Source organism: Hylobates moloch, unplaced genomic scaffold (genome assembly GCF_009828535.3).
Source record: "Hylobates moloch isolate HMO894 unplaced genomic scaffold, HMol_V3 SCAFFOLD_11, whole genome shotgun sequence".
In the NCBI taxonomy this organism is placed as follows: Eukaryota; Metazoa; Chordata; class Mammalia; order Primates; family Hylobatidae; genus Hylobates; species Hylobates moloch.
Window position 1 is genome coordinate 75,027,394 of NW_026652286.1, and position 118,619 is coordinate 75,146,012.

General features: G+C 40.2%; 3 protein-coding genes and 1 long non-coding RNA gene across 7 annotated transcripts in view; 3 read left to right on the forward strand and 1 right to left on the reverse strand.

Moving 5' to 3' along the window:
• The window catches only part of BIRC3 (baculoviral IAP repeat containing 3), a 20,526-nt gene extending 20,340 nt beyond the window's left edge, over nt 1-186 (forward strand). The window contains exon 9 of the mRNA XM_032167245.2: nt 1-186. This exon is cut by the window's left edge and continues 641 nt beyond it. The gene's annotated coding sequence lies outside the window, so the exon portion shown is untranslated.
• A 9,128-nt stretch (nt 187-9,314) lies between these two features.
• BIRC2 (baculoviral IAP repeat containing 2) lies at nt 9,315-35,451 on the forward strand. Of its 4 annotated transcripts, XM_058446562.1 has the most exons (10): nt 9,315-9,908; nt 11,140-11,306; nt 12,411-13,282; nt 13,377-13,476; nt 25,673-25,751; nt 26,491-26,539; nt 31,123-31,365; nt 34,261-34,515; nt 34,624-34,665; nt 34,769-35,451. In XM_058446562.1, exons 3-10 carry the CDS (start codon nt 12,451-12,453, stop codon nt 34,960-34,962), a joined length of 1,794 nt encoding a protein of 597 aa, XP_058302545.1. In that variant the 5' UTR covers nt 9,315-9,908; nt 11,140-11,306; nt 12,411-12,450; the 3' UTR covers nt 34,963-35,451. The 4 variants fall into 4 exon arrangements, with proteins under 4 accessions (XP_058302545.1, XP_032023137.1, XP_032023138.1 ...); XM_032167246.2 differs by having other exon boundaries at nt 11,140-13,282; XM_032167247.1 differs by having other exon boundaries at nt 9,906-10,382; nt 11,140-13,282.
• A 17,181-nt stretch (nt 35,452-52,632) lies between these two features.
• Nucleotides 52,633-107,769, reverse strand: TMEM123 (transmembrane protein 123). Its single transcript, XM_032167250.2, has 5 exons — nt 107,462-107,769; nt 103,974-104,030; nt 57,080-57,370; nt 56,721-56,874; nt 52,633-53,922 (listed from the first exon to the last, which is right to left on the reverse strand). Exons 1-5 carry the CDS (start codon nt 107,559-107,561, stop codon nt 53,898-53,900), a joined length of 627 nt encoding a protein of 208 aa, XP_032023141.1. The 5' UTR covers nt 107,562-107,769; the 3' UTR covers nt 52,633-53,897.
• An 87-nt stretch (nt 107,770-107,856) lies between these two features.
• LOC116476862 (uncharacterized) lies at nt 107,857-116,981 on the forward strand. The gene is made up of 2 exons (XR_004250298.1): nt 107,857-107,987; nt 116,393-116,981. It is a non-coding gene; the product is annotated as an uncharacterized LOC116476862 (long non-coding RNA).
• The last annotated feature ends 1,638 nt before the right edge of the window (nt 116,982-118,619 follow it).

Sequence of the window (118,619 nt, forward strand, 5' to 3'; positions counted from 1 at the left end):
CATACTGAGACCCTGCCTTTAAAAACAAACAGAACAAAAACAAAACACCAGGGACACATTTCTCTGTCTTTTTTGATCAGTGTCCTATACATCGAAGGTGTGCATATATGTTGAATGACATTTTAGGGACATGGTGTTTTTATAAAGAATTCTGTGAGAAAAAATTTAATAAAGCAACAAAAATTACTCTTATTCTTCATTGCTTTATTTCGATGACATTGGATAGTTTAGTCACTCCCAGACTCTTTCCATACCTCCTTAAAGCCCCTCAAATATTGAACTACAGTTTATACTCCTTCCCATAAGATGCTTCTTCATTGACACTTGTAGAACACGGGGTCAACACATCATAAAATCTATAGGATTTTATGGAATGCCTGAGACAAGAATCAAACAGTCCCTTTAGTAAGTTTGTTTATTCATTTGTCTATTGATTCATTCAAGAAGTCTCATGCCAGGCCCACCTATTGGAAGAAGGTCTGAGTTTTATTCTTATCTCTTTGGTATTAATTCTGAAACTTAGAAAGTACACTGGTTAGCAACGCTTGGGACCAACAGGTTGTTCTGGTAAATAAATCTGTTTCATATTATCAGTGCAACAAAATGTCCCCCTCTGCATTATGTTATTGGTACTCAACACGTCCAAGTCATAACTCTCTCCTTTGTTTCTTATAGAGGTATTAGGTCTTTAAGAGCAGAAGTAAGACTGTAATAGGGAATGCTCAGGGGAAGACAGGCAAAGGCTAGTCATCTAAACCAGTTCTAGATGTCTGTATAGGGGCAGATGGCTCTGTAAGGGCAGAAGGGAAAGACCCCTTCATAAGGGTCACAGCTGACAATCCTATAACAAAAGACAGGTTAACAAGAGAAAAACTTAACAAATTTATTTAATCACAGATTTACATGACCGGAGAGCCTTCATAATGAAGATCCAAAATTACAGGGGAAACTGTGCATTTTTACGCTTAGGTTTAATAATGAATGGACAGCCCTGAAGAATAGTGATTGGAAAGAAGGATATGATCTAATGGGAATAGACACAGGTTGGGGACCCAGCAAGGCCTCTCTGTTCAGATTCTTCTTGGTCTCTGTGCAGCATTCCTTCCGCCTGGATATAGGGCAGGGCCTGTATGGGAATGGGGATCTTATAACCTGCTATCAAACAAGGTAGGTCAGAGAATTTATTTATGGCCAGCTCTTACATAGTTAGGTGAGGAAAGATTAGAGTACTATCTTTAAGATGTAAGTCTGGCATTGTGGAAAGCTGGTTCCAGTTTCTATGACCTACCTTGGGGAAGAGGAATTCTAATTTCTATGGCTTGCCTTCAGGGAGAATGAGGCTGAGACAGGAGGACAGGATAACATCAGAGAAAAACTTTGCTTCTGAGGCCTTCACTTTGGGTTTTCTGAGCCCCAACATCTGCTAGAGTTGTAAAGAGAACAATTAGGGACCAAGTGAGGGGAGGAAAGAATCCATCTCTTCATTCTGATGCTGGGAGACTATTTCCTTGAGATGCAATTGATTTTGCCTCTGCTTAGAGGCTCTGCTGGCTACCCACATGCTAGCTAGTGTCCTGCATGGGTGCTAGGCTGAATTATTTGTAATTGTGCTTAGGTGATTTGTAACTCAGGTATAGGATGTTTAAATAGTAGGCACCCTTTTTGCAACGTGTTTTTTTTTTTTTTATCTAGTTCTTGTATACTACAGATAATATTTGAACTTTGTCATCTCACTGTAAAACTTTTATTTCTCATTTTGGTAATAAATAGCTATTATAACCAACCCATTTATTCAAATATGTTATTTCCCTAAGTGTTACTCTGACATTTTGTTTTGGAAAAAATAAATCACCATAGATAATAATGGTAGCTCTATTTGCTGACCAAATGTCAGATGTTTTCAGGTGCTTGACATGCATTGATCCATTTGATTGCCTCCAACCCCACCTACCAGCCAACCTGGTCTTCAGTCATTGGGTTTAAACCTCAATATATTAAGTGTGATCATACAGGACTTTGCAGCAGGCTTAATTTCATACTTCAGCCATGCTCATTATAGCTTCCATCTAAACTTTCTCTTAATTTCCTTATATCGCTTGAGGCCATTAGACATTAAGTTCCTTTGTGGTCACAGGCAATGTAATTTAACCATATTCAGTTCCTATTGGTGAAGATGTCACCTCCTTTTGTTGTCTTGCACATCACAGTAGACACTATGTATGTTACTAAGAAAATTCAAGACCAGATGCAGTGGTTCACACCTGTAATCCCAGCACTTTGGGAGTCCAAGGCAGGTGGATCGTTTGAGTCTAGGAGCTCGAGACCAGTCTGGGCAACATAGTAAGACCGTGTCTTAATAAATAATTAAAAAGAAAGAAAATTTCAGGCAAAACAGATGTGATGCTTAAGAGATTCACTATTTTAAAAGCAATACAAGTACCGTTGAAACAAAAAGGATCAGTGGGTCAGTATTACTCAGTATCTTAAAAACTACACCCACTCCTGGTCGGATGTGGTGACTCACGCCTGTAATCCCAGAACTTTGGGAGGCCAAGGTGGGCAGATCACCTGAGGTAGGGAGTTCAAGACAGCCTGACCAACATGGAGAAACCCCGTCTCTACTAAAAATACAAAAAATTAGCTGGGCGTGGTGGCACATGCCTGTAATCCCAGCTACTGGGGAGGCTGAGGCAGGAGAATTGCTTGAACCCAGGAGGCAGACGTTATGGTGAGCCGAGATCACGCCATTGCACTCCAGCCTGGGCAACAGGGGTGAAACTCCATCTCAAAAAACAAACATGGCACATGTATACATATGTAACAAACTTGCACATTGTGCACATGTACCCTAAACTTAAAGTATATAAAAAAAAAAGATGAGAAAAAAAAAACAAAAAACAGAACAAAACCAAAAAACCATGCCCACTTCTAAATCTTGAGTCAAGATTTAGGCAAGGTCTCATTTGCAGAGTTTGTACTGTGCAAATAACAGGTATTTTTTCAAGTTGCACAATATTCCTGCTCCTGCTAAGGTCAACATGGCCCTTGATAGTCTTCAACTTTATTTTCTGCCACTCTACCCATTGCTCACTGTCTCTCAGCCACCTTGGTTTTCATCAGTTTCTAAATATGTCAAACTCTTTTTTGCTTTCAGGATCTTTGACTGGAATCTTCTTTCATTCATTCTTTCCCTGGCAAATTCCTACTCATTCTTCAGGTGTCAGCCTCCATGTTACTTTCTCAAACTGTCTTTCTCTGACTTCTCCCATCTAGATTATATCCCTTTGATAGTCTCTTTAGTAGACCCTTTGTTCTTTTTCTTCACAACACTTAACACAATTTATATTTACAGTTTTTAATGCCATAGTCTGTTGTCAAATTTTCCATGAGGACAATAATCATGTGTTCTGTTCACCATTGTATGTGTAGCACTGAGCACAGGGCCTGACAGAATACACCCTTATTCAGTAAATGCATGAATGAATGAATGAATGGCTTCCTGTGAGTGAACATGGAATGTGAGAGATTTCTTCCTCTTTAAATACCACTGCTGATAAAGTACTAAGGCAGAATCATTGATAAAGTAGATCATGGGCCAAATTCTGCCTTTAGATATCAAAAGGAATCTTTAGAGAGGAAAGATCACCCTAGTTTAAAAGGATTCATGTAGGAGATGGGAATTGGAACTGATTTCGGATGAGGAGGCATGGCACTTCAACTCTGGAAAGAGCATAAGGTACAGATATAGGCATTAGAATCTTAATAACAACAATTAACTGACATTTATTTATTTTTGGTATTTTGTTTTTGTTTTTGAGATAGAGTCTAACTCTGTTGCCCAGGCTGGAGTGCATGGTGTGATCTCAGCTCACTGCAACATCTGTCTCCCAGGCTCAAGTAATTCTCATGCCTCAGCCTCCCAAGTAGCTGGGATTACAGGTGTGCATCACCACATCTGGTTTTTGTATTTTTAGTAGAGATGGGGTTTCGTCATGTTGGCCAGGCTGGTCTTGAAATCCTGGCTTCAAGTGATCCACCCACCTCAGCCTCCCAAAGTGCTGGGATTACAGGCGTGAGCCACTGCGCCCAGCTTGACATTTATGGAACTCAAATGTACTAAGCGTCTATATTCATTATCTGATTTGAGACACTGTAACTTAGGAGAGGCAGTAGCACAGGAATTGGAAGTTCAGTCTTTGGATTCCAATCACAGCAGAGTAAGCTTGGGCAATTATTCAACATCTCTGTGCCTCTGTGCGCTTAGTCCCTTGCATGATTGCCTTCTGGAAATCGTAGGAAAGGCTTTTCCTGGACTTCCATCGGCTTTTGGGATCTTAGAATTCTTTTTTCCTTCCTTGACAGGAAATATGTATAGGAAGAACAAGGTCCTCTCTGCCTTGTGTTTGTCAGTATGATTTCTTGTGACTATTTCCCCCTAAACATAAGGTTTTTCTGAGTTCAAGGATTTTGGGGCTGAGCAAAGAAGAGATGTGACCACAAGGTGGCAGTAGCATGCAACAAGCTTTATTTGGGTGGTGCTTGACAGACTACATGTAAGGAGGACATCCCTCACAGCTGGAGACCTTCCAGAGGCAGAGGTGTATGGGCACCATGCAGAAGGGGAAGAAGGCAAGGGAACTACTCCTGGGGTAGGGGAGAAGCAGAAATGGGGTTTATCTGTCTAGGCGATGTTGTACAGCTGCAAGATGGGGAGTCTCTGAGTCGGAAAACTTGGAAGGGCAGCAGAGGTTTGGGGTCTTTTATAGCCCTATGCTTTGTCTTATCTTTGGTTAACAGATGCCAGGTACAGTTTTATCTTTGGCTAGCAGGCAGACTCTAAATGGCTAAAAACATGGCCATCTGAGCTATATATGTGTGTGCCTGTGTGTGTGTGTGTGTGTGTGTGTGTGTGTGTGTGTGTATACATATATACACTTTTTTTTTTTTTTTGAGATAGAGTCTTGCTCTGTATCCCAGGCTGCAGTGCAATGTCCCACTGCAACCTCCACCTCCTGGGTTGAAGAGATTCTCCTGCCTCAGCCTCCCAAGTAGCTGGGACTACAGGCATGCATCACCATGCCCAGATAATTTTGTAATTTTTAGTAGAGATGGGGTTTCACCATGTTGACCAGGCTGGTCTCAAACTCCTGACCTCAGGCGATCTGCCTGCCTTGGCCTCCCAAAGTGCTGTGATTACAGGCGTAAGCCACTGCACTCAGCCCATCTGAGCTATATTTAAGCGATTACATGGATAAAATTTTGAGCTTAGATAAGGTAAGTTTTGAGCTAATGGTCCCAGCCTGACGTGAAGAAGCAAACAATATGTGCCCAATATACTCAGGCCATCTTTAACACCTTTATTTTCCTAACTTTTAATTCATTGATTTTTGAAACTAGAGTTGCTGAAATTCTAATTTACATTAAATTATTAAGGTTTACTAATTAAGCCTTTAAATAATATTTCTGTAAATTTTTAAAACCTGACTTTTGATATAGACGCCAACATTTTAAAGCTGTCATGGATTTTAAGAGTCTCAATATTATCTATAAAAATCTTTTTAGCAATTACCTTGCCTGAGTGCTCATATACAAAAGTTTATTTTGATTAAATCAAGGGAGCTATTGGATCCTCTCTAGGTCCAAAACCCTAATGAAGGGTTTTATGAAAATTAAAATCCAAAGTCTTACCACAGAAATATAAAGTGACTTTTTTTTTTTTAAACAGATGAAAAGGTAATGCTTGGGATGCCTGCAAGTGACTAAAAGTTGGAAAGGGAAGTTCTGATGTGACCCAAATTTGTAAGTTCTTAATGTCCTATTTGAATTTTTTTAAAAATTCAAAAATTCAGGAACATATGCATGTCATTTGTGTACATACTGACAAAGACTATCCCTTTGACCAAACTTCTGAGCCTCTTCTTGACTAGGCCTTGACTTTGGGCACTACCCCACCTGTAATTGTTGGCCTACCTCAGTCTTAACAAGAATCCTGTCAGTTTAGTGAGGATCCCACCACTCTGGGTATCTGATCATTCTCCACTTCTGAAGTATATGCTCTTAGCCTGCCTTCAGCAAGAATCCTACCACCCTTGATGTCTCCTTTTAGTACTTTTCTATCCAGTGACCCTCCCTACTCTACCTGTTGGTTATAAATACCCCGGCTGTCCTTGCTGTATTCCCAGTTGAGCCCAGTCTTGCTTCCCTATTACAATGTTTTGATTGCATAGTCCTGAATAAAGTCTTCCTTACCATTTTAACAAATGTCATAATTTTTATTTCTTTAACAATACCTCATTCTTAAGATACCAATCCTAACATTCTTTTATACTCACCTAACTTAAAAAAATAAATAAAACATTACATACACAATTGATGCATAGGAAGTTTTTCAGTCCCATTCATAATATAGCAATAAAAAATTGAAACTGAACTGAAATACTATTTATTATTTAACAGGTTGGCAACAATCCAAAAGTCTGACAACTTACTCCACTGATAAAGCTGTGGGAAAAACAGGCACTCACGTACATTGCTGATTTGATTTCAAAATGCCAACATACTCATGGATGGGTATGTGGCCATATTAGGCAAATTTATATATGGATTTACCATTTGAACTAACTTCTGGGAATATATCCTAAAATAAGATGTGTTCCCATGATTATTCATTACAGCACTATTTGTAATAGCAAAAGGCTGGAAGCCACCCAGATGTCCATCCATAGGGAAGGAGCTGAGTATATTATGGTACTAATTTTATCTATGGCTGGGGAGCTTATTCAGGTTGGCTCCTTAGTCTTTGACATGGCCCTAACAGTTTTTGGCTGCTTTCTGAATGACATTGTTCAAGTTGAATATATTATGGCACATCTACACAATGGAGTACTATATAGAAATGAGGAATAGCTCTATGTTAGTATTATATAATCTCTAGAATTTACTATAAAGTGAAAAAAGGAGGAGAAAAGTATGCTACTACTGTTTATCTAAGAAAAGGGTAAGTATAAACATGCATAATTACATTTTTAAAATGAAAAAATGAATCATAAAAAGTGTTTAAGTCAGTACTTACAGGGCAGGAAGGAAAAAGTAGAGGCGAGACCAAGGATTTTCAAAATAAAGGGAGTTACAGATGTGTAATCAAAGAGGTTACATAAAACCTTGACTTCCTTAATTTGAGTCAGAAGTATCAATGAGTTCATGATATATTTGATTTAAAAGACAAAAACCAAACCAAAACAAACCCATACTAACCAGCTCTGTCCATTGAACAGGTATAGAAACAATCAAACTCATTAACAACATGACAAACATTTTTTGTTTGTTGTTCCTTGCAGCATTAGCTTAAAGGGGACAAACATTCAGATTACGCTCTTTAAATACCATTTCCCACTAAAGGATCCAGGGCACTTAGGAGTAATGGCTTACTATGGGTATGAAGTAAGAAATACACAGAATGAGCCTGGAAAGCAAAGACTACTAGGAAAGTATCAAAAAGACTCAGGAGCCAACCTGAGTAAACTCTCACCGGCCTAAAATAAAACAACTTGAGCACTAATAGTGATAATAGCTACAGTGGATTACAACTCACCAAACTTCTTTAAATCCCGGGATTCATAATGATGGCTGTTTACTTTTGAGGGTTTTTAAAAAAAATACTGCAGAGATTTTTAAATAGTATATGGTAGTGATCTAATTTTATTTTCCATTAGAATAACCATTCATTCAGCATTACTTATTGACTAATTAATCATTTTCTCATTAATACATAATGCCAGTATATCAAATTCCCAAATACATAGATATGGGTCTCTTTTTGGGGCTCTGTATCTCCTTCCTTTAATTGTCCATCTTAGTGCATTTAATAATACAAGACTGTCTCAATTACTATGGCTTTATTGTAACTCACTAGCTGGTAGGACAAGACCTTCCAATCTTACTTTTCTTCTTCAAAATTGTTTTAAATACTGTAATTTTTTTTCTACATAAATGTGAAAAACGTTAGAATGGCAACTGCAGCAGACATACATAGCTTATTTTTTAAGATTAACAGCAACTTTATACTAGCAAAATGAAAAAAATTAACTGAATAAACAGGTAACTGAATTAACTAACTGTAACACTAGACTACAAAGTTATACAAGATTAAAAGTTATGAAGTAGTATTTATTATACGTAAATATTACAAATATTTTTTGTTAAAAATATCTAAGGCTTTTGAGTTTTTGAAATGCAAGCTTTCCCCTATACTTAAGTATATTCATTATCTTACTGTTTTGGCCAGGACAAGAACTGAAAAAGAGAAATAATCTTGAGTTCAGAATGAACAATTCTTGCTATATATATTTTCCCACGTATGTTAGGAATGTCCTGTAACTTTCCGAGAAATAGTGACTTGAACTAAATACTAAACTACTACCAAGCCCCAGGTGCATTTTTGGAAGTTTTTAGTCATTGGGAGCCATGGCATTTCTTTTCTCTGTATTACAAACTGTTACACTCTCTTTCTTTGACTGTTAACATTGGAACAGTAGACCTCCTGTTCTGTGACTGACTGGCAGGCAGAAATGACACGGACAGGAAATGGGAAATGGTTCAGGGTCTTGGAATTCCCCCTGGCTGCCTAATTAAGTGGCTTGCTATTTGGAAGTTTTTTAACGTTTGCCCCTTGGAGTTCCCCAGAGAAGCAAGCATCGGATTCAATGGGCAAAGAACGACAACTTCAAAAGTCGTTCGTTGGCTGTCATACCACACTTACTGCATGCCACTGTGTCTATGGCACTATTGGGGGAGTATGGTGGGGGGATACAAAAGTTCCATGACTAGTAAAAGCCAAGGGTTTTTATTTACAAATTTTCTATTACCTAAGCATTAAAAAAAAATTGGACTCCTCTGTGGTTTTACAATTATATGTGCATGTACACCAGTACACAGGCAGACATATATTTCATTTTATTGAAACATTCAGAAAATACTGGGAGTGAAGCCTGACTTGCAGTACAGTTCTCGTTGCTGGCAATGAGCATCTTAAATAATGACACTTTTTTCTTTAGTGCATATGCACTGTTTGTCCCAGAACAGAAAACCAAAAGTTTAAAAACAAGATACTCTAGTTGATTATAAAACACATCAAGTCTTCAAAATTATCTGATGCTTCCTACTTTCCAATGCTTCGCTTTTTTCGATTTGCAGAGACAGCTGTTGAACGCTGATACTACACAAGCGGTTACAATTGTTTACTTAGGCAAAAAATGCCACCAGATTGACTCCATCCTCAAAATGCAGTCATCTCGACGGGGGGAGGCATCACACTAGGGGAGGCTTGCCAGGCAGGGGCCAGATCATAACCCTGAGGTGACACAGGGTAGGACGCGCAAAACCACCGGCGCCAGGGCGTTTCCGCAGGGTTTCCCAAGAGTCAAACGCAGCGGCTCACGGTTTGCCACGTCCCCCAGGAGAATGGTAGGCAAGAGAGAGAGGAAATGTGGAGGCGGCACGAACCGCAAGGTGAAGAAAACGAACACACACCGAGTTGATACGGATAGTCCCCTTTGCCCTGAGGGCCGACCCCGCGACTCCCGATGGGCGTCCAGTCGCGCCAGGCGTCCCTGGGCCTCCCAGCGTCTTTCCCGGAGGTTCGTCTCCACACGGCGGAAAGCGCGCTCGGTTCCGCTTTCCGGCCCCAGCCTCCCGGGCGCCCTCGCTCGGCTGCTAACGCGGGTCCTCGGCCGGGCGCGCTGACGTCATCGTGCGTCGGAGTGAGCCCGGATGGGGCGGCGGGCTTCGGGAGCGCTGGGGCTGATCCGAGCCGAGCGGGCCGTAGCTCCTTGTCGGCGCCGCTGATTCCTGGCTCTGAGGAGGCCCCTAGGCAGCCGCGCAGCTTCCGTGTTTGCTGCGCCCGCACTGCGGTGAGTGCTGCTCCTTCCGGGCTCGGGCGGCGCGGGGCGGGTGGGGACGCTCGGGCCCGCGGGGGCCCACTTCCCTGATGTGGCGGCCAGGCGAGGAAGGACGGGGCCTGAGGCCCTTCGGCCAAGGGTCGAGGGTCGCCCGGGGCTCTCTGCTTTCTACTCTAGCCAAGGTTTCATTGGATTCGGAAGCCCCAACTTCGAGACTTGCAGTCAAAGCGATTTTTAAAATGACTTGTTTTCAAGCCTCCTCTGGCCGCCGCCCACTCTTCTGGCCCTTGGACTTTGACCAAGATGTTTTCTCGCAAGTTTTTGCAAGATTTTAAACTTAGCCCTCGGCGTTCTTTTAATGTAATACATTGAAACGAAGATATTTCGGTGGCGGCGATATTTCGTATTTCATAGTTCCCACTGCGCTCTGTCATTCCCGTAGTCGTCTGTTGTGTATTGTGAGACACAACTCTGGGAAATTATTGGGTAAATCCCATAGTTTCTGTTCTTTTCCCTTCCATCCTATCCCCTGCCCAGCTGCAGTTTGCATAAAGAGAATGCAGCAGTTGCGGTGCTCGTAGATAAAAATCTTTCATTTAAAGATGGGATATAAGACCAGGTGTAATTAAAGCAATCATGCCAGTGGTCGTAGTGCCAGGGCCACTGTTTCGGAGGCCACTGTGTTAGGTTTTGTTTTCGAGTTGCTTTCTATGGTCGTTGCTTTGAAATTGTAAGGGAATGGCAGAGTTTAAGGGTTTATATTAATGAACTCGTGATGCATTTTACTGCAGTTTTTCTGGTCGTGGAGAGACTTGATATTACAAACTAACGTTGCTGTCTAATTCCTGCTGTACTGCTGCTGACAGGGTATAGTGGAGTGTCTGTCTCTCTGTCTTTTTAACCAATGTTCTTTGCCTCCAGCAGAGTGCCAGAGATACCTTTAGGTCAGAAAAGGGGAGGAGAGCAAGGACAAAATGTTTCCTGTGTGAAAAATTTCTATCTGTCTCTAAAGTTGTGCGTTTTAAAGACACGTATAATTAGTGCTATGGGGAGTATGTTGCATTTATTTATTTTAATTAATAGCTTTTTCATTTAGAAAGTTGTAGTGACAAATTGCTGGAATTAAGATGTGTTATCTAAAGTGTGAATTATTATTAGACTTTACTGAATAAATTGAAGAGTATGTAAGTTCTATTTGGCATGCAAATACAGTTTTCTAAAATACTTTGTTTTTTCTTTTCAGATTTACAGCCCTGAAGAATCTCCCTATCCCTATTTTGTCCCCCTGCAGTAATAAATCCCATTATGGAGATCTCGAAACTTTATAAAGGGATATAGTTTGAATTCTATGGAGTGTAATTTTGTGTATGAATTATATTTTTAAAACATTGAAGAGTTTTCAGAAAGAAGGCTAGTAGAGTTGATTACTGATACTTTATGCTAAGCAGTACTTTTTTGGTAATACAATATTTTGTTAGGCATTTCTGATAACACTAGAAAGGACAAGTTTTATCTTGTGATAAATTGATTAATGTTTACAACATGATGATAATTATAGCTGAATAGTCCTTAAATGATGAACAGGTTATTTAGTTTTTAAATGCAGTGTAAAAAGTGTGCTGTGGAAACTTTATGGCTAACTAATTAAGTTTGTGGAGAAAATACCTTCAGCTGATCAAGAATAATAGTGGTATACAAAGTTAGGAAGAAAGTCAACATGGTGCTGCAGGAAATGGAAACATACAAATGCTATTTAACAAAGATAGAGTTTACAGTTTGTGAACTTTAAGCCAAATTCATTTGACATCAAGCACTATAACAGGCACAGGTTCAACAAAGCTCGTGGGTATTGACTTCCCCAAAAGTTATCAGCTGAAGTAATATAGCCCACTTAAGTAAATACTATGATGATAAGCTGTGTGAACTTAGCCTTTAAATAGTGTGACCATATGAAGATTTTGTTTATTGGAATAAAATGAGATTTTTTGGGATGTCATGTTAAAGTGCTTATAGGGAAAGAAGCCTGCATATAATTTTTTACCTTGTGACGTAATCAGTAATTGGTCTGTTATTCAGGCTTCATAGCTTGTAACCAAATATAAATAAAAGGCATAATTTAGGTATTCTGTGGTTGCTTAGAATTTTGAGAATATAAATCTCTGTGAAAAATCAAGGAGTTTTAACATTTTCAGAAGTGCATCCACCTTTTCAGGGCTTTAGGTTAGTATTACTCAAGATTATGAACAAATAGCACTTAGGTTACCTAAGAGAGTTACTATAACCCCAAAGAGTTGTGTTCTAAGTAGTATCTTGGTAATTCAGAGAGATACTCATCCTACCTGAATATAAACTGAGATAAATCCGGTAAAGAAAGTGTAGTAAATGCTACATAAGAGTCTATCATTGATTTCTTTTTGTGGTAAAAATCTTATTTCATGTGAAGAAATTTCATGTGAATGTTTTAGCTATCAAACAGTACTATCACCTACTCATGCACAAAACTGCCTCCCAAAGACTTTTCCCAGGTCCCTCGTATCAAAACATTAAGAGTATAATGGAAGATAGCACGATCTTGTCAGATTGGACAAACAGCAACAAACAAAAAATGAAGTATGACTTTTCCTGTGAACTCTACAGAATGTCTACATATTCAACTTTCCCCGCCGGGGTTCCTGTCTCAGAAAGGAGTCTTGCTCGTGCTGGTTTTTATTATACTGGTGTGAATGACAAGGTCAAATGCTTCTGTTGTGGCCTGATGCTGGATAACTGGAAACTAGGAGACAGTCCTATTCAAAAGCATAAACAGCTATATCCTAGCTGTTGCTTTATTCAGAATCTGGTTTCAGCTAGTCTGGGATCCACCTCTAAGAATACGTCTCCAATGAGAAACAGTTTTGCACATTCATTATCTCCCACCTTGGAACATAGTAGCTTGTTCAGTGGTTCTTACTCCAGCCTTTCTCCAAACCCTCTTAATTCTAGAGCAGTTGAAGACTTCTCTCCATCGAGGACTAACCCCTACAGTTATGCAATGAGTACTGAAGAAGCCAGATTTCTTACCTACCATATGTGGCCATTAACTTTTCTGTCACCATCAGAATTGGCAAGAGCTGGTTTTTATTATATAGGACCTGGAGATAGGGTAGCCTGCTTTGCCTGTGGTGGGAAGCTCAGTAACTGGGAACCAAAGGATGATGCTATGTCAGAACACCGGAGGCATTTTCCCAACTGTCCATTTTTGGAAAATTCTCTAGAAACTCTGAGATTTAGCATTTCAAATCTGAGCATGCAGACACATGCAGCTCGAATGAGAACATTTATGTACTGGCCATCTAGTGTTCCAGTTCAGCCTGAGCAGCTTGCAAGTGCTGGTTTTTATTATGTGGGTAAGAAGCAAATAACGATACATTTTATCATTTTATTTTAATTTACATATTAGAACATACGTGTTTTCAATATTTAGTCTTTTTTTTCCTGAAGGTCGCAATGATGATGTCAAATGCTTTTGTTGTGATGGTGGCCTGAGGTGTTGGGAATCTGGAGATGATCCATGGGTAGAACATGCCAAGTGGTTTCCAAGGTAATCGTTTTGAAAAAGGTATTTGTACAAAAAACTCTGTGCTTAAAAGAAGTAGGCATGCTTACACGATTTCGTTTACCTTTAAATTATAACAAAGCCTCTTTTGTGCCATTGGGGAATTATCCTTCTAAAAGATCGCATTTTAACTTTAAGTATTTTGTTGAAAAATATTCTGCAGTCTTCTGTGTACTTTTGTAAGTCAGTTACAAGTATGACCATACATTTTATTTCCCATCTTCTTTTAAAGAGTACTTAAGGATTACAAAGACATATAAAATAGATTAAAAAGAAGTTAGAAAAAGGTAAGAACAGGAAAACAAGAAGGGACATAGAATGGATGCAGGAATAAGGCAAATGTAAAAATCCATGTATTAAGAGCATATCTTGGATGGGTGCGGTGGCTCACACCTGTAATCCCAGCACTTTGGGAGGCCGAGATAGGTGGATCACCTGAGGTCAGGAGTTTGAGACCAGCCTGACCAACATGGTGAAACCCCGTATCTACTAAAAATACAAAAACTAGCTGGGCGTGGTGGCGCATGGCTGTAGTCCCAGCTTCTCGGGAGGCTGAGACAGGAGAATTGCTTGAGCCTAGGAGGGGAGGCTGCAGTGAGCCAGGATTGTGCCACTGCACTCCAGCCTGGGTAACAGAGCAAGACTCCGTCTCAGAAAAAAAAAAAAAAAAAACCCAGAAAACATATCTGACTGCCCATTTTAATTGTAGTTGTAAATTATTTTTTTCTGTACAATTTTCTTTTTTTATCTGTCATTTACCTCCTTTTAGCCACTTTGTCTCTAGCAGTGTCTTTTTTTCTTATAGCCTAGAAATAATTTAGGGGCAGTGTTATTAGTAGAAATAGAATTAAATTGTCTTTGTAATTGAGTAGCTATGTGAACTTGGACATTGTTTGTAAAATGAGGAGGGGTTGGCCTAGATAATTTTTTAAAATAGTGATAAAATAGGCATAACATTTACCATCTTAACCATTTTTAAGTGTATAGTTCTGTGTCATTTAGTACATTCTTAACTGTTCTGCAATTACACCGCTATCCATCTCCAGAACCTTTGCATCTTCCCAAACTGAAACTCTCTACCCATCAAGTACTAATTCGCCATTATCCCTTTCCCCAACGTCATGGCAACCACCATTCTCTTTCTCTCTTTTTTTTTTTTTTTTTTTTGAGACAGTGTCTCACTCTGTCACCCAGGCTGGAGAGCAGTGGCGCGATCTCGGCTCACTGCAAGCTCCAACTCCCAGGTTCACGCCATTCTCCTGCCTCAGCCTCCCTAGTAGCTGGGACTACAGGCGCCCGCTGCCACACCTGGCTAATTTTTTGTACTTTTCAGTAGAGACAGGATTTCACCATGTTAGACAGGATGGTCTCAATCTCCTGACCTTGTGATCCACCCACCTGGGCCTCCCAAAGTGCTGAGATTACAGGCATGAGCCACCGCGCTTGGCCCTTGTTTGTTTTTTTGAGGTAGAGTCTCACTCTGTCATCCAGGTTGGAGTGCAGTGACACGATCTTGGCTCACGGCAACCTCCACCTCCCGGGTTCAAGCGATTCTCCTGCCTCAGCCTCCTGAGTAGCTGGGATTATAGGTGCCTGCCACCACGCCTGGCTAATTTTTTTGTATTTTTAGTAGAGACAGGGTTTCACCATGTTGACCAGACTGGTCTTGAACTCCTGACCTCAAGTGATCTGCTCACCTTTGCCTCCGAAAGTGCTGGGATTACAGGTGTGAGCAACCGCCCCCTGCTGCACCATTCTATTTCTGTCTCTATGAATTTGACTACTCTAGGCATCATATATAAGTGGAATCATACATCATAGATTATGTTTTTACCTGTGAGTGTCTTTCACAATAATGAAGAATCTCTTGAACCCCTTCAGGAAATTTGAAAAGTTTTCGTCATTTTGTATGATACATGATGAAAAAGAAACTTGCAAGTAACAAATACTTTATTATGGATCAGTACGTTGTTAAAAGTTGTATTTTAAAGTTATATCATTAATATTCATAATATATCAAGATAAATTTTGACTTTTTTACACTGAAAAATGACTAAATTATTATGTTTAAAATTAAAAAGCATGTTTTATCAGACTTTCAAATGACTTAATTATGCTGGGCTCTACGGGATTATATACATTAATTTGAAATTTAATTCATGTTGTGGTATCAAAGACAAAAGCAGCTTCCAAATTCCAGTGTTGGAACTGCTACATTTTGTACTTTATAAAACAAAATCAAAATCTTTATTTTTGTAACTTGTGTTTTGTTTTAAATGATTAAGGGAGAAGATGTAGGGGTGCGTTTTGTAAATGCTTCTCTGAAAACAACACATTTCTTTTTTCCTTTTTTAAATTTTTTTGAGACAGTGTCTCATTCCATCACCTATCACTGCTGGAGTGCAGTGGCAAGATGGCAGTTCACTGCAACCTCCACCTCCTGGGTTCAAGCCTCAGCCCCCCGAGTAGCTGGAATTATAGGCACACGCCACCACACTCAGTAGTTTTTGTATTTTTAGTAGAGACGGAGTTTCGCTATGTTGGCCAGCCTGATCTCAAACTCCTGACCTCAAGTGATCTGCCTGCCTTGGCCTCCCAAAGTGGCTCCCAAAATGAGCCACTGAGCCCAGCCCACATTTCAATTGGGAATAATCTTTAATCTCAGTAAATCCATCACCTTATGTAGTAACTTTCTTTTTTTTTTTTTGGTGAGAACTCTTAAAAGATGCACTTTCGCAAATTTCAGGTATAAGGTCCAGTATTATTAGCTATAGTCACCGTGTGCTGTACATTACATCCTCAGAAAGTTTGTGTTCTTTGACCAACATCTTCCCATTTCACCCACCCCCTTATCCCTGGCAACCAGCATTCTACTCTCTGTTTCTATGAGTTTGGATACCATACAGTATAGTTGTCCCTTGGTATGCTTGGAGGACTGGTTCTAGGACCTCCATGTATACCAAAATTCGCACATACTGAAGTCCGGAAGTTGACTTTGCAGAACCTGTGCATCCAAAATTCAGCCCTCCAAATGTGTGGGTTTCACATCTGCAGATGTGATCTGCATTTGGTTGAGAAAAATCTGCGTGTAAGTGGACATGTGCAGTTCAAACCTGTGTTGTTCAAGGGCCAGTTGTATTTGTCTTTCTCTGGCTTATTTCACTTGGCATAATGCCTTCCAGGTTCATTCATGTTGCAGATGGCAGGATTTTATTTTATTTTATTTTATTTATTTTGAGATGGAGTCTCACTCTGTCGCCCAGACTGGAGTGCAGTGGCACCATCTAGGCTCACTGCAATCTCCACCTCCTGGCTTCAAGCGATCTCCTGCCTCAGCCTCTTGAGTAGCTGGCATTATAGGCACCTGCCATCATGTCCGGCTAATTACTCTGTTTTTGTAGAGATGGGGTTTCACCATGTTGGCCAGGCTGGTCTCAAACTCCTGATCTCAAGTGATCTACCCGGAGTGGATGGGATTATAGGTGTGAACCACCACGCCCGGCCAGGCTCATCCCCCATTCATCCCTTAGTAGACACTTAAGTTGTTTCCATATGGCTGCTTGAACATGGGAGTAGAGATATCTCTGAGATACTGATTTCATTTCCTTCAGATATGTACACAGAAGTGGAATTGCTAGATCATATGCTAATTCTATTTTTAGTTTTTTGAGCAACCTCTATACTGTTTTCCATAGTGACAGTACTAAATTACCAACAATGGTCAAGGGTTCCCTTTTCTTCACATCTTTGCCAACATTTGTTATTTCTTGTCTCTGATAATAAGGCATCATTGCAGGTTGGAGGTGATATTTCATTTTGGCTTTAATTTGCATTTCTCTGATGATCAGTGACATTGAACACCTTTTCATGTACCTGTTGGCCATTTGTATATCTTTGGGAAAATTTCTGTTCAGGTCCTTTGCCCGTTTTTTAACCCGAATTATTTGGGTTTTTTTTTTTTTGCTATTGAGTTGTATAAGTTCCTTATATATTTTAGATATAAACTCCTTATCAAATGTGTAATTTGCAAATATTTTCTCCCATTCTGTAGGTTGCCTTTTTTATTTTGTTGATTGTTTCCTTTGCTGAGCAGAAGCTTTTTAGCTTGATGTAGTCCCAGTTTATTTTTGTTTTGGTTACCTGTGCTTTTGGTGTCATATCCAAAACATCATTGCCAAGACCAGTGCCAAGGAGCTTTTTAGCCTACATTTTCTTTAAGGAATTTTATGGTTTCTGGATTTATGTTTAGTCTTTAATCCATTTCTAGTTAATTTTTGTAGGTGATGTAAGATAGAGATCTGGTTTTATTGTTTTACATGTGTATATCCAGTTTTCCCAATACCGTTTGTTAAAGAGAGTTATCATTTCAACATTGTGTGTTCTTTGTGCTCTTGTCAAAGATTGATTGTATATGTGGCTTTATTTCTGGGCTCTCTGTTCTGTTGGTGTATGTCTTTGTTTTTATGCTAGTATCATATTGTTTTGATTACCGTAGCTTTGTGATATAGCTTGAAATCAGGAAGTATGATGCCTCCAGTTGTTTTTTTTGTTTGTTTGTTTTCTCAAGATTGCTTAGGCTATTCTGGGCCTTAAGTTCCATACAAATTTTATGATTGGTTTTTCTATTTCTTTGAAAAAACGTCATTGGAATTTTGATAGGGATTATATTGAATCTGTAGAATGTTATGGGTAGTATGAACGTTTTAACAATATTCTTTTAATTTAAGAACACAAGATTGTTTAAAAATTTATTTCTGTCATTTTCACTTTCCTTTATCAGTGTCATATGTTTTTCATCGTGTTTCTCTTTTACCTCCTTGGTTAAATTTATTCCTAAGTATTTTATTGTTTTGGTGCTATTGTACATGGGATTACTTTCTTGAGTTCTCTTTCAGATAGTTCATTGTTAGTACTGACTTTTGTAAGTTGGTTTTGTATCCTGCAACTTCTGGATGGTTTATTAGTTTTAACTGTTTTTGGTGGCATCTTTAGGGTTTTCTATATATATAAGATTATGTCATCTGCAAACAGAGACAGTTTGACTTCTTCCAGTCTGATTTGGATGCCTTTTTCTTTTTCTTGCGTAATTGCTCTGGCTTACCCTTCCAGTATTATATTGAATAGACGTGGCAAGAGTAAGCACCCTTGTCTCGTTCCTCATGTTAGTGGAAAAGCTGAAAGCTTTTTTTTTTTTTTTTTAAATGAGATGGAGTCTTGCTCTGTTGCCCAGGCTAGAATGCAGTGGCGCAATCTCAGCTCACTGCAACCTCCACCTCCCGGGTTCAGGTGATTCTCCTGCCCCAGCCTTCCAAGTAGCTGGGATTACAGATGCGTGTCACTGCACCCAGCTAATTTTTGTACTTTCGTAGAGACAGCATTTCACCATGTTGGCCAGGCTGTTCTGCAACTCCTGACCTCGTGATCCACCCACCTCAGCCTCCCAAATTGCTGAGATTAGAGGCGTGAGCCACTGCGTCCGGCCAACTTTCAGGTTTTCATTATTGAGTATGATGTTAACTGTGCACTTGCCATTTATGGTCCTTATGTTGACATATATTCCTTCTATAGCTAAATTGGTGAGAATTTTTATCCTGAAAGGATTGTCAATTGAATTTTGTCAAATGCTTTTTCTGTGTCTGTTGAGATGATTATATTATTATTATTATTAATTTTTTTTTTTTTTCCCGAGATGGAGTGTTGCTCTGTCGCCCAGGCTGGAGTGCAGTGGTGCAATCTCAGTTCACTGCAACCTCTGCCTCCTGGGTTCAAGTGTTCTCCTGCCTCAGCCTCCTGAGTAGGTGGGACTACAGGTGCATGCCACCACACCCAGCTAATTTTTGTATTTTTAGTAGAGATGGGGTTTCACCAGGCTAGTCTCAAACTCCTGACCTCAGGTGATCCACCCACCTTGGCCTCCCAAACTGCTGGGATTACAGGCGTGAGCCACTGTACCCGGCTGGTTATATGATTTTTATCCTTCATTTTGTCAGTGTGGTATCACATTTATTGATTTGCATATGTCATACCATCCTTGCATCTCAGGGATAAATCTCACTTGTTCATGATATATGATTCTTCTAGTATGCTGCTGAATTCAGTTTGCTAGTATTTGTTGAGGATTTTTGCATCTGTGCTCATCAGGGCTATTGGCTTGTGATTTTCTTTTCTTGTGTTGTCCTGGTCTGACTTTGGTATCAGAGTAATGCTTGGCTTCATAAAATGAGTTTGGAAGTATTCCCCCCCTCCTCCCCCCCTACTCCTTCTTCCCTCCCTCTTCCTCCTTCTTCCTCCTCCTCCTCCCTTTTCTTTCTTCTTCCTCCTTCCTTCCTTTCCTCCTCTTCCTCCTCTTCCATCTTCTCCTCCTCCTTCTTCTTTCTTTTTTCTTCTTGATAGAATTGTGCTATGAAGTCATCTGTTCCTGGGCTTTTTCTTTGTCAGAAGAGCTATGACTACTGATTCAATCTCCTTACTAGTTATAAGTCTTTTCAGATCTTCTATTTCTTCCTTATTTTAGTCTTGGTAAATTACAAGTTTCTAGGAATGCATCCATTTCTTCTAGGTTATACAGTTTTTTGGTGAATAATTGTTCATGGTGGTCTCTTATGATCATTTGCATTTCTGTGTTATCAATGGTAACATATCTTGGTTTTGATTTTATTTATTTTCATCTTCCTTTTTACTAGTCGAGCTAAAGCTTTGTTGATTTTACTTATCTTTTCAAAATCCAACTCTTAGCGATCTTTTCTATAGTTTTTGTAGTCTCTATTTCATGAGATTTTGTTATTTCCTTCTGCTAACTTTTTCTAGTTCCTTTAGATGTAAAATTACGGTGTTTAAGATTTTTTTTTAATGTAGGCGATTATTGCTATAAACTTTCCTTTTAGAACTGCATTTGTTCTATACATTTTGCTGTGTCACATTTCAATTTTAATATTTCTTGGGATTTTTTAAAATTTTCTTTTTGATTTCTTCTTTGACCCATTGATTATTCAGGAGTATTTTGTTCAATTTCCACATAGTTGTCAGCTTTCCAGCTTTCATTCTGTTATTGATTTCTGGTTACATACCACTGTGGTCTCAAAAGATACTTGATAGGATTTCAGTCTTCATCAGTTTGTTGAGTCTTGTTTTGTGACCTGCTGCATGATCTACCATCTACCCTGGATAATTTTTCATGTGTGCTTAAGAAGAATGTGTGTTATCTGCTGTTTGATGGAATATTCTGTATAAAGGTTGAGTATCCCAATCCAAAAATCCAAAATCCAAAATGTTCCAAAATTTAAAACTTTTTGAGTACCAACATGATGCTCAAAGGAAATGCTCTTTGGAACATTTTTGGTTTTGCATTTTTGGATTAGGGATGCTCAGCTGGTAAACATAAGGCAGGTATTCCCAAATCCAAAAAAATCTAAAATTCAAAACACTTCTAGTCCCAAGCATTTCAGATAAGGAATATTCAACCTGTACGTATGTTAGGTCCATTAGATCCAATGTGTAGTTGAAGTCCAATATTTCCTTACTGATTTTCTGTCTGAATGACCCATCCATTGTTGAAAGTAGGATTTTTGAAGTCTTCTACTATTATTGTGTTACTATCTATTAATGTCTTCAGATCTGTTAATATTTTCTCTATATATTTAGGTGGTCTGATGTTGGGTACATATATATATTTACAGATACTATATTCTCTTGTGGAATTGGCCCCTTTCTCATTATATAATTACTTTCTCTGACTCTTTTTACAGTTTTTGATGTAAAGTCTGCACTATCTGATAAAACTATAGCTTCCTCTGCTCTCTTTTGGTTTCCATTTGCATGGAATATCTTTTTTCCTATACACATGCATGTGCTTAAAGGTGAATTGAGTCTCTTGTAGACAACCTGTAGTTGAATCTTGTTTTCTTTATCCATTCAGCTACTCTTTATCTTTTGATAGGAGAATTTAGCCCATTTACATTCAAGGTAATTATTGATGGGTAAAGACTACTGTCATTTTGTAATTGTTTTTCTGATTGTTTGGCAGATTGTTTCTTCCTCTCTTGCTGTCTTCCCTTGTGTTTAGATGATTTTCTGTGGTGGTATGCTTTGATTCCTTTATATCTTTTGTGCATCTACTATTGGTTTCTACTTGTGGCTATCATGAGGTTTACATAGAACATCTTATAGTTATAGTAGTCTGTTTCAAGCACAAACAACTTAATTTCAATTGCATTAAAAAACTATACTCTTACTCAGACCCTCCTGCGCACATTTTATCTTTTTGATGTCATTATTTGCGTCATTTTATATTGTATATTCATGAAAAAATTATCGAAGCTATAGTTATTTTTAATACTTTTTTTAAAAAACCTGTATTTTAGAATTAAGTAATTTACACATGACCATTACAAATTTAGAATATTCTTAATTTGATTATATATTTATCTTACCAGTGAGTTTCATACTTTCATATGTTTCCATGTTGCTAATTAGTGTCCTTTCGTTTCAGCTTGAAGAACTCTTCAGCGTTTCTTGTAAGGCGCATCTAGTGGTGATAAACTCCCTCAGCTTTTGTTTGTCTGGGACTGTTTATATCTGTTTCATTTCTGAAGGACAGCTTTGCTGCGATACATATTCTTGTCTGGCAGTTTTTTCTTTCAGCAATTTGAATATATCATCCAACTCTCTCCTGGCCTACAAGGTTTTTGCGGAGAAATCCACTTATGGTCTTATAGGGATTCCCTTGTAGAAGATGAGTTTCTTTTCTGTTACAGTTTTAAAATTCTCTTTCATCTTCTATTTTTGCCAGTTTCATTATAATGTGTGTCAGTGAAGTCTTCTTTGGGTTGAATCTTTATGGGGTCCTATTAACTTCCTGTACCTGGACATCTTATCTTTCCCTAGATTTGTGAAGTTTTCAGCATTTTTTTTTTTAAATCAGCTTTCTGCTCTTTCTCTCTTCTCCTTCTTGAATTCTCGGGTTTGTTTTTCATTTTCTTGGGTTTTTTTTTAGATGGTGTCTTGTTCTGTCACCCAGGCTGGAGTGCAGTGGCATGATCTCAGCTCACTGCAACCTCCACCTCCCAGGTTCAAGCGATTCTCCTACCTCAGCCTCCCACGTAGCTGGGACTACAGGTGTGCACCACCATGCCCAGCTAATTTTTGTATTTTTAGTAGAGACGGGGTTTTGCCATGTTGGCCAGGCTGGTGTTGAACCCCTGACTTCATGTGATCCACCTGCCTCAACCTCCCAAAGTGCTGGATTACAGGTGTGAGCCATCGTGCCTGACCTTGAATTCTTAAAATGCAAATATTGTTTTGTTTGATGGTGTCCTATAATTCAGGTAGGCTTTCTCCACTATTCTTTTTTTTTTGTTTTTTTCTCCTCTGACTAGATATTTCAAATGATCTGCCTTTGAGTTCACAGGTTCTTCTGCTTGATTAGGTCTGCTATTGATACTCTCTATTGCATTTTTTGTTGTTGTTATGTTCTTCAGCTCCCGAATTTGTTTCTTTTTATTATTCCTATCTCTGTGTTGAATTTCTCATTTGTTTGTATATTTTTTTATTTCATTATCTGTGTTCTTTTGTAGCTCACTGAGTTTGCTTGAAACAATTATTTTGAATTCTTTGTCTGTTAGTTCATAGATCTCCATTTCTTTGTGGGTGATTACTGGAAAATTACTGTGTTTCTTTGGTAATGTCATGTTTTTTTTTTTTTTTCTTTCTGTTTCTTGTGGCCTTGTGTTGTTATCTGTGTATCTGATGGAAGAATTACTTCTAGACGTTATAGATTAGTGTTTTGTTTTTTGTTTTTTTTTGTGGGCAAAGACCTTTGCCTGTGGGTGAGGGTGAGGGTGAGGGCACCAGCCAGTAGGTTTGGTGGTTCTGGCTCTGTGGAAGGCCTAGCACTATGAACTCCATGCAGCTCCATTAGCCCAGATCATTGTCAGTGAGGATTGCAGGGGTCCTCAACATCCAAGGCTGCAGGTATCCATACCAGCAGCAAGTCTTTTTTTGGTCTATAGTGGCAGAGGCTTCTGGGGACCTCTTCATCACTTTTTCTCCCGTGGGAGACATCGTGGCCAAGGGGATTCTTCTTGGCACAGGTTCTGGCTTTGGGCTTTGTTGTGTTGGTGGAGGTGGCAGCACTGATGTCTCTGATGGCGTGGACACCTGTGGAGCAGCTACAGAGCCAAGGTTTGGAGTACAAGTGTCTGCAGAAAGACAGCGGGTCTGGGGTTCAGGATGTTGACTAGCCTGCAGCAGTGGTGCTTCTAGTGCCTCAGATGTGGGTGCACATAGAGCAGCCTTTGAGTTGGGTGCGGAGTGCAGGTGTGCAGTGCAGCCAGAGAGCTGGGATCTGGAGAGTGTGTGATTAGAGCAGCCACAGAGCAAAGGTCTTACATGAAGGTACACGTGAAGCACCTGTGGATCTGGGGTCTGGGGCATATGTGGGGGTGAGGGGCTGCACTGTCTCAGGGCAGTGCAAGAGCTGCTTTTTTTCAGGGTGAGGAGTGCAATAGTGTCTCCCTCTCCAGGGGGTTCACAGCAGCAATGGGTGCTGGTTACCTTAATGGTGAAAGCTGTCAGTGTCCTCTGCAAAATAGGCTACTGGGGTTGGCATTAATGAACACTATAGGGTCCTTCACTGTGAAACCTGCAGGAAGTCTGTGGCTATCTTGAGGGTTGTTGGAGGTCTCCAGGGACCTGCTCTGGGGGAGGAGCCTAGCAGTCTTTGCCACTGAGGACTGTAATGGCACTCACCACATGACTGATACAGATAGCCCTCACCCCTTGTTCTTAGCCATCTCCAGATGTCTCTGCTAAGCAGATCTCCCAGCAGTCCTTTCTGTGCGGTTATTCTTTTTTTTTTTTTTTCACTTTATTGCTGTAGGCTGATTGGGCTAGTGAGTTCTTCCAGGGCTGTATTTGTTTGTGGATAGCTGTCTCTTTGTTGTTTTTTGTGGGTGGAAGAAGGCTGATGTCTCCTAGTCTGCTGTCTTGCTGATGTCACTCTGGCAAACTTTCTTTGAGTCTGTGGCTTTTCATTTCTTTAGCATTGTCTTTTGAAGAGCAGATGTTTTCAATTTTGATGATGTCAGCTTATCAATTTTATCTTTTGTGGAATATGTTTTTGGTCTTTTGTCTAATAATTCTTTACCCAATGTAAAGACAAAGACAAGGCTTTTTCCTAGAAGTTTTATTGTTTTTGGTTTTATATTTAGGTATATGATCCATTTTTACTATTTTTGCATATAATAAGGGCATAGGTCAGTGTTCCTTTTTTTTAACATACGAATATTCTGTTGTATAGTATCATTTATTGAAGAAACAAAAGGAATAGAATGGATATAGATGGTATGTGAACTTCTTGGAACATCTTTGAGAAGCCCTATCAGTTTAAAAACAAATACTTGAGAAACACTGTCATATTATATATAGATAAAAATATTTGATTCCATATTTTTTGGAGGGAAGGTAGTGGATTGTGGCTCAAATGTAATGGAAGAGTGAACATTGAAGAAAAATGAGCAGTCATTGTATTGTGAAAGATCGTATTTTAGGAATACTGAGTTAATAGTATCTGAAACTGTTAAGTAGTTCACTTTAAGCACAAAATAAATTGTGTATAACAGTGTTCTTCAGGAGTCAACTTGTTCCCCTTTGTAGGTGCAGACGCTTTTCTTTTTGTTGTTACGTTAATGGATTGAATTAGAAAATACCATGATATAGGCTGGACGCGGTGGGCCGAGGCGGGCGGATCACGAGGTCAGGAGATTGAGACCACGGTGAAACCCCGTCTCTACTAAAAATACAAAAAAAATTAGCCGGGCGTGGTGGCGGGCACCTGTAGTCCCAGCTGCTCAGAAAGGCTGAGGCAGGAGAATGGCGTGAACCCGGGAGGCGGACCTTGCAGTGAGCCGAGATTGCGCCACTGCACTCCAGCCTGGGCAACAGAGCGGGACTCCGTCTCAAAAAAAAAAAAAAAAAGAAAATACCGTGATATATAACACACAGAAAGATGTATATTGTTTTATGATAATTTTGTTCCTGTTAGATATGTATGTGTTCTGGGTTGTGACGTAAAATGTTTTTACTATGGAGTACAATGAAAGATTTGAAAGCCGTTTTTCTAGAATGATCAGGTTATATTTGATATGAAAAAATTTTTAAAAATAATTTTCCTCATATGTTTTAGGTGTGAGTTCTTGATACGAATGAAAGGCCAAGAGTTTGTTGATGAGATTCAAGGTAGATATCCTCATCTTCTTGAACAGGTAAATACATTTTTAAAATTAACAACGTTGAATTCTGCTTTATAATATTAATAATAAAAATATTATTAGGTTGGTATAAAAGTAATTAATTAATAATAAAAATATTATTAGGTTGGCATAAAAGTAATCATGATTTTTGCCATTGAAAGTCATGGCCAAAACCGTGATCACTTTTGTACCAACCTATATTAGAAGTTATACTTATTTCTCTTTTATTAATTGTAGGTACATATTTTCATCCATGTTAATGACACCTTTGATCTTTACTTTGGTAACCAACTTGATTGTTGAGGGCTTTTTAAAAAAGATTGTTTTTTGTTTTTACTATTTTGAAAAATCATTTATGCTGCCACTGTACAAATTTGTGGTGGGATTGGAGAAGGATCTTCAGTGTCTCTTTGCTGTTTCCCAGAAAAACAAACAAAAAATAACTTGTTAGGAGCTGAGACCCTTTGAGAGTAACCCAGTTAAAATCTTATTTTCCAAATGAAATGAGAAACCACTGATACATTTTTCTGCTTTCCTGAAACTAGAGAAATACTTGAATTCTAATTTGGGATAACATGAAATTTAGGAAATCTATGTGATTAGTGTAAAAGAAAGCAAAGCAAAAGTCATAAATCACTCAGTTCTCAAAAGAATATATACATTTACTTAAAGTAAACTTATTTTAATGTTGTTCCTTTCAGATTGTTGGGGATATCTGCTTTTACCTATTAACTTTTCTCTTGTTTCACAGCTGTTGTCAACTTCAGATACCACTGGAGAGGAAAATGCTGAGCCACCAAGTATGTATGAAATAATTTTAAGTATAGAGTGTAAATTTTTATAAGAATTTTAGGAATAGGCTGGGTGCAGTGGCTCATGCCTGTAATCCCAACACTATGAGAGGCCGAGGTTGGCGGATCACCTGAGGTCAGGAGTTCGAGACCAGCCTGGCCAACATAGTAAAACCCCGTCTACTAAAAATATAAAAATTAGCCGGGTGTGATGTGCCTGTAGTCTCAGCTGCTCGGGAGGCTGAGGCAGGAGAATTGCTTGAACCCAGGAGGTGGGGGTTGCAGTGAACTGAGATTGTGCCATTGCACTCCAGCCTGGGAGACAGAGCGAAACTCCGTCTCCAAAAAAAAATGGTAGGAATGAAAGTATGTATTTTTTAAAAGAGTTTCTGAAGCCATAGGGAAAAATACTGGGAAGTCAGCTAATAAATATTTTTTATATATATATATATATAGAGAGAGAGAGAGAGAGAGAGAGAGTAATGACACTCTAGAGGACCCTAAAAGTGTACTAGTTTTTGTTCTAGTGCTATACTTATCACTTTTAGTGCTGACATTCCAACTGGAGAAATGAGACATAAGCAAAAGAAAAACAACAAATAGCTCAAAGCAATGCCAAATAAGCTGTGCAAATAATAAACCCTCCAGAAAAGAAAAGTTTGCTGTGAGCTAGCATGATTTGGAAAACGTCAATTCACATATGATTCAAGAATTGGACTAGTTGTTAGGTATTTAAGTCAGGTATGTTGTATGTCAGTGCAAGGGCAGGAAATAGTATAGCTTTTGATTAGAGCTTAATGTTAGCCACATCTGTCAGTTTATGTAATATACATATGTTATGGTGTCTAAAATGGCTAAGGTAATAATCCACTGTTTTATGTGCCAATCACATCTACAAAGAGCCATTCTGTTTGTGGCACAGCATTTCAAGAAAGATATTGGCAGATTTGTTAACTGGACCAGAGAAAGGTGACCAAGATGTATGAGTCTTAGAAACCATGGCTCAGGAGGATTGGATGAAGGATTTGGTAGTATTTGACTGGAAAATAGGAAGGAGAGTACTGGAAAATAGGAAGGAGAGTACCTGGGTACATGACAACTATCTCCTGTGTAATGGACCTAGAAAAGATAGCAATGTGGGCTCTTAAAATTTATAACCACTGCTATCAAGTAGGCTGCCCTGCAGTTCTACCATAGGTCCTAATAAAATCACTTTGTCAATCTTTAAAATGACTGTTTATTGTTTTCTCTCTTGATAATTTTCTAACACTCTCTTCCCACCTTACTGTCAGTTTATAACCTTGCTTCCCTAAGAAAATAGAATCCAAAAGAGAGCTGCTTTATTGCCTTACCAGCAGAACCACTAGGCTACATAACTTATCCTTGTACTTTTCTTTCTGTTTGTTCATAAAAGATAAATTGTCCTTGCCCTTTTCTAAGGCCAATACTTCTACTTGTCTTCTGTATTCCATCCCCTACTGTCAACTTAAGAAGGTTACTTTGGCAGTGACATACCCTTTCTCTTGAGTCTTCAATTTTTCCATCTCTCCTGAATCATTCATGTTAGCATATAAACATAATGTATTTTTGCTATTCCTAGGAAAACTTCCATGAACCAATGTCCCCATTCAGCTATTACCTTATTACTCTGCTTCCCTTTACAACAAAATACCTAGGAAGATTTATCTATGCTTACTCTGTTTTACTTCCTCACCTTTCTTTCTTTCACTTGTTCTACTAGAAACTGTTCTTGTCATGGTAACCAAGGACCGCCATGTTAGCAAATCCACCACTTGACCTGTTAATTAGCATTTGATAATCATTGAGTGCTTTGTCTTTGTTTTTTCTTTTTTTTGAAACAAGGTCTCACTTTGTCACCCAGGCTGTAGTGTAGTGGTACCATCATGGCTCACCGCAGCCTTAACTTCCCTGTCTCAGGTGATTCTCTCACCTCAGTCTCCCGAGTAGCTGGGACTACAGGCACGCACCACCACCACATTCAGCTAGTGTGTGTGTGTGTGTGTGTGTGTGTGTGTGTAGATACAGGGTTTCACCATGTTGCCCAGGCTGGTCTCAAACTCTTGAGCTTAAGCAATCTGCCTGCCTCGGCCTCCCATAGTGCTGGGATTACAGGCATGAGCCACTGCACTTGGCCTCATCTTTCTTAAGACACATTTTTTGCTTGACTTATCAGACCCCATACTCTTGGTTTTCTATTTCCCTGGTTGGTCCTGTACAATTTCCTTTGTTGGCTGCTCCTTTTTCAAGCTTTAAAATGGTGGAGTACCCCTCATAGCTTAGCTTAAATTTGTTTCTCCATTTCCTGAGCCCCAAGCTGGAATGTCCAGCTAACTGTTTAAATCTCTACTTGGCTGTAACAGACATCGTAGAGTTAACATGACCAAACCAGAAATTTTCTCCCCCATTCTTCATCCCTCAGATTTGTTCCTTCTTTGGTCTTCCCCATCTCAGTTAATGGTATTCATTTCCTAGCGTTAAAAATTGGCTCAAGTTAGGCATCATCTCTGATTCCTCTCCTTTAGTTTGTATATTTAATCTATTAGAAGTCTTTTCATTTCTGTCTTCATAACATATGCCAAATCTGACTACATCTCACCATCTCCATCACTGTTTTTTTCTTTGTTTGTTTGTTTGAGATGGAGTCTTGCTCTGTCGCCCAGGCTGGAGTGCAGTGGCGCGATTTTGGCTCACTGCAAGCTCCGCCTCCCGGGTTCACGCCATTCTCCTGCTTCAGCCTCCCGGGTAGTTGGGACTACAGGCGCCCACCACCACGCCCGGCTAATTTTTTTGTATTTTTTTTTTAGTAGAGACAGGGTTTCACTGTGTTAGCCAGGATGGTCTCGGTCTCCTGACCTCGTGATCCGCCTGCCTCCACCTCCCAAAGTGCTGGGATTACAGGCGTGAGCCACCGTGCCCGGCCTTCCACCACTATTAACCTAATCCAAACTGCTGTCATCTGTGTCTAACATCCTAACAAGTCTTCCTGATTCCAGTTTACCCCATTAAAGTACATCTCCACCGAGCTGCCAGAGTCATCTTCTGAAAACACAAGTCAAGTTTTATCAGTTGCATGCTTGAAACACTCCTAGAATATTCTACCAAACTTAGAATAAAATATAAACTCTTTGGAAGGCTCTGCTCATCTGGGCATTGTCCTCCTTTTTTTTTTACCTTCTACCACCTTCTTTCTGTTTCTTGATCATGTCAAGCTTTTCCCTCAATTTAAGGCTTTTACGCTTGCTATTCTCTTTGCTTAGAAGACTTCTTTGAGCTATTTCCATAGCTCACTCCTTTTTTCCCCCCAGTATTAATAATTGTACATGTAATAGATGTATACATTCTTCATAAGGGAAAGAAAAAGAACTAAATGCTGTAGGCAATGCCAAATTCCCCTCTGATGCTTACATACAGTTCTGTTTCTAACTTCTAATACCCAGAGCTCAGTAGCATGGGCTAGGTATATACCAGTTTAGTTCATTTGTATATTTTTAAATTTTTTTCACAGTAGTCCAGCATGTATTGCATTTTATTTATCCATTCCCTATTGAGAGCTATTCCTGTTATTTTCTGTTTTTTTTTCCTGCTGTAAATATTGCTGTAATGATCCTCTAATGTGTCTCTTATCTTGAACATTAAGTATTTCCTTAAGGCATGCACTTAAAAGTGAAATAGAGCTCATTCCTTGTTATTTAAATCTTTATTCTGGTGCCATTTCTTCGGACATGGATTCCACGCGTGTTTGAACAAGAGGGCACATTGTTGACATTGTTATTTATTTATAGTTTATTATAAGTTTCCCAGAAGATGGCAGTAGTGTCTTGAAGAATTATGTCTTTTTGTATTTTTTCATAAAAGTATCATATGGGCTAGCACTGACTCTTAGCAGAAAATGCTTCCCTGACTACCCTATCTAAAATGACTTCCTGCTTCCTGGTTTCTTTTAATGACCTTACACTGCTTTTTTCTTCAGAGCATCTGTCACTGTCTAAAATCATATTGCCTTAATTACTTCTGAAGCCATACTTTTTCACTACATCTTCTGGGTGAACTGATCTTCTATTTTACTATACTTCCCATTTTTGTTTATGTTATTCTCTCTACCTCAGCTATCCACTTGTCTAGACCCTGTCCATCCTTCAAGTCCAAACTAATGCCACTTTTCCATGAAGTCTTTGTGATTTCCCCCCACTTTCCTGGCTGGAGAAGATTATTTCTCACTTCTAAGTTTGTATAGCATATTGGTTTCCAGAGATGACTGTACATCAGAATCATTTGGGAAATATTTAAAAGATACAGATTCCTAATTCTTATCCTTAGAGAATCTTTCATTAAGTAGGTCTAGGATGTAGCCAGAGAGGTGGGTTTTGTAAAAAGTATAGCATATTAATTGTATTATCATTTGACCATTATGAAGTTCAAACTTTTATTGGAGTTATAGGTAATTGATGCATATAGCTCATCTGCTTTACCAGAATATGAGAGTAAAGGATGAATAAAGATTGTGCCATGATACTTTTTTCCATAGGTTCATGTTTGTGGAATTTAATATTAGCATGTTTCTTTTCAAATAGTTATTCATTTTGGACCTGGAGAAAGTTCTTCAGAAGATGCCGTCATGATGAATACACCTGTGGTTAAATCTGCCTTGGAAATGGGCTTTAATAGAGACCTGGTGAAACAAACAGTTCAAAGTAAAATCCTGACAACTGGAGAGGACTACAAAACAGTTAATGATATTGTATCGGCACTTCTTAATGCTGAAGATGAAAAAAGAGAAGAGGAGAAGGAAAAACAAGCTGAAGAAATGGCGTCAGGTATTTGGGGATGTTAGTCACCTGCATTATTTCTCAGTGGAGCTCTTAGGACTGTCTCACATGTTACAGGACAGCATGCTTGTTTCACATCCACTAACTGCTGGTAGCAGTCCTCCAGTCATTTCGAAACCATCCCTCCTTTTCTACCCCTCTCAATTGCTTCTAGTTGAGAACCATTGACTGCAGCTTTTTTCTATACATTTATTTTTGTATGAGGTTCTCTGATTTATACTGATCAGAGAATTTTAGCATAATAAGCTCTTTCTTGAGCTGTATTCCATTTCTTTCTCATACATAACAAATTTAAATTGTTTTGAAAAAGCAAGATGTTAAAGTTGGATGCAGGTCTTTTTTCAACCTTTTTTTTTTTTTAAGTTTCGGCAAATCATATTTTTAATATGATATTTTACTCCCTAATCCTTGCTAAGTGATCCTCATACAAAAAATAGAACTTACAATGAAATTCTGAGGCTTGATGAGAACCACCTGCCCAATCCAAGGATAACAGGAAAACTCATTTTTGTATTCGTCCAGATAGTATTAAGTCTCGGCCCCTCAAAACAATTATTTTGAGTAGTCATTTATTCCTTCAATAAATATTTATTGAACATGAGCACCAGTGCCAAATACTGTGCCTAATCATAGTGGTTGCTCTCAAGGAGTATATACATTAGCTGGTGAGACTAGTGTGCAAAAGACAGGGTTAAAGGGCCAGCAGAGAAGTGAAGGTTGCATATGTATTGGAGTATTAGGTTGGAAGATGCTTTCTTTTTAAGCTTGTAAGTAAAGACAGGAATAGCTTAAGAGTACCTTATTGCATGACCATGTAGCAAAATGTTTAAAGTCTGGATTTCTACATTGAAACAGATTTGTGTTTAAGTTCTGGCTCCAGGCTGGGCGCGGTGGCTCACGCCTGTAATCCCAGCACTTTGGGAGGCCGAGACGGGCGGATCACAAGGTCAGGAAATTGAGACCCTCGTGGCTAACATGATGAAACCCCGTCTCGACTAAAAATACAAAAAATTAGCTGGGCGTGGTGGCAAATGCCTGTAGTCCCAGCTATTCAGGAGGCTGAGGTGGGAGAATGGCGTGAACCCGGGAGGCAGAGCTTGCAGTGAGCCGAGATCGTGCCACTGCACTCCAGCCTGGGCGACAGAGCCAGATTCCATCTCAAAAAAAAAAAAAAAAAAATTCCAGTTCTATCAGTTACTAGCTTGGCTATTTATTCAACCAGACATCGGCTTTTTCATCTGTAAAATGGGGATAATAATAGTATGACTCCCATAGGGTTGCTATAGGAATTAAATGAGATGTTGCAAATAAAACACTTTAACACAGCTCCTAGCACATCAATTTTTTTTTTTTTTTTTTAACCATTAGGTAGATTGACTTGGGAAGTGGGAGGGACTTGGTGAAAGAAAGGGCCTAAGAAAAGTCAATTTAAGGATTGTTAAGTAGTAATGAAATCCAGCTAAGGTTATATGAAATCACTGTTACCTTAGATTTATGACTTTCTCATACTTTGTATGGGTCGGAAAATAGTATTGAATCACAGATTTGGCATTGTTAATAGGGGAAAGGCCAAGTAAGGAATACGGAAGATGAGTTAAGGGTGTTAATAAAGAGAACTTCATTGAAACACCTGACTGCTACCTAGATTAGAATAGGAGGTTTGAAGCCAGGAGACAGCTCTTGTGCAAGTAGAATTGGGAATGACATGGAGATCCTGAAAAGGTGAAGAACAAATTTGTTAGCAGTGAGAGGAATTATTTAGGTAGAAGAAAAGTTGTGGTCACAGAATGGAATTTTATAGTTTTGAGATTAATAGAGCAGTTCACTTCTAGAGAGATGTGAAAGGGGAAAGAAGATAGACTTCTGTTTTTATAATTTATTTCTCATTAAACTGGTACTTTGTAGAGATGTACTTTTTAAATTTTTTTGAAAGTCTGAAAATAGACAATTAAATTTTATAATGATTCAGATACCGAAAGAAGGAACTACCATATTCTATAAATATAAATTAACTATGGAGTTTTATGTGATGTGATATTAAAGGAAAAACATTGGCTTTTTAAAAAAAGATCAGGCTTGATCTCATGTAGTTTTTTTTAATTGCTATAAACATAGACATTTATAAAATAATGTAGTTAACTATGCACCACATATTGTCCCAGATGCTTTACATGTATTATTCAATCCTTACAACTCTGAGGAAGGTACCATTATGTATATTTTACAGATGAGGAAACTGAGGTGTATGGGGAGAGATGAGGACACATAGCTAGTGAGTGGGCCTATCCAACACTGGAACCTAGGTCTGTTTAAACTTGACAACTCAAACCCTACAATACTACAATACCGCGTCTTAAGTATGGGGTGTTGAAAAGAACACTGGTCTAGGATGCCTGGTTCTGCAGCTTATTCTTTTTGTTATCTTAGGCCACTCATTCTTTTCTGAGTCTTTTTTCTCCCTATGTAAAAATGAGAGGCAGTAATACTGGCCTTGTTTAATTGACAGGATCACTGTATCAAATGAGACAAATTACTGTGAAAGTGCTTACAAAAGTAAAGTGATATAATGGAAATATAAGTCAGTATTATTATATAGGGTGGGGGAAATTTTTACTGTCTTCTAAAAATCTCTTACTTGCAACAAAATAAAGTAAAAGCAGAGTTCTAGGACATGTAAATATATAGACTTAAAAATTAAAGAAACAGAGACTTCCTCTGGAAGTTTTCCAAACAACAAACTTTCAGATGCAAACAAGTTACTTTGTTCTTTTTTGAACTTTATTTAGTGCCTAAATTGTTTGTAGGGTTGGTTATTAGTGACTATATGAGTATAGTTAAAGGAGTTTAAAATCTAATGGATTTCTTTTTCTTTTTTTAATGAAGATGATTTGTCATTAATTCGGAAGAATAGAATGGCTCTCTTTCAACAATTGACGTGTGTGCTTCCTATCCTGGATAACCTTTTAAAGGCCAATGTAATTAATAAACAGGAACATGATATTATTAAACAAAAAACACAGATACCTTTACAAGTGAGAGAACTGATTGATACCATTTTGGTTAAAGGAAATGCTGCAGCCAACATCTTCAAAAACTGTCTAAAAGAAATTGACTCTACATTATATAAGAACTTATTTGGTGAGTTTGTTGGGAAAATTATTTTAGAAGTTATTAGGACTGGCCGGACGCGGTGGCTCAGTTTTGTATTTAGTAGAGTGATGGTTTTTATATATTTTCTTTCCTCAGTGGATAAGAATATGAAGTATATTCCAACAGAAGATGTTTCAGGTAAAACAAAGATTTAAAACCAACATGAACCATTACCCTTTTTTTTTTTTTAAATGGGAAGTGAAGTGGAAACAATTTCACTAAAGTTATTTTTTGTTATTAGGTCTGTCACTGGAAGAACAATTGAGGAGGCTGCAAGAAGAACGAACTTGTAAAGTGTGTATGGACAAAGAAGTTTCTATTGTATTTATTCCTTGTGGTCATCTGGTAGTATGCCAGGAATGTGCCCCTTCTCTAAGAAAATGCCCTATTTGCAGGGGTATAATCAAGGGTACTGTTCGTACATTTCTTTCTTAAAGAAAAATAGTCTATATTTTAACCTGCATAAAAAGGTCTTTAAAATATTGTTGAACACTTGAAGCCATCTAAAGTAAAAAGGGAATTAGGAGTTTTTCAATTAGTAACATTCATGTTCTAGTCTGCTTTGGTACTAATAATCTTGTTTCTGAAAAGATGGTATCATATATTTAATCTTAATCTGTTTATTTACAAGGGAAGATTTACGTTTGGTGAACTATATTAGTATGTATGTGTGGACCTAAGGGAGTAGTGTCACTGCTTGTTATGTATCATTTCAGGAGTTACTGGATTTGGTATTCTTTCAGAAAGCTTTGAATACTAAATTACAGTGTAGAAAAGAACTGGAAACCAGGAATTCTGGAGTTCATCAGAGTTATGGTGCCGTATTGTCTTTGGTGCTTTTCACTTGTGTTTTAAAATAAGGATTTTTCTCTTATTTCTCCCCCTAGTTTGTGAGAAACATCTCAATAAAGTGCTTTAAAAAGATTGTGTTACCAGAATATTTTTTCTTTCCTGATTTAAAAAGTAATTTTCATGTGTCTTCATTGTACTTGAATGCCAGCTATTGTTTTTAAAATAATGTTATCTGTGAAATTTCTTTAGATGACAGTCTCTTGTTGCTTTGTATGTTATAGATACAATGTTGGAAGAAAAATGAATCCAACATTAATTTCAGAAAACTCTTAAATTAGATAAATAGGCATTATTTTCAGACAATAGTGTAATTGCTTTGTTACATAGGTGTTGATGGGGTGAGGAGGCATACAGGCAATGAATGGTTAGTACCTCCTTTCTGGGTCCAGTCATATTTGACCTTTCTTAGATCTCACTCTGTGGCAGACTTCTGAAGCCAGATGGATAAGGAAGTCCTTATAATAGTAAAGGACTATTATAATATATATATAATATAATAGTAAAAACTCTCTATTTTTCTTCTCACCTCACAACTCTTTTGGATTCCTTTAGAGAACACATGGGAAGAGTAAGAATTTCTGTATCCCCCAGTCTCTTCTCTTGCCTTTGTTTCCATCCTGATATGCTGATACATGTATGTAAGTCCAAATGCATATACCTAGGTTCAAGACCTCATGAGAGAAACTCTCTCCGGCCATTATGGAGGGAATATAAAGAGGGAATTCTTCCCCCCCCCCCCCCCCCCCCAATTCAGTAGACTCAGAGCAATGTTAAAACATTGTTAACTTTTCTCTGCTTTTCATCCTGGACTTGTGATTGCTGAAGGGATAATTGGCTCCCTCAAGGAATCAAATTAGAAGTCCTTTAGTCAGAACAGCCCAATATGTCTTAAGTCATAAAACTAATCCCCCTTGTTGTCACAGGATACTATTACATCTTTTTAAAAGCTATTCTCTTTTTTCTTATTTTGCTTATAATAGCTGCTCTATCGAGGATCCCAGGATCCCGTTTGCCAGATACAGTGCTAAATGCGTTAAAACAATTGAGATGTGCTGTAGGTTCAGTTATATCCTCCGCAAATTTGTATGTTGAAGTCCTAATTGCCAGTACCTGAGAATGTACCTGTATTTGGAAATAGGGCTGTTAAAAGAGGCAAATAAGGTAAAATGAGATTATGTAGTTGACTGCTAATCAACATGACTGGTGTTCTCTAAGAGGGGATTAGGATACAGATGCACAGAGGAGTGACTGTGAAGACACCCGAGAAAGACGCCTCAGAAGAAACCAAACCTGCCAACACCTTGATCTTGGACTTCTAGCTTCCAGAACTGTAAGAAAATTTCTGTTGTTTAAGCCACCCAGTCATTGGTACTTTGTTATGGCAGCCTTAGCAAAGTAATACAAACTGCCATTAATAGATACTTTAAAGCACGTTGGCTCTGATCCTTTCAGCAATTTTGCAAAGTAAGATTTGAACACAGATCTGCCTGACTCCTTAGCTTGTGCTTTTTTAACAAACTGTCCCAATAAGCTATACTTACATTTTTAAAAGTTAACATGGGCTGCCATCTGGTATAACTGTAGCAACTTATGATTTGCCGTCTATTTATAAAAGAGTTATCTTATTTGGCTTTATTCAGCTAGTCAGTTTAAAGACTTCTGTGTTTTTCACATTCAGTAAAAATAATGCAAAAAATATAACTAAACATAGTGTAATTTATACTTTATCTGCTTGCAAAATTCTCACATGGACCTGGATTTGAGATTAGGGTTTTAGTCTCTTATCTTTTTTGCCCTCTTAATGATAATAATCAGTGTCCTAGCAGGTGCTCATTATGTTGAACAGAAAGATGAATGTCAGATGCTTTGTTAGGTTTTTTTATTGCCTTCCATAATCCTTAAAACCAAAACCGTAGGAAACATGTTATCTCCTTTTTATAATACAAATGTGGAAATTGAGGCCCAGTGAAACCATGTAATTTGCTAGAGTTAACAAGTGGTAGAGTGTGAATTGTATACAGTCCAGGTGGAAGTGGCTCCAGAACATTTACATTTTTTTTTTAAATCTCTTGCTAAACCGTACTTCAGTTTTTGTTTGTTTTTGAGATGGAGTCTCGTTCTTGTTGCCCAGCCTGGAGTGCAATGGTACGATCTCACCTCACTGCAACTTCCGCCTCCTGGGTTCAAGTGATTCTCCTGCCTCAGCCTCCTGAGTAGCTGGGATTATAGGCGCCCGCCACCACGCCTGGCTAATATTTTTAGTAGAGATGGGGTTTCACCATGCTGGCCAGACTGGTCTCAAACCCCTGACCTCAGGTGATACACCCGCCTCTGCCTCCCAAAGTGCTGGGATTACAGGTGTGAGCCACCGCACCCAGCCCATACTTTAGTTTTCTACTTTCTTGTGTTTGGATCTCTTTCTTCCCTGTCTTAACCTAAATGGGAGGACTTGTATGATTATTAGTTAGGCTTCTCCTTTGTTTCCCACATCGTTTCTTAAAAGAGCTCAAGTACCAGAGCTGAATAGAGTTTGCTCTTCTCAACACTAGCAACCTAAGAGACTCATTGCTTGTTGACTGCCATTCCATAAGTCAAAGGACAACAGATGGTCAGCTTTAAAGACACACCTAAATTTTTTCTAGAGGTGTAATATTTCAATGAGTATCCCCTAATATATGTAAAAGTAAAAGAAACCTATCAGTACATAGTAGCAGTTCTTTCAACCCTTTTGGGTGCTCTGAAAAAAGTAGAACTAAGATGCTGGCGGGGCACAGTGGCTCACGCCTATAATCCCAACACTTCAGGAGGTCGAGGCAGGCCGATCACTTGAGGTCAGGAGTTCAAGACCAGCTTGGCCAACGTGGTGAAACCCCATCTCTACTAAAAATACAAAAGTTAGCCGGGCCTGGTGGCGGGCGCCTGTAATCCCAGCTACTCCGGAGGCTGAAGCAGGAGAATTGTTTGAACGTGGGAGGCAGAGGTTGCAGTGAGCCAAGATTTCACCACTGCACTCCATCCTGGGCAACACAGTGAGATTCTGTCTCAAAAAAGAACAACAACAATACAACAGAAGTAAGATGCTATTTGCTATTTTCACTGTGCTGACATTTGCAATGATTGGTGCAGACACAATGGTGGTCAGTGGACCAGCATTTAAGAACCACTGGTGTATGGTAAAACCATTAGCCTGATTAAAAAAACAAAAAAATGAATCTAAGAAGCATTGTATTAAGGGAGAATACTTAGTCTTATCTGTTAGGTTTTCTTTGACATAGAAGGAACTCTTTTTGCCCTTGCGCTTATCATCTTGGTGCTTTTGGGAGAGAAGCATGGGTATGCCCAGTAGCTCACTCCCATCTTCTTTCTCTTTGGGAGGCAGCTTGTCTGAAGAGAGTATACTCCGTACTTCTGTGATGTTGGCGTCACAGGGGCCTGTCTTAGTTGTTGAGTATTGCCAGTGACTGGTAAAGTTTGTTTCCTTCTAGCATTCATATTAGGAAATCTACACAAAAGCATCATCCTTCAGATCTTTTATCAATGATAAACATGACGTTTTCATTGTTACGTGATGACTCCTTTTATTGGTTCTAAACTTGCCTAAAAGGGACGTTATTTATTGAGCCCCACAAGTCCATAATAGATTCTTTTGCCTACTTGGTCTGTTGGGATATGCGTGGTTATTCAGGGGAAGAAGGTTTAGATAGCTTAGTAGAAATGGAAAGACTATGGTAATAATTGATTATTGTGTTAAGTCCTGTTATCTTTCTGGTATGGTGTCCAGATAGGCTTTAACCATCGAGTCCTTGGAGCTTTTAAGCCTTAGCAGCTCTGATAATGAAGGGTAATAGGTAAAGAGCCCTGAATTTCAAATCCAAAGACTTTGCCTCTAAGTCTAATTCTGCCATTTAATGAGGTCTTCGGCAAGCCCTTTACAACTGTTTCTGGTCCTCAGCTTTTCTGTGAGGGTGTATTTCTGCCCTGCTTGTTCCTCACAGGGTTGTAGTGGGGTCTAATGTAGAGCTGCACATGACTTCTGTGTTCTTCATTAGTGGGCTCTGCTAAAGACAGTGTCATAGGTCTGATTCCCAAGTAGCAAGCATCCTGTTTCATATCAGACCTGGATAGACTGAGTCATAGCATTGTGTTCCAATCAGTTTTTTTTGTTTGTTTTGTTTTGTTTTAAAGCAAGGTAAATACTTTAGAATAGGTATTTGTTGTAAAAGTTTCAAACAGAATCAGTGTGTAAGGTAAAATGTTTGAATCCCCTTTAATTTCTCCCCACTACTACTCTCAGTGCCCTCCCTGGTAGTAATTACTGTTAAATTTGATATGTATTCAGTGTGTGGGGTATGTATATACACACATGCCTACATACATATGGTTATAGAAATGTTCTTAAGGTTACTTTTTCACTCAGTAGTAGGTCTCGAAGATCTTTATCTTTCCATGACAGTAAACAAATACCCAATTATTTTTCTATAAATATAGAAGTCATAATTTCAGCTTCAAAGCTACATGAACACTAAGATATTTTCTCTGTCCTATTTGATAATACAAAATCTCTTTATAGTATTTCTGACAAGTACATGTACAACCTCTGTTTCAGACAGAATTCATTACTTCTTAAAGAAACATATCCATTTCGAGGCTATTTTGGTTGCTAGAGTAGTTCGTAGTATAGCACCATTCAGGATATTGGAGAATATTTTACACACACACAGGTGAAAAAACAGGATCAGGTCTAGCGATTAGTGATAGGTTTGGCAAAGTAAAGGCACAGAGGTGCAAAAGAGCAAGCATTGTCAGAGAACAGGGAGTTGTCCTATGAATTAAAACCTACTACTCTTGTTTTACTGAGGCTCGGAGATATTTTAATCCAAAGTAGGAAATAAGTGCCATAAGAGAGGTTCAGATAAAGTGCTATGGAGACTTTTTTTAAAAGAATTTCACATGAAATAGCATCTCAGTTGGGTATTGATTAAATAGGGTTAAAATATGCAAAGTTGGAGAATGGAGTTACTGGGAAGTATTTTGCAGGAAGAGAGAAAAACGAAGAAAGACAAAAATGCCTGAATCATTTTTGTGAAAAGTAGTTGTAGGGTCAATGAAGGTAAATAATGGGAAACAAGGTTGGGAAGATAGGATGGAAACCACGCTTAAGAGGACTACAAATTATGGGTTTTGCTCTCTAGACTTCTTTCTTTAGGTAATAAAGAAGAGCTGTTGGTTTTTAAGCGAGGAGTTATATGATTTTAGGTATTCACAAAGAACAATGTAGTGGCAGAATTGGATTTCCATATAAAAGGGGTTTGGCAAGTTGTTTAGGCTTGAAGCCACATTCATAAAGCACCGTTAGTATTTTGTTGAAGATTTTTGCATCTGTATTTATAACGGATATTGGTTTGTAGTTTTTTGTGGTATGTTTGTCTAGTTTTGGTATCAGGGTAATACTGGTCTCATAGAATGAATTAGGAAGTGTTCCTTATCAGCTGATTTTTTTCCTTTTATATACCTTTGGGTGCAGAGAACTGGAGGTTCCTGGAAATTCCATTCCTGATCCCACAGCAAAGAAACAGGATAGAACAACATGTCCTGAGATACCTTTTGATACATGCCTTCCTCTTAACTTTCTGAAGCAGCAGCAGTAGCAGCAGAGAACAAGGAATAGAAGAAAAATAGAAAACGAACAGGTTTGAAGTGTGGTAAAAGTTCTATGTAAAAGAGGTGGCACTTTAACTGGTTCTTAAAAAAATTTTTTTTAAGTGATTATGATTAATGTTTTAATAGAAAGGGGAAAAGTCTTTGAGTAGCTGGGAGGTGATAAATCTAGATATTTTTGCACAGAAAGGCCATCTTTTCCTGAGATGAGAAGGAAGAGGGTTAGGATGTGAAACAGGAAAAGTTCCCTTGTCCCCCTTGCAGAGCATTCGATGAGGGTGACTCGCTTTTTCAGTGCCCCGCTGCTCAAACCTCTAGGGGAGCATACCAATGGGCAGGCTGTGGGGCTCTGACCCTGCGGCAGTGTCTAGGGGTGAATTTTTACAGCTGAAGCCCCAGTGGGCGTGTGTTACAGGGGGCTCTTTTAGTTTAGCTGTCTGTAGGCGGCTCGTGTTAGCTCAGACCCCTACCTTATCTCAAGGACAGAGGGCTTTCTGTATCCCAGGGTTCTTGCCTTGGTGTACCAGAAGAACTGAATCACACATGGGCTTGGAGAATGAGTGCAAGCTTTTATTGAGTGGAAGTAACTCTCAGCAGATGAGGGGGCCAGAAGGGAGATGGTTTTCCCCGGAGTCTGGCCGCTCGGTGGTCTGGGCTCTCCTTCAACTGCCCCAGCCAATCTCTCCGCCTCATTCCGCTGATTGATGGCCTGCTGGTGTGCTGTTGTGCTCCCCTCAATGTCCTCTCAACATCCAGCTGCTTTTGTGTTCCTCTGCTCACGTGCCCCCTCTCGACGTCCAGCTGCCTGTCTGCCTGTGGCGGGATTGGTAAGGAATCAGAAAGACCGATGGAGTTGAGGAGGATATTCATTATTTAGGTGCACCGGCCCAGTTGGATTAACATCCAAAGGACTGAGCCCTGAACAAAGAGTTAAGTTACCTTTTAAGCATTTCTTGGGGTGGGGGGAGATCTGTGCAGGGGGAAGCATATTACAGAAGCGAGAAACAAAGACAGTTATTTAATTAATTGAGACATGCATTACATCATTTATTACTTTTCAAGGAAAAACATGTTTTATGACTTGAGTTTATCTGTCTATTGACCTTGCAGCTGCACAGCCAGAGAAACAGGGTCTTCACAATGCCTGGGATAGGAGGAGAGATAAGGCTTACTAGCCACAGAAAAACAGGCAGTTAATTTTTAAAGGACTCCAGCTCTTTCTGTTTCTCTTTCTCAGGGGGAACTGGGTTTTCTTACATACAACTGAGTTTCTGCTTACACATTCTTTAATTTCTTTTAATTCCTGTTCCATGCCTGCTAGGGTCTCAGGGTTTTAACAGGCACAGGATGGGGCCGTGGCAGGCCAGGGTGGTCTTGGGAAATGCAACATTTGGGGAGGAAAACAAAAATGCCTGTCCTCTCCTAGGTTCGTGGAGTTGGAACCCTAGCCAGGGACTGCGCCCTCCTCTACCCAGCACTTCCTTTCCCCACTTCCATATCATTTGAAGGGACCAAGCCCTTCCCTTTCCAGCACTTCCCTGGCCCCCTTCCGTATCAGATGGATGAGTATAGCTGCAGGAAAAGAGAAGGAAGCTGAGTTCTTTTTGTTCACAATAGAAATCCTCCAGGTCTTAATCTTAGATTTCCAACTCATTTTCCTCTTTTTTGAGAGGTCTTGTCAGCTGCTTATATCTGGAGACGTCTGTTAAATTGGGTTCTAACCTCTACTACAAACCCACTAATCTGTATGATCACACAATAGCAGAGTAGGCATAAAATGTTTATATTTATCAAATGTTTCATTTTAGTATGCATTATTTCTTTGGAAGTTGTTGGTTTCTCTGCACTCTCATACACAACATTTGCAAGGATCAAAAATAAACATTTATTTGAAGCATTTTCAGAGGATATAATGAAAACTGGTTTTGGCTGTAAACATTTAATGAAAATATACATTGTATTATACCATATATTGATTCCTTGCATAGAACAGAAATTTAGTTTTCCTATGAAATTAAATGCAATGAACCCATATGCAAAAGAAGCTTGATTCTGCTTTATACAGTTCTAAATCAGGCAATACTAATCTATGGTGTTAAAAGCCAGTTGTTAATCTAACAACTAGGGAAGAATGGTTGGGGATATCGGGGCACTTCTGGAGTGCTGGTAATGTTCTAGTCTGACCTAAGCGGGAGTTAGATAGGTTTGTTCACTTTGTGATAATTCATTGTGCTATGTACTTAAAAAAAAAAACAACAACTTTTAAAGTTGACAAAACTTTATTACATATTGTATAATATGTTTTGACATATGTATACCCTGTGGAATGGCTAAATGAAAATTAACATATGCATTACCTCATTTTCTTTAGTGGTCAGAATACTTAAAATCTACTCTCAACAGTTTTCAAGTCTACAACATATTGTTGTTAACTATAGTCAGCATGATATTCAATAGATCTCTTGAATATAATCTTCCTAACTGAAACTTTATATCCTTTGACCAACATCTCCCAGTCCCCAGAGCCTCTGGTAACCACCATTATACTCTCTGCTTCTATGAGTTCAACTTTTTTAGATTCCCATATTATAAGTGAGATCATGCAGTATTTGTCTTTCTGTGCCTGGCTTATTTCACTTAACATAATGCCCTCCAGGTCCATCCATGTTATCACAAATGACAGGGTTTCATTCTTTTCTAAGGCTAAATAGTATTACATAGTGTATATATATCACATTTTCTTTATATATTCATGAACATGGGAGTAGAGATATCTCTTCAACGTGCTGATTTCAGATCTTTTAGGTAAATACCCATAAGTGGGACTGCTGGATAATATGGTAGTTCTATTTTTAATTTTTTGAGGAATCTCCATACTATAGTTTTGTTCCATAGTGAGTAGGTATATGTAAACTGACCCCCAAAAGCTGAGGAGCTGTGAGGCCAAAAAGGCTGACAAATCCAGTTTCTCAGAAAGAAAATAGGAACTTAAAAATAGAAGCCATGTCTCCAGTGACTGTAAGATGGTGGATCCCTGTACTGTTAACCCCAGACCCAGGGCTTTTCTATCATAAGGAATTTGCCTAAGGGCAAGATTTATGGTAAGTATGTGTTTATGAGAGCATCAAGATTGTTTTGACCTAAGGACAGGATTTACAGAAAGTATGTGAAAGTAGAAACCTTAGAGGCATTCCCGGAACTGGGGTTAATCAGAAGTCAACATGGTGGATTAGCATCCAATATGGAGTTGTTTTAACCACCACAAGTTTCCCATAATGCCTGCACTAATTTACATTCTCACCAACAGCATACAAGGGTTCCCTTTTGCCTGTGTATGCACCCACACTTGATATCTTTCGTCTGTTTGATGATAGCCTTTTTTTTTTTCTGAGACAGAGTCTTACTCTGTCACCCAGGCTGGTGTGCAGTGGCATGATGTCGGTTAACTGCAACCTCCACCTCCCAGGTTCAAGCGATTCTCGTGCCTCAGCCTCCCAAGTAGCTGGGATTACAGGTGTGCACCACCACACCCAGCTAATTTTTTTGTATATTTTTAGTAGAGACAGGGTTTTGCCATGTTGCCCAGGCTGGTCTCGAACTCCTCAGCTCAGACAGTCCGCTCACCTCGGCCTCCCAAAGTGCTAGGATTACAGGCGTGAGCCACCACACCCAGCTGATGATAACCATTTTTAACAGTTGTGAGATATCATGATTTTAATTTGCATTTCCCTGATGATTCATGATTTGCATATTTTCATGTATCTGTTGACCGTTTGTATGTCCTCTTTTGAAAAATGTCTATTCAGATCCTTTGCCCGTATTTTTAATAGGGTTGTTTTCTTACTGTTGCTTCAGATCCTTATATATTTTTTAATATTAACCCCTCATCACGTGTATGGTTTACATATATTATTTCCCATTCTGTAAGTTGTCTCATTACTCTGTTGATTGAGGTGATAGGCTAGGTTGTTTATATCAGATTTTTCTTCTTTTTTCGACGTAGGCATTTATTGCTATAAACTTTCCTTTTGGATCTGCTTTTGCTGCATATTGTAAGTTTTGGTATGTTGGGTTTCCACTTTTGTTTGTCTCAAGAAATTTTTAAATATCCCCTTTAATTCTTTGACCCATTGGCTATTCAGGTGCATCTGTTTAATTTCCATATCTTTCTGAATTTTCTAGAATTCCTTTTAGGTTTGTATTTATATAACATTGTGGTTTGAAAGGTACTTGGTGTTATTTCAGTCTCTTAAATTTATAAAGACTTGTTTTGTGGGCAAATATATGATCTCTCCTGCAGTATGTTGTGTATGTGCTTGAGAAGAATTTGTATCCTGCTGCTGTTAGTTGGAATGTTCTGTATATGTCTTTTAGCTCCATTTGGTTTGATGTATGCAGTTCAAGTTTAATATATCCTTACTGATTTTCTGTCTGGGTGGTAAGTCCATCGTTGAAAGTGGGGTATTAAAGTCCTCTTCAGCTGTATTGCTCTTTATTTCTTCCTTCAGATCAGAAAGGAACGCTTTTTTTCTTTCTTTACATACAGTTTGACCCTTGAACGATATGGGGTCGAACTGCGTGGGTCTGCTTATATACAGATTTTTGCAGTAAATACAATTGGCCCCCTGTATCAGCAGGTTTCACATCTGCAACCAAACCTATATAAAGAATATGGTATTCGTGGGATGCAAAATCTGTATCTGCGGAGTTCTGCAGGGCCAATTATGGGACTTGAATATGTGTGTCTTCTGGCATCTGCCAGGGGCCTGGAACCAGTCCTTCAAGATAATGAGGTACGTACGACTGTATTTAGGAGGTCTGACATTGGGAGCATATATATATTTACAATTGTCACATCCTCTTGCAGAATTCACCCCTTTGTCATATACTTACCTTGTCTCTTTTTGCAGTTTTTGAATTAAAGTCTATTCTATTTGATAAAACTATAGTGTCTTCTGCACTCTTGGTTTCTGTTTTCATGGAATGTCTTTTTTGCATCCCTTCTCTTTCAAACCTTGTGTGTCCTTGTAGGCAGCATGTGGTTGGCTCTTGTTTTCCTTTACCCATTCAACTGCTCTGCATCTTTTCATATGAGAATGTGTTCATCTATTTTGTGTTGCTATGAAGGAATACCTAAGACTGAGTAATTTATACAGGAAAGAGATTTAATTGGCTCACAGTTCTGCAGGCTGTACAGGAAGCACAGTGCTGGCATCTACTCAGCTTCTGGTGAGGGCCTCATGGAGCTTTTACTCATGGCAGAAGGTGAAGTCAAATGTCAAATGGTGAGAGGAAGCAAGAGAGGGGGGAAGTCCCACACTCTTTTAAATAACCAGATCTCTCGTGAACTCAGAACACAAACTCACTTGTCGCCAAGGGGATAATGCTAAGCCATCCATGAGGAATCCACCTCTGTGACTCAAACACCTCCCATCAGGCCCTACCTTCAATAATGGAGGTCACATTTCAACATGACATTTGGAGGGAACAAATACACAAACTATATCAGAGAATTTAACCCATTTACATTCAAGATAATTTGATAAATAAGGATTCACTACTGCAGTTTTGTTAATTGTTTTCTAGTTGTTTGGCAGACCCTCTGTTTCTTCCTCTCTTGCTGTCTTCCTTTGTGATTAGATGATTTTCTGTAGTGGCATGCTTTCATTCCTTACTGTTTACTTTTTGTGCATCTACTCTTGGCTTTTAGTTTGTGGTTACCATGAGGCTTATATAAAACATAGCAGGATATTTCAGACTAATAATTTTCATTGCATTAAAAAAACTGTATACTTTTACTCCGTGCTCCCCATTTTGTTTTTGATGTCACAGTTTATATTTTGATATCATATATCCATTAACAAATTATTATAGCTATTATTATTTTTTAATGTTGTGTCTTTTTTTTTTTTTTTTTTTGAAACAGAGTCTCGCTCTGTCGCCCAGGCTGGAGTTCAGTGGCGCAATCTCAGCTCACTGCAGCCTCTGCCTCCCGGGTTCAAGCGATTCTCCCTGACTCAGTCTCCTGAGTAGCTGGGATTACTTACAGGTGCCCGCCACCACAGCCGGCTGATTTTTGTATTTTTAGTAGAGATGGTGTTTCGCCATGTTGACCAGGCTGGTCTCAAACTCCTGACCTCAGGTGATCTGCCTGCCTCGGCCTCCCAGAGTGCTGGGATTATAGGCGTGAGCCATCGTGCCTGGCCTAAAGTTGTGTCTTTTAGCATTCATACTAATGATGTAAGTTGATTTGCAAACCACCATTATGGTATTAGATATTCTAGAGTTGACTATGTACTTACTTTTTAACCAGTGAATTTCATATTCATGTTTTCCTGCTAATAATTAGCATCCTTTTCTTTCAGCTTGAAGAATTTCCTTAACATTTCTTATAACGCAGTTTTAGCAGGGATGAACCCCCACAGCTTTTGTCTGAGAGTCTTTACCTCTCCTTCATTTCTGAAGTAGGGCATTGCAAGGTAAATGCATATTCTGCTTCTCTTTGTTTTTAGGGGGCCAAAGCTCTGTATTAGTAGCCTTAATGTAGTGGTTTTCTCAAATGCTGGTTGTTTTTAGGTTGTATTAATGGTGTACTGTGTGTGTGAGCAGGCTCACTTTCTCCTACAGAGACGGGAAGGTGGAGGTGTTGGGAGGCTTATTCTCGTTCTCCAGAGCTGTGTACTTCTGTCAGCAGGAATTACATTGGGTCGTGCAGTTCACTCTACGGGCCAGTAGGTGGAGCTTGCAGGAAAGAGACGGCCAAGCACTGTCCAATGGTGTCAGTAGAAGTGATGGGCCCCGGAGGTTGACCTCCCAGCCAGTACCTGGCACTTGCAGGCGCCAGGTAGTTGAGATGGTGTAAAATTTTTACTTGGCCTTTGTTAATCAGGAGAGGTATCAGAGTTCCTGGGCAATGAGTGGGCCCATGGGGTTCCCAGTGTTCCCCATCCTGGCTCTGCTGCCAAGGTGGCTGGCAAGGGTCTAGGGTCAGCTTCCAGGCCACTGGGGCAATCTTCCAGAGAGGACAGGAGGTGCCTCTCCTGTGCTACAGAGCCCATTCAGGGGAATTGGGACAGCCCAGGGTTTTCACTGTACCACATTGCAGCGGGACCCACCCAGCTCCCACACCCCTGAGCTGGTAGGTCTCCAGTATCTAGCTGTCAGCAGCAGAACAGAATGGTTATGCTAGTCCCAAGCCAGCTGCATTCAAATTGCCTAGCCACAGGCCATGTGACTCCTTGGGGGCAGAAACCATGGTTATTAGGCCATACCCTTTCTGGTTTAGTCTTACGGAGGGTGGGCCACCATGCTTCCCTGCCACTGCATGAACCCACACCATGCTGTTCTCTGTGGTTCTGACAGTGGGGGCTCCTACCCTGCTTGAGATCAGATCATAAATCTCCATGCTCCTGGATGGTGTGCTTGAGTCCTGGGGAACAAGTACCAAGTCAGCAGACTTGTCCACTGGCCCCTTGGGCTCAAGTACCAGCTGTGATAGGGAGGAGCAAATTGCCCCCAGGCTGCCCACAAAACACAGATGGGGCAATGGTGGCTACATTGGGGTCAGGTTCCCCCTGTCCCCTCCCTCCCCAACAAGCCATGGGAGTGGCCAGACAGGCAGTCTTGGGAGGGATGAGCAGGCATGGGGCATGCTCAGATGTAGCCTGTCTTTGTGGCATATAAGAGTGAGAGTGCCTGGGCCCTGCTCATTCCCTGGCCTTGCAGACAGCAGCAGCTGCAGCAGCTCACGGCAGGACAGTCTTGGGGGTTGGTGCCCAGAGTCACGCTTTGCTTAAGTTGTCCAGCACATAGAAGCCTTTGGGGTTCTATACGAGTTCAAGTGACCTGTGTGTGTGTGGTCACCAGGTAGTTCCCTAGCTCCCTCTGCCAGTCTAAAGGTCTGTGGGGTCATGGAATTCTTCTATAGCTAAGATCTCAGAGGCCTATGGCAGGAATGTGGTACCCCAGAGTTCCTTCACTCACCCTTTCCTTGGGTCCTGGTCTGGGGCCAGTCCTGGCACTTGGTGATGCCAAGCATGCAGTCCCATTACTTCCCTCTTCAACCAGTGTCTCCCATCTTCTAATGAATTTCAGTGTTCTCTTTTTTTTCTTTGAGATGGAGTTTCACTCTCGTTGCCCAGGCTGGAGTGCAATGGCGTGATCTCGGCTCACCGCAACCTCCGCCTTGCAGGTTCAAGTGATTCTCCTGCCTCAGCCTCCCAAGTAGCTGGGGTTACAGGCATGCGCCACCACGCCTGGCTAAGTTTTGTATTTTTAGTAGAGACAGGGTTTCTCCATGTTGGTCAGGCTGGTCTTGAACTCCCGACCTCAGGTGATCCGCCCACCTTGGCCTCCCAAAGTGTTGGGATTACAGGGGTGAGCCACCACACCCAGCCTGTTCTCTCTCAAAAGATCTGTTCATGTGATTTACTCAATATTTTGGTTCCTCTTTGTGGAAGAGGCACATCCTAGCTGCATCTAATCAGCCATGTTGAACCTGGTATCTTTATTGCATTTTTCATTTGTTGTACTCTGCAGCTATGGAACTTTTATTTCAATCTATTAAATTTCTCATTTTGTTTTCCTGATTTCATTGAATTGTTCCTCTGTTATTTCCTTGGTTTGCTGAGCTTCCTTAAAATGATTACTTTGAATTCTTTGTTATGTAGTTTGTTGCTCTCCATTTCTCTTGCATTCGCTACTGGGAAATTATTGTGTTGATATTGATGTTTCCTTGGCTTTTCATGTTTCTTTTTACCTTATGTTGATGTTTGAGCATTTGGTGCAGCAGTCACCTCTTCCAGACTTTTCAGGCTGGTGTTGTTAAGGAAAGACTTTCCCTGTGAGCGGGGGATGTGAGGGCACTGGCTGGGTGAGGTGCAGTGATTCTGGCAGCTGTGAGGATGCAACAGCGTAGTCTCCTTGTAGCTCTTTCAGCTGTGATCACTGTTGAAAACTGCAGGGATCCTCAGCAACCAACCCTGTCAGTGTTTGCAGCAGTGGTAAGGGCTGTTGGGGTGCTCGGTGATGATGACTGTAGGGTCCTCTTGATCTCTCTTTCCCCGACCAGGGAAGCTGTAGCTAAAGGGATCCTTCTTGACACTGGGTCTGGCATGCAAGCCCACTTGAGGTGGCAATGGAATTGGTGTCTGATGAGTGATGCCCACGGAGCAGCATGTGGGCACTATAGCTCTGGGGTGGTAATGGCACTGGTGCCCAGGGCACAGACACCCTGCTGAGTTGATAATGGTATGTGAGGTATGGGAGCTTGTGAAACAGGCAGGGACAAGAGCACAAGTGTGCATACAGCTACAGCGGCTTTAGTGTTGAGGCAAGGCCTGGCCCTTTATGATGACTGAGCTGGTCTCCAGGGCATAAACACATAGAGAAACCTTGGCTCTGGGGCCCAGGGTGCAAACTCCCTTACTATGGCAGTGGCTTTACTGTTTGCAGTGTAGGTGTGCACAGCCCAGCCTTGGAGTCAGGGCTTGGAGCATGGGCTCTCAGTGGGAGGCCAAGGCAGGAGGATTGCTTGACGCTGTAAGTTTGAGACTAGCCTGGGCAACACAGCAAGACCCCATCTCTACAAAAAATATTTATTTTAAAAATAGCTGGGTGTGGTGGTGCATGCTTGTAGTCTTAGCTACTCAGGAGGCTGAGGCTGGAGGATCGCTTGAACTGAGCCAAGGGGTTCAAAGTTATAGTGTGCTATGATTGTGCCACTGCACTCCAGCCTCGGTGACAGAACAAGACCCTGTCTCTAAAAACACAGTCAGATCGGTGAGCTCTACCCCAGAATTTCCAACTCAACATATTTGGGTTGGGGCCAAAGAATGTGCATTTTCTAACACGTTCCCAGGTAGTGCTGCTGCTCCTTACCCAGACATCCACACTTGCAATCTGCCCTTTTATTTTGAGCGTTTTCTATTTATCTATCTTGAGTTTAATGAAATGAAGCAAAATCACACACTTAAAACTTTTAGAAGGAGAACAATTTTATTCTAAAAATAGATCTTGATAACAATGAAATACCAAAAGCTGATCATTATAATAAAAAGAAGAGTTTAACTTTTTGTGAAAATACAAAATTATCACTATAATATACTGCCAACTCTATTTATCTGTATTTGAATTATTCCTTTCATGGATTATTCAAGGAAATTTTAAAATTGGCTTCTGCCTAGTACTTATACATCTGGATTGTTTTGATCTTCAGATAAATACATTCTCAAGGAATGCAAGCAAAACTGAGCATTTTCTTAAGTAAACATAATTAGGAAGGTAAATTTATGCTTAAAAAATATGGTCCAAAGCAAAATATTTTTTTGCATAACCATTTCCCTCAATTTTTATAGATAACAACAAAAAAACCTGCATTGAAAGTACTGGTATTCAAAAGTAACAAATTATACTACTTATATACAGAGAAAAAGACATAACTAAACTACTTCAAACCCAATGCAGAGGAAACTTTCAAGGCAAATGATGACTTAGTACTTAAAAAGTGGTTTTTCTATCTTCAAAGTGCTAAAGAAACAAGTATTCAAAAAGAAACTTCAGGTCGGTCTACAAAGTTCTGACTGACTTGAAGTAGTGAAATACCAAGAATGCAGTGGACAAATTTAAAAGGCCTTCATTAGGCCGGGCACGGTGGCTCACGCTTGTAATCCCAGCACTTTGGGAGGCCGAGGCGGGCGGATCACGAGGTCAGGAGATCGAGACCACGGTGAAACCCCGTCTCTACTAAAAATACAAAAAAAAAAAAAAAAAATGTGGCGGGCAACTGTAGTCCCAGCTACTCCGAGAGGCTGAGGCAGGAGAATGGCGTGAACCCGGGAGGCGGAACTTGCAGTGAGCCGAGATTGTGCCACTGCACTCCAGCCTGGGCGACAGAGCGAGACTCCGTCTCAAAAAAAAAAAAAAAAACACCAGCCTGGGCGACAGAGCGAGACTCCGTCTCAAAAAAAAAAAAAAAAGGCCTTCATTAGAATAAAGTATATCTTAACTACATTTTTGCAAAGAAATGAAGCAATGGTTGCATAACCAGTCAGGGCCAAGTTAGTAACATACAACTCAGCCATCAGCCCACATCTCTTTCAAACTAATCTAAACGTATTTTTCAGAAAATTTCCTCCATACTCTATGTGTTACATACATCCAACCATACCCATATTTTGGACTTTTTCTATATTCATCAGATTATTGGTTAAAATGCACAGCAAGTAGAAATGATCCATTTCAAAATTCTTAATATCTAGCATTCTCTGCATAACAAAAGCTGACCACAACAGTTTTACTGTATTCCTATTAAATGTAGGCGCATGTTCATTAGGACATCTGAGCTATTTTTAGGACCTTCAGAAACTGGTGTGATTTACTTTGGCCCTCTGAGATAGAAATGCGATCTTAGTATTTACTGTGACTACATACCTCTTTTGTTAAAACTTGACCCTGAGTTTTGAGTGCTGGAATATAAACTGTAAAATGGAAAACACTCCAAAATACATTAGCTAATATTGGTGTCTCTACAATACTGTGCTTTTTCTCTCCATTAACATAATGCATCTGAAAGTACTTCTCCTTCAGCATGGAGTGAGAGGAGGGATTTGAGGGAGTATCTAAATCAGGAAGGAGGAAATGTCCTGTCTAAAAATTCCTCTCAAAACTTTCTAAGAATTTATTCTAAAATATGTTGGTGTTTTAGTATAAAAATGTCATTTCCCCAAATCTCTGAGTAATATCGACAGTGCATGAAAGAAAATACAGCATTTTCATCCTGCAGGTTTAGTAGCCTGGGGAAGTCCCACAATCCCTGGCTTAATAAACACAGCATTACGCTATAGTTTTGACTCTATAGAATTCTAAATGTTCTTTTGAGAATCATACAAGGGGTTCTTTTTCTTAAAGTTAGGTGTGTTTACACTCAATTAAAAATTTCTAGATATTGAAAGCAGCTCTACAGTTCTTAAAATATTCACGAAATATAAAATTAAATGAACTAAAGTAACTTCCAGTGGTGACAATATTCTCACAGTAGCAAATAATCTAACTTCTAGGAGGTTTTTTTCCTATAATGCCAGGATTATTTAATACTGACAACTAAGTCTTTTAAAACATTATTATGTTAAACACTGCAGTTTACCTAAATTACACAGAGAACAAAAATTACATCAACATTGAAAGCTCAAAAGAAGTTAATAAAAATATGTGCTCCTTAATGCTCCAATGGATCCCTAACAGGGCTAAGCACAGCTATTATTTTGTATTTTATTTGAAAATTTTCTCTTTTTCTTGGAGTATTTTGTTTCTAGACCAACTACTACAGTTTAAAGCACAAAAAATGCTGATGTTTTTCTTAAATTATGCTTCATATCTGGTTTACTAGACTGTATAATTTCTGTGTGGCATTAGTAATTAGGATATATCCAGCTCTGAAAAGCACTGAAGTTCTTTGTGGGAGCTACAAAAGATATCCAAAATCCTGAGTGCTGTGACAAACTTCTTATTTGTATGCCCAGATGGCATTCTATCTCAGTGATGACGTCTTTCAATTACTGGTCATATGTGACCAATGCCCCCCACCCCCAGCCAAAAAAAAAAAAAAAGATAGGACTTGTCTTACTATGAACTTGCTAAAACCATTGTAATAACGGTCTATAAAGATCCAAATGTTTATTTCAAAACCCAAACCCTTGTTACCTTGAAGAATCTCTACATATTTATGTAATACACTGTACATTATATGCATGGCCTGTTTATACTATTTTCAAAAAGAGAATATTGTTTTAAACTATTAATAAACCAAAATTAATTGATAGGACAGCATCAATCTGTCTTCCTTCCTTGGTCCACGGATTTCCTTAAATGATGGCATCATGTTCATCTCTGTAATATATTAAAAGTTACAATTACTTTGTTTTGTTATTTCTGTCAAAACTAGTTATGTTCCTATTTGTTAGTAAAGTAACAGAACAATTTCAAGCTACACAATCAAAATTGTCACTGTTCTGTGTAAAGTTCCTTAAGTATCCAATATACTGTAGTGGTTAAAGATCTGGGGGTTAATGGCATGGGGATCCACCATCTTGTCTTGCTGCAATCACAGACACAGACATAGCTTCTGTTTGTAAGTCCCTATTAAATATTTCTTTCTAGCTGGGCACTGTGGCTCATGCTTAGAATCCCAGCACTCTAAGAGGTCAGAACAGAGGATCACTTGAGCCCAGGAGTTTGAGACCAGCCTGGGCAAAACAGTGAGACTACCATCTCTATAAAAAATTTAAAAATTAGCCTGGTGTGGCATTGCATGCCTGTAGTTCCAGCTACTCAGCAGGCTGAGGTAAGAGGATCACTTAAGCCCAGGAGGCTGAGGTTGCAGTGACCTGTGATCGCACCACTGCACTCCAACCTGGGTGACAGAGCCAGATCATGTCTCAAAAAAAAAAAAAATTTTTGAGAAACTGGCTAAGTCAGCCTCTTTTCCTTTGTCCTCTTAGCTTCCTCAGACCTTTAAGGGTAGGTTTGCCCAAACCTGCCCACTGCAAAGCACTCTGTTTAGTCATGGTTTCTTTTACGTATTCTTTCATATATTGACCTTAAAAAAGAATGTTTCTGAATATGCCTTTAATCTGACAAAGCACCACCTTGATATTCTTTTAAAATGAGTTTGAGCCTACAGCCACGCCACTGCGAATGTGTCTGATCTCATGTGATCATGGAAGCTAAAGTGAGTCTGATATGATAAATATATGCAACGTAACTTTATTTAAATATAACTTTAAAAAATATGTTCTTAAGGCCAGACATGGTGGCTCACGCCTGTAATCCCAGCACTTTGGGAGGCCAAGGTGGGAGGATCACCTAAGGTCACGGGTTCGAGACCAGCCTGGCCAACATGGTGAAACCCCATCTCTACGAAAAATACAAAAATTAGCTGGGCGTGGTGGCAGGCACCTATAATCCCAGCTACTGGGGAGGTTGAGGCAGGAGAATAGCTTGAACCCAGGAGGTGGAGGTTGCAGTGAGCTGAGATCGTGCCATTGCACTCCAGCCTGGGCAACAAGAGGGAAACTCCATCTCAAAAAAAAAAAAAAAAAAAAAAATTCTGTTCTTAAATTATCATTTTTGTTTAAGTATTAGTAATGTAACTGTTAGATCCAATTTTTCATTTATGATGCAATGTTTATTTAGAGCTTATGTCAATAACCTGAAAATCTGGGAAACTTCCATGTTCTTATTTAGTACTTCTTACAAATCAAGAAGTTGTGTGTACTGAATCATATGTAGTGTCAAAACTGGAAGATTCCCTCCAATGGCCTATTCCAACATTTCCCAAAATGTGTTCCACACAATACTAGTTCCAAGAGATAGACAGTGTTAGCTCCCATTGAAGAGGGGCGGGAGGAGGGATTTATTCAAATTCAACAAGTATTTTGGTTAAAAATTTGGGTAACAGTTCATACTGTATTCCATCCTGGAAAATCATAATGTATATCAACATTTTAAAGGCTTAGAGAAGTCTTAGAGTAAACTGTCTTAGTTTACTTTAGTCAACTGAACATTTCCCAAACTTTTTGATATAGGAACTCTGTGTGTGGGACACATGTATGTCAGATGTTAACCCACAGGGCAAATTTTGGAAAACAGCCATCTGTTCTACGGTATTTATATACATTAACAATAAAAAAGGTGAATTAGCTCTTACATATATGCAATGGAATGAATATTTGTGTCACCCAATACGAATATGTTGAAACCCTAATCCCAGTGTGATGATATTCTGAAGTGGGGCCTTGGGGAGGTAGTTAGGTCGTGAGGGTGGACCCCTCATGAAAAGAATACCCTTACATTAGAGGTCAGAGAACTAGCTAGCCTTCTTTCTGCCATGTGAAGAAGGCCCTTACTAGAACTCAACCATGGTGGCACCCTGATCTTGCACTTCCAAGCCTCCAGAAGTGTGAGAAATAAATGTCTGTTGTTTAAGGCACCCAGCGGTATGATACTTTGTTGTGTCAGCGTGAACTAAGACAACATGTAAGACTCAAAAAACAAAAAGGACTATTGGAGCAACAAAAGTTTGGATATATCCTCAAACCATCAGACCTATAGAGCTACATGTAGAGTAAACATGGTTTGTTGATTAGGTCTTGTTGATAATGCACATCTAAAAAGAGAGTTTTGCTACAGGTGAAATGATAAATTATATTATTTATACTAACCACTCATTTAAATTATCAGGGATAATGAGGCTGTCAGAGGAATTTTTTTTTGTCTTTGTCATGGAAAGCAAAAGCCATGTTTTACCAAGGATGCTCTTTAGTACCACAACAGACACAGACATATTAAGTCAACAGCCTGCCGAGAACTGGTATTTCTTACAATTATTGGTACGAGTAAGTGAAAATTTCAGGGTGGGTTAACTTTGGTCTCCTGTAAAGTGTGTTTGACACTAGTAAAATACATTTTTTTAAGTACATACATCCATTTTCATTTGCAAATAATTATAATCACAAGCTTGTACATAAACAATTTACTTTGGGCCAAGAGGGTTAATGGGAATATAACTCATAAATCTATCAATTATTCATCCCTGAGATGAGCACTGGCTTGATATTCTATCATAATTAAAGATGTGCACCAACAATTTTTTTTAAAAAAGTCCTGGCCATTCAAAACTTACTTACATGGTTCTATACCGAATGCCTCTTCTTGAGTAATACATTTTGCATCCAATGTAAAGAATAGATAAAACTCCCAGCGTTAATACAATACCACCAACAAAGCTCCCAGTATCAAATTTTGATCCTTTCTTTCCTTCAGAATGCATCGTTGTTGTGACTAGAACAAAAAAGGGCTTTAGTTTTTTTTTTTTTTAACATTGTAATTAAAGCTGATTTTCTGTGTTAAGAACATTTAATTAGGAATTAAGGGAAATCTAGGCATATAAAGTTTCTATATTATTTTTGCCAGACACAAATAATGACTTAAATGTGGCATTTAACTACTTGCAGCATAAGAAAAAAAGGTCAGCTTTAATACATACTTGTTACTGATGAAGAAGCAGATGTCACTGAACTATTGTGGGTTATGGTCATGGTGGATGTTGATATCTGAGATGTGTACTGTGAAACACTTGTTGTTTTGGGTGTAGACTTTAAGGTGGTAGAAGTCATATTTGTTGAGATCATCCCTGGTGTTGTTGTATTAGATGCTGCTGTGGGTTTCATGGTGGTGACCGTTGTATTGCTGGAGTCTGAGGCAACTGAAGTTGGTGGTTTCACAGTACTGTTGGAAGTTTCATTTGTATGGTCAGAAGGCACATGTTGGAGAGTCTCTGCAATAATATCAAGAAACATTAAAACCAGAGCTATGATTTAGGGAATAAGATCCCATTTTACCGAGACTTTCATGGTCACAGACAAAGCAAGAGATCTTACAAATACAGCAGCATGTAACATACTTAGCCCATCAATACTTTGCACTATACTGCAATAAAATGTCTCAAACTAGTAAAAGACTCAACAGAAACCAAGCCTAAATTTATATAAAGTTAGAAATTTGGGGGAAGATATGAAGAAAAAAAAAAAACCCCAGAAGATTGAGTTCCTTCAGTGCAGGGACATGTCTTTATCATCTCTGTCTGACCATCTCAAAATACTTCATATCACATAATAGGCTTTCAACAAATACCTGTTGAATGGATGGATAAACTAATGAATATAAAAATGGTTTTTAAATGTCCAGTTCGCTGCTATACCTTCTAAGGGGCTTTGAGGACAATAAATCAGTAGCTGCATGTTTCTAACCCTCCTGGTAGAATGGGAAGTGCAAGTGAGTTATTCTTTGTAAAAGTAAAGCCAACTTCCCACTATGCATTAGGAAGTGAAATACCATCGCAGAATGTTGCTAGCTGTCATACTGGTAATAATAATTTCCCATAGTTGGAAGGACAGTTCTATAACTATCTGTGAAAGTTTTAAAAATCCACAAGCCAATTTTGTATGAAAAGAAAAATTAGTGATTTAAAATACACAAACAATACCTTTGCTCATACCTGCAACTGAGTTTTTCTTTTTTGGGGGGTATGATGTAAACAAAAACAAATAGATACAGATCTTGTTAATGCTCAACTTTTTTTTGTTGTTGCTGAGATGGAGTTTCACTCTGTCACCCAGGCTGAAGTGCAGTGTCAAAATCTCGGCTCAGTGCAACCTCCGCCTCCCGGGGCCAAGTGATTCTCCTGCCTTGGCCTCCTGAGTAGCTGGGATTACGGGCACCTGCCACCATGCGGGCTAATTTTTGTATTTTTAGTAGAGACAAGGTTGTACCATGTCGGCCAGGCTGGTCTTGAACTCCTGACCTCAAGTGATCTGCTCGCCTCAGCTTCCCTAAGTGCTGGGATCACAGGCATGAGCCACCATGCCCGGCCAATACTCCTTAAAATAAACTTCGATTACTTTTGTTTTCATCCAGTAAAGGTTTCCTTCTTTTTGCATAAAATATGGCCTATAACCAGAAGCAAACCTTTCTGTGTTAATTTTATTTCATACTGCATCTTCTTTTTAACACCACAATTTAACATTTACAACTATAGGTACCTATTAGGATACAATGTCTAGGGAATGAAAGCTGTTAACATGTCTTTGTCCATTTAATATGTCTTTGTCCATTTAATATGTCTTTGTCCATTTAATATGATGTAATGTATTTCTGTATTCATTTCCTGTCTCATAGTTTATTTTCAGGTTTTTTGGTTTCCTATGTTGCCTACTGCTGATTTGGATTTGGTTTGCTTCTCCCTATCAAAACTCATACTGAAATTTGATCTCCAATGTGGCGGTCTTGGGAGGTGGGACCTAGTGGGAGTTGTCTGGATCATGGGGGAAGATCCCTCATAAATGGCTTGATGCCCTTCACGTGGTAGTGAGTTCTCATTCTGGCGAAACTGGATCAGTTCCTGTGGAAATGAGTTCCCATGAAAGGGGGTTGTTATAAAGCCAGGATGCTCCTCGGGTTTTCTATCTTTGCAGTTATCCACTTCCCCTTTGACCTTCTCTGCTGTGTTGTGGCACAGCTTTATAAAAGCCCTCCCCGGAAACCAGAGCTTGCAGAACTTTCCCAGCCTGCAGAACCTCGAGCTAAATAAACATTTTCTTTATCAATTACCTAGTCTCAGGTATTCCTTTATAGCAACACAAAAGTACTAAGACACCTATATGCTCCCATTTCGTTATTTATGTCCACATACTTAAGGTACACAGAATTAACCACTGGGCCTGCTTTCTCCTTTCCCCCAGTGAGAGCAGTAACAATGCCTTAGGTTCCTTGCGCTGCCACTGCTGTCAAGTACCAAAAGTGATACTTCATATATTATCCTATCTTCCACAACTATTTTGGCCTTATTCTTGAAAGACAGACAGATTGATATTTATTTATTTATTTACTTAGAGACAAAGTCTTACTCTGTCACCCAGGCTGGACTGCAGTGGCATGATCTCGGCTCAGGGCAACCTCTCCCTCCTGGGTTCATGCGATTCTCGTGCCTCAGCCTACTGAGTAGCTGGGATTACAGGCACATGCCACCACACTTGGCTAATTTTTGTATTTTTAGTAGAGACTGCGCTTCACCATGTTGGCCAGGCTGGTTTCAAACTCCTGACATCAGGTGATCTGCCCACCTCAGCCTCTCAAAGTGCTAGTACTACAGGAGTGAGCCACAGTGCCTGGCCCCTGTATGTATTTATTATTGTTATTACTATTTTTGAAACAGTCTTGTTCTGTCACCCACGCTGGAGGGCAGTGCCTGCGATCTCTGCTCACTGTAACCTCTGCCTCCCAGGTTCAAGCAATTCTCCTGCCTCAGCCTCCTTAAGTAGCTGGGATTACAGGCATGCACCACCAAGCCCACCTAATTTTTTATTTTTAGTAGAGACGGGGTTTTGCCATGTTGGCCTGGCTGGTCTTGAACTCCTGACCTCAGGTGATCCGCCTGCCTCAACCTCCCAAAGTGCTGGGATTACAGGGGTGAGCCACCGCACCTGGCCTGATCTATTTTCTTAATAAGGCCAAAGGAATTAATGCTTTTATACTACATAGGCAAATAAATAATAATTATCCAAGTAGGTAATACAAATGCACTAAGTTCAAATGAACTTGAACTAATGTTTTCTTATTCAAGTCTGAATGTTCTGTAGAGATATAAGTAACAGAATTTAACATTAAAATAATCACATTTTAAAATGCTGAATGGATTCTATTGCAATGAAATTAAATACAGCAAAGAACCAACGTTTATATCCTATCTTTAGAACAGAATGATCCCGCAGAATAAAACAATGAACACAATGCTGCTTTTGGATTCAACACACACACACCCCTCCCCCTGCCCTCTGGTATAATAAAACATTCTTCAGAGATACTGTACAAAGTCACATGGTCAAAAATGGGAAGCTATAATAGGTTAGTTCTCCGCTAAGTCAATCCAAATGTGCTAAAGAAACAAAAATTTTTGTCAATTTCTATGTCAATTTCTTTGTCAATTTCTATGAATTGACAAAACAGGCAAAAGGAAATTTTGCATTAAACTGTGTTTCCTGATGCTTTTAAGTGTAAATGAAATGCAAGGATGCTCTCCGAATTCACAATGGATGACCCAATCTTCTTCTGTAATAAGTAAATAGTCACTTGTTTTCCTCTGCAAATGATACCATCCCAACTCTGGTCTTCTTCCCTCTCCCTTAACTGTTGAAATGCTGACTGGCACCTCTAGGGGTGGCACAGTAAACACCTGCAAAGAGATGCAGAAAGGACCATCCATGTGGGACTTGCAAGGGGTGAAGCTTTATCTAACTCTGCCCATCTTAGCCACTCAGTCTCCTCTAGCCTCCGATAAGCTAAGGTTGAAGAATCTGAGGCGCATATGTTGCTGGAGGCTGTCAGTGTGCAGGGTGTCCACTCCCTCCTCTGTCTATAGGGGAAAGAGGAGAATGCCATCCTCCACCTCATACCAGCCTGGGAAGGCTTCTAGGGCACTACCCAAAGAGCTGGACAAGCATCTACTGGACTTGGATGGACACAGACAGTAGGATTTGATTCAAGCCTTAACAAAGGTGAGACACTGTGACTGAGCTCTATCTACCCATCAGCTAAGTTTAAAAGGCTGCACTGGGAGTAGACCACACCTCCACTAACAGCAAAGGTTCTTGTTTCCCATGAACCAAATCAAACTCCATGGAAGATAACTGACATGAGATTGCCTTAAAAAAGATCGCTTCCTGGGGCCGAGTGCAGTGGCTCACACCTGTAATCCCAGCACTTTGGGAGGCCAAGGTGGGTGGATTACGAGGTCACGAGATGGAGACCATCCTGGCTAACAAAGTGAAACCCCGTCTCTACTAAAAATACAGAAAATTAGCCGGGCATGGTGGCAGGCGCCTGTAGTCCCAGCTACTCGGGAGGCTGAGGCAGGAGAACGGCGTGAACTCGGGAGGCAGAGCTTGCAGTGAGCTGAGATCGTGCCACTGCACTCCAGCCTGGGTAACAGAGCGAGACTCCGTCTCAAAAAAAACAAAAACAAAAACACAGCCTCCCAAGAGAGTACAGCTTAGAGAAGGGGAGGTGACCAGTAGGGGGGTGGAGCACCAAAAGCAAGGGCTAGCTGGAGGAGAGGCCCACTGCATCAAGAGAGCTGAAGGGGGAGGCTTAGCAGGAGGATCTCCCAGGAACCTACCAATGAGAACCACACATCTGCCATCCAGAGGGCACCTGTGCCAAATGAAAACATCCCAGCCATCAACCAAACAGCTTTTGTCCCTTAAGCCTCTCTAGGCCTGATTCCATAAGGGTGGCAAACAGCAGAAGTGAGGAGAAGAGGTGGAAAAAGGAAGGAAGCCAACGACATTAACTTTCTCACTGCAAGGCTTCTAGGCCTGAAGCAGGCCTGGGCTGGCAGAAGGGACAAGTTTCAGTTTTGAATCACTGTAGAGTTTTATTATTTTGGTATTATTCTGGACAGGAGCTGCACCCTACTAAATAGAACTTATTCAGTGAATTGGACATTCTATCTTTAACACCTCAGCTAGTGCAGTTGGGAGGGTAGAGCCACCAGGGAAAGGGTGTGTGTGACATACAGTTGTCCATGCTCAGTGTTAAGGGTTGAATTGTTCCCCTCTCCACCCTGCCCAAATTCATACATTGAAGTCCTAACTCACAGTACTTCAGAATGTGACCTTATTTGGAAAGAGAATCTTTACAAAGGTCATTAAGTCATTAGGTTAGGCTTATTTATCCATTATGGTTGGTGTCCTTATTAAAAGGGAAAAGTTGGAGACACACACACAAACACACAGAAAGAACACCCTGTGAAGATAAAGACAAAGATCATGGTGATGTTTCTACAAGCCAGGGAATGCCATGGATTGCCACAAACTGCCAGAAGCCAGAGGAGAGGCATGGAACAGATTCTCTCAAAGCCCCCAGAAGGAAGCAACCCTGTAAACACCTTCACCTCTGACTCCAGCCTCCCGAACTGTGAGACAATCAATTTCTGTTGTTTAAGCCACCCAGTTTCTGGTACTTTGTTTCTGCAGCCCAAGCAAATTAATACGCTCAGCTTCAAAGTTTTTTCATTTATAAAAAATATGTCTCTGTGCAATGGTACAACTGGCACTAGTGATTGTATTGAGCTGGTTCCTTTTGCAGATCTTTGAAACCAGTCACCATGATATGATGTCCGTAAATACTCATCAAACCACTCACAAAACTTGTTTTAACGAAAGTTGAGATTATCTATAGATGTCAATCAGAGATATAAGAATTTCTCTAACTCCTGGTTTCAACTAACATAATTACAGGAAAAATGAAGCAAAGGGCTGTAATAATAGCATCCATGCACCTTCCTTCCCAGCAGCTGCAGTGTTCAGCCCACAGTGAAAGACGACAAAGAATGCACATGTGGCTATGAGTGATGTCTGGTACTGCTGTAAAAAATATATTCCAACAGCCCAATCAGTTCTCCATTCCCGTTTGGTGGTAAAACTATTACTCCTAATTTTTCTGTGATTAGAATTAGAGCTTCCATTTGCTGAGTTCTTTTTACCAAGCCTGGTAACGTTTCCTAGGCATGGTGAGTATAAGCTCAAGCTCTGGATCAGCTCAGCAATTTACTTGCTTGGGTACCTTAGGCAAGTTACTTAATCTCTCTGAGATTCACTACCCTTTCTCGTCTATAAATCAGGGCTATCACAAGAGTCGGGGAGAATTCACCGATATAATCCGTGTTGAGCACTTCCCACAGTGCCTGAGAAGTGCTCAATTAATTCTTTATAACTATTAGTTTCATTCAATGTAACTCCCCTACAGAGCTGCACTCTACAATTCCCTATGGGAGGCTGAGGAGTAGGCACTGTGAGATCTCCAAGCTCCCATGGTTACCGTAACTACCATCCGAATAACATCTTACGGAAAAAGACACTATTGGGATATTTTTGATTTATCAATGCAAACACCCAAAAAGAAGAAAGTGAGGCCCAGACCTTTTTCTGTTAATACCAGACAGCTACCATATTGCAACCAGGCCAAGGACACTATGAAACAGTCCATTTTTCTAGTTTCAAGTAAAGCACTCGAAGTCTGGATTCATTCCAACTATCTCTGCTGTGTTGAAATAACTTAACCTTATTCCTATAACCTTGAGTCCAAAAATATTTAAGTGCCATTGTTCTCCTTTAACCTAAATATCTCAAAGTTAAGGATGACAATTTGTTTTCATCATGGCATCAAATATACACTTAAACCAGAGTTGAAAATACACATCCAATTTTTTAAAATCTCATAGTTATTTTTAAATGGGACAGTAGCAGCTTTTCATTTCCTATTATAGTTGTCAAAAATACTAAGCTATTCAAGACATAAACCATAAATTTCTGGTGCCATAGTTATTTTGAGGGGTCTGTGATTCTAAGAATGGTCTGCAGCTTGAGTAAATTTAAGAATAACTACTCTTATGTGGGGTTCTGGGAATTTTTTAAAACATGAAAACTTTGAGAATCTCTTTCCTATAGAATTTACAAACCTTACCCCATCAACTAAATATCAGTGTAATTCCAGAAACATTCATTGCTTAGAAAGCAAAGAGGCCTTTCCTTATTGCACAGAGTCAACAGATTCATTCTAAACATTCTTCTGAATTCAAATTACCTGGGTATCAAAAATCTACACCATTGAAAATCTAGATTTAAAAAAAAAAAAGATCTTTAAAAAAACCTAGACAGGCCGGGTGTGGTGGGTCATACCTGTAATCCCGGCACTTCGGGAGACCCAGGCAGGCAGATCACCCGAGTCAGGAATTCGAGACCAGCCTGGCCAACATGGTGAAACCTTGTCTCTACTCAAAATACAAAACTTAGCTGGGTATGGTGGCGGGCGCCTGTAATCCGGGAGGCTGAGGCAGGAGAATTGCTTGAACCTGGGAGGCAGAGGTTGCAGTGAGGCGAAATCACGCTACTGCACTCCAGCCTGGGTGACAGAGCAAGACTCCATCACAAACAAACAAACAAAAAAACTAGATAAATCTAGATTAAAAAAAAAAATAAGAGAAAACTGAGCTTAAAGTCTCATCATGATAAAGAACTGTACATTTTCTGAAAATGTTTTACAAATTCCTAAATTTTTAAACTCAAAAACTAAAATTTCAAAAGGGAAAAACAATAGTATGTATATGATCACAGAAAAGTAACAATTAGGGATTCCAATAAGTTACAGTATATCTGCAGTAAATTTACTACCACACTTTAGTTAAACTATCATTCATTCCACTAAAATCTATGAACATAAACAGGATGTTTGTTTCCTCTGGCAATAAATGAAAGAGGCACTTCCAGTTAAAGCGATAATGACCTGTCTTAAGGACAGTAAGAACTAACAACTGAGATATAGCTCAGGTCTGTGTAATGAAACATAGCCTGAAAGGTGATCCTGTTCATTCCCAGAACTGGAATTGAACTGCAAAGAAGCTGCGCAGAGAGGGTGAGAAAAGCAGCCTGGCTTCCTAGGGGATGAGACTACCAGATGGGCAAAGTTGACGGGGCACTGTAGACAGTGTCCAGGCTTCCTTATGCTTGCGCATTCCATTATTCCATTCCATTTCCACAGACTCAATCTACAATTAATAACCCCTGTTACCGGAAAAAAAAAAAAAGGCATGAATCACAGCCACAAGGGCATCAGACTAGACTGATATTTCCCCCCTGTTCTGCTCAAAACTCCCCAAGCCTCTCATCCTGGCATCCTCGCTCTCCAGGGAGCAGAATTCACTCTGCTATTCCTCCCTATCACGCTCCTGTTAGGCTGGCAGCTCACTCGCAGCTCGCTCCTCCCTCACGGCTTTCCATAGGCTTGTTTAGTACCTTCTCTGTACCAAGAACTATGCTAGGAGGCTCTGCACACACAAAAGAGACGTGATCCTTATCAGCATGGAGGGTGGTCTAGTAAGGACGAGAAAGAAACAACACAGTTACAATATGTATGCCAGGGCCCAGTTTGATTTTCACCTCCTCCTCAGGCAACTTCCTTTTTATTGAACACCTATTGTTCATTTTTCTGAACTTTTATTATTATTATTTTAAAAATTAATATATCTTGTGTGTTACAATACAAAATATATTTGGTCTTTGTCCCTGGTTCCTGGCACAGAGTTCCTAAAATCCCTTGGGATTTCCTGAATGATGGGAGCGTCTCTGGTTATTCATGAGGACCCCCCCTTTTGCTCAAACCTGAGTTTTTGGCTAATCAAGTGCCATAGGGTAGGGCCCATAGATAACCTCAGGATGGGCTCCTCACCAGAAATACCAGGTGATTAGTGGGTTGGAAGTTTCAGCCCCATCCATCAACCTTTGGGAAAGCTAGAAATTAAGCTCTATAAAAACTCCTGTACCGAGATCTGAGGGGCTTTTGAGCTGGTGAACACATGGAGGTGCTGAGACGGCGATGTTGCTAGAGAGTGTATCGAAGTTCTGCGCACCATTCCTCCACGCCCAGCCCTTACCCTAACCATCTCTTCCATTTGGCTGCTCCTGAGTTATATCCTCTATAATAAACCAATAAAGTAAATAAAGTGTTTCCTTGAGTTCTGGGAGCCATTCTAGCAAATTATCTAACCCAAGGAGGGGGTTATGGGAAAGCCTGATTTATAGTTAATTAGGAGTACAAGAGCTGAACTTGCAATTAGCATCTGAACTGAGGGCAGTCTTGTGGGCTGAGACCTTAACTGGTGGGATCTGACACTAAATCCAGATAGGTAGTAGATAGAGTCAGAACTGAATTGGATTGTAGGACACTCAGCTGATGTCTGAGAACTGGCTGAGGTGGGAAAAAAAAGCACACATCTGGTGTCGGAAGTGCCGTATGATTATAGAGAAACGGTATTTTCCCAGGTCTTGTTTATCTTTTCAATTGAATTAATTGTAAGAACTAGTCTTATATTTTCATTTCATTCTATCAAAGTGTCAGACACAGTTCTGGGAAAACGTGATAATTTCTAGTATATGCTCCAACCTGTGCAAGTGCCTAGCACAGTCTGGAGCATATACAGTTGGGGGCACCCAAGGTTATGTCTGAACTCTTCACCATTACAGACAAGGCCCCAGTCGCCCTCTGCTGCCTACCCTTCGGCCCCAGGAGGACGATCTATCTACCCACCTATCCCCTAGCATGCAGTTCATTTTTATTTCTCTTGCTCTGTTATATTACTTCAGGTGCCTGGGCTGCTTCCCACCCATTCTCAGCTCTGTGAAATTCTACTCATGTTCAAGAACCAGTCTATACATCATATTAAAGGTATAGTAAAAGAAAATAGAGGCCGGGCACAGTGGCTCATGCCTGTAATCCCAGCACTTTGGGAGGCCAAGGCGGGCGAATCATCTGAGGTCAGGAGTTCCAGACCAGCCTGACCAACATGGTGAAACCCTGTCTCTACTAAAAATACAAAATTAGCTGGGCATGGTGGCACATGCCTGTAATCCTAGCTACTCAGGAAGCTGAGGCAGGAGAATCACTTGAACCCAGGAGGCGGAGGTTGCAGTGAGCCGAGATTGCGCCATTGCACTCCAGCCTGGGCAACAATGCAAAACTCCGTTTCAAAAAAAAAAAAAAGCAAATAGAATCAATGGGCCATTTAAAAGAGATTATGAGACTGGATTTAACTGTTTATAAGTAATACAACTTAAATATAAGATATAGAAATGCTAAAAAGTATTGAAAGAGTAAAGGAAAGAAATTTTACAATACAACTACTGGCCAGAAAAAAAAGAACAAGTCTATTAATATCATATGCAAATCTTTAAGGTGAAAAGTATCACTAGAAATTTTTTAAAAAGGAAAGACATCTCATAAATGGATTAATCTAACAGGAAAATATATTTCATATACAAGATGAGAAATATATAAAACAAAATACGATAGACCCGATGGAGAAAAGTAGATACTTTTTATAGAGTTGGACTTTTGTCAACATCTCTAAGCAAAAGAACAGACCCCAAGAAATTCATAAGGAAATTACAGGTTCTCAACAATGTTAACAAATCTGACTTCTTCACATACCTTCAATGTACCTAAAAACTACAGAATTCTTCACACGCTAATTCCCAAAGGATGAGAAAATAAGTAACATATTTCCCAATTATTGATAAAGTAAAAAAAATTAATTTAAAAATATTTTGATAAGGAACCTATGACCTAAAAACTTGTGGGATGCAACTCAAGTTATGCTTAGAGAGAGAAATTTATAGCAAAAATGCATATATTGGAAAGAAAGGTAAAATGAACTTTCAATGTGAGAGTAAGCTTAAAAAATGCACACCATCTTCCAGCAACTCATACAAATGTTTCCATTTCAGAAAAATTTAAGAACTTTTGAAGGCTGTATTCCTCTTAAATGTGAGACTTATACTTCAGAAGTTTTTTTTTTTTTTTTTTTTATTATACTTTAGGTTTTAGGGTACATGTGCACAATGTGCAGGTTTGTTACATATGTATCCATGTGCCATGTTGGTTTGCTGCACCCATTAACTCGTCATTTAGCATTAGGTATATCTCCTAATGCTGTCCCTCCCCACTCCCCCGACCCCACAACAGTCCCCGGAGTGTGATGTTCCCCTTCCTGTGTCCATGAGTTCTCATTGTTCAATTCCCACCTATGAGTGAGAACATGCGGTGTTTGGTTTTTTGTCTTTGCGATAGTTTACTAAGAATGATGTTTTCTAGTTTCATCCATGTCCCTACAAAGGACATGAACTCATCATTTTTTATGGCTGCATAGTATTCCATGGTGTATATGTGCCACATTTTCTTAATCCAGTCTATCGTTGTTGGTACGTGTTAGTCCACACCAAGAGAAAGAACTTGGAAAAACTTGCTCTGTCAAAACTTTGTTGGAAACCATCTCAAGATGGTTCCTCTAGCTAGATAAGTTTAATTAAAAGTGCATGCACCACTGGTGTACATGTGCACAGACCCCACCACCCCATCACCACTGGCACATGCACGTGGACCCTGCTGTCACCATCCTGACAAAGCGCTTTTGCTGGCACCCCCACATTGGAATGTTATTGCCAGTGGACCAGGAACACCTAAGTCCCTCCAGCATGGCAGGTACTTAACTTCGAAGGGCCAGAAAACAAAGCTGTAGGCCTGGTCCCAGACCTCCAGGGTTAGAGCACACAGCCCCAGAGTGCTGAGCTAAACCTTGGCCCCCTGAAAGCATTCTGAAATAAAGCCAGTCAAATGAACCCAACTTATGCCACAGTCAATCAAGGGCATCAAAGAATATAAAAGCAAAAGCCTCAAAGGACAGCAACTTCAAAGCCCACACAGCTGAGAAAGAACCAGCACAAGAACTCTGGCAACTCAAAAAGCTGCAGTGTCTTCTTACCTCCAAACAACCATACTGCCTCTCCAGCAATGGTTCTTAATGAGACTGAAATGGCTAAAACATCAGACACGGAATTAAGAATCTGGAGGGCAACAAAGATCAAGATTCAGGACAAAGTTGAAGCCCAATCCATGGAACCTAAGGAATCCAGTAAAATGACACAAGGGCTGAAACACAAAATAGCAATTTTAAGACAGAACCAAACTGATCTGATAGAGTTGAAAAATTCACGACAAGGATTTCATAATATAAATTAACAACAGAAGAGACCAATCTGAGGAAAGACTCTCAGAGCTCAAAGACGAGTTCTTTCAAATCGACTCAGTCAGACAAAGAAACAAAAAAGAATGAAAAGAACTGAAGATGACTTCCTAGAAATATGGGATTACGTAAAGAGACAAAAACCTACAACTCACTGGCATCCCTCAAAGAGAGGGAGAGAAAACAAGCAACCTGGAAAACATATTTGAGGATACTGTCCATGAAAATTTCCCCAAACTCACTAAAGAGGTCAACTTTCAAATTCAGGAAACTCAGAAAACTCCTGCAAGATACCATACAAGACAACCATCCCCAAGACATATAGTCATCAGATTCTCCAAGGTCAACACAAAAGGAAAAATACTAAAGACAGAGAGAAGGGGCAGGTAACTTACAGAGGGAACCCCATCAGGCTAACAGCAGACCTTTCTGCAGAAACCCTATAAGCCAGAAGAGATTGGGGGCCTATATTCGGCATCCTTAAAGAAGAGAAATTTCAGCCAAGAATGTCATATCTAGCTAAGCTAAGCTTCATAAGCAAAGGAAAAATAAAATTCATTTCAGACAAGCAAGCACTAAGGGAATCCATTACCACCAGACTTGCCTTAAAAGACGTCCTTAAGAGAGGGATAAACATGGAAATAAAGGGCTATTACCAGCCACCACAAAAACACACTTAAGTACACAGACCAATGACACTACAAAGCAACTACATAACCAAGTTTACATAGAAACCAGCTAACAACACAGTAATAGGATCAAATCCACCCATATCAATGTTAACCTTGAATGTAAACAAACTAAGCACTCCACTTAAAAGGTACAGAATGGCAAATCGGATAAAGAAGCAAAACCCAATCGTATGCTGGCTTCAAGAGACCAGTCTCACCTGCAATGACACCCATGGGCTCAAAATAAAGGGATAAAGAAAAATCAAGCAAATGGAAATCAAAAACAGAGGTTGCTATTCTTATTTCAGACAAACTTTAAACCAACAACAATCAAAAAGGACCAAGAAGGGCATTTACATAATGATACAGGGTTACCTCAACAAGACAACTTAACTATCCTATATAAATATACACTCAACACTGGAGAACCCAGATTCATAAAACAAGTTCTTAGAGACCTATAGACTCTTAAGATAACCACACAATAGTGGCAGACTTCCAAACCCCACTGACAGTATTAGACAGATCACTGAAGCAGAAAACTAACAAAGATATTTGGGACCTGAACTCAACACTTGACCAAATGGATCTAACAGATATCTACAGAGCACTCCACCCAACAACAGAATATACATTCTCCTCATCTGCACAAAGCACATACTCTAAAATTGCACACGGCACATACCAAATGCTCAGCCATAAAGCAATTCTCAACAAATTATGATTCTCAAAATCATACCAACCACACTCTCAGACCACAGCATAAAAATGTAAATCAATACCAGGAAGATCTCTTAAAACCCATACAATTAAAGGGAAATTAAACAATCTGCTCATTACTAACTTTGGGGTAAACAATGAAATTAAGGCAGAAATAAAAAAATTCTTTGAAACTAATGAAAACAAAGCTACAACATATCAGAATCTGTGAGACATGGCTACAGCAGTGTTAAGAGGAAAGTTTACAGCTCTAAATGCCCACATGAAAATGTTAGAAAGACCTCAAATTAACAACCTAACTTTACACCTAGGGGAACTAGAAAAACAAAAGCAAACCAACCCCAGTGCTAGCAGAAGAAAAGAAATAACCAAAATCAGAGCTGAAGTCAATGAAATTGAGATGTGAAAAAACATACAAAAGATCAATGAAACCAAAAGTTGGTTGTATTATTATTATTATTATTATTATTTTTGAGATGGAGTCTTGCTCTGTTGCCCAGGCTGGAGTGCAATGGTGCAATCTCAGCTCACTGCAATTTCCACCTTCTGGGTTCCAGTGATTCTCCTGCCTCGGCCTCCCAAGTACCTGGGACTACAGGTATGTGCCACCACACCCAGCTAATTTTTGTATTTTTAGTAGAGACAGAATTTTACCATGTTGGCCAGGCTGGTGTCAAACTTCTGACCTCAGGTGATCCACTCACCCTGGCCTCTCAAAGTGTTGGGATTACAAGGTGTGAGGCACCATGCCCAGCCCAAAAGTTGTTTATTTGAAAGAATAAATAAGATTGACAGACTCTAGCTAGACTAATAAAAAAGAGAGAAGAGCCAAATAAACACAATCAGAAATGATAAAGGAAACATTACCACCAACCCTACAGAAATACAAAAAACCCTCAGAGACTATTATGAACACCACTATGTATACAAACTGGAAAGCCTGGAAGAAGAAATGGATAAATTCCCAGAAACATACAACCTCCCAAGACTGAACCAAGAAGAAACTGAAACCCTGAACAGATCAATAATGAGTTCTGACATCAAATCAGTAATAAAAAAATCTACCAATCAGGAAAAGCCTTGGACCAGACCGATTCACAGTCAAGTTCTACCAGACATATATTAATAAAATATAAAATTATTCCAAAAAATTAAGAAGAGATTCTACCCTAGCTCATTCTGTAAGGCTAGCATCATTCTGATTCCAAAACCTAGCAGAGACACAACAAAAAAAGAAAACTTCAGTCCAATATCCCTGATAAACATAGATACAAAAATCCTCAAGAAAATACTAGCAAACTTATCCAGCAGCACATCAAAAAGCTAATCCACCATGATCAAGTAGGCTTTATTCTTGGGATGCAAGGTTGGTTCAACATAGGCAAATCAATAAACGTGATTTATCACATAATCTGAACTAAAAAAACCATGATCATCTCAGTAAACAAAGAAAAGGCTTTTAATAAAATTCAAAATCCCTTTATGTTAAAAACTCTCAGCAATCTAGGTATTAAAGAAACATACCTCAAAATAAGATCCATCTATGACAAACCTACAGCTAACATCATACTGAGTGGCCAAAAACTGGAAGCACTCCCTTTGAGAATCAGAACAAGACAAAAATGCCCACTCTCACCACTCCTATTCAAGACAGTACTGGAAGTCCTAGGCAGTCAGACAAGAGAAAGAAGTAACAGGAAACCAAGAGAAAGTCATAACAGGTAACCAAGAGAAAGTCAAACTCTCTCTCTGCAGATGATATGATTCTCCAACTAGAAAACCTCAGTCTCTGCCCAAGGGCTCCTAGATCTGATTAACAACTTCAGCAAAGTTTCAGGATGCAAAATCAATGTACCAAAATCAATGTACCAAATCAGTAACATTTCTATACACCAATAATGCCCAAGCTGAGAGCCAAATCAAGAATGCAATCCCATTCACAGCAGCACTCTCTTCCCCCACCACAAACATACAAATACCTAGGAATACAGCTAACCAGGGAGGTAAAAGATCTCTACAATGAGAATTATGAAACACTGCTCAAAGAAATCAGATATAACACAAATAGAAAACCATTCCTTGCTCATGGAGAGAATGAATCAATATTATTAAGATGGCTATACTGCCCAAAGCAATTTACAGATTCAGTGCTATTGATATCAAACCACCATAAGTGGAAAAAAGCTCTTCTAAAATTCATATGGAACCAAAAGAGCCCAACTAGCCAAAGCAATCCTAAGCAAAAAGAACAAAGCTAGAGTCATCATGCTACCTGACTTTAAACTATACTACAAGACTACAGTAACCAAAACAGCATGGTATCAGTACAGAAACTGATAAACTGAACAATGGAACAGGTTAGATAACCCAGAAATAAAGCCTCACAACTACAGCCATCTGATGTTTGATAAAGTTAACAAAAATGTGCATTGGTGAAGGGACTCCCTATTCAATAAATGGTACTGGGATAACTGGCTAGCCATAAGCAGAAGATTGAAACTGGACCCCTTCCTTTCACCATATATGAAAATCAACTCAAGATGGATTAAAGACTTAAATGTAAAACCTAAAACTATAAAAACCCTAGAAGAGAGGAAGGGAGGGAGGCAGAAAAAAAAAATAAAACCCTAGAAAAAAACCTAGGACACACCATTCTGGCCATTAGCCCTGTCAAAGCTTTCATGACAGAGATACCAAAGGCAACTGCAACAAAAACAAAGTTGAGAAGTGTGACCTAATTAAAGAGCTTCTGTACTGCAAAAGAAACTATCAACAAAGTAAACAGAAAACCTATAGAATGGGAGAAAATATTTGCAAATTATGCATCTGACAAAGGTCTAATATCTAGAATCTATAAGAAACTTAAATGAACAGGCAAAAACAACCCTTATTGAAAGGATATGAACAGACACTTCCCAAAAGAAGACATACACATGCAGCCAACAAGTACATAAAAAAAATGCTCAACATAACTAATTATTAGAGAAATGCAAATCAAACCACAGTGAGACAACATCTCACACCAGTCAGAATGGTAAAAAATAAAAAAATAACAGATACTGGCAAGGCCATGGAGAAAAAGGAATGCTTATACACCGCTGGTGGGAATGTAAATTAGTTCAGCCACTGTGGAAAGCAGTTTGAAGATTTCACAAAGAACTTACAATAGAACTACCATTTGACCTAGCAGTCCCATTACTGGGTATATACCCAAAATATAAATCATTATATTATAAAAACACATGCACACATACGTTAACTACAGCACTGTTCACAATAGCAAAGACATGGAATCAACCTAGATACCCAACAGTGGCGGACTGAATAAAGAAATTGTGGTATTAATAATATACACCATGGAATACTACACAGCCATAAAAAGGAATGAAATCACATCCTTTGCAGCAACACGGATGCAGCTGGAAGGCATTATCCTAAGCAAATTAACACAGAAACAGAAAATCAGATACTGCATGTTCTCAATTATAAGTGCGAGCTAAACAATGAGTACACAATGGACACTAAGAAGGGAAGAATAACACACCAAGACCTGCCTGAGGGTAGGAGTAGGGAGGAGGGTGAGGATCGAAAAACTACCTATTGAGTACTACACTCATTACCTGCGTGATGAAATAATCTGGACACCAAACCCGTCACACATGATTTACCCATGTAACAAATCTGCACATGTACCCTCGAGCTTAAAAGTTGGAAAGAAAAACAAAAAGTGCATGCATTCAAGTTTATGGCTTTTCACGTTTACTATTCTAAAAATTAAGGTACATGTTGTACTAAAAAAGTTCATTCATTCATTCATCCATATTTAATTTCAATCCTTGTTCATGTTTCCTCATATCCTGAATAAGTACTTTTAGCTACCAACATCAATTGTCAAACCAGAGTTAATCATGTACCTCGTATACCTACCTGGACATGAAATTAATCCAATGGTGTGAGGCAAGAAAGGCTCTTTCACAAACCTCCAGAAGGAGTTTTAAATGGTACTCTAGCAAGAAATCACCAAGAGAACCAGAATTCTCCTCCTTCATCAGCTCTCAGCTACCTAAACTCCTCAGGGCAACTGTGTGTCCAGTCTGTTAGACAATGGCTTTTTAAAAGCATTTTTTAAACTACTTTTATAATTCAGTATATTCCACACTAGCATTATACCCTTGAAGACATAAATAGTAAAGTGAGCTCAATAGGTCTATATTAGAAGAATAATGAGATGGCTGAATAAGGAACAGATTTATTTAACCTAAAAGGAGAATTCAATTTTTCTATTTATGAACAGAAGTTATTAGTGTGGATTAGAAGTATTAAGATGGGGTGGGTAGTTCTGCCTGCATTTCTAGCTGCAAGGCAGCATTATCAATTCTATCCATCAGCTCTTCAACATTTCTCCCATGCTTGGAATGGCTTTTATGGATTAGGCAGAAAATGAACTGTTTCTCCCCTGTTTTAAGCCTTGAAATATTAATCCAGGATATACACTGTAAGCAACTCAGAATTTTTATATTCCCTTCCAGTTACATGCTGAGGCCAAATTTCTTTCTGTAGAAACTTAGAAAGTATATTGGAAGGCAATGGGGAAGAATGGTTTTTATATAAAAATATGCACAAACATATGAATTATATAGGAATTAAGACACTCTGTCTTAGAAACTATTTGCATCTCCAGATCCCCTCCCCACCCTCATCCAGCCTGCTCTCTGCCCTGAGAGGTGACACTTATAGACTGCACTGACAGGCTCCCTTGCCCCCCAAGGCTTCTGGTTAGGTTTGGCCAAACGGAAAGCATCATTGTTAATGTTTTATATTCCTCACTATTCTTATCAGTTTGTATTACTAATGTGACTAAGAGAACAGCAAATGTCTTTTACTGTCTAGGCATAGATCTGACCTGGAATGAGCTCACAAAAGCTGAGCCCTGTGTGCTCTATAGGTATCTGTCTGTCCCAGCAGTATTCAATGAATACTTCAACAGTGCTCATTCTGCACTAAACGCTGTTCTAAATATTTTATAAACATTTGTAATTTTCATAACCCTAGGAGGCAGATGTTATTGTCATCTCCATTTACAGATGAAACTAAGGCATAAAGAGGTTGAGTTACTTGCCTAGGGTCACAAACTAGTAAGGGGAGGAGCCAAGATTTAGACTTCCTCAGGTTGGCTAAGGAGTCCCTGCACTTCATCACTATTAGGCTGCCAGTCACAAGGAGCAGTATCACAAAGTCAAGAAGCTTTGGTTAGGACAGATGAGTGAATGTGTCAATGTTCCACTGTTAACCTTTAACACACTGCTGGCTAAGAATGATAAAACTAGGGGGCCGGGCCTGGTGGCTCACTTTGGGAGGCCAAGGCGGGTGGGTCACTTGACGTCAGGAGTTCAAAACCACCCTGGCCAACATGGTGAAACCCTGTCTCTACAAAAATACAAAAATTACCCAGGTGGGGTGGTGCGTGCCTGTAATCCCAGCTACTCTGGAGGTTGAGGCACAAGAATCGCTTGAACCCAGGAGGCAGAGGTTGCAGTGAGTCAAGATGGCACCACTGCACTCCGGCCTGGGTGACAGTGCAAGACTCCATATCAAAAGAAAACAACAACAAAAAAACTAGGGAATAAATAGATTTTAGGCAGAAAAATAACAACATAAACAAGCCCAGAATTACTCCAAGTATTTTATAAACCTCCACTGGGTATGTACCAAATACTCTTGATATCCCATGTTCTATAAACCTGCGTACAAGACATACTATCAGTCTGTCTCCATTATAAAATCCACATGAAATAATAACAACAACTTCTCATACTTAAAAATATCATTTTATTGTCACAGCAGGACTAAAATGTGTGAAAAAACACATCTGAAATATTTTGAAATAACATTATTAGAGCTATAGTTGCAACCCTGAAAGGCTGTGCAGGTGGTGCTGTCACTCAGTTACAGAAGATTTATGGTCTAAACACGGGGAATAAGCATGTGTAATGTGCAGCTGCCACATAAGAATTTGGTCATTAACAAGCTCAAAGCACCACAACAAAGAGATATTCAGTCAGCAAAAAAAAACTGTCTGCTCAAATGTCAGCACAAAAGAAACCCCTAGAGATGACAACTGTACAGTTTAGTATACTAGTAAATAATTTTAATTCATTGTGTAAAGGCACTAGAAAATTTAATATTTAATACTGAACATGTTTTCTTGCAAGATAAAGGAAAAATGGAAACTTCGCCAGTTACTAAAAACACATATTGTTTAATGTTAGTAATGGTACCAAACTGAAGATGGCAGTAATCTGGGGAAGTAGGAAGCAAATATTGAATATTTGCTGTGTGCAGTCACCATGCTAGGTGCTTTTCATATTTTTAATATTTAAAAAATTTCACATGATCTGTAGAACAGCAATGGGTGATGGGCTTGCTCCTCCCAATTTGCAGATGAGAAAACTGACCCAGATGGTTAAATAAATGCCCTGAAGTGCTGTTGGAGGTGGCAGTGAAGACACTTTAACTTAGGTCTTTGAGCTGCTCTGAGCCTGGTGCTCTTGTCATTAGTTTAGTGTTTCTTAACAAAAATCTACGTGAATTCTAGAGTCTGGCATATTTGATATTAACTGTACATACTGATTAGGCATTAATTTTACCACTATCTTCACTGCACTAGAATCATCATCAATCAATACAATGTACACACTTCATCACTAATGTTGATGGTAAAGGTGGAAAGAATGGCCGAGTGTGGTGGCTCACGCCTGTAATCCCAACACTGTGGGAGGCCAAGGCAAGTGGATCACTTGAGCTCAGGAGTTTGAGATCAGCCTGGCCAACATGACGAAACCTTGTCTCTACTAAAAAATACAAAATTAGCCAGGTGGGGTGGCACACGCCTGTAATCCCAGTTACTCGGGAGGCTGAGGCAAGAGAATCACTTGAACCTGGCAGGGGGATGTTGCAGTGAGCCGAGATCGTGATCACTGCACTCCAGCCTGGGTGACAGAGCAACACTCCATCTCCAAATAGAAGAAAAAAAAAAGTGAAGAGAATAACACAAACATCTGTGTTCTCATCAGTCGGCCAATTAGGAAATCCCCAAAAAGTGTGCCCCTCCTCAACTGCATCCCCCTTTCAGAATAACCACTATCCTGAATTCTGGGTTTATCATTCTCACACATTTCTCTTTATTTTTACTTCACACCCATCTATTTCTAAGCAACATAATACCGTGCTTTTCATACATTTAAATTTTACATAAATAGCATCATGCAAAATGTATTTGCTTTTTGCACTCAATATTATGTTTATGAATTTCACTCATGTTGACATCTTTAGCTCTATTTCATTCATTTCTCACAGTATTTAAAATTTTTATCCTAAGAGCTATGTTTTAAGATGTTTTATGTTTCCATGAGTCTGGCATCATGCAATGATTAACTCCAATACGTTTCTGAACAATCTACCCAAAACAGACCTGAAAGATAAAACATGTTAGTACACATTCAGGTTTTTTAGTTATAGGAGAGCTACCTCTCAGGCCCTCAGAACCCAACACCTACTGACTCAACAATCCCACTTCTAAGAATCTAGCTAAATCCTAGCTCAAGCTGCTAAAGGTGTGTACGTATATTCACTGCAGCACTGTTTAGAAGAGTAAAAATAACCACAAATGGGGGCATGGCTAAGGAAAAATTACGGTATATCCATACTATGTAACACAGTGCAAACATGCAAATGAATGAGATACAGCTATACATACTGTGGTGGTTTTAAAATATGTCCATAAGTTCTTTGATAAGCCCCCCTTCAAAAAGTGAAGCCTCATTCCACTTCTCTTGTGGGTGGACCTAACCAGACTCTCTTCTGAGAACAGGGCAGAATGAAATGATGCTATATGACTTCTGAGGCTAGGTCATAATAAGGATAGCTCCCTCCCAGCTCCCTTTAAAGTCCACTCCCTTTTGGGGAAGCCTGCCATGATGCTGTGAAGACACTCAGGCAGCCCTATGGGGAACCTCATATAGAGAACTGAGGCTGTCTGCCAAGAGCCAGCCATGTGGGCAAGCCACATTGGAAGAAAATTCTCTATCCCCAGTTAAGCCTTCATGACTGCAACCTCAGATCTGACCCCAGCTAAGTTACTTCTAAACTCCTGACACATAGGAACCATAAGATAATAAGCGCAGTTTTAAACCACTTAGTTCTGGAGTTCTGCTATGTATCAATAGATAACCAATAATTAACACAAAAAAATCAATAATTCATAGTTCAGTCAAAAAAGCAAGTTGTACAATATTATGTGTATGCCTTTTTTGTACAGTCACACCAGCTAACAGTGATTATTTCTAGGGAGGTATTGGGGAGACAAAGGGAGGGGGGAACAGCATACTTATTTTTTTATATACTTTTGCATTACTTAAAATATTAAGTGCATGCATTATTAACTCCTACAATTTTTAAAAGGCTATCAAGATTTAAAAAAATATATGAAAGTTTTAAACAAATTCAGATTTTTTTAAATCATGTCCTGTAAAAGAAAAGAACAAAATGACTTTAATTTTAGACACATTGCTAACAAGTTCTATTATGTGGTTTCCTAGCTGACTGCTGATTAAAAGCAGCAAATTGAGGGAGGAGTGGGCTATTAGAGGGAGGCATAATGCCAATACAAAGACACAACCGTTGAGTTTGTCACCAAAAAGGAGACAAGAGCTAATATAAGCCATCTGAAGCCACTCAAGTGTAGGAACAAAGACCCCTACGTATTTATAAAGAAACCTCTGAGGATGTAACTGTCTCACGAGACTATGATTATAAAAACAGTATTTATAAAGCAGTGAATACTTTATCATGTATTTATAAAGCAGTGAGTACTTTATCAAGTATTCCATACACTTTATAGAAATACACTTACTGCCATTTTACAGATTTGAAAATAAACTCAGGGCCAGGCACAGTGGCTCACGCCTATAATCCCAACACTTTGGGAGGCTGAGGCAGGTGGATCACTTGAGGCCAGGAGGTTCAAGACCAGCCTGGCCAAGATGGCAAAACTCCATCTCTACTAAAAAATACAAAAAATTAGCCAGGCGTGGTAGCGCACACCTGTAGTCCCAGCTAATTGGGATGCTGAGGTGGGAGAATCGCTTGAACCCAGGAGGCAGAGGCTGCAATGAGCAAAGACTGCACTACTGCACTCCAGCCTGGGTGACACAGCAAGACCCTGTCTCAAAAAAAAGAAACTCAGGAAGTGAGGGGAGTCAGGGCACAGAAGACTCTGAGTTCCATTCTAAGAGTTCAAATTTGATTTATATAGATAAGACTATTTATCCGGCACTGAAAAGGGAGCAGGGTCAAAGCCTGTAATATGGGTCCTCAAGCCACTACAGCCAGAATGAATGTTCCCTCCAGACCACCCAATACTGTACTGATTGCATGCTCACTGAGCAAGTTTTTCAGAAGCACACTCTTGGTCAAAGACAAAAATGTTTTTATATGGTGTTTCCAGGAAACACTAGAGGCAGAAAATCTGTTTGTTGAAAATACAGAAGTGAGAATGAAGAATATCCTAATTTGTATCCATTTCTATTCTCAAGATGATAGCATATGTGTCTAATATCTGTCAATCAAATACTTGTGATCTCCAAGCAGCACTCAGGAATATCAGAAAGAAACAGAGGCTTTTGCACAAACCAGTTCTATGCTTAAATTGTGGCACAGTCATCTTGTGTGTAGCTCTTTCTTCATCTCTAAAATAGCTAAAATAACACTTAACTCATATTAGTTATTGCATGGAATGTAATAACAAGGATGAGACACCTTGAACGACAATGCTTGGCAACAGCATTATGCTCAACAGATGGTTACCACTGTTATGAACACCAGCAGTATCATTTTACAACAGGTTATGTGCAAATAATAAAGATGGTTGGCTTGGACCTTCTTTTGAGCATAGATAGACCCACTTCCTTCCCCCCTCACCATTGTTCATGTTGTGTCCTCCAATGATACTGATAAAAAGCATTGTCTGTTTTTCGTTTGTCCATCTATCAATGCCACATCCACTCAGACCTAGGTCAAGCACTATTTCCTCCAGGAATGTGGTTTTTTTTTTTTTTTTTTTTTTTTTGAGGCAAGGCCTCACTCTGTTGCCCAGGCTAGAGGTGCAGTGGCATGGTTGCAGCTCACTGTAGCCTCAACCTCCCAGGCTCAGTTGATCCTCCCACTTCACCCACCCGAGAAGCTGAGGCTACAGGCACGCACCACCACACCGAGCTAATTTTTGTATTTTTTGTGGAGACAGAGTTTCCCCATGTTGTGCAGGCTGGTCTTAACTCCTGGGGTCAAGCAATCTGCCTCCCAAAGAGCTGGAATTACAGGCATGAGCCATTGTGCCCGGCCCTCGAGATTTTCCTAACTGAAAGTAAGCTCTCCCTCTTCTGAGTGCTCACTTATGTTATCTGCACCTTTATCATTGTATTTAGCATACTGGCCTTTTACTACAGTTATTTTTGTTCTTATATAACTTTCCAATTAAATTTTAACCACCTAATGGTGATATTTATGTCACGTCTCTGTAGCTCCCTCAGTACCTGGCACAATGCCCAACACATAGAAGGTACCAAATGAACATTTGTTGAGTGGCTATAACGAAATATCAGAGGCTTAGGTAACAGAATTTTCTCTAAATATCAAAAGGAAGGTCAGCTGGATTTTTGCAGCTCTGCTTTTGAGTCTAAATAACCATAGTATCCTATCAGAACTCTTGACTTTGCCATTCCTGACCATTGTGTTTAGATCATTCTTAACAATAATAACAGTTAACACATCCATAGCACTTATGTGCCAGGCACTGTTCTAAATGCTTTACCTACATTAACTCATTTAATCCTCACAACAACTTTAGGAAGCAGTAACAGAAGAGAGCCAGGCACACAGCACTTTTATGCCCGTATCACAATTCATTTCCCTCTATATTTATTATCTTTTTTTTTTTTTTTTAAGTGATGGGGTCTCGCTCTGTCTCCCAGCCTGGAGTAGATTTGGGTCCTCAAGGAAAACTGCTTTGAGCTAACTAGTAGACTTACAAAGTGTTCATCGTAAAAGATTTTAAAAACAAAACAAAAAGCTTAAAACCCTTGAGTGGAAAGTTATCTAAGAGCAATTTCTTTACTACAATTTTCCCTGCTTAAAGAGGCTGTTATGTAAGTTTTAGCTACTGCAAAGAAGTTAGAAAAACTACTTTTGACTTCAAAAAGTTTACAACCAAATAAGGTATGCAAAGATCTTTGGTGTCCCTTTGTTGCTGCTGTTTAACAACGAAAGCAATTTTACTTACTAGAATACAAAGATACAGATTGAATAAACTCATGGCTTAATGTTTTTAAAGTTGTTCTCCCCCCACCCCATTTATTGATCAAAATCCACAACTGGCTATTCAGTTGATAAAAAGTTTTGTGTCTGGGTATATATATCAGTTATTTGATGTTCTATAGTTAGGATATCGCCAAATCAAATTGAAGTTTTCTAACTATAAATGTATTACTGTCTATTACAGGAGCGAACTCTGAGATTAAGTTGCAGGGTTTTTTGTTTTGCGGGTTTTGTGCTGGTTCTCTTTTTCACAATCTAGTCTGTGGCTGGAACACACTATACCTATCTTTATCCTCCATATCTAGCTAGCTCACTGACAAACACTGTTGTTCAAACACAGTTGGCTTTTGTTTAGTTTCTTAAACAATACATGCCTTTTAATATCAAATGGCACCATGCAATCCTACCACGCTTAAATGAACTCCACCAGTCTTCAGTCTTGACTTGTTCCTTGAGCTTTTTGTTGACTGAATTTCACAAAAGAGGACCCAGGTCTCTGCTGAAGTAGTACATGTCCAAGAACTATGAGGAACAAGGAGAGAAGGCAGAAGTGGAAGAGAAGGCAGAAGCGGAAGAGAAGGCAGAAGTGGAAGAGAAGAAACAGGGAGGGTATAAATTCTTTTTTTTTTTTTTGGAGACAGAGTCTCACTCTGTCACCCAGGCTGGAGTGCAGTGGCACAATCTTGGCTCACTGCGACAGGGAGGCTATAAATTCTACGGAAATAGCTGGGTGTGGTGGCTCACATCTGTAATCCCAGCACTTTGGGAGGCTGAGGCAGGTGGATCACGAGGTCAGCATTTCGAGACCAGCCTGGCCAATATGGTGAAACCCCGTCTCTACTAAAAAATACAAAAATTAGCCAGGCGTGGTGGCACACACCTGTAGTCCCAGCTACTTGGGAGGCTGAGGCAGGAGCATCGCTGGAACCCAGAAGGCAAAGGTTGCAGTGAGCCGAGACTGTACCACTGCACTCCAGCCCGGGCAACAGAGCAAGAATCTGTTTCAATAAAAAAAAAATAAATATTCTACAGAAATAGAATTCAAATGCAAACATTCTACCAGTTCATTTAGGAAGACAAAGAATATTTACTCTGAGATTCAGAAAAGAATATACATATCTTATAAAAATTATCACAATAATTTTCTGGCAAGACACACTTCAACAAGGATATAAACTTGCTGGGAGAAAAAATGAAATGCCAATAAAAAAAGTAATTTAACCAGGCCATCCATGGAGTCTGAATTATCCCTTCCTCACCCTTCCTGGGAGTGTGAGTCTATCGTTATTTACTATTAGCTAAGAAGAAAAAAACAAGAGTACGTTAACTTAAAAGGTTTTTCTTAGTTTAGGATGTTGATATTTCAGACCTAACTTCAATTTTTTATCCTGAATACATTATTACATTACTACTGTAATATAATCTTAACCTATTTTCTTCACAATTTAAAAAGAGTCATTTTATTTTTTTGAGATGGAGTCTCACTCTGTCACCCAGGCTGGAGTACAGTGGCGCAATCTCAGCTCACTACAACCTCCACCTCCGGGGTTTAAGCAATTCTCCTGCCTCAGCCTCCCAAGTAGCTAGGATTACAGGTGCCTGCCACCACACCCAGCTATTTTTTTTGTATTTTTTAGTAGAGACGGGGTTTTGCCATGTTGGCCAGGCTGGTCTCGAACTCCTGACCCCAGGTGATCCACCCAGCTTGGCCTCCCAAAGTGCTGGGATTACAGATGTAAGCCACTGTGCCCAGCCAAAAAAAAAAAAAAGTCATTTTAAAGAAGTGTTTTTTCCCCTAGATTACTTTATCCCATATCATAAATTAAATGGCCATCTGGACAATTACTTTATAAAGCTAACTGAAAAAGATATTCTGAGATCCTTAGGAAATGATCCATCTCCAATTTAAGTAGTACAACATTTTTGCTGCAGCTCATCAAGAATAGGCTATAACTCTGACAAGAGCAGATGTTTCTGAAGAGAAAGGAGACTAGTAACTACTGGCCACCAACTCTGGCCAGGCAAAATCATTACCACTGACTGTGGCTATGCGGCCAGCAGAATGAACATCTGCTCTTTTTTCCCTGCCCAGCTCCTGTTCCACTCTTCCTTCAGGCAATCACCCTTCTTTCACCCCCTGGGGTCTGGAGGGACTACGAGTGGGTAGGCATGAGATTCAAACCAGGTCAATCAGCCTCTTGCAGGAGTCTGAAATGTGAGTAGAATACACCAGGATGGACAACAGTTAACACAGTCATTTTGATGGCAACCTCCTCAGGAGATTCGTTAATTCCTGTCCCTGAAGTCCCTAGCCACACTAGATCTAGTTCAGTTTTCTTCTTTAGGTTTTGTGAATGTTGGACAGCAGGTGTCCAACAAGTCCTTGTTTATCTAAGCTAGTTATAGATAATTTCTACTGCTTGCAACCAAATGATTTTAACAATATGAAATTTAAATCTGGGATGATGTCTACTTTCTTCCTGTTCTTTTCTCTTCTTCATAAACATGCTTACAGTTTCTCTTCAGTTTTTTTCTCCTTTACAACAGAATGCACTTTTCAACTCATGTCAACAGAAACATTGCATGAAACTACTGAAAGGCCAGTTTTGGCGTACAAAATGAAGTTTCTAAAATGAGACTTTCCTCTTTGAGAAGGTCTTTGGCCCTCTGCTAACCTTTGACTTTTGCCTTGAGAAAACATTTCCTTACAATTAACAAACATAAAAGCATGAATGCCTGTGTGTGTGCTGCAATGTGACTCTACTTACACCAAACCAACAAGACTATTTTCAGTGCAAAAGTAAACTCCTGACAATCACAGCATTCTACCAAGCAAATGTTTGACATCTTATACATTGCATCTTTTACTGTAAACTATTACAGGCTTCAGATGTAGCCAGACTCACTGCAATCAAATCCAAACTCCCTGAGGGACTTCAGCAACACTGCTTCACCATCACTAAAGCCTCACAACACCCCTTTCCTGTGTCACTTTTATTACCCTCTTTTATGTCAGCAGGAGCACAGATGCTCCTGCCTTGCCAAAAGCCACAAGGCCTGAACAACCTGAGCATCTCCAGAAGCAGCCTGTGAGATGGGAGCACCACACAGCAGGAAGACTGGTGGCAAGCATGGCCCTGGGTGGGGGCAGAGGCCTCTCTGATCTTCTGAATTGCTCTGTCCATCCCCTTCCCCATGCCACCTCCCCCAGCCAGCATGAGTGCCTTTTCTGGATGGGTTTTATCTTTATGGAAACAAAGAGGCAAATAACAGAGTTGCCCAGGATCACAGAAGACAACTGTGGCAACTCTCCCCTGTTCTGTTAAGTGAGAAGACCAGAGTGCAGGTGGTGATTTGTTTTGACCAAGGGGCTCCATCTCACAACTAAGGCTGGTATAGCAAGCAAAAAACTCAAAAACTGGTTTACTCCTCCCATAGCATTCGCATATCCTTTACTGTTTCAACAGAAACAGCACTGGGTGCTGGGGAGGTGGAGGTGAGTGAAATCACCCTTCCCTCTGAAGGAGCTGACTTTCTAGTTGGGGAGGCAGAGTGAGATGAAGCATCACATTACATTACTATAAACCAGCAAACCACAAAGTCCTCTGAAGGCTGGTATCCCAGTTATAAGCCTAGAAGTCTAGGATTGGACCTGAGGAAATAAGCTTGGGCAATCTAAAGGCTAGAAGGGTAACTGGTAGCCCAAGGCAAAGATGAAAGGAAGAGCTCTTCAGATAGTGAGAACAGAACATGCAAAGGTCTCATGGCAGAGAAGGCAGAGAAAGGAGGAACCAAAAAGGTAAGTGTGGCCACAGAGCTAGGAAAAACACATTTATTTAGGTCCTGGTTTTGTGCCAGGTGCTTTACATGTTACCTCATTTAACCCATGAGATGGCTATACACTCTTAGCCGCATGAGACAGCCATCTTTCTATAATCAGCTCTATTTCATAGCAGGAAGTGAGAAGGCAGAGATTAAGCAGCTTGCCCAAATTCAATTAACAGCAAAGCAATTTTTCTCTTTTGTATCTTCCCCAAAATACAACATAATACACACACTGGGTGGGGATGACACGGGGGAGGGACCACTAAACTAGTGAACCAAATTCAATGTGGGGTGAAAAAAGTAGTCAAACCAATTCTTACTGAACAGTCAGGTAATAGACTAAAAAAAATCACTTTTCAACTAGTTGTTTTCATGTCATAAAGATGTAACCATAATGAAATGTTTTGTAGGAGAGGGTCAGTTCCCATTTTAGGAAACTGTGCTTATGTCGCTGGGTTAAAAAAAAAACTAAAAATAGTTGGTGGGATACTTAAAAAAAAAACTATGTATTATTTATGGTGTACAACATGATATTTTGATATATGTACACAATGTGGAATCGCTAAATAAATATATGCATTACCTCACATACTTATCTTTGTAAACTGAGAAATTACAGCTGTATAAATTTATAGGTATAAAGTGATGTTACGATTTATGAATACATGTAGAATAATTTAATCATGCTAATTAACATATCCATCACCTCAAATACTTATTTTTGTGGTGAGAACATTGAAATTTTACCCAGCAATTTTGGAAGGTACCATACCACTATTAACTATATTCACTATGCTGTGCAATAGAACTAGAAAAAAAAAAGTATTCCTCTTCTCTGAGGCTCTGTAACCTTTAACCATCATCTCCCCTTTTTCCCCACCCTGCAGCTTCTGGGAACCACCATTCTACTCTCTGCAGTTCCATCCATGTTGTCTCAAATGACAGAATTTGCACATTTGCTTTTTTAAAGCTGAATGGTATTCCATTGTGTGTATACGTATCACATGTGCTTTATCCATTCATCTGCTGATGAACAGTTAGGTTGATTCTATAACTTGGTGATATGGGCTGGCTGTGTCCCCACCCAAATCTCATCTTGAATTGTAATCCCCATGTGTCGTGGCAGTGACCCAGTGGCAGGTAACTGAATCATGGGGGCAGTTTCCCCCATGGTGTTCCCATGATAGTGAGTTCTCAGGAGATCTGATGGTTTTATAAGCATCTGGCATCTCCCTGCTGGCACTCATTCTCTCTCCTGCCACCCTGTGAAGACGTGCCTTCTGCCATGATTGTGAGTTTCCTAAGCCTTCCTAGCCATGTGGAACTGAGTCAATTAAACCTCTGTTCTTTATAAATTACTCAGTCTTGGGTATTTCTTCATAGCAGTGTAAGAACAGATTAATACTGGGAGTGGGGTGCTACTATAAGGATAGCTGAAAATGTGGAAGCGACTTTGGAACTGGTTAACAGGCAGAGGTTTAAACAGTTTGGAGGACTTAGAAGAAGACAGGGAAATGTGGGGAAGTTTGGAACTTCCTAGAGACTTGGAGGGCTCAGAAGACAAAAAGATGTGGGAAAGTTTGGAACTTCCTAGAGACTTGTTGAATGGCTTTGACCAAAATGCTGATAGTGATATGGACAATGAAGTCCAGGCTGAGGTGGTCTCAGATGGAGATCTGAGGAACTTGTTGAGAACTGGAGTAAAGGTCACTCTTGCTATGCTTTAGCAAAGAGACTGGTGGCATTTTGCCCCTGCCCTAGAGATCTGTGGAACTGGAACTTGAGAGACACGATTTAGGATACCTAGCAGAAGAAATTTCTAAGCAGCAAAGCATTCAAGAGGTAGCAGAGCATAAGAGTTTGGAAAATATGTAGCCTGATGATATGACAGAAAAGAAAAAGCCATTCTCTGAGGAGAAATTCAAGCCAGTTGCAGAAATTTGCATAAGTAACAAGGAGCCAAATGTTAACCACCAAAAGACAATGGGGAAAACGTCTCCAGGGCATGTCAGATACCTTCACAGCAGCCCCTCCCATCACAGGCCTGGAGGCCTAGGAGGGAAAAATGGTTTCCTGGGCCAGGCCCAGGAGCCCCCTGCTCTATGCAGCCTGGGGACATAGTGCCCTGCGTCTCAGCTGCTTCAGCTCCAGCCATGGCTAAAAGGGGTGAAAGTACAGCGCAGGCCATTGCTTCAGAGGGTGCAAGCCCCAAGCCTTGGTGGTTTCCATGTAGTGTTGAGCCTGTGGGTGCACAGAAGTCAAGAACTGAGGTTTGGGAACCTCTGACTGGATTTCAGAGAATGTATGGAAATGCCTGGAAGTCTAGGCAGAAGTTTGCTGCAGGGGTGGAGCCCTCATGGAGAAACTCTGCTAGGGCACTGCAGAAGGGAAATGTGGGGCTGGAGCCCTCACACAGGGTCCCCACTGGGGTATTGCCTAGTGGAGCTGTGAGAAGAGGGCCACTGTCCTCCAGCCCTCAGAATGGTAGATCTATCAACAGCTTGCACTGTGTCTGGAAAAGCCACAGACACTCAACGCCAGCTAGTGACAGCATCTGGGAAGGGGGCTGTACTCTGCAAAGCCACAGGGGTGGAGCTGCTCAAGGACATGGGAGCCCACCTCTTGCATCAGCATGATCTGGATATGAGACACAGAGTCATAGGAAATCATTTTGGAACTTTAAGGTTTAATGACTGCCCTACTGGATTTCAGACTTGCATGGGGCCTGCAGCTCCTTTGTTCTGGCCAATTTATCCCATTTGGAACAGGTGTATTTACCCAATGCCTATACTCCCATTGTATCTGGGAAGTAACTAACTTGCTTTTGATTTTACAGGCTCATAGGTGGAAGGGACTTGCCTTATCTCGGTTAAGATTTTGGACTTTTGGGTTAATGCTGGAATGAGTTAAGACTTTGGAAGACTGTTGGGAATGCAAGAAGTCTGAGGGCATGAGATTTGGGAGGGGCCAGTGGTAAAATTATACGGTTTGGCTATGTCTCCACTCAAATTTCATCTTGAATTGTAATCCCCATAATCCCCAAGTGTCATGGCAGCGAGCTCGTGGGAGGTAACTGAATCATGGGGGTGGTTTCCCCTATGCTGTTCTCGTGACAGTTTTTCATGAGATCTGATGGTTTTATAAGTGTCTGGCCATTTCCCCTGCTGGCACTCATTCTCTCTCCTGCCACCCTGTGAAGAGGTGCCTTCTACCATGATTATAAGTCTCCTGAGGCCTCCCTAGCCATGTGGAATTGTGACTCAATTAAACCTCTTTTCTTTATAAATTATCCAGTCTCCAGTATTTATTTATAGCAGTGAGAACAGATAAATACACTTGGCTATTGTGAATAGTGCTGTAATGAACATGGGAGTGCAGGCATCTTTTTGACATATTGATTTCCAGTCTTTTGTGTAAATACCCAGAAGTGGGATTGCTGGATCATATGGTAATTCTATTTTTAATTTTTTGAGGAACTTCCATATGGTTTTCCATAATGGCTGTACTAATTTACATACTCACCAACAGTGTACAAGAGTCCCCCTTTGTCCACATCATCACCAACATTTGTTATCTTTCGTCTTTTTGAGAATAGCCATTCTCATAGGTGTGAGAAGACATTTCATTGTGGTTTTAATTTGCATTTCCCTAATGATTCTTAATATTCGGCAATTTGTTGGCTATCTGCATGTCTTCTTTTGAGAAATAACTGTCTATTCAGGTTTCTTGCCCATTTTTAAATTGGATTATTTTCTTTCTATAGAGTTGAGTTCTTTATATATTTTTAATACTAACCCTTTAACAAATATATGGCTTGCAAATATTCTCTCCCAATCTGTATGATGTCTCTTCATTCTGTTGTTTCCTTTTTATGCAGAAGCTTTCCAGTTTCATGTAATCTTGTCTATTTTTGTTTTTGTTGCCTGTGCTTTTGGGGCCAGATCTAAAATATCATTGCCCAGACCAATGTTGTGTAGTTTTTCCTATTTTTTTCTAGTAGTTTTACAACTTCAGGATTCATATTAAATCTTTAACTCATTTTGAGTTGATTTTTCCATATGGAAATCATGTGGTCTGAGATAAGGGTGTATTTCATTCTGCATGTAGATAACCAGTTTTCCCAACATAATTCATTAAAGAGACTGTCCTTTTCCCATTGTGTATTCTTGCACCTTTGTCTGAAATCAACTGGCCATCCATATGTGATGGGAACTCTTAAAATCTACTCTCTTAACAATTTTCAAGTATACAACATATTCTGAGCTATAGTCACAATATATAATAGCTTTGTGGTGGGAGTACTTTGAATAATTATTTTAAAATATATACTTTGCTTCCAGAATTTCTACAACAGGCTGGGCACAGTGGCTCACACCTGTAATCCCAGCACACTGGGAGGCCAAGGCAGAAGGATTGCTTGAGGGCAGAAGGATTGCTTGAGCCCAGAAGTTTGAGACCAGCTTGGGCAACAAAGCAAGATTCCGTCTCTATGAAAATAAATACATAATAATTTTCCACTAGAAACCTGTATTATCTTTGTAATCAGAAAAAATAACAGACACAGACAACCTAACAAAAAGACAACCCAATTTTAAAAATGGCAAAGGACTTGGATAAACATTTCTTCACAGAAAATATACAAATGACCAATAATCACATGAAAAAATGTTCAACTCATTAGTTATCAAGGAAATCCAAGTCAAAAACACATCATATGCCCACTAGGATAGATACAACCAAAAAAACCATACAACAACAAGGACTGGTGAGGATATGAAGAAAATAAAACCCTTATACACTGCTGGTGTGTATCTAAAATGGTGTAGCTACTTTGGAAAACAGTTTGGCAGTTCATTAAACAAAGTTACCATATGACCTAGCAATTCTACTCCTAGGTATATTCCCAATAAAAATGAAAATATATGTCCACACAAAAGTGTTTACACAAATATTCATAGAAGCATTATTCATAATACCAAAAGGTAGAACCAACTCCAATGTCCATCAACAGATGAATGGATAAACCGTATGTGACATACCTATAGCGTGAATTGTGTGGCCATAAAAGAGAATGAAGTATGGAAAGAAGACAGTCACAAAAGACTACATACTACATGATTCCATTCATATGAAAGTCCAGAACAGGAAAATGAAAGTAGATTTGTGGTTGCTTAGGGGTGGTGGGGGCAACAGCAGGTAGGATAAGGGTGTGATAAATAAAAGGCACAGGGCTTCTTTTTGAGGTGATGAAAATGTTCTAAAATTGACTGTGGTGATGGTTAAACATACCTGTGAATATACTAAAAATCACTGGACTGTACACTTGAAATGGGGTGTGTGATTATATAAATTTATAAATTATATAAATTTAATTACATGGTATGTGAATTACATCTCAGTGAAGATATTTAAAAAAAAATGCATGAAGTTTTCTTAACAAAAAGGCAAAACGAAGAAACCAAAAGCCATTATGAAAATATTCTTGGTTTAACTCCTTATTTTTTATTTTATTTTATTTTATTTTGAGATGGAATTTCCCACTATTGCCCAGGCTGCAGTGCAATGGAATGATCTCGACTCACTGCAGCTTCCACCTCCCAGGTGATTCTCCCGCCTCAGCCTTCCAAGCAGCTGGGACTACAGGCGCGCATCACCATGCCTGGCTAATTTTTGCATTTTTAGTAGAGACAAGGTTTTGCCATGTTGGTCAGGCTGGTATCAAACTCCTGACCTCAAGCGATCCGCCCGCCTCGGCCTCCCAAAGTGCTGGGATTACAGGCGTGAGCCACGCGCCCAGCCTCAATTTAACTCCGTATAAAGAAATGTAATTCAAAGCCAGGAAGACTGGTGCATGCATTACTTTACTAATAGACTGTAAACAAAATTATGTATTTAAAAAATACAGACACGCAAAGAGATGAAGAGCCATGCAGTTAATGTTCAGAACCAATTATTGTTTAACTCTACTTACTGCTTAACTCAAAGTTTCTCCCTAAGAACTTCATACATCTGGGAAAAATTATTACGAGAAATCTTTGTGTTACTCAACATGCTGGGGTAAGTCATCAATTTTAGTCTGAAAGAAGGAAGTCATGGGAATCTAGAGCAAGCCTGCCTGTTCTCTGTGAAAAAGGACTATTTAATGCAAAAGAAAGACAATAAAAAAGAATGTCAAGTATTAAATGCCAATTGAGTTCATTCTCCTATTCACACTAGAATTTAGACTGAACCCACTGTGAGCCAGATGGCTGCATTATGGAAAAACAACAGGAACCCAGAATTTGGTAGTTGATTTTTCTGGCCTACATCTACTTTTTTTGGCCTATGTTTTATCTTCTACACCATCTTTTGTTTTTCCTGCTTTTGAAAAGGAAAAAAACCAAATATTTAAAAAATGCCCCCAAGTTTTGTTTTCCTGTTAGTTTGGTTGCCGTTGTGCACTTTGTTTTTAGGATTTTTGCGTGCTTTTTCAGTTTGTGTACTTTCCCCCACTGTTTATCTCCTCTAATACCCATTCATCATGACTTCTTCTCCCTACTCCCGCCATCCCACAGGTAAATTCAGTATTTCCTGGGTTTTCCCAGAATTTACATGACAGGCTGGTTACTCAGCCCAGCCCCATCTCTGTAACCCTTAAAATACAAAAATCAGCTGGGTGTGGTGGCACACACCAGTAATCTCAGCTACTCACGAGGCTGAGGCAGGAGATTGCTTGAACCCAAGAGGCGGAGGTTTCAGTGAGTTGAGATTGAGCCACTGTACTCCAGCCTGGGTGAAAGAATGAGATGCCATCTCAAAAAAAAAAAAAAAAAAAAATTTTTTTTTTTTTACATTTAAAATGTTACATGTTCCCTTTCATAGTTCACATCGCAATGAAGTACAGCAGTAGTCCTTAATCTGAATTGGAAGCATTTAATTTGGGTCCTAATTACAACTTTAAGAATGGAGGCATACTTCAGGAAAGAAAGCACCAGTGCAGTTCCAATTTATTATTGTATCTGCTGTCTTGAGAGTACAGAGTGTATGAAAGTGCATAGTGGTTTAGAATCACTATAAAATTTAAAAAGACCTAGAGACATTAACAAGAATCCACATTCTAAGTTCTCAGAATCCACATTTCTGACCTTGTCTGCTGGGGCTTGCTCTGTTTTTGATGTCTCAAAATATAATTCTTTTATTGAAATATATGTTCCTCATCCTGTTTCAGGGCTTCTGCCTGGAATGTTCCTCCCCCTAGCATTTGTAGGGCTGGCTCCTTCCTGTCCTGCAGGTCTCAGCTCAGATGATCCCACCTCAGAGAGGGCTTCTCTGACCAGCCAATCTGCAGCCCTTCCTAGTCACTTTTTTCCACATTGCCCTCTTTATGCATGGGGGTAGAGAGGTGTTTTACCCTGTTTATTTATTTATTATTATTATTTTTTGAGACAAAGTCTTGCTCTGTCACCCAGGCTGGAGTACAGGGGCACAATCTCGGGTCACTGCAACTCCCGACACCCGGGATCAAGCAATTCTCCTGCCTCAGCCTACTGAGTAGCTGGGATTACAGGCACACATCACCACACCCAGCTAATTTTTTATTTTCAGTAGACGGGGGGTTTCACCATGTTGGCCAGGTGGTCTCGCATTCCTGACCTCAAGTGATCTGCTCCCCTCAGCCTCCCAGAGTGCTGGGATTACAGCCATGAGCCACCGTGCCCAGCCTATTTATTTTTAATCACAACCCAAAATCATCTTTTTAGTTGTTTACTTCCTTATAGTCTATGTCTCTCCACCTGGATATTATCTTCATGAGAGCAAGAACTTATCCATCTTATTTACCACTTTATGCCTTGTGCCTAAAACAGTGACTAACAGAGTGGGCAGTCCAAACTAATAGCTGTTCACTGAGTAAGTGAGCATAATATTGCATTATTTTCCTACATTTCATTCCTTTAAACAAAATTGGATGATGTTAAAAATTACCAGCAACGGGTTCCAAGATGGCCGAATAGGAACAGCTCCAGTCTACAGCTCCCAGTGTGAGCGACGCAGAAGATAGGTGGATTTCTGCATTTCCAACTGAGGTACCAGGTTCATCTCACTGGGGCTTGTTGGACAGTGGGTGCAGCCCACGGAGTGTAAGCTGAAGCAGGGCAGGGCATTGCCTCACCCAGGAAGCACAACGGGTTGGGGAATTCCCTTTCCTAGCAAAGGGAAGCCATGACAGACGGTACCTGGAAAATCGGGACACTCCCACCCTAATACTGCGCTTTTCCAATGGCCTTAGCAAATGGCACACCAGGAGATTGTATCCCGCGTGTGGCTCAGAGGGACCCACACCCACAAAGCCTCGCTCACTGCTAGCACAACAGTCTGAGATCAAACTGCAAGGTGGCAGCGAGGCTGGGGGAGGGGCGTCTGCCAGTGCTGAGACTTGAGTAGGTAAACAAAGTGGCCAGGAAGCTTGAACTAGGTGGAGCCCACCACAGCTCAAGGAGGCCTGCCTGCCTCTGTAGATTCCACCTCTGGGAGCAAGGCATACATAGCTGAACAAAAGGCAGTAGAAACTTCTGCAGACTTAAACTTGCCTGTCTGACAGCTTTAAAGAGAGTAGTGGTTCTCCCAGCACAGAGTTTGAGATCTGAGAACGGACAGACTGCCTCCTCAAGTGGGTTCCTGACCCCCGGGAAGCCTAAATGGGAGACACCTCCCAGCTTCCAGAGGAAGGATCAGGCAGCAACCTTTGCTGTTCTGCAATATTTTCTGTTCTGCAGCCTCCGCTGGTGATACCCAGGCAAACAGGGTCTGGAGTGGACCTCCAGCAAACTCCAACAGACCTGCAGCTGAGGGTCCTGACTGTTAGAAGGAAAACTAACAGAAAGGACATCCACACCAAAACCCCATCTGTATGTCACCATCATCAAAGACCAATGGTAGATAAAACCACAAAGATGGGGAGAAACCAGAGCAGAAAAGCGGAAAATTCTAAAAATCGGAGCACCTCTTCTCCTCCAAAGGAATGCAGCTCCTCGCCAGCAACAGAACAAAGCTGGATGGAGAATGACTATGATGAGTTGAGAGAAGGCTTCAGACGATCGGTAATAACAAACTTCTCAAAGCTAAAGGAGGATGTTCGAACCCCCGGCAAACAAGCTAAAAACCTTGAAAAAAGATTAGACGAATGGCTAACTAGAATAAATAGAATAGAGAAGACCTTAAATGACCTGATGGAGCTGAAAACCATGGTGCGAGAACTACGTGACGCATGCACAGGCTTCAGTAGCTGATTCGATCAACTGGAAGAAAGTGTAACAGTGATTGAAGATTGAATGAATGAAATGAAGCAAGACTGTAAGTTTAGAGAAAAAAGAGTAAAAAGAAACAAATAAAGCCTTCAAGAAATATGGGACTATGGGAAAAGACCAAATCTATGTCTGATTGGTGTACCTGAAAGTGATGCGGCGCACGGAACCGAGTTGGAAAACACTCTTCAGGATATTATCCAGGAGAACTTCCCCAACCTAGCAAGGCAGGCCAACATTCCAATTCATTAAATACAGAGAATGCCACAAAGATACTCCTCAAGAAGAACAACTCCAAGACACATAATTGTCAGATTCACCAAAGTTGAAATGAAGGAAAAAAATACTAAGGGCAGCCAGAGAGAAAGGCTGGGTTACCCACGAAGCGAAGCCCATCAGACTAACAGCGGATCTCTCGGCAGAAACGCCACAAGCCAGAAGAAAGTAGGGGGCCAATATTCAACATTCTTAAAGAAAAGAATTTTCAACCCAGAATTTCATATCCAGCCAAACACTAAGCTTCTTAAGTGAAGGAGAAATAAAATCCTTTACAGACAAGCAAATGCTGAGAGATTTTGTCACCACCAGGCCTGCCTTACAAGAGCTCCTGAAGGAAGCACTAAACATGGAAAGGAACAACCAGTACTAGCCACTGCAAAAACATGCCAAATTGTAAAGACCATCGATGATAGGAAGAAACTGCATTAACTAACGAGCAAAGTAACCAGCTAACATCATAATGACAGGATCAAACTCACACATAACAATATTAACCTTAAATGTAAATGGGATAAACGATCCAATTAAAACACAGACTGGCAAACTGGATAAAGAGTCAAGACCAATCAGTGTGCTGTATTCAGGAGACCCATCTCACGTGCAGACACACATAGGCTCAAAATAAAGGGATGCAGGAAGATCTACCAAGCAAATGGAAAACAAAAAAAGGCAGAGGTTGCAATCCTAGTCTCTGATAAAACAGACTTTAAACCAACAAAGGTCAAAAGAGACAAAGGTGGCCATCACATAATGGTAAAGGAATCAATTCAACAAGGGCTAACTATCCTAAATACATATGCACCCAATACAGGAGCACCCAGATCCATAAAGCAAGTCCTTAGAGACCTACAAAGAGACTCAGACTCCCACACAATAATAATGAGAGACTTTAACACCCAACTGTCAACATTAGACAGATCAACCAGACAGAAAGGTAACAAGGATATCCAGGACTTGAACTCAGCTCTGCACCAAGCAGACCTAATTGACATCTACAGAACTCTCCACCCCAAATCAACAGAATATACATTCTTCTCAGCACCACATTGCACTTATTGAAAACTGACCACATAGTTGGAAGTAAAGCACTCCTCAGCAAATGTAAAAGCACAGAAATTACAACAAACTGTCTCTCGGACCACAGTGCAATCAAACTAGAACTCAGGATTAAGAAACTCACTCAAAACCGCTCAACTACATGGAAACTGAACAACCTGCTCCTGAATGACTATGTACCCAGTAGTTATGTACTATTGGGTACATAACGAAACAAAGGCAGAAATATAGATGTTCTTTGAACCCAATGAGAACAAAGACACAACATACCAGAATCTCTGGGACACATTTAAAGCAGTGTGTAGAGGGAAATTTATAGCACTAAATGCCCACAAGAGAAAGCAGGAAAGATCTAAAATTGACACCCTAACATCACAGTTAAAAGAACTAGAGAAAGAGCAAACACAGTCAAAAGCTAGCAGAAGGCAAGAAATACCTAGGATCAGAGCAGAACTGAAGGAGATAAACACACAAAAAACCCTTCAAAAAAAAAAAAAAAAAATCAATGAATCCAGAAGCTGGTTTTTTGAAAAGATCAACAAAATTGATAGACCACTAGCAAGACTAATAAGAAAAGAGAGAAGAATCAAATAGATGCAATAAAAAATGATAAAGGGGATATCACCACCAATCCCACAGAAATACAAACTACCAGCAGAGAATACTATAAACACCTCTACGCAAATAAACTAGAATATCTAGAAGAAATGGATAAATTCCTGGACACATAAACCCTCCCAAGACTAAACCAGGAAGAAGTTGAATCCCTGAATAGACCAGTATCAGGCTCTGAAATTAAGGCAATAATTAATAGCCTACCAACCAAAAAAAGTCCAGGACCAGACGGATTCACAGCCGAATTCTACCAGAGGTACAAAGAGGAGCTGGTAGCACTCCTTCTGAAACTATTCCAATCAATAGAAAAAGAGGGAATCCTCCCTAACTCATTTTATGAGGCCAGCATCATCCTGATACCAAAGCCTGGCAGAGATACAACAAAAGAAGATAATTTTAGACCAATATCCCAGATGAACATCGATGTAAAAATCCTCAATAAAATACTGGCAAACCAAACCCAGCAGCACATCAAAAAGCTCATCCACCACAATCAAGTTGGCTTCATCCCTAGGATGCAAGGCTGGTTCAACATATGCAAATCAATAAACGTAATGCATCATATAAACAGAACCAACAACAAAAACCACATGATTATCTGAATAGATGCAGAAAAGGCCTTCAACAAAATTCAACAGCCTTCATGCTAAACACTCTCAATAAATAGGTATTGATGGGACGTATCTCAAAATAATGAGAGCTATTTAAGACAAACCCACAGCCAATATCATTCCGAATAGGCAAAAACTGGAAGCATTCCCTTTGAAAACTGGCACAAGACAGGGATGCCCTCTCTCACCACTCCTATTCAACACAGTGTTGGAAGTTCTGGCCAGGGCAATCAGGCAAGAGAAAGAAATAAAGGGTATTCAATTAGGAAAGAGGAAGTCAAATTGTCCCTGTTTGCAGATGACATGACTGTATATTTAGAAAACCCCATCGTCTCAGCCCAAAATCTCCTTAAGCTGATAAGCAACTTCAGCAAAGTCTCAGGATACAAAATCAATGTGCAAAAATCACAAGCATTCCTATATACCAGTAACAGACAAACAGCCAAATCATGAGTGAACTCCCATTCACAATTGCTTCAAGGAGAATAAAATACCTAGGAATCCAACTTACAAGGGATGAGAAGGACCTCTTCAAGGAGAACTACAAACCACTGCTCAATGAAATAAAAGAGGACACAAGCAAATGGAAAAACATTCCATGCTCATGGATAGGTAGAATCAGTACCATGAAAATGGCCATACTGCCCAAGGTAATTCACAGATTCAATGCCATCCCCATCAAGCTACCAATGACTTTCTTCACAGAATTGGAAAAAACTACTTTAAAGTTCATATGGAACTAAAAAAGAGCCCGCATTGCCAAGACAATCCTAAGCCAAAAGAACAAAGCTGGAGGCATCATGCTACCTGACTTCAAACTATACTACAAGGCTATAGTAACCAAAACAGCATCATACCGGTACCAAAACAGATATATAGACCAATGCAACAGAACAGAGCCCTCAGAAATAATACCACACTTCTACAACCATCTGATCTTTGACAAACCTGACAAAAACAAGAAATGGGGAAAGGATTCCCTATTTAATAAATGGTGCTGGGAGAACTGGCTAGCCATATGTAGAAAGCTGAAACTGGATCCCTTCCTTACACCTTATACAAAATTTAATTCAAGATGGATTAAAGATTTAAACGTTAGACCTAAAGCCATAAAAACCCTACAAGAAAACCTAAGCAATACCATTCAGGACATAGGCATAGACAAGGACTTCATGACTAAAACACCAAAAGCAATGGCAACAAAAGCCAAAATAGACAAATGGGATCTAATTAAACTAAAGAGCTTTTGCATGGCAAAAGAAACTACCATCAGAGTGAACAGGCAACCTACAGAATGGGAGAAAATTTTTACAATCTACTCATCTGACAAAGGGCTAATATCCAGAACATACAAAGAACTCAAACAAATTTACAAGAAAAAAAATTCAAACAACCCCATGAAAAAGCGGGCAAAGGATATGAACAGACACTTCTCAAAAGACATTTAGGTAGCCAACACCACACATGAAAAAAATGCTCATCATCACTGGCTATCAGAGAAATGCAAATCAAAACCACAATGAGATACCATCTCACACCAGTTAGAATGGTGATCATTAAAAAGTCAGGAAACAACAGGTGCTGGAGAGGATGTGGAGAAATAGGAACACTTTTACACTGTTGGTGGGAGGGTAAACTAGTTCAACCATTGTGGAAGACAGTGTGGCGATTCCTCAAGGATCTAGAACTAGAAATACCATTGGACCCAGCCATCCCATTACTGGGCGTATACCCAAAGGATTATAAATCATGCTGCTATAAAGACACATGCACACGTATGTTTATTGGGGCACTATTCACAATAGCAAAGACTTGGAAGCAACCCAAATGTCCATCAATGATAGACTGGATTAAGAAAATGTGGCACATATACATCATGGAATACTATGCAGCCATAAAAAAGGATGAGTTCATGTCCTTTGCAGGGACATGGATGAAGCTGGAAACCATCATTCTCAGCAAACTACCGCAAAGAAGAAACCAAATACCGCATGTTCTCACTCACAGGTGGGAATTGTACAATGAGAACACTTGAACACAGGGTGGGGAACATCACACACTAGGGCCTGTTGTGGGTGGGGATGGGGTGGGACAGCATTAGGAGATATACCTAATGTAAATGACGAGTTGACGGATGCAGCACACCAACATGGCACATGTATACATATGTAACAAACCTGCACATTGTGCACATGTACCATAGAACTTAAAGTATAATAATAATAAATAAATAAATGACACATGCACACGCATGTTTATTGTGGCACTATTCACAATAGCAAAGACTTGGAACCAACCCAAATGTCCATCAATGATAGACTGGATTAAGAAAATGTGGCACATATACACCATGGAATACTATGCAGCCATAAAAAAGGATGAGTTCATGTCCTTTGTAGGGACATGGATGAAGCTGGAAACCATCATTCTGAGCAAACTATCTGAAGGACAGAAAACCAAACACCACATGTTCTCACTCATAGGTGGGAACTGAACAAAGAGAACTCTTGGACACAGGACAGGGAACATCACACACCAGGGCCTGTCATGGGGTGGGGGGAGGGATAGCATTAGGAGATATACCTAATGTAAATGACGCGTTAATGGGTGCAGCACACCAACATGGCACATGTATACATATGTAACAAATCTGCATGTTGTGTACATGTACCCTAGAACTTGAAGTATAAAAAAATTACCACCAATTTTCAGATGCAATTTCAAAAACATGAGTTGAACACAATTAACTTTCTGAGGAGTTGAAGCAGTTAAGTGTACTATGAATTCTTTAGTTAGAAAAATTCTTTCCTACATCAAATCTCTAGTTAAAAACTAGTATTGGTATCTGTCTGTATATCTATCTATCACTGTTTGTATCTATCACCATTTGCATCTATCAATCAATCAATCATTCATCTGTATCACCATTTGCAACTAAAGCAACCTGTCAGGCCAACTGGTTCCTGTCTTCGATTGACTTACAAACTCACAGAAAGTTTCCATCTAATATTCTTTTCACACATAGAACATTTTATCTAAAATAAATAGAAGAAGGTAGTGTGACATATGGGATTATGTACCTGATAAATTCTTTCCACTTCAGTAAGACTTTCATTGTTGCAATTGGGGGTAAAAATTGGAATACAGAATAAGCTGTTCCCAAATTTCTACTGCCTTCTTCTGTAGAAATCTAAATGCAACCCAGGTCCAAGTGCTCAAAATTGTGGTTAAAAGTTCAGTAGTGCAGAATTAGACTCAATAAAGAAGAAAAGGAAACGGTACCTAATAGTGTAATCAAGTATTTTTAAAATAATACCCTCTCACAACTACCCATCCCTGCCATGTCTATGGAAAAAACTAACCCCACTAGAGTGGCCCAAATGACTAGGCCAAGGATGAGTAACCAAACTAATGGCAATCGTGACAAATGGTACATACACGATTAAGAGATAAACGGCTTTGGAAAGGAGTTGGTGCAAGTTATGTCCAAGAAAAGAGCTTCAGATTGGATGATGGTAACCCAATCCTCTCAGATCCCTCTGTTGGGAAGCATCAGTGCTATGTGATCAAGGAGACAGCTGTATCCTGAATGATAATGAGCTGCTGTTCTAGTTACTGATGAGATGTGCGCCCCAATCTAGACCATGCCACATTTCCTTACATCCCTGCCCAAACCCATTATGAAAAATAATATGGGCATGTGTCTTCCTTGCACTATAAAGTGTAAATTCATCCATCCACAGAATCTAAAATATAAATACTCTGACTGCAAATGAAATAAGGGGAAATTATTTTCTCTATAAGCTGAAAGTGTGTCAAACAAGTCCCTGCAGACAAGAATGTCAAAAGTATAGCTGTCTTCAAATAATGATTAGAGGACATAAAAAAATAGAACTGTTACATGTAACTCAGTGGCACACTGGAAAGCAACCTTCATTCCCATTGTTTGACTTCAAGTACCTATATTACTGTATAAACAGAAAAACAGCTGTAATAATGGATAGGATTGGAGCACAAACCAGTACATATCTGCAAAATGTATATAAAAGCGTTTTGATAAGGCAAGTCAGCAATTACAAAATGTCTACTTCGTTCCACAACTGAGTTCAACCAACCAAAAATATACATATTCTGCATACCTACTATGCATCAGGCATAGAGGGAGATGTTAGGATGAATAAATCATAGATTTCACTCTCAAGGAACTTAGATGGAGACCAAAACAAGAGAAAAAAGATTCTCTGAAATTCCAACGTGGTGAGTCCTATAAAAGTGACAGACACCCAACATTCTAAGTAGTATTGCAGGCGGTCTCCGCTTTTTCCAACAGTACATTCCTGGAATACACATCATAATGGAATTTGCCAAAGATACTATTTTCCTAGTGAGAGGAAATAATGGCGCCACAGAAACTGCACTAAATAAATAGCACCAAATAAACTGGTAAACAGTATGTTCAAAGAAACAAAGCTTCAACAATGGTCTATGTAACTAAAAAGAAAAACAGTTAAGCATCCATCCTATAAAAATACACAAACTTAACATGTTTCAAAAGTGTTTTCAAGATACAAAGAGGAATGCAACAGTTATGAGAAGTAAAATGCACTGTGCAAAAACATTTTTAATAGTTGTATTATCTGTTCTCCTTCTAGAAAAATTTGAGGCAATGCTTTTCTTCTTTCTCAAAAAATTTCCCTGTGCTAGAAGGGGCATTTGAAATCATCCCACTGACTCTGGAGCTGCCCTCAAAGTATTCAGTCGATTTTTAATAATCATTCACAGTGAAAAGCATTTTTTAAAAGTAAGGCCACACCACATTTCAGACAGTGTGATAAAGAGCCATAGGTTTTAGAATACAACTGGGTTTCAAATCCTGAATGTGACACTTAGTGTCATGTGATCTTGGGCATTTTCTAACCACTCTTGAGTTTCAATTTCCCCATGTGTAAACCAGAAATGACACCTACCTCACCACTGTTAGATTAGTAAATGTATGAGGAGTATCTTATAAGTTGCAGGCATTCAAAAATGGTGTCTATTGCTAATATTACTGTCTTTATGTTTCTTCTACCTCCTTTGTTTACCCAAGGTTAAAGTTAGTAGTGCAGAATTAGATTCAATAAAGGACAAAAGGAAAAGGTATCTAATAGTGTAATAAAATAGTTTTTAACTAAGACCCTCTCACAACTACCCAATGATAACCACTTTACATTTTGGAGTAATCCCTCTAGACTTTTTTTCCTCTCAATGAAAACATTTTCTGTAGAATTACTAAAACTAGAATTAAAGTATGTCCTGACTACGTACCACCAGACACCAGTCGAAAAGGCAGAGATAATGAAACAAAGAACAGCAGTAAACCAAAAACATAAACTAAGTGAAACACTGGGATGCCCCACAGGGATAAAAACTCCAGCAAGTTGCAAAGCAGCATGAATGTACTTAGTGCCACTGAGCTTTACACTTAAAAAAAATGGTTAGTTATACATTGTATGTCATGTATATTTTGCCACAAAATAAAAAACAAAAACCAAAAACTCCTAAAAGTTAAGGCTTGGTCCATTTTGTATTCTTAGAACCTAGAATGTGCTAGCTCATTAGAGTCAATAAATATTCCCTGAATAAAAGTAAACAAAACAAGTTAGTGATAGGATCAGTGTACCTTTTTCTAGTTTCCAACTCAGTCGACTGTGAAGATTAAGGGCAGTGAGAAGATAACTTAAAAATTGTTTACAAGAAACATACCGTGATGATTTACTACTGATATTGATGACATCAGCCTGGTTCTTGCATCTTTACATGCTAGTGAACTCAGAGGCCCAAGGCTTTGTCCCAAACTAAAATCACAGGGTAAGGGCCTCACCAAGTGTTTGGGTTGAGTCTGCCTAATGGGTGAAATGTAAGCAGGGTCTCCTTAGAGTCAGCAGAGGTAATATTAAGGCTGCCATGGCTGACTAGTTTAGAGTGACTTGTTTCATCAGCAAGACCTGCAGACTTCTGTGCTGACATTTCATATCTACAGGCAAACTACAAAACCCTCACATCTAAAAATGTGCTTCAAAAATTCGTAACATGAAATTCCGATATGCTTTTTGTTTTAGAATTTATTCACATCTTTACAAGACTGAGAAAGATTAATCCAGTGAACTATCACTTGCTGATGTCTACTACAGGGCACTAGGGCAGGTTATTGGGATTCATGGGTGAAGAACTCAGGGTTAAAACAGGTCAGTGAACCAGCTTATGCCTACTTCCTTGGCTGTTATTACTTCATGTACCCTAGACAAATGAAAATTTGTTGTTTTAATCTTTTAAAACTCACCTGTTGAGTTAGCACTGGAGTTGTGTGGAAGCCCAGAATTCTCTATGTTTGTAGATGCTGTAAAAATAAAGAAATATCCTGTTATGAAAGAACATTTAACTAAGAATACTGGCAGTATGTGGTTTTCTGCCTAGGGGGAGGGGGGGTAGTGCTGTGGGGGGGGGGTAGATTATTCCACAGGAAGTTCTACTTTTGCCCCTGTTGTTATGAAACATATCTTGAAGCTGTCAGTAAAAGAGACTGTATTATCAGGTTTTTCAAGATAAACATCTAGCTTATGTAACAAACGCTTACACAGTACTTACTATATATCAGCCACTGAATGCAATAGCTTTGCCAGAATTCATTTACCCACACAACTGGGGACAGATGGACCAATTTCTGCCACTGACAGCTCTGCTCTTCTAAGTGGAGTGGACCATTTCAGGAGAAGCCCTTTCTACTCATAGGCATCTCTAGGTCTTGCACCACCCCACCAACACCCCTGATTTCATACAATGGAGGGATAAAATAGGATTTTCTTATTTAACTGCACCTTCTCAGTACAGTTTTAATTTTTAAATTAGTACCTTTAGATTTGGAAAAAATGTTAAGAGATTTCTATGTCCCAATTAAGCAACTTTTCAGAGTGCTTTATTCGTTTTGAGTCTTTGTCTAATGAAGATTAAATATGTATAACACATAGGGAGAGAGCAACTGTATTATTGTGTCCTTTTCACAAAGATGAACTCTCCCCTACTTAAAAAAAATCCTCCAAGTACAAACAAAAGCAGTAACTTTGAAGGATTTATCTTTACTTCTTGGGCAAATTTCTTCTTTGTGAGAATTTCTTCTTGATGAGACTATCATCTATTTATCACAAAAGGATACAGTGTAAGATTAACTTGAAAAAGATCAAGGTCAATAGACTACGTAGATGTATTTAGCAGCAGATAGCAAATAACTGCCAGCATTATTAGGTGCTTACCACAAGCCAGGGTTATGTGCATTAGTTCATCTAACCCTCTCAACAATTCTTAGGAGTACTGTTTTGCAGACAAGAAGTGAGGCCCAGAGAAGGCCACCCAGATAGAAAGTGGCAGAGACTGGAATTGGACCGGATTGTTTGATTCCTAAGCCTGCAGATATGAGTGCCAAAATGGAACTACTGATTTTCTACTATAAACCTGCTCCTCCCCCAACCTTCCCAATTGTTGCATTACCAGCTGCTCAACCCCAAAACCAAGAGGTCATCCTTTGATTCTTCTCTGTTCCTCATCCCACCCTCCAATCCATCAGCAAGTGATTAGTCCCAACCCCCAACAGATCTAGAATCCACTCTTTCATCTCCATTGCCACTCACCATCATCTTTTGGCTGGGCTAACACAAAAGCCTGTTTTTGTTTCCCTGCTATTGTCACTCTTACACGATTTCTTAATTTCTTGGCAACTTATTTGAACCCTTGAATACAGCCATTTTCAAGCCACCTCAATCCTTGCACTTTTCAGTTACAAGTCAAAAAAGTCCCTTCTTTCCACAAAGGTTGTTCAAGGTGGGTTTCTGTCACTTGCCACTAAGAGTAATGACTAATAGCCTCCCCTCCCATCCTGCTAATGTTAATGTCATTCATTGGAATACTACAATAAATCCTGTTTGCTGATTTGCAAACTTGCTCATAGTCTCCCTCCTCCAACTGATATTTATAAAGCTATGCAGCAGACTGTGAAGAATATTTTAAAAGCAGAATTTCAATAATGTTTTTATCTTCTCCCACAATATTCTAGGCAATGGTAGTACTGTGGAATAAAAGCATTATCTACTTCAAGAGCCATCATCACCTAACGTGGCTTAGTGGTGAAATGGTTAATTGAAAATTTGGATTCTGATCTGAAACCAAACATGTAAATCTGGAAGGTTCAGGCACAACACTTGCTTTTTCTGGAATAACCTGGGTGAATTAACAATTTTTCTTTGTTTTGCTGAAGTTTTTTTGTTTGCTTAATTGTGCATGTGACAAACTGGCTTCGCAGACCTAATTTTGAGATCATTTAAGAAAAAAGTGGTAAAATCATGTCCATCGTGTATCTTGGTCCTAATTTTATACCAATTATTTCATGAGGTGAGGTCTCCATTTTTAAAAATTTGTTGCTGTGTTTGTGAAGATAAACCTTACTGTTTCTCCAATGAATTACCGATTAGAGAAACTGTGAGTGACCATGCTTTTCTTTCTTTGCCCTCGTAACACAGATTTTTTTTTTTGCCCTATTTTAGCACTCACTGTTTGTTCTGTTTATTACTTAATGTCTTACTAGAGGTTAGTCCCATTTGGAAAACTTAAAATGCTCTACAGTAGGAGATCCCTGAATTGATAAACTAGTATAACCAACCAGAGGTGGAATCTGTTTCTACGGACTATAATGTCACCTTGCAACTAGACTAAAAGGTATACAATAGAAGATTTCTCAAAAAAGCTAGTAACTGTTAATCGTAGTCTTCATATACAAACTGCCTTCTTTTTCTCTTGCTGGATAAATATACAGTGGATGAATAGAATTTAAAACCATGAAAACCTTGGGTCACTTAACTTATCCTAGTTTACTGACCATTACCTAGGGACCTGACTTCTCTAACAGTTGACCAAGGAAAACAGTATTTACACAGCAAATCCCAACTTCCTGGTTTCATCCAAAAAGGGCTGTTTAAAGTCTCCAAAGGGCCAAGGGCCTAAAACGAAACAAATTCCGCCCTACACAGAAGAGCAAAGTCAACATCATCCTGTTACGACCTTACTATCGACGACGTGAGCCACCGGCGACCGTGCAGCTGTGCCCTTAACGCTGCGCAGCTGCCGCGCGCCTCGACCGGGTGTTTATGGCACACGAGGGGTGGAGAGCGCCCCGCCATGGGGGCGGCCGCCTCAACTACCGCGAGGGCGGGGCGCGCTCCCCAAAAGCTCCCAACTAGTTCCAAGAGCCCCGAAGTCTAACTTCGAGCGTCAGGGGGACCTTAAGACTGTAATTCATCTGGATAATACTGTATAATATTAGACGATGAAATGCCGGGGGGACGCTTGAAAAGCTCCCCAACTAAATGGCAGACGTTTCCGCGGGCCTCGGTAGACATATTTTTCAACTCAGCTAATCTTGTTTACAAACGGAAGCCTTAGATAAACTCCAACCTCGGCAAACATTAACTTCAGGGAAAGGCTGTAAAAACCAACTTGCGGTAACTCAACAGGTTATGCGCACCCGTCCCGGCCTGCGACCGCCGCTTCCAAAAAGCGAGAGGGGAAGCATCAGGCAATTTCCTCAGCAGGCGGCCCCGGGGCCAGCGGGTGACTGGTCCAAGCCTCAGTTTCCCCCACCCCGCCCGGTCACCTCTGGGTCCGCCCCGAGCGTTCGGCCAGAGACACGCGGAACTTTCTGTACCAGAGCCCAACTTGGGAACCGAAGCCTCGGCAGCGCGCTGCCTCCCACGAACGGGGCTGGCGACCCCCGCAGCCACTTACCCGCCATGGGTGCACTTTCATGGGCGGCCCCCAGCAGCGCTAGCACCTGCAGCGTCCCCAGGAGCAGCGCGGCCCAAGCACCTCGCGCGCCGAGTCCCATTGTTCCGAGGGCAGGATGCGGCGGCCTCGTGGGTTCCCAGCTGAGGTGGCGGCGGCGAGAGCGGCTCCTCTGAGCAGCCGGCGCAGGCTCTGCTTCCCCTTCGGCCGCGCACGTCTCCCCTCCTGCCGCCTGCCCCCCGAATGACCAAATAGGGCGCAGGAGCGGGGCCTGGAGGGGGCGTCGCGTGCGCAGCCGGGGCGGCGGGGCCGGGCTGGGTGGCGCGGGGGCGGGCTCGGGGTCCTGGGCGTGGCGACTCGGCTCGCGGCCTCCCTCGCAGGCGCGCGCCTGGGAACCCCAGAAGCCGCGAGCGGTTTCCTTTCTCTTCGGAAATGGCAGTTTTGTTGTCCTGGATGAAGGCGAGCGCCGCTGCCTCTCCGAATGCTGCGCACGCTGGCCTCGCGGTGCCCGGAAGGAAGCCTTTGAAGAGTAGTTTTGCGGACAGGGAGGGGACAGGGGTGCGTGCCACTCAGAGTGAGAGGGAGGAGTTGCAGGGCAAAGGCGGGAGAAGGGGGAGATTCTGGAGAGGAACTTGAGGGGATGGGATTCACGCTAAGGAGTCCAGGGCGGTCGGAGCTTTCCCCTCGCCTGACCCAGCCTAAGGGGGAGGTGGAGAAAAACAGCTCGACAGATTTGTTAATTAAATTCAAACGTAAAACACCTACGATCTTATCCCAGTTGTACCTCATCTTCTCCACGGGTTGCCCGTATCTCTGATTAAGACAAGAGATTAGTGGAGTGGGCGGGTGGGGGCGCGCGCAGGAGTTGGTAGCAACTCTCACTGAAATACAGTAGAGCCATGGAAAGCGGGGGCTGCATTAATCCAACCAGCGTCTTCTCTCCTTGTGCCCTGCTGTCCCAGTTCAAATGAAATGGCCAGTTTTGAACAGTTTTTGGCTTGAGTTCCTCTTAAACCCTTGGATCCAATGCTAATCACTTGTCTTGACTTGAAGTGCTTGTAAAGTCTGCATTTTCATTGTGCTCAGAACTCTGAAGTGACAGGTAGCGACCTGTGGCTAATGCATGAGAATAACAAAGGCTGAGTCCTGGCTTGGGTGGGAACCCTTAGCTGAAGTAGAAGACTGAAGGATCCAGGGAACCTAAAATCACAGTGAATCCCCACCTGTAAAGGTCTTAATGTTGCAGATCTTTGGCACCTGAGCCAGATTTCATCACATAAAGGCCACATGGCAGTTAACTTCTCAAAACTGTGTTATGAGAGGTAGAAGTTTCTCACGTCAGGCAAATCCATCATTACAGAGGTCTGACTGGTCCTAGAGATTAACTGAGACAATCTGTCCTAAATTTATAGAGACTTCCATCTGTGGATTCAATCAGCTAACTGCAAATGTTTCCCCAGCATCTTATCATGGACAAAAAGCAAGCACTGCACATTTCCGTTTTGGTTACTCTATTTAACTGGGGAATCTGGTTTAGGAATAAACCGTTCTGGTGACTACCCCATTGTCCAAGCATTTCACAATCTAGGCCCAACCTGTCTTTCTAGCCTTGGTTCTGTTGCCCATGGAGAAAGGTGCTTTCTGGTTCCCGGCATTTGCATACGTTTTTCTTTCCTTCTGGAATGCTGTCCTCTATTCTCTTCACCAACCCACAGCTAATACTTCCTTTAAGGCTCAGTGTACTTATAGCCTGGGAATCTGGGGTGGAATAAGAGGTCTGGATGTTTATATCCCCACCACATTCATGTGTCGAAACCTAATCCTCAAGGTGATAATGATAAGATGTGGGACTTGAGCGGGCATAGTGTCTCATGCCTGTAATCCCAGCACTTTGGGAGGCTGAGAAGGGTAGATCGTTTGAGGTCAGGAGCTGAAGACCAGCCTGACCAACATGGTGAAACCCGCCTCTACTAAAAATACAAAAAATTAGCTGGGCATGGTGGCACGTGCCTATAATCCCAGCTACTCGGGAGGCTGAGGCATGGGAATCGCTTGAACCTGGGAGGTGGAGGTTGCAGTGAGCCGAGATCACGCCACTGCACTCCAGCCTGGGAGACAGAGTGAGACTTATCTGAAGAAAAAAAAAAAAAAAAAGATGTGAGGCTTTTGGGAGGTGATTTGGTTGCTAATGAATGGGATTAGTGCCCTTGTAAAGGAGGCCTGAGGGAACTTGTTTCACCTTTCTGCACTGTGAGGTCATAGCAGGAAGACGCCATCTGTGAGGCAGAGAGCCCCCACCAGACCCCAAATCTGTTGAGGCCTTGCTCTGTCAACTTCCCAGCCTCCAGAACTGGGACAAATAGATTTCTATTGTTTATAAATTTGTTGATAAAGTATCCCATTTAAGGTATTTGTATTATAGCAGCAGAAACGGACTAAGACAGTGTGGAAAACAAGATATTTATTTACTTGGACGGTTTTTCCCGGGGACTGAACTGTTGGAGACACCTTGAGATCTCTGCTTTCTGATTGCCGCACCACAGTGAGTGGGTGTGCCCATCTTTGCTTTAATACTAACAGCTCAGTACTGTGGGTTGCCCATGTTTTTTCTAGTCTGAGGAGAGGAGAAAGAGCAAGGAACTGTGTGGCCTTCCTGCTGTCTTGGAAACTCTATTGGGAGGACTAGCCTCCCAGGGAAGTTGTATCCCCAGTTGTGCCTCAGGTTCAGCCCCCATCACTGTACCAACATTTTACTTTGGTGATGTGAAAAGTTAAAAGAACAGCATGGGCAGCCTTTGGCCATTTATGTCTCTCCTCCTTTCCAGCCTCATGTCTGGATCCCTCTCTGTAACCTCACTAGACCACTCAAAGTTTTCCAAATATGCTGGGGCCTTCCACGCCCCTGTGTTCTTGCTGCTGTTCTTCCCTTTGCCCAAGATGCCCTCTAACCTTTTCTCTTGGGCAGTTTCTACTCCTCTCTCAAGATTCCCTTCGTATCCCATCTCCCCAACCATCTGGGCAGATTTTAGTGCTTGGATCCCTCTGCTCATACATTGATCAGCTGGGTCTCTACCCTTGTTCTCTATAAAATATTCTCCACATAGCAGCCAGTGTGATTCTTTTAAAATATGTCAGATTATGCCATTCCCTTGCCACTTAACGGAGTCCAAAACCATGGCCTGCAAGGCCTGTGTGACATGGTCCGTGGTTGCCCTTTCCACTTCATTTTCTACCCTCTCCTTCACTTCTCAGCTCCAGCCTCCTTGCAGCACTTTAGAAATGTGAAGTCAGTTTCCATACCGGAGCCTCTGTAGTTGCTGCTTCCTCACATCCTTCAAGACTGCTCATCTGAGAAAAGCCCTTCTTGAATACCCTAGTTTACAGCTCTGTTTCTCTTTGTGGCATCTAGTGCTATCCATCATTATGTTCATTTATGTGTTTATTGTTTGTCTCTCCTACAAAAATACAAGTTCCATGAGAATAAAAAAGTGAATGTATATTTTGGCCTAGTGCCTATCGCATATTGCTACTGGATTCATGTCATACGAATCACTTCCTTTTTTTTTTTTTTTTGAGACAGAGTCTTGCTCTGTCGCCCAGGATGGAGTGCAGGGGCACAATGTCACCTCACTGCAACCTCTGCCTCCGAAGTTCATGCGATTCTCATGCCTCAGACTCCTGAGTAGCTGGGACTATAGGCATGTGCCAGCATGCCTTGCTAACTTTTGTATTTTTAGTAGAGATGAGGTTTCCCCATGTTGGCCAGGCTGTTTTTGAACTCCTGACCTGAAGTGATCCGCCTGCCTTGGCCTCTCAAAGTGTTGGGATTACAGGCGCTAGCGACCGCACCCAGTCTACTTTCTTTTATTTAGAACTCAGATTCCCAGCCTCCATTACAACTGGGCTCAAGAATATAACCTAGGCTTTGCCAGTCAGGCTCATCCATGTCAAACTTAAATTCAGGTATGAGCAACCAGAGGAAAGCGGCTCGTTATGGAGCTCCTTGCCTTGCTGGTGTGAATAGCCCTAATAGCCAGGCGGCTGGCTTTGTTGGCAGCACTAGCAGTGACATTAGCTTCTCAGTGGTTGCAACATTGAGTTTCTGATGTAATAGTGATATTGACGGAGAGCTGCAATGGTGATAGTTTTCTCGCTGGGCTAGTTCTGCAGTGGTTTTGTGCATTATTCCCAGAGGCATGGCCCCAGTCCTGAATCTCTACACCTTCCAACACACCTGAGAGCTACCCAATATCTTCAATATAATCCTTTTCTGCTATATCAGCAAGAGTCAGCAGCTTTTCTTTCGTACAACTAAGGATCCTGACTTTGTATGATTGTGCATCTTTTTCCCCACAGTGAGTTACAGTCTCCTTTAGATGATTCGCTAACTATTTATTGAGTGCTTACTATGTGATGGACAATGTCCTGGCCAGAGCTTACAGTATAGTGGCAGGGCAGATACATACACGATTACTAGAGTGTAATCAATGCTATGAAGTGATCATGGGAAAGCACACATTGGAGGCACAGTCTACGTGTTCATCTTTGTATTTGAGGCTCTAATGCACTTCCATCATATAGAAGCATTCAGTTTATATTTGTGGAATGAATTTTGGGTGAAGACAAATAGAGCAGCAAGATGCTGGTGTCCTTCTCCATCAATAATATTCTCATTGCATCCAACCTGTATTTCCTGTATGTCCGAGTCTTTAACTTAGGGTCACCTGAAGGGGGACCAGGAGTTGGAATTATCATTCATTCACTTAGTCAGTGTGCAAATATTTATTGAACACATGGCATGTACCAGGCATTATGCTAGGTGCTGGGAAACAATAGAGAATAACGCAAGTCTATCTGCCTCACAAAATGATAGACACCAGTGAGTCCTTTACAAGTTAGTTGGTTTCTACCCACTACCCATAGAGACAGAAAGTATTATAGAATGGTGGTTACCAAAGGCTGGGGAGAGAAGAATGGGGAGTTTTGTTTAATGGGTACAGAGTTTTCATTTAATTTTGCAAGACAAAAAGAGTTATGAAGATTGATGGGGGGGCGATGGTTACACAGAGTTCGAATGTACGTAATATTACTGAGCTGTACACATAAAAATGGCTAAGATGATATATTTTATGTATATATAACCACAATTGAAAAAAATTACACCCCCCACCCCCAAAAATAGAACAATAAATTAAAAAATGTTAAGAGAAAAAATGTGAGTTGGTTTCTAAAAATGAATGGTAAAAGCTTCTTCTGTTATGATTGTAAAAAGATATAGAGATTTCATGTTTTCTCAGTGAGATTTACTTATATCCCACAGTAAATTTTGATTCATTTTTAAAAAGAAGCAGGTGATAGAGGATGGCTGATCTGGCTTAATGTGCACAGATAATTATCTTCTAGCTATGTATGAATTAGTCTGTTAATAATCAATATTTGCATAAGGAAAGAACCAGAATCTGCCTGGCTTTGAGACTGAAGTAGTTGCAAATAAGGCAAGGCACTGGAGAGATTTAACAAAAGAGAGTAAATTGGCCTGTGTCCATTTCTCTGTTTCTGCCAATTTCCTGTCAACTTCCATTTTACCAGATTGACAACATGTTATAAACTGTAATTAAGTCTTCACAATGAAAGCTCATTTGCTGGGTATCTTCCCTATTCCTGTACCTCTGCTTCTTTTCCTGTATTCTAGAGCCCCTATTTTTCTTGCACTTTCTTCTTCCCTCACCTTTAGGTTTTTCCTTCTTGTTTCCTCCTTTATGGTAGAAACTGCAGACAGGGTGTGAATCTATATAATTAATCAAAAAGAATTTATTGAGTATTTTGTTTTCAACACTTATGGGATTCTTAGATTCAGATGAGCAAAAGTAAAAATAAAACAAGTAAAAGCAAAGATAAAGCAAACAGGCCAGGCATGGTGGCTGACGCCTATAATCCCAGCACTTTGGGATTCTGAGTCAAGAGGATTACTTGAGAGGATTACAAGAGCCCAGGAGTTTAAGAGCAGCCTGGACAACATAGCAAGATCTCATCTCTACAAAAAATAAAAAATTAGCTGTGCATGGTGGTGTGTGCCTGTGGTCCCAGCTACTCAGGAGGCTGAGGTGGGAGGATCACTTGAGCCTGGGAGGTCAAGCCTTCAGTGATCAGTATCGTGCCACTGTACTCCAGCCTGAGTGATGATGATATTCTGTCTCAAAAAAGCAAGCAAACAAACAAAACAAAAAAATAAGCAGAGAGCAATGAACTCTGATGCAATTGGATTTTCCTCTTGAAACGAGATCAGAAAGAGAGAGTTCTGTGTGGACTGAAGCTTGTTAAGGATGACTTCTCAGAAAGGGAGCGGGGGAGCTTCGTCTGAATCTGAAGGATTTGGCCAGATGAGAGGTGGTGATGTGAGTTTTCAGTGTCAATTCTAGGCAGGATTATGTTGTGCTCTGAGGACAGTAGGAAGAGGAGAGATGTGAGTTCAGAGGTTTTGTAGGGAGCATGTAGGGAAGCCTCATGGGCCTTTCCAGTGTTAATTAAATCCTGTTGTTTATCAGCTCCTACTTTGACTTTTTTTTGTTTCTTCTCTGTAGGAGGTTATAGGAACTCAGCCTGTTTTATTTCTCTGTTTAAAGCCACTGCTCTCCACCCCGATCCTTTGGTGTTCTTATTTCTTCAAGTCTACATATGGAGTGAGTTGCAAGTCTCCAGGCCATTCCTCTTTGCTGCCTCTGAACATAACCACTTTCCATAGCAAAAGTTTCATTGCTAATCATGACAGAGAAATTGACAAAAGATAAAATTGCTGTTGTGGAGAAGGTTAAAAAAAGATGAAAGTTGTTAGTATTAACCCCTGCTCAATATTTTCTGTTGCTCATCTAAAAAATTGGAGAAGTAGGGCTTACCAGTCCATTCATTCAACAAAAATTGAGCAGTTGAACACACAAATACACACACGTATACACACACAAGAAACAACTAGAAATAAGTGCTGAGAAAACACACCGATGTGATGAACAACTGGGTGGTGACTTCAGAATAAGCAGTCAGGGAAGTCCTCTGTAGTAGGTAACAGTTAAACTGAGTCCTTAGAAGGAGTCATGTGAAAACCAGGGGGAAGTACATTTCAACCAGCATAGTGTGTTGGGGGAATAAAAAGAAAGCCAGTGTGCCTCAAGCTCAGTGAATAAGAACAGAGAGGTCCAAGGGGAGATCTGGACCTTTTCAGATGAGGAATTTAGATTTTATTTTAAATATGATGTATGGAAAGAACAGGAACAACAAAACAAAATGTGATGAAAAGCCATTTGAGAGTTGGCAAGTCATCTTATGCTTTATATATTTTTAAAAACATCACACCAGCTTCTATGGAGGAACAAGAGTAGAAACAGCCCAGTTATGAGGCTATTGTTGGGGGCTTGAACTAGGGTAGAAGTGGTGACAATGGAAGAAGTGAATGGATTTAGGATGTGGATTGAGAGTAGAGTCAACTGGATATGATGGCTGAGGGAAAGAGAAATTAAGCCTCTTAGGTTTGCGGCTTGAACAACTGGGTGAGTGGTAGCTTCACATCCCATATCCTGAAATACTAACACACACTTTTTGAATTCTGTCCTACTGTCCTTCTGTCATTTCTGAATCTCTTATAGCAACCTTCATCAGGAATGCATACAGAGTTAGCCAAATTGAACACAATATTTCAGTGATCATCTGTTGGTATCTACATGGGTCAAGAGGGAAATAAGCACTATTGGGTGCTCCCTAAGTTTGCTGTCACCCAGGAATACTGCATTTTGAGTATTACTTGTGTTAGCAGTGGTGAATCCATATGGGTCTGTGGCAACCTCAACTCTTGCCTCCTCAGAAGAAAGAATTTGACCAAGGGGCATAAGACAGAGTGAGAGAATGAGGCAAGTTTTGGAGCAGGACTGAAAGTTTATTCAAAAGCTTTAGAGCAGGAATGAAAGAAAATAAAGTACACTTGGAAGAGGGCCAAGCGGGCAACTTGAGAGATCAAGTGTACTGTTTGACCATTGATTTGGAGTTTTATATGTTGGCATTCTGTTGGGGTCTGCATTACTTCTCCCTTTATTCTTCCCTTGTGGGGGTTGTCTGCCTGTGCGGTGGCCTGCTGGCATTTGGGAGGGGCCGCATGTGCACTGTGTTTACTGGAGTTGTATGCACGCTCACCTGTGGCATTTTTCCCTTACCAGTCTAGCGGTCATATACCAGGTATACTTTGCCATTTTGCCTCTTTTTTTTTCTTTTTTTTTTCTTTTTTTTTAAGGTGGAGTCTCGCTCTGTCGCCCAGGCTGGAGTGCAGTGGCGCAATCTCGGCTCACTGCAACCTCCGCCTCCCGGGTTCAAGCGATTCTCCTGCCTCAGCCTCCCGAGTCACTGGGACTACAGGCCCACCACCATGCCCAGCTAATTTTTGTATTTTTAGTAGAGACTGGGTTTCACCATGTTGACCAGGATGATCTTGATCTCTTGACCTCATGATCTGCCCACCTCGGCCTCCCAAAGTGCTGGGGTTACAGGCGTGAGCCACCGCGCCTGGCCTAAAACCTCTTATTTCTATGAGAGACAAACGGATGTACTGTGTGATGTCTCATTATGCCCATCATTATACCGATGAGAGACCTCAGCAAAATCCCAGAGGTGAGTGTTGACAGTTTCAAAGGACAGAAGGCCCATGACCTTGCATGTAAAATCGAAAGGTCAGGGTGACACCCTAAAGAGGGGAGGATGGGTAGGCAGTGTTCTCCCTCCTCAAAGAAAATTTTATCATTTTACCCTTATAATTGCCACATATTTTTTCCAGAGACCTTACGTGTAGCCCACCCTCAATAAGTAAATATATTAGAATTTCACTGTATAATGAGAATAAAAGAAAGGACATTAGATGATAAGCATTTGTGATCTTCTCCTGTCTCCTCCCTTCAGTCCTGAATCCAGTGTCTCCAGCTGAGAGGCTGAGCTTGCCAGCTCCACTTCTGACTGCTCATGGAGCAGAATCAGTGACTGAGGAGAGAAGGGCTGAGTGAAGAAACAAGTGTGAGTGCCAAGATGATGCCAAGGGCTGTGATTTCCTGGCGGGAAGGAAGAAGGAATAGAAGCCAAAGGAAGGAGGATGAAAAGCAAAACCAAGAATCACAAGGAATCAAGTTCGGAGAGAATTTTGGTAGAGATTTTGAGACTGGGGCTTTAAGTCAGCCATGGACATACTGAAGCAAGAGGGATAAAGGGAAAAAAGAATAGGGGGAAAAAAAAAGAAGAATGGGTCCAAGGAAGATTTAAGACTACCATTATGGGTTACAAGTTGAATTCTTTTTAATATTCTTCAAACAATGAAAGTAAAGATTCAAATAACTTTTAAATTACCTTTGATTTCTAAACCAAGTTTCTTGGAATGTGAAAGTTGCCAAGACTGGGCTCTGCAGGGCCTGGGTTGGGCTACTATTACCTATGGAGATTCTGAGTGTGTTAACCTTAATGATGGCATGAAATCAGTAAAAATCATCCAAAAGCTTTTCTCTGAGCATCTGTTGTATGTGCAGCATTGTATAAGCCATGGAAGAAAAAGCAAAATAGTATAATGTGTGGCCATGTTCCTGCAGGTGTTATATTTAAGTAAATGACACATTTCCACATGGACAAGTAAGTAATAGCACTCCACCCAAACTGTCACCAGACTATGAGGGCTGTAAGTTGGTAGGAAGAAGTACTAACTAAATGTAGAACTTAATATCTATTTTTCCTTATTTGATTTTTAAACTTCACCCCAAAATGTAATAATTTCCTTAAGCTTTAAGATTTTATAATTCCAATAATATATACCAAACAAAAATACCATTCCTAGAAAAAAAAAGTCTGGAAAAAAAGGTAAAGATGAATAGTCATATTTCTGGTTGACCATTCTCTGAGTGATCTTTTTTTTTCCTTTCTACTTTTCTGAGTTCTTCAGCGTTTCTGAAATTATATGTATTGCATTTCAAGGAATTTTTTTAAGCCGTTATTTTAGAATTATAGTTCTAATAATGATAAAAGACATTTTCTGACTATCCTACAATTAGGTACGAGGCTAAAAACAAATATGATCTAATCTACTTTTAGAGCCTAGGCCTGAGGAAGAAAAGGATAAAAGAAAACCACATTCCACGATGGAGAAAAAAGTCTAGAACTTACTCAAATTCTTTCTTCTAAACATATCAAGTGATCTATTTGTAGCGACCCAGTCTTTGCATAGACATTCCAGCCATTTGTCTGATCATCTGGTTTAAATCTTAATGGATTTAACCTTGGAAAGAGGGCTGTGTCTACACTGAGAGTCAAGATACCTGGTTTCTGTTGTTAGCTGTGCATTGCAGCGGACTTCCTGTGTCTATGGTTGAGCTATCTCACTGGCATTGCCCATGGTTCTTCATCTTAAAAATGAGCATTTTACGTACATTGATGATGGGAATGTAAAATATACAGTCACTATGAATACAGTTTGGTGGTTCCTCAAAAAGTTAAATATAGAATTACCCAGTATACATTACCCAGTAATACCCAGTATACCCAGTATACACTATCCAGTAATTCTACTCGTAGGTATAGAATCAAAAGCAGAGATTCAAACATACTTGTACACAAATGTTTTAAGCATGACCCACAATCTCCAAAAGGTAAAAACAACTCAATTGTCCATCAGAAGATGAATGGATAAAGAAAATGTGGGCCGGCACAGTGGCTCACATCTGTAATCCCAGCACTTTGGGAGGCTGAGGTGGGTGGATCATGAGGTGAGGAGATCGAGACCATCCTGGCTAACACAGTGAAATGCCATCTCAACTAAAAATACAAAAAATTAGCTGGACGTGGTGGTGGGCGCCTATAGTCCCAGCTACTCGGGAGGCTGAGGCAGGAGAATGGCGTGAACCTGGGAGGTGGAGCTTGCAGTGAGCTGAGATCGCGCCACTGCACTCCAGCCTGGGCAACAGAGCAAAGCTATGTCTCAAAAAAAGAAAAGGAAAAGAAAATGTGGTATTCACATATAATGGAATATTAATGAGCCATGAAAAAATGATGTTCTGATACATGCTACAACATGGATGAACCTCGAAAATATTATGCTAAGTGAAACAAGCCAGACACAAAAGGAAATATATTGAATCATTCCATTTATGTT

Excerpts from the sequence above, each read along its gene's own strand:
- BIRC2 (XM_032167246.2), top strand. The coding sequence starts at position 12,388 with ATGCACAAAACTGCCTCCCAAAGACTTTTCCCAGGTCCCTCGTATCAA. Across the intron at positions 13,283-13,376 it reads TGCTGGTTTTTATTATGTGG|GTCGCAATGATGATGTCAAA; the intron begins GTAAGAAGCAAA and ends TTTTTCCTGAAG. Across the intron at positions 31,366-34,260 it reads AGCTGAAGAAATGGCGTCAG|ATGATTTGTCATTAATTCGG; the intron begins GTATTTGGGGAT and ends TTTTTAATGAAG.
- TMEM123 (XM_032167250.2), bottom strand. The coding sequence starts at position 107,561 with ATGGGACTCGGCGCGCGAGGTGCTTGGGCCGCGCTGCTCCTGGGGACG. Across the intron at positions 104,031-107,461 it reads TGAAAGTGCACCCATGGCGG|CATCTACAAACATAGAGAAT; the intron begins GTAAGTGGCTGC and ends TTATTTTTACAG. Across the intron at positions 57,371-103,973 it reads CTCCAGTGCTAACTCAACAG|AGACTCTCCAACATGTGCCT; the intron begins GTGAGTTTTAAA and ends ATATTATTGCAG.